Here is a 144,179-nt window from a genome sequence, read left to right as displayed (position 1 = left end):
GGCTTGTAAGTGTTTGTCTGGGAGTGGATGTATGTGAGGTTGTATTTGGATGAGAGTGTATATGAGTGGCTCTGAGGATGATGTTATCAGTGTTGTCATTTGAGATATCATCATTGATGTCATTAGTGATGTCACAGACCATGTCATGAGTGATTTAATATGTGAGTTCATAAACAGCGCTTTCAGGGGGAGCACGTTACAGTTAGTTCAGGTAATTATAACTGCTGAATGTCACTGGTTTTGTTTGAAGGAAATCTGACCCTAACTATAAAGTCCCTGTAACCTTTGTTTCTTCAGTGATTTTCTAACATTTTTTAAATTCTATTTCCTAACTATAACATCCCTATTACCTTTGTGTTTTTTAGTGAATATCTATGTTTTTTTAATTCTATTTCCTAACTGTAACATCCCTGTAACCTTTGTTTTTTTAAGTGAATTTCTAAGGTTTTTAAATTTTATTTCCTAAGTGTAATCTGCAACCTTTGAAAGTGAGTCTGTGAGGCTGTATATGAGTGCCTACATGAGTGTTTGAGTGAGTGAGTGGAGTGTCTGAATGGGCCCATCAGTGGGATTGTGGGTATCTGAGAGAGTCTGTGAATGGCTGCATAAGTGTCTCACTGGTAACCCTGGGCGTAGTTCGCGAAGTATCGCTATGCGTAACTTCACGAAGTGCACTTTGCGAGCTACGCGTAGCACTATGCGAACTGTGTAGTGAGCTGTTTGCGATGATTGCACAGTGCTGGATGCTTGTCCGCACTGTTCAATCATTGAAAACGGCATTTTGCACAGTGCGAGCTGTCTTTTACTGCAGCTTGAGTAGATTTTTACTCGAGCTGCAGCTTTCTCAACGCAGACTGTTAGTTTCTCATTGCGAGCGGTCACGAGCATACGCCACAACTCGCATTCAAACACCTGACCTCCTCGTGCTGAGAAGCTCGCCAGGAGCTTTATTTTCCATGCTCGCGATCGGCAACTGAGTGGGTGTGTGAGTGGGTCAATGAGTGAGTACATGAGTCTTTGAGTGGGTCAGTGAGTGAGCACATGAGTCTCTGAGTGGGTCTGTGAGTGAGTGTGTGAGTCTCTGCGTGGATCTATGAGTGGGTACATGAGTCTCTGAGTTGGTCTGTGAGTGGGTGTGTTAGTTAGAGTGGGTCTGTGAGGGTGTGCATGAATCTCTGAGTGGGTCTGTGAGTGGGTATGAGAGTCTCTAAGGGAATCAGTGAGTGGGTGTGTGAGTGGGTCTATGAGTGAGTACATGAGTCTTTGAGTGGATCTGTGAGCGAGTGTGTGAGTCTCTGAGTGGATCTATGAGTGGGTACATGAGTCTCTGAGTGGGCTTGTGAGTGGGTGTTTGGGTGTCTATGTGTGTCAGTGAGTGAGTACATGAGTGTCTGGGTGGATCTGTGGGTGGGCATGTGACTCTCTCACTGGGTATATGAGTAGATGCATAAGTCTCTGAATGGGTTTGTGAGTGGGTGTGTGAGTTTCTGACTGGGCCTGTGAGTGGGTGCATCAGTGTCTGAGTGGGTCTGTGATTGGGTGCGTGAGTGTCTGATTAGACCTGTGACTGGGTGCATGAGACTATGAGAGGCCTGTGCGTAGGTGCATGAGTCTCTGAGTGGGTCTGCACGTTGGTGCAGGAGTGCCTGAGTGGTTTACCAACTGAGCTGTGAAGTCAGTGCTTTCTAAGAGGAGGTAGTATAGGCCCCTGTGTTGAAGGGGCTGCAGGGGCCTTTGTTATGCTCTTACCTAATCTCCACTGCTCCAACCAGGATTCAATTCCATGACTCTCTGGTTACAGACACAGACCTCTACATGCATTAACTAATAGAGGTTTAATAAAGAACAATAATGCATTTCCCACAGATTAACTCCACCCCCCAGGGTAAGTATACATTGAATAGGGGAGGGGGCTGCGCAACCACCCTCACTGGGCCGGTTTAGAGAAAAGAGACCTCATCCCCTGTGGACTGGCTTTTTTCTAATGTGGGATGAGGCCATGTGGCCCCCTTCCCTGGGCTTATTTCAGCCCCGGACACCCCATCCCCCTGGGCCCTGACATTTCTCTTGGGTGTCCCCAGGGCACCCAGTGTTATATGCGACCACGGGGAGCCTCAAGACCCCTGCGATCCCTGCCAGGTCCCCAACTCCTGCATGCAGGAGCAATCCTTTCATCTGTTTCTCTGCCTGCTTGACAGTGGGCAGGGAAACAGATGCAACATCCACTTGTCAACTATCGCTTGCTAGAAGTAGACTTTTTGCTCTGACTTCGTGGGAGCTGTCAAAGCTCCCACCAAGCACAGCAAACCGTTATGTCCCAGGGGTGGGCACCCCGAGACCTAGCAGGGTCTGGTCCTCGGGTGTGGTGGTCCCCAGGCTGATGTATGGCTCTGCGGGGAATGAGATTTTAATACCTTTTCTGATTACTTAGATACCTATCTCATTCTTCCAATTTTGGATCGATTATTATCTGTCATTGAGTAAAAGGCAAACCCCACATAGGTTAAATCAACCCCATAGACTGACGCAACTCTGAAGAACCACTTACGACTGATAAAGTTTAAATGTTTAATATAAAATCAAAATCAAGTGCATATACAATCCTCTCAGGATAAGATTCAACAAATATACAGGAACTAGAAGGAACATAAATTCCCTAAAGAACCTAAGTCTACAAAAGAACACAATTAAAATCAATTCCAGAATCAACAGATTAAAAAGCATAGACACTAAGTGGATCCGTTGCGTCATCTACAAAAAGAGAATAAACAAGTTAAATCTGTCCCTACTCTATGCTAGATGTCATCCCTACTAGCAAGTCCTTTTACCTAAAAAGGTGTCAGCAGTTTGACTTCCAAAGAAGTTCAAACTCTCTTAGCCTCTAATGGTAACCTATGTCGAGAAGCAGTACCCTCTCTGCCTACCCATCCGCTCTCTAAGGGTCCTCGGCCTACTGCTCTCTTGCGCTCTGCTCTTTCTGCGCTCTGAGCTCTTCGCTGCTCTTCTCCCCTGGGTGCTGTCCCTAAATACACAATCACAGTATAGGTGGAACGCCCCTTTGACGCCCACCACATACACATTCACATGATCTCATTCTAGTTCTTTCCATAGCTTCGTCTCTTCGCGTCGTCCGTTAAGTTGACCTTGCTTCTTAGGCGCCATCTTCATCTTCGTGCTGGTGACTTCATTGACATTCCAGTTGACACTTTCAGAGCAAAGTCTATCACCTCATCAGAACTCTATTCATTACATTTGTGATCATAACCTCGTTTGGTCCTGTGAACGGTTACTTAAAACAAGACTCCAAATTCCAAGCGTCTCTTATCTCATTTAGACCATAAACTTCGTCTAGCATTGTCACCTTAAATTTAACAAGACCTTTGACTCTTGGCTCGCACATTCAGATCAAAGCTATTCCTATTCCTGTGAGCCCACTAAATTATATGCAGTGAACTACACTCCTGCAAACCCTTGGTCAGTTAGGTTAAAATCACACATGACCACACTATGCTAACATTCCTACAAACGCTTCTACACAGTATGACTTTTAACACACATATATATTTGAATTTGCAAATAATTTGATTATACTTGAATCCATGTTACATAAAATACAACGTTATACTCTTGTTCTTACATTGTGCTATATAGTCTGCACATTTCTTCACTTTGCATTTCTTTCTCCGCTTTTATAATTACATACTTATCCCCAGTTTAGCACATTCTACTGTTCTTAAGCATTTCTACACATTTCTATATTAGCCCAACCTATATATATGGGCCTTTCTCTAGTGCTTTTCTAGAGTAAATACAAGTACATTTCCTATTACATTGGTTACATCGGCTAACTTTACACTACAAGTGCTACGTTTATGCGATATGCTTGTAAATATGGTACAGATATACTTTTCATTCAAATTGCGCTCTCTCAGTTCCCCCCTTTGATGACCTCTAGGGGTCATCACTAATTGCAATTTGAATGACACTTTACACAGAACTAGTTACAAGATTCCCTCTTTTATCATCTCGAGAGCTCTTAAACTTTTATACTGTTGATCTTGTAAAGCAGCTAATCTCCTTTCTTGCTCTCTCATGGATCTTTGTAACCGGTTCGTCCTATACCATTTGTACAGTTTCACTAAACCCAACAATGTAATTATGCAAATCAATATTATTAAGACAGGTTTCAATATGTACCACACAACACTTTTACCAAGATTGGCAAACCAATCTCCAACTTTTCCCATTCCATGGCCTACTTTTTCCCAAACATTTACTCTTGTTAAATCTTCGATTTCTTGATGTATCTCTGTAATGTTATGTATGACTTTCTCAAGTGGTTTTGAATTGTCTGGAATGTAAGTACAACATTCTTGGACCTTCAGAGCCTTGCAGACTCCGCCCTCTTTTGCTAGCAGAACATCTAAAGCAAGACGGTTCTGAAGAACCATTGCTCTAATCGACTGCATCTCTCCTTCTACTAGCATCAATGACCTTGCAGTACTTGCAGACAATCTATCCACAACTGTAGCTAGTCTCCTGATCTTAACATCGTTAAGTACCAAACCTAAAATAGGAAACATTGCTCCAAATATGTCTCCAACTACTTCAGCATCTCCTACTTCTCTTTTCGCTCTTGTCGAAGCCTTTCCTTCTATAATCTCTAAATCCTTTGCATGATATATTTTGGGGAAGACAATTGCCAAATAACACGAACCATACCAATTGTCAGGCAGATTTACATAGGCATTTCTTCCACATACAAAATATACATTAGGAATCGCTGGCATCCCTTTCATAAAATCTTTCGTATAATACTCTAACCTAAAAGCATGTTCACAATTTACTTCACCTACAAATACACTCTCATAATATGTCTTGCTTCGAGTTAAACATAACTTTCCTTTCTGCGTTCTATCCAAAGCTATTGGACCATTACTACCCTTCTTCTTGTGTGCTTTTTCTTCTTCGGTCCAATCTGTTTTCCACTGTCCTGACATTTTTAGAATCTTCTGCCTCCTGTATCTGTCATCTACTTGTCCAATGAATTTCTTCTCTACCTCTGGCACTTTGCAAGTCAGATTATTTCTGCGTGCATATGAAGTATCTAATGTATCCCAAGGAAGAAAGAATTTTGCCAATCTATCTTCCTTTTTGTAGTAGTCCCACTTATTCATTTGTTTATAATTCTGGACTTCAGGCAGTACCGAATCATAATTTGAAAAGTAGTACTCGAACCCTTCTCTACCATAGAATATACTGAGCAATAAACTACATGTTATCCCATATGTCAGTGGGAGATGATGATATCTGATGCCTTCATCTACAGAAGCCGGCAATTGCATACAAACATAACAATCCTTGGCTTCCATGGCATCGATATGCTCGTACAATAGTTTGGCATATGCATTTGACCTAAAATTTCCCTGTGACTCGTCTACGTGTAATCTACGAGCTTCATTTGCCAGTAACGCCTTTTCACGAATTACATTGCTCTCCTCCTTCTTCCCAACAAGAGCAGGTTTCAAAGTCGTTACAGGCTTTACATCTGTTGTCTCCTTTACGCTTGTATGTCCTACTATGTATGATATGGTAACTACTATAATAATGAGAAAAATTACTACTGCTATTAGTGTACCTATTATGCATTTAGCTTTTCGGTTTGGGTTGCCATTCTCCATGTTATCAAACAATGTAACTCCTTCCTTCTCGTGGAAAAGTTTTCTTCTTCAAGTCTTTATCTTCTTTATTTGATTTCTAAGTCTGTGAAGCGCTCTTAATCAGCAAAAAGTCTCTTTTTCACAACAATGTCTCTTTATCTTTAGCAACAGACAACCCTAACCCTTCTCCGTCCTCTAAATGTAATCCCTAATTTTATTCTTCTTTCCACTCGGCGCTAGGTTATCTTCTTCTTTATAGCTTAAACACAAAAGTCTTTATGCATCTACAATTATTCTCGTACCTGCAGCTCTAATAACATATTCCAATAGTTCCAAACAAATGACTTTTTCTTCTTGTGCTGGTATTTGATGACCAAAAGTCGGAAACTCTAATCGATTTAGCACTAGGTCTTTGATCCGACTTAGGTAAAGGGGAATGGGAAGTGTGAAAGTCAGTAACCCCTCAGTCTCGATTCCAGGCGTCAACATCCATATCTCCCCTGCCACAATCGGATCGAGATTGATCACCTGCACTTCTCTCACTCTCCCAGATCTCTGTCCCCAAGACATCTGCTAGATAAGTCCACTCTGGAGTGGCGTATCTTCTGCAGGGCACACGTACCCTTCTTGATCTTCTCGGACTCTCAGAACCTGAATCCGTAGCTTCTTCGTCTTGATCTGAATCTTCAGCGATCGGGACAAGGGTGCTCTCTGGATCTGCTCTCAAGGTTGACCTTCTCCTTCTTTCCGGCCAACTAGCTTCTCCATTCCTTGTCCTCCTGCTCCTTGTTCTTGGACTTGTCTCTTGATCACTTATAGCATGTTCGATATCTGACTCGAACTCCCAGCTACTTTCCTCTTCTGAGACAGCTTCGGTCTCACTGGTGTCTTGAACATCATCAGCCAGTTCCGACACAGGCTCAGCCTCTTCAATCACCTCTACAGCTTGACTTTCCCTCTCTGTGGCTTCTCCGCTTTCTGCTGGATTTTCATCCAAGAGAGGAGCTGTTTCTTCCAGAGGTGCTGGAACTCTTCGGGTGTGCGAGGCGTGTATCCAGTTGGGCAAGCCTCCACACTTTACTGCAGTGTTCGTAACTAGTATGACTTGGAATGGTCCTCGCCAGCGCACGTCTAGACAGTTCTTCCTGACATGCTTCTTCACCAGGACCCAGTCCCCTGGACACAGGTCATGGCACAAGTCTTGAGCTGACGGAACCTCTGCAGCCTGGACCTGGAGGGACACAGAATGAATGGCATCAGATAGTCCCTTGCAGTAGTCCAAGATCAAATCGTCTGTGATGTTCAACAATGCTGCAGTCGGAACCGATGGCAGTCTCATAGCTCTCCCCATTAGCACCTCGTGTGGAGAGAGACCTGTTCTTCTATCTGGTGTGCTACGTATGCTCATAAGAACCAATGGAAGTGCATCAGGCCAACTCAGGGATGTCGATGAACAAACTTTGGCAAGTCTGGACTTTATTGTGCTGTTGATTTGTTCTACAATCCCCGAAGCTTCTGGTCGATAACTACAATGGAGCTTCTGGTCTATGCTCAAAGCTGAACATAGCATCTTCACTATTTCGCTGTTGAAATGAGTTCCTCTGTCCGATTCCAAAGAGGCTGGCACCCCAAACCTCGGTATTAACTCTCTAAGCAACAATTTTGCTACTGTGAGTGTATCGCACCTACGTGTAGGATAAGCTTCAACCCATCTGGAAAATATACAGACAATCACTAAAACGTATCTGAGTCGATTGCACTTGGGCATTTCAATAAAATCTACCTGCATCCTATTGAAAGGCCCCCCAGACCTCCCTATGTGACTCAGTGTGACTGGTGTTCTTTTCCCTACGTTTAGTTGCTGACAGATCGCACAACGCTGACATACTGCTTCTGCCGCTACTCTAAACTTCGGATTATACCACGTTTGTCTGAATACTCTCACCATAGCATCTCTACCTATGTGTGCTGGTCCATGCAATCTCCTTGCCATTGGACTAACGAGCTCGTTTGGTAAAACTGCTCTCCCATCTGCAGAAATCCAAAAATTCATTTCACTTTTGGTACAACCTGCTGTTTCCCATGCTTTTTTCTCAAAATCAGGCGCATTTTCCTGAACACACTTCAATTCATCCCACGTATCTGCAGTGTCTAACAACATAGTCAAATCAGTTCTTTCTTGTATTCCCCCCACTTCTACATTGGTGTGAGAATACCCCTGTTCTGCACAATAACGTGCTACCTCATCTGCGTATCTGTTACCTTGCGACACAAAGTCTGTATTCCTTGTGTGCGCGGCGCATTTGACAACCGCAATAGCTGTTGGACCTTGCAATGCGTCTAACAATAATCTCACGAATTCTCCATTCCTAATAGGAGAACCCGAGGAGGTCATGTAACCTCTTTGAGACCACAACTGCCCATAGTCATGAACTACCCCGAAACCATATTGGCTATCGGTGTATATGGTGACTCGAATTTTGTTGCCTGCCAAACAGGCACGGGTCAAAGCAATGATTTCAGCTACCTGAGCGGAATGTACTCCTTCCAGGCAGGCGGCTTCCACTACTCCAGTAATTGTACAAACTGCATATGCTGCTCTCAGCTGACCAATATCGTTTCTTACGCATGAACCATCAACAAAGAATATTTCATCGGGGTCAGTCAATGGCTCATCTACGATATCTGGTCTCGGTTTGGTGCATAGTTCAGTCACATCAAGGCAGTCATGATCTGTACAAATTTCATCATCAATATCATTTGGAAGTGGCATCAAAGTAGCAGGATTCAAAACAGAGCATCTCTTTAGGGTCACATTCTCAGCAGCCAATATGACTTGCTCGTAGCGTGTGAGCCTGCTATTCGTCAGATGCTGAGTCTTGGTCCTGGTCATTAATAATTCCACAGAATGCGGTACGTACACCACTAACTGATGTCCCATTACCACATTTTCACACCTTTCAATGCTGACACCCGTTGCAGCAACAGATTTGAGACATCCGGGCAACGCTGCGGCTACTGGATCTAATGTAGCCGAAAAATACGCTACTGGTCTACGCGCATTTCCGTGTATCTGGGCCAAAACTGCTAAAGCGCAACCTTCTCTCTCGCAGCAGTAAAGCAAAAATGGTTTCCCATAGTCAGGCATTCCCAAAGCCGGGGCACGACACAAGTCCTCCCTCAGCTGCAAAAATGCCATCAAACAATCTTTGTCCCATGGTACCGGATCACTCACCCCCTTGTGCGTCAGTTTTAGTAAAGGTTTTGCCTTCAGTGAAAAGTTGGCTATCCACTGCCGACAATAACCTACCATGCCTAGAAACATCCTGACTTCTCTTTGTGTCTTGGGCGCATTCATTTTCATGATCGCCTCTATTCTGTCTGGAGACACCTTCCGTTTTCCCTTTTCAATCCTGTGGCCCAAGTATTGCACTTCGGTCAGACAATACTGCAATTTACTTGGAGACACCTTGTGTCCGTTCTCGGCCAAGTGATTTAATAAGGTGATGGTGTCTGTTTTGCAAGCTTCCTCAGTTTCTGACGCCACAAGTAGGTCGTCTATGTACTGGACCAGAACCGAGTTCATAGGCAGTACTAGACTTTCAAGATTTTTCTTCAACAGCTGGTTAAAAATCGATGGGCTTTCTGTATACCCCTGGGGAATACGACACCATGTTAAAACGCGATTTTCCAGCTTAAAAGCGAACAGATACTGGCTCTCCTCATCCAAAGGAATCGAAAAGAAAGCCTGGCACAAGTCTATCACTGTGAACCATTCAGCTTGGAACGGTATCTGAAACAATATCACTGATGGATTCGGTACCACTGGACAACATGAGACAACGATATTATTAATCTTTCGAAGATCCTGCACTATTCTGTATTTTCCACTAGGCTTCTGCAAACCCATAATCGGGGAGTTACATGGACTTCCCACGATCTCCTTCAGTATTCCCTGTTTAATCATGAATTCGATCACAGTCTTTATTCCTGCAATCGTCTCCGGTGTCAACTTATATTGTGGTGTTCTTGGATACTCGGCATTGGGCTTTACCATGATCTTTACCGGTTCTACTCCTTTGATCAGTCCTATTTCTTCTCCAGTAAAATCCCACACCTCAGCTGACACAGTCTCCTTCAAATCCTGTGGAAGCTCCTCCACCGTTAAGGTAGGATATAGTTCCACGCATCCCTGCGAGTTTACAACCTTAAAGTCGGCATCATCATCATTAGTCTGCACTTCTACTCCTTCAGGTGTGCAATATATTGTGCAGTTTAGTTTACACAACAGATCTCTTCCTAGCAGACACACAGGGCTAGAATCACAAATCACAAACTGATGTTCATCACTGTACTTCCCTATTTTCACTGACACTGGTTCTGTCAGAGGATTCGTCATTCTCCTATTTGCGACTCCTACCACCTGAATCGTCTCTCCCGATATTGGCAAACCTGGGACTACCGCTGATCTCAGAGTGGATCGAGTGGCCCCCGTATCCACCAAAAAGGTCGTAGGACATCCAGCTACTTCAGCTTCGACGTATGGTCCTCTCTGGTCTACCTCCAGGGCTGCTGCTAGAGTACAGTCTTCTTCTCTATTCACTCGTTGTCCCGTAAGGGGATCAACGTAGTAGCATTCTTCTCCACCTACGAACAGTGGCATTTGTCTATAGGTTTTTCCTCCATTTGCAATTCGAGGCGGTTGAGGGAATGGGGCTCGAGGAGTCTGAGTCCCCCCTTTGATAAACTTTCCCTTTGGGACTGCTGTTCCCTTTATCATGCTGGTTTGAACCTCATCCTCCTCCTGTTCTAATTCCCCCGTCTCGACATTATATGGACACTCGCGTCTCCAATGTCCCACCTCGTTACACTGATGGCACCTCGTTGTCTTTTTCAGTGTCGCGATATCTATCCTCGGTCTCGGTCTTTCCTCCTCATCTCTGCTTTGATTATTCTGTTTCTTTCCTAGTGTTCCTGTTCCCTGTTGTCGCTGTCCACCCTTTCCAGCTGATTGCATCTGCACTAACATCAGCTTCTCCTTAAGTTTCTTTGCTTTCAAATCTATTTCATCGCTACAGTACCTCGCATACCTCAGAATCTCATCTAAAGGTTTGTTTTGCCACCAGATCAAATGCTGTTGAATCATTAAGCTTATGTCTGGTCTCAATCCCAGGACAAACTTCGACACAAACTGTCCTATGTCCTTAGGATCCATCACATCCAATCCACTGTACTGTTTGAATGCTTTCAGCAATCTCTCATAGAACTCGTGAACGGTCTCTTTAGGTTCCTGAGTGGTTCGATCTATCTTAACCCAGTCTATGTCCTGCAAAGGCACCTTCTCTTTTAACCATGCAATTACCCTCTCGTACTTTTCCATAACTCTCTCTGATGGACCATTCGTCTGGGCATCCCTATCGGGTTCACAAGTGGGCCTTTCGACACTAAGCTTACATGCCGTCCACAAATCTCCGGGTACTACAATGTCAAACAGGGTGTTCAAGTCGACCCACAGCACCTTAGAGATCTTCACGAACCTCTCTACCTGTTTGTACCACTCAACGGGATTCTCCCTTAGCTTTAGAAAGGAATTGGTACATGCCGCTAAATCCCCCCTACTCCAGGGCACATGCACGTAGCTTCCGTTCGCGATTTCTCGCAAAGGAAAAGCCTCCGTTCGCATTAGCTCTCCATCCGGGGACCTCGTAAGTGTACTCCTTCTGACGGATCCCCTCTTGGACCATCTTTCCTCCCATTTATCCAAATTCCTCCACAATCTGATACTCAGGATCAGTTCCTTTATGTGTATTTTCAGCCCAATCGTCCTACGCTCATCTAGATCCTGATCCGTGCAATTTAGCCTATGGTTACCCTGTAAAGCTTTAGTTCGTGATAGGTCTATCATATACCTGTTTGCCAAATTAGATAAATTTTCATGAACTGACCTCGCTTTCCGAGTAACATCCTTAGACATAAACAGTATTTCATCCGATTCGTACAACTCTATCCTTTCCATTGGCAATGTGCCGTCTATTATTTCCTCTAAGTCTGATTTTAAACTCATTACATCAAGCCGTTTTGCTTTTATCCCAGCTCTCAGTACCTCACTCCTAGGTGGTTCTTTTACATCCCTCTCACCCCCACTACGAGTCCTACGTCTAGGTACAGGTGAGTTATGAGGCGTTCTTCTTGCTTCTCTTTGTTCCCACCTCTCTAGATCCCAAGCTTTCCCATCTTCCCTTGGGGTATGGTGGAACAATGATCTATTCCCTATTACTGCATCCTGTCTTTTCGGTTCTGTCTCTTTTGATGCGAGATAGGATCCTCCGTTCTGGTCTATATCACTGCAACTCCCTTGCTGTCTGGTGTCGCTCAATAAACGATAAGATCCTTCAGGGTCCTCCATGTTCCCGCGATCTCGTCCGTGATCACCGGATGCATGGCGAGACCCTTCGCGACTCCCTATACTCTCGTGATTCCAATGTCGCACATTTTCGCCCGGGGCATGGTGAGTGCACCTGAAACTATCTCGGTACTCCTGCGTCTTTCGTTCTCCCTCACTAAGGATGAGGCGAGGCACTCCCCCACACCCTGTACTCTTGTCTTCACACATTTGTCTATTGCCACTGATGGTATGGCAAGTATCTCCTTTGGTTCCTTGACTCCCTCCCTCCCACTCCGGGCTGCTTTCGCCAGCTCCGCAGTGAGAGAGGATCCTGTTATCCTGATCTCTCCATTCTGCTTCTGTTTCTATTCTTTTATTCTGAGTCTCTACGGCAGCATCCCATTCTTTCAAGTACTCCCTTAATTCCTTAAAGGATTTCGGTTTCGGTCCTCTCAGGTCCATATGTCCTCTCTGACCCCCCTGTTCTATCCAGGGACCCGTTACTGGATCCAATGGGGTACTCCGACTCTTTGGTCCTAGCAACTGCCTTTGGGAATTGATCATATTATTCCTACTTTCCATCTCTGCCCTTTCCCTGTCCCATCGTGCCTGTTCCTCCTGCTGGGCTCCCTCCGGGTTGTAGATTGACACTATAGGACCTATGGTAACAGGTACTTGTAGAGCATCCGGCAATTGATACGACCTTGCATGCTCCGTTTCTGGCACCTTCTGGACCACGAATCTTCCTACTACTCTCTGTACGGGACTAGATTGAGATATTTCTTCACCTTTCTTGGGGTCCCACTCTGATGTGGGGAGCGGTTTATATTCCCCCCACCTAGCCCCGTCCCCTTGCTGTAGTTCGGGACTTTCGGCTTCTCTGTTGTACGGAGGTGGTCTATCTAATAATAGCCTCTCTATCAGATCCTCATTCGGCTCGCTATCCTCATCTTCTTCTAGAGGTTTCTTTTCTCCCGTAGCCTCTAGCATGGGGTACAGTTTGTCTGCTTCTATCTTTTGCACCCTCCACTTTTTAGCTTCATCGTCCCATTTAGCATCCTGCACTGCTTTTACCGATCGTCTCACTCTTTCTTGGCGTCTATTCAAGCTCTTATCGTGTGCCGCTCTGAACCATGCATTGAGGGCTTCGAACTGTGTTGGCCTCGGTAGAGGTCTCGTTGCGAGCATTACCGCTTTCAGTTGGTTCAATGCTTCTACCCTAAACGTCCCGTATCTCGGGAACGTTAGTTCCTCATTTCCTTCTGTTAGCTTACTCCACTCGGAGATCCATAGTATCGAGTGTAAGCCTACATTCACAGCCATATAATAAGCTGGTGTGCCTTCCGGTGGGGCTTCTTCCCCTGCATACAAGTTTCCTCTATCTCTCTTAAAGATCGCCCTTAAACGCTTAAAACACTTCATTTTCAAAAATATACGATTTTCCTTAATTACTCTTCCTTATTTACGTCCCGATGACAAACCACCAAACCCTGCGCGGCTCTCGCTAACCAGCCTATCCCAGCGCGGTTCTACGCTGACCGGCCAATCCCAGCGCGGCTCTACGCTGACGTCACTCGTCCCCTCTGCAGCAGTTCCCCTCCTTTCTCAGCTTGCCTCGCGGTCTTGCATACGTCTCATTCATACACCGAAAAATGACTACTTCCGTCCAAGCGATCACTTTTCTTGACTGTACGTCCACAGTCTAACTGTAATTGTCACCTCAACTGGCGGGACGTCTTCCTCTCACTTCAGACGCTCGCCTTAACTGATAGGTTACTTACACACAGTAAACGTACGACCAGCGTCCGTTTCTCATACACTCACTCTTACACTCCCCCTATCATCGGTCCTGCGGGCGATCAATGGTACCTCATGACCCCGTTTACAATGGTAGACAATTACTCTGGGTGTTCGATACACCCGAACCACTTAAGCCCTTCTCTGGACTTAAGATTTTATCCGGTTGCGCGCGCTCACAACCTTCCCTCAATCACACTACAGGCATTCAACTCCGCTTGACATTACAACACAGGTACAACATAAAACACCGCAATCTGGCAACGCATGACCCTTATACTCACTCTCGACCGACTCTGCTGCTTTTCTCTCGCACCGTCAGCACCTTCTTCGGCATGGATTCTTCTTCTTGGTCGTCGATGACTAGGGACCTTGGGGTAATCTAGACCTGACCTAGGTTGCCTTCCTCAAGAATAAAACCATCCTCTGCTACCAACTGCGGGGAATGAGATTTTAATACCTTTTCTGATTACTTAGATACCTATCTCATTCTTCCAATTTTGGATCGATTATTATCTGTCATTGAGTAAAAGGCAAACCCCACATAGGTTAAATCAACCCCATAGACTGACGGAACTCTGAAGAACCACTTACGACTGATAAAGTTTAAACGTTTAATATAAAATCAAAATCAAGTGCATATACAATCCTCTCAGGATAAGATTCAACAAATATACAGGAACTAGAAGGAACATAAATTCCCTAAAGAACCTAAGTCTACAAAAGAACACAATTAAAATCAATTCCAGAATCAACAGATTAAAAAGCATAGACACTAAGTGGATCCGTTGCGTCATCTACAAAAAGAGAATAAACAAGTTAAATCTGTCCCTACTCTATGCTAGATGTCATTCCTACTAGCAAGTCCTTTTACCTAAAAAGGTGTCAGCAGTTTGACTTCCAAAGAAGTTCAAACTCTCTTAGCCTCTAATGGTAACCTATGTCGAGAAGCAGTACCCTCTCTGCCTACCCATCCGCTCTCTAAGGGTCCTCGGCCTACTGCTCTCTTGCGCTCTGCTCTTTCTGCGCTCTGAGCTCTTCGCTGCTCTTCTCCCCTGGGTGCTGTCCCTAAATACACAATCACAGTATAGGTGGAACGCCCCTTTGACGCCCACCACATACACATTCACATGATCTCATTCTAGTTCTTTCCATAGCTTCGTCTCTTCGCGTCGTCCGTTAAGTTGACCTTGCTTCTTAGGCGCCATCTTCATCTTCGTGCTGGTGACTTCATTGACATTCCAGTTGACACTTTCAGAGCAAAGTCTATCACCTCATCAGAACTCTATTCATTACATTTGTGATCATAACCTCGTTTGGTCCTGTGAACGGTTACTTAAAACAAGACTCCAAATTCCAAGCGTCTCTTATCTCATTTAGACCATAAACTTCGTCTAGCATTGTCACCTTAAATTTAACAAGACCTTTGACTCTTGGCTCGCACATTCAGATCAAAGCTATTCCTATTCCTGTGAGCCCACTAAATTATATGCAGTGAACTACACTCCTGCAAACCCTTGGTCAGTTAGGTTAAAATCACACATGACCACACTATGCTAACATTCCTACAAACGCTTCTACACAGTATGACTTTTAACACACATATATATTTGAATTAGCAAATCATTTGATTATACTTGAATCCATGTTACATAAAATACAACGTTATACTCTTGTTCTTACATTGTGCTATATAGTCTGCACATTTCTTCACTTTGCATTTCTTTCTCCGCTTTTATAATTACATACTTATCCCCAGTTTAGCACATTCTACTGTTCTTAAGCATTTCTACACATTTCTATATTAGCCCAACCTATATATATGGGCCTTTCTCTAGTGCTTTTCTAGAGTAAATACAAGTACATTTCCTATTACATTGGTTACATCGGCTAACTTTACACTACAAGTGCTACGTTTATGCGATATGCTTGTAAATATGGTACAGATATACTTTTCATTCAAATTGCGCGCTGTGCAGCTCCCCTCCTATTGTGAGTACGGGCTGGCCGCTGTCAGGTTGTGATCCCCTGGGCTGTATATGGCCCGGGAGGGGGTCCGTGTGCCTTTTCCCAGTTTAAAATGGTAATTTGGGCCCAGGTAGGTGGTGGTTGCCCGTGCCGGGGGGGGGGGGGGGGGGGGGGGTCCGCGAGAACACCCCGGATATGAACGATTTAGCACTGGGAAGGTTAACCATGGAAAGATGCAAGCCACTCCACAGCAGTTTCTGCTTAAGTGTTTTTATATAAATGACTTAAGCAGCAACTACTGTGGAGTCGCTCTTGTCTTTCTGTGGTTCCATGAGGGAGGAAGGAAAGTAGTTTGGAATATATTTGTGGCGTACCCAGATGTCCACACAGTTGCCCTGGACCTTTACCAGGTACTCCATGAGTTTCATTTTTGTTTCCATGGATATATGTACACATATAATCACATAAAATATTTTGAAAATTGAAATCTGGATGTTCCACTAAAGAAGCAGTATGATTCGCATTGCAGGTGAAATGCTTACACCGCCTATTGTGAGCCTTTCTGCGCATGTCTGTTAGTTAAAGCAGAATGAAACACTGGAACACCCCCGCATTCTAAATGCAGTTCAGTAAATGCATGACTGATTTACTATTTTAGCTGCAGTTGTTAATACCAAAGGCAGGAGGCTTAAGGGTGTGGTTGATTGTAATAGGAGCATGAGTACAGAATAAAACAGGACCACACAGAAGTCAAAAAGGTTATATCAATGTCAAAGAGAAACAAAGAGAGAAATACGACACACACCAAACAAGTGACAAAAAAATGTGCGTGAGTTTGACCTGAAACCGAGAAACAGGGCGCCGACAATATAACCAGACAGGACACAAAATTGGCAATGAGAATGTATCGGCACCTAGCCAAGAGTAGCTTAGCATGTTCACTCAATGTGATATGCTTGAAATATGAGTGGAGGCGAGTTTATGACTAACGTTGAGCCACAGCTTCGTGCAAATTATGAATGCAAATGAAAAATGTGCCCCATTTTTCTCTTTACGTCTTCAGAGTTATTGGAATAAAATTCTATTGTATGTGAACCACTCACACTAAAATAGGGACTATATTTGCCTCTTGCAGAAGAGGCATTTGAAGTGTTGCTTCCGCAAAACCTGTGATTTTCAAAAAGTGGCACAGGGAGGTATTCCTAAACTATCTGGAAAATTTCCTTGGTACATGGAGCCATTGCCATGAACCTCGAGTCACCAAAACGCCAGAGGTAGTGCAAGTGACCTCACACCTCAATGAGATCACAGGAAGTGACATCATATGACCTTTGATCTCGAACCCTAGGAAATTATGCCCAAAGATCTTAATCCTGATGACACCATAAGCATTATTATCTTTGAAGATGTGTGTATAACTCATAGAGGGAAATTATTACGAAATCATAGGAAGGTGTACAAAAAAATTGATTAAAAAAAAAAGTTAGGAGGTCTATTTGTACGAGTTGGTAGGGAATATAAAGTGTACTCGAAATATGTTGTTGGTTTGATTTTCTCCTTTTCACTCATAAGATACTGATTTTGATTTATCATCACTTACAAGGGACTATCACAAATGCGGACCACAGAGGTGCCGCCATGGAAAGGCATGCCGGAATCTCCTGCGGGGGCCCGTTGAGGGCCGACAGGGATTATGGGAGGTGGGGGGGGGGTGCACATGGGGGGTATCTATGGTACCCCCCTGCACTTCAATGTACAACGTGGCAGGCATCCGCACAGTGCCTGCCACGTTGTGCATTGAAGTGCGCAACGCACATTTTTAGCATTGCGGTCCCGTTTTACGTTGGGATGGCGGGCGGACAAATTCCGCTCGCCATCCTAATGGGCCCCCTAAATTCAAAGTGATGTCTCATGCAAGGACATCAAGGCTGAACTTGAAATATAGAAAGCACTGATAGTTTGGATAGGGCGAATTCAACATGCTTTATAGAGGAAGGAAGAGACCAAGAGCGGGCTCAATGAGTCTACAGACAATCAGTGGTGACTTGTAATTATTAGGTGAAACTGGTGGCCACTCTGTTTGCTGTGCTTCATGCCTTCCGTAGAGATGGTCCGCCTAACTTCAAGGAGGAACTAGGGGGCATATTATCAAAGAACAGAGTTAAAATTATCGGCAGGAAACTGCAGCTAAAACGGCGATAATGGGATTGAAAATATGCCGTAGAGAATCTAATAGAAGCCCATGTTAACACCAAAACATGGGCTTCTATTAGAATTCTCAAGGGCATATTATCAAGCCCATTATCACCGCTTTAAAGACAGTTTCCTGCCGATAAAAAGCGGCGATAATTTTAACACCATCCTTGATAATATGTCCCTAGTATCGGAATTGACATTGTCCTAGTGAGCATTTACATAAATGCCAGTATTCTGGTGGTACAAAGGAGAAGATTGTTTAGGAAAGTAAACCTTGAAGATGGACTTACTGTGCTACGAAGTTCAAGGCTCCACGTTTAGCTTAAAATACACTTGTTTTTTTCATATACAGAAGTCCTCCTACAATATTCTTGAAAGATTTCCTGGACAGAAAATCGTGAGTAAAACTAGATACTAAGGGGCATATGAGCAAGGGCTGGCAATATAATTATCGCCGCTTTAGTGTCCGTTTTTTGGCGAGAAGCGGCGATAATTATATCGCAATATCATCAAGGACACGCTAGCCCGTGTTTCCTTGATGTAGAGCCCGTTTTTTCACAGCCTTGCCTCGCATCGCTAATGAGATGCAAAAAAGGCTTGGCTCTGTAAACAACACATGTTATATCGTGAAAGCAGCTACGCGATATTAACAAGGAGGTGCAGCGATAAAAAAATACTTGCTGCCTCAGCCTTAACTCAGGAATTTAACGTCTGTTAAATTCCCGACTAAGGCATACTTTTAATGGGAGATGGATTATGCTGATACGACCACAGGGTCGTAGCAGCAATGTTATCACTGTTTTCCATTGAACATTGCAGGAAAACCAGCGATGTTGCGTTGAAAACATCGCTATCGCTGAAATATTATCACCAAAGCGCTATGTGTTGTAAATATAGCGTTATCATGGCGATAATATTCAGCGATAGACAGCGGTAATATTTATATTGCTATGTACGGCCAGTGATAATTATCGCTGGCCGTTGATGATATTCGCCTAAGAGTCCTAATCCTAACTGCATTTTGTAGTATGTTTTGTAGTGCTACAGTACTACTACTAACATATTACAAACTGCTATCCACACACTATTGTGCAGAGGTCTACTCCTACACCTCTCCTATTTTTGTATGTGCTGAGATCTCTTCCCCAACTGTGGTGATTTCTGCACATGTAAGCATACTTTTTAGTAGTAAATGTGGAAAGGACAGAAGGGAGTGGCAGTAAAATGGGTAATGCTTATAACTAAATGGGAGTGATTAAGGGACGAGTAGGGAGAGGCGGTTTGAGGGTTAGGAAGGGGTTTCGGGAGGGACAAACGCAGACTAACCGAAGATTAAGCTCATTGCTATTTAAAAACTGTCCTACAGCCAAAAATGACCCAAATATTTGTAACTGCACTCCAGGGCAGAGCTGGAGTAAGTTCAACATCACATATGGAACTGCAACACCCATAGAAAAAAATATTGAAAATAATTATTTAGAATATTTCAAAATTGACTATAAATAACGTACTTATTATAACATGTAATTTAAATAGTTTATTAATATTTTGTAAATTTTAAAATTATTATAACATTCATATTTATTAAAAAGAATTAAATTGCTTGTCAGTAATTCTATACATCATTTGTTTCATTTTAACAATTAAAAAAAGTTAGCTTTGTTTTAAACAAGATTTTTCTTTATCTAATATATCAAAATAATGATACTTTTATTTAAAATGAAATTATTAATGCAGTAACAGTTTTTATTTTGTTTTGCATTCGAAATATACATTAAAATATAAATATAAAATTATCAATAATATTTAACATAAAAATATGTTTCCTTCTTTTAAGTTGAATAAACGTTAAAATCCCTATACTATACCATAGGGAGAGTTCTCCCACAATTGTGGAGGTCTCCTATAAGTGTGCAGAATATCAAATATGGTTGTAATTTCACTGCTAGTAATCACTTTATGGCCATATTAGCAGGGCTGGACTGGCTACCGGGCATTTTGGTGTGCTGCAGAGCTGTGGCTAATTTTGTTGATGGGGACCTGCGTGTGCTGAAAAATATTTGTTTTGCTTTGTGTATTGAGCATTACACGCAGGTCCCCATCAACAACATCATCCCCCACCGCAGTGAAATTAGCCCCCAGCTCTGCAGCATACCAAAATGCCTGGTAGCCAGTCCAGCCCTGCATATTAGATGTTTTTAATTACTCCACCCCCTATTTCAGGGGACGGGCACATGTAAGTCTACACTTTTGAGTATCTTTACACTTGTAAATGATGACTAGCTAAAAGTATTAAAGTTATTCAAAAGTGTATGATTATATTACCTGAGCCCTAGGTAATTTAACAGCACAGTCTGCTTTTGGACAGGGTAATTTTGGATGTGTTACAGAAAGTGCAACTGGGGCACAATGGGTGTTTATACCACATTTGTGTGTCTCCAGGGAACTTTGGTATCACAAAACGGGGCCCAGACACTTATTAAGTCCCTTCTGCAACATGGATCCTGCCAGCACACATCTTGCATATGCCTGAATCCACAGGCATTGCCTTGTTCGCAGGGGGGGGATGGGTCCAGTCAATGCAATTGAGAGAACCATTTTGCCCCTGTGCCCACATTCTATGACAGACGTAGTTTAAAGGACACGCAGGCTGTTGAGAGGTGCACTAAATGTGTGTCACATAGGAAGTGCTGCAAAATAAGTGTGTCTCAGAAGTATGCCCAATTGGATTGGGTTATAATGGTCCCAGGTATTCCCAAGCATCCCATCTGAACCTATGGGGGATATCTGCATCCTTCTCAATCAGCAGCCAATCACTCGGCATTGAAAGGGGGCCAGTGGCTTGAAACTGGTGGCCCCGCTTGGATGCAGCTTTGCCTCAGTGCATGTGCATATTTCTGACACCTCTGGGAACAGTGGCGATTTTTTAATGGATCATGGCCCACTGTCCTTGACAGAGTTTTTTTTATAGAATGCCACTCGAGGGTGTGGCAATGACATTTCCCCCAGGCGTTCTTTGCAGCCAATTCTCCCATTAAACAGAAGAAGCTTGTTATGGCTAAATCCATGAAGCAGCTGTAAATTCCAACAGTTGATAGTTACTCCTTTTCATGATTTTAACGTACACTGGTTTAGTATTCAAACTACGTTCAATGTACACATGTGCTTCAATTATAAGTAAATGGTATTCAGAGAAACTCACAATTGTTTTCTAACCATCAGTGTGTGCAAATATAATGCAGTTCAGTCTGGTTTAAGAAATATGTAACAAATTATGATTCACTATTGTTCATTCTACTTTAAAATACCTTCCACTCCGTGTAAATAAATGGATCACTTTTCCAACTTTCCATTAAAAAAAGCTTGTGCAATCTATACATGCGCGCACAATAGCGAGATCCTTTACACATGTTTATAAATCACCACTAGCTTTAAAGTTAGTGTGCAAACCCGGCATTTGCTCTCCTCTGGATGGGATGGCTCGCTATTATAAATTCATTTCAAAACTGTGACTGCGTGGTCCGGCCGGAGAGAGCTGAATATCAGATGCATTTGCAACTTTTTCATACTTTGCGAATCAGGGGTAAATTAAACAGGAGTAAGTTGTCACTTTTTCCCGATGTGAGTCAAAGTTACTTGCACCGGTCAATGTTAAATGTGCCCATCAGATACGCCAAGGTGGCTTATGTGAGTCTGGTGCCATACTGCTGTGATTAATTCCATCCTGATAAGCATTTCGAAGCAATCTTATGTGTTGGCATTTTTTTAGGCATATCATCTATGTTTTGAGATATTCGCACATGTAAATGCTTACCTTTGATTTGTCGTTACTTTTTTCACTAATTTCAGTTTGATCAAATCCTCCTTTATATTTCTTTCAAGCAAAACCCCATGACCTTTCTTTTGCACCAGTGTAATATTTCCACCAAATGATGCTGAGTCCTTCCCTTCCTCTGCTTGCCTCCATCCTTAACATAAAAAAACATATTGGGGCTTATTTACAAGCCCTTGCGCCACCCCTATGTCACTTTTCCAGTGTTAAAAATGATGCAAAGTGCTTGGAAATCGCCCCATCATGAGTATTTGTAAAGCGCACGTTCACCTGGAGGCATCTTGGCGCTAAATAACAGATGTTTATCGTTATCCAACTGGATGGTACTCATTTTATCGACCTCAGGTGGATAAAAGGCTGAGTAGACCCGCTGGGATTTGAAGCTGTGACCAGGAGGTCGATCACATGCCCTTGCAGTGGGCGCATTAGCCCACTGAGCCAACAGACCAGGCTAACATTTGTTACTCCTCTTTCTCCAAGCCTTTTGTTGCCTATTTTACCCTTTTTACCCCAGGGCACCACTCTCACCAGCGCCATGTAGCCACCTAGAATCCAGACTCGCCCCCGTGGACCCAAAGCGCCCCTCTAATCAATTTCACCATCATCTTTACCCTATATTTCTTCTTTCTTTCCTTCAATTTAAAAAAATCTTCCACTAGAGTATTTTCCTATTTTATATTTTCAGCATAACTCCAGTATTGCAGCCATATCTTCCCTTCCACTCACGTCCCTCTTTAGCTATTTCTTCTCACACTTTTTCTCTTTTGGTGCCCCTCTTGTTTTCTCTGATCATCTGTATCACCTTCAACTCTTCAGCCGCAATAAATATACACACTACCAAAACTCACAATTTATTTTATAATTATTTTTATTTTAGATTTTCTCCTGATATTTTTATGACAACCGTCCAATTTCTTACAATTCTAAAATTGGTAAAGCTTTTAGTTAATTTGTAAGCACCTTTATTTCTAGGTCAGATAGATCCGGGATATTATACGGAGTGTGCTGTGTTCAGGGTTCTGATGTGAAGCTCAGTACATTACATGTTCCCTTAATAAACCTGCATATAGCTGCCATACGTTACCTTGTCGATGCCCCTGGTAACATTCTGGAGTATCCCACAGTCAACAATTATGATTGGCAATGCTGATGTGGAAAGATTTGCCAATAAATACTATGAGAATATGAGAGTGAATATAGGAAATAACTATGGAAATACTAAAAAAATCAAAATAAACAGACGTCGGCACATCAACTAGTGTTAACCGAACAAATTCTGAGACCATGCCTAAAACTTTTACATTATGCACACAGAAACGTGAATGGTTAGATAATTACTTTAAAAATATCAAGGGGATTTTCAGTTTTTCAAATCTTGGTAGCTGAGCAACATTTTTGACAGCTTGATTGCATGTTATTCCCAAAAGTTACAAAACGTGATGACATTTTAAAACAGTATTAGGCACTACAGTAGCATAAAAGCAGCATAAGTGCTCGATTTAGTTTAGCAAAAACAAGACTGATAAGCTTACACGTTCTGCCAGCATTTTTAAATGCTTAGGCTTACTCGCCAGGGCAGCTTATTTTCCACATAACTAATGCTGGTGTAAACCTAATGCTGTCACTGGGGAGGCAGGCAAGTGGGCAGGGTAGTGCCCCCTCTCTGTTTTTTAAGGAATCATAGCTAGTTTCCCCTATGTGAGCATAGAGGTACTAGGGGACAGCTAGAGGATGGTGGGACCCCCCGAAACTTTGGTCATGCTATAATTCCTCATTTCAGTATACCCCCAAGTCTCTTTTGTTCTGTTTTAGCTCACACGATTCAGCTAACTTCCAAGTCATTGCATATTTACTTCTTCCCATTTTCAAAGGGTAGAAAGAAACGTACATGTTTTGTCTAACATTTCAAAGTGTAATCTGATGACTTTTGAGTCTGCACGTCTCAAAATGAAAATTCAATTTCTTTTTTATCTTTCTTGAACGTCTACATGTCTGTGGGGTGTGTCTCGGTCTTCCTTGGGAATGTGGTCTGCTCTCCTAACACCACGGGCCCAATTAATCCCATCCCTACGAGTCACACATTATTGTGATTTCTCTCATCAAGAAAACCATAAGGCGTATTTTAGAAGCACCAGTTGAGTACTTTTTAGCCTTTGTTATTTTTGTATGTATTCATCTATGGTCTAGGAACCATAAAATGCTTTTACAGTATTATTTGATAATACTCTTCTTACTGTACGCATTAAACTTTGCAACCAGTATTACGATTGTAGCAGTTCACTTTACTTGCTTGAGAAAGAAGGCTGTTCAATAAACCCTTTTTTTGAAAACACCCGTCTCTCTATTTCTCTGCACCTCTGATGAAACGAAGCATGCACGATTGACTCAGTAAAATATCTATTTATTGTTTCCACGACTCTGAAGATCAGTTTTAATCTTGGGGAAACAAAGTTGTCATGTTTATGAGGTTGTCAGAAACTAATCCCTTCTTGTTTATTCGAGAAAGTTTTTGTAGTGACCTCTGAGCTAGCTGGCACTCCCAATTAATTCTAATATATTCGATAGAGACCTAGTCGACCTAAGTCCTACGTCAAATCTATAGGATATATTATTCCAATGTGCAGAGCCTATTGGGAATATAGGAACTACACTACACTCTCTGGCATCACAGATGCGTTGTATTATGTGCTCTGCTGCAGGTGTTGTGTTCCCCTCTGTGATGCGAAGGGGAGGGGCGTGTTGCCTTTGTGTTAACATATATGTTGGCGCATTATGCTAGTTTGGCAGTGTACATTGTGACTGTTTGGGGGGTGCTGGGTTCGTCTGTGGGTAAGTGTACATTTGGACTACATGACAAATGTGAGGTAATCTGCGTACATTGCCATTTCACTGTTACTGGCTCTGTCAGCTATAGTGGGCATGTTTCTGTGCATGTGCGGAGCCAATTGTGTCCTCTATTCTACAGTGACGGCTATATGCGTAGTTCCATGTTGTCGTCAATGTGGGTGTGCTGTTCGTGCTATGTGTGTGTGCTGCAGTGTGTCAATAGGATCTGGGACATGATCCTGGGTGTACAGTGTGCTACGCCTTGTTGTGCCATTGCGCCCATCTCCCCCCGTCCCACCAGGTCCTGTCTGTTGAACTCCCTGTTGGTGTTCTGTCTGGTACTCTCGAGCTGTGTCCATACTCCTTACTCCTTGCACCGTCTCCACACTGATGACTGTGGGCTGGGTTTCCTCCAACGCCTCCAGTGGCGCTGGCCTGCCACCTCCTGTCGCCGTTGCTGCCTTCCTGTTGGCAGCGGGTTGGTGCCTGGTTTAGGTTGTCATGTCATGCCGTCACCTATTGGCCTCCTGGATTGGCCTCCTCGGCACACCGACTGCATTGCGCGTGGTCTGCTTGTGGGTCAGTTGCTGGTATTGTTCTGTCACCTCTGTGACACTGGTCTTGTTTTTCTGTGGTCTGCACCCCGTCTTCCTCTCCCTCTTCTCCTTGGCCTTCCCTGAACCCGTTGTGCCTTGCTGGTGGTCTGTGGGGGTTGTGGGGTTCGAGTTGGCATCTGCGCTGGGTCAGGGTGCATTCATGTTGCTACTTGCTTTGGCTTGTTTCTGATGTATTTTTCACTGGATTTTTATGGTGCATTGTCTCACCAGATGCGAGGGATTTGCAGGCCTGTGGCTGGTTTTAGCTACTTTTTGTCCCGCGGTTGGCCTTATCGCATGTTTTTTGATGGGAAAAGTTCCGTTAAGCAGAAAATAAAAAGCTAAAGTTTTAGAAAATATTGATTTTGAAATGAAATCGCAAAATTAAGGTTATGTGAAAATAAAATATGATGTAGTTGGTTTGATGGCTACTGAGCCTGGCCAGGGTGTGTCTGATGGCTAAATCTTCCTTCAAGACTCCATAATGCATGACAATAGTCTGTTCACAGCGGGTTTTATGGACAGGGGACTTGGCGGATGATGTGGTCCAGGCCAAGCCCTACCTCCAGAACCTATTGCGCGTAGATGAAGATAGTGCACAGCTGGTTTGGGTGATGGAGTGGTATGCTTTCATGCTAGAGCATGCCCTTCCACCAGTCCCCGCTGTGCACAGCTGAAGGATGAGGATAGGCCACTCTTTCTGCATGGGGAGCTGAAGGGCAGGCGTTGCACCATGAGCATGCTGTGCACGACTGAAAGTAATGTACAGCTAGTTTGGTGGCTAGAGGTATGAGAAAAAAGTATGGCCATGGTGGATGGCCAAACGCTGTGAACAACAGCTGAAGGCTATGCATATCAGATCAGAGTTATGCATTACCTAAGGCTATGTGCAGTAGACTAAGCAGGCATTGGGGGTCAAAAAACATGTTCTCTGATGCCACTATGCAAGGCTTCTGGCAGTGGGTTGTAAGAAACCACCTTCTTTCATGGTTTCCATAATGCTTTTCTCTAGCTTGAGCCATATAATTGCATAACATTTGGAATATATACCTTTTAGGTAACTTTAACATAGAATGGCAAACTATCTGCCGGTTGCATAAATGTCAAATGGCCTAAGTTGGATCCGGACTGGCCTTACACACCCAGATGTGGGGCAAGCAGTCCTGCAGCAACTGTTAATTGTTTTACACTTTAAGCTTCTAAGTTTAAACATGTTATCTGCAAAGTGTGATTTGAAGCTCACAAGGCCCATGTACATGATGCTCAGTATTAAACATGTACATTGTTCTAATCTTGCATGGGCCTGATTCACAGAACTAACTTAAGACAACATCCTAAACTTACAACCATTTTGGTATTCACCGAAGGCAATTACTCATTTTGTTATTCACAGAAGGCACTTATTGATGAGTAAGTGCCTTCTGTGAATACCAAAATGAGTAACTTACTCATTTTGAGTAACTTATTCATTTTGGTATTCACAGAAGGCACTTACTCATTGATGAGTAAGTGCCTTCTGTGAATACCAAAATGAGTAAGTGCCTTCTGTGAATGCCAAAATGGTACTAAGTTTAGGATTTTGTCTTAAGTTAGTTCTGTGAATCGGGCCCGCATGAGTACCACTAACTTCATCAGAGATGCCTTACAGAGTAGGCTGATCACAGCTTTTACAGACAAGGGCATCTCCATGTTTCAAAACCACAATCAGGATAGAAAGTTCATCCATGTGAGATTTTACTAATGATGCAAAATCTCGGGTTTCAAATATAAATATTCGATAGATGACTTCTAGAAACATTAATTTCCACTTCCTGAATTTGAAATTTCTAGAGCAGTTCAGGCAGCCAGGAAAATCCAGCATTCATTGTCATCAGATTTATCCTGTACTCATGGCTCTAGCCCTAAAGTTTTGAGATATGGTTGTAAAATGGCCCTGCTAAAAATATAGTTGTCCTGTTAATAATCACAGTCCTTGCTGTGGTCCACCTATCAGTGAGAGAAGGGGAACATTGATTTGAGTAGTCCATATGGTCAGGTACTGGAGCTTGTTGTGTCCCTGTACTTCAGAACAGGAGGCCAGGTTACTAACCCTTGGAGGCCCTCAATATAGCCTGGGATAAAGTGATCAAGACCGTTCTTCCTGCTCAGACATCCGAGCAGTACTTAGGCAGCAGGCAACCCTCTGACAGGAGGTCTGTCGTCCTTCTGTAGTATCACAGGTCCAGGAGGGCACTGAAAAGTGGGTCTGAGAGTCCTAGCCTTATACCTGGTTCCCACTTTGAAGTGGGAGAAACATCTGGAGCTTCATCCCCTACAGAAGTGTCTGGAATTTCCTGCATCCCTGCCCAGGTCCCTGGTTTTCTGGGGTCACAATTGGTTAGTCCGAAGTCCCTTTTATGTGAGCTGAGGCGGTGTCTTTGAAGTATAAGTTTGATTGGTGACTGCTACGCCCTCTCATCAAGTCAGGATGGCCCACCTCGCCAACATCCAGATCCACTATTGTGTGGTTGTCTGTAAGGAATACACAAATACAAACTGCCAGCTACGCCCACTCATGTGGCCCTGGAACAGGCTACAGCACCAAATGGTTAGGGCAAGATAAGGTCAACTTTTGAATAGTTACAAAGGAAATGTGTTCCTGGAGGATTTATCAATAATACATCCTATTAATTTTACATAGACAAAACCCATTTTGATTTATTCTGTTGTGGCACTGGGTCCAGGAGATGTTCTCGCAGAAATGTAATGCCATATGAGACCGAAATGTGACATTTTGTCTTCTCTAACAAGATTACATCACACCGGATGGTGTTGGGGGTCCTTCTTAAATGAATATATTATGGCAGAGTAGACTGTATGGACTTTTTATGTTCTCTACTTATATAGTTGGGAGGGTTTTTTACGCTCCTTTGGATCCCATAAATTGAGTGAACGTGGAGCAAAGGATCTTAAGGGGGTGTTAGTGTGTTTATCTTCTGTACTGCTGATTTAAATACTATGCCTGTACTGGATTTAGTCTTTGTAAAATTAATATGATGTATTACTGATTGAGTTTTCAACAAAAAATAAATCTTTGTGAAAACAGCTTTACATAAATTTTACATGAAGGTTGAGTTAATGGTATTGGATCATTTGACCAATAGAAAAAATATTATCTAGCTGAAATAAATCCTCCTGGAACGCATTTGCTTTGTAAGTTACAGTATCAAATTCCTTGGGGGTATACTGGGTTGCCCTGTTTGGTTAAACTTTCAAAAAGTGTCATTTTTGGAATTGTGACTTAAAATCTGACCTTACCCTTACAGAGGTGTCAATTTAAATTCATCATACTCTAAACATGCCATTCCTCCTTGCTCCCAATCAATTGTTATCACGTAATAAATGTAATACAGCAACCAAATGCTATCCCATTGGAGAGCTAGGTATTGAAATAGAAAACAAAATAATTTAAGTGTTTTCACTTCCAAGACATGTAAAACTTAAAATCACATGTACCCTGCTCTAAAGGTTGTTTAGGGCCTACCCTAGGAGTAGTTAATATGTATTAAAAACAAAGGTTTAGGCCTGGCAAAAGGATTATTTTGGCAAGTCAAAATGTCAGTTTACAACTGCATACACAGGGTGCAATAGCAGTCTTGTGACATGTTTAAAAAGGCAACCTAAATGGGTGGCACAATAAGTCCTGCAGGGCTACTTGTAGCATTTAATTTACAGGCCCTGGGTACATGTAGTACCTCTTTCCTTGGGACTTACACACCAAATAAAATGTGCCAATTCAGTGTACGCCAATTTTACGATGTTAAAAGGAGGGAGCAGAAGGAGTTTCTCACTAGTTACCTGTGGTACAGTACAGGGAGTCCTAAAGCTAGCAAAAATTAATTCAGCAAAGCACAAGAGGTAAAAGCAAACTGTTGTAATTTCCTAAATGTCAATGTTGGTACATTCCATTCCCCCCTCCCTTTCATGCCCCTGTTGGGCTGACCCTTGGTGTTGTCAACAGTCTAAGTCACACTCCTGATCAGTACCTGACTGGCAGGGTTATGGATGTCGTTTGATTTCATACCTCAATAAAGAACTTTAACTTATTTGTGGTGTGGTCAACTATAATACTGGCGCCAACGCGCGACATTCCCTCCATTTGTTACCCAGGACCAGTGAAGTGAAGGAGAAAAAGGAAAAAGGGGAAAAAGAAAATAATGAGGAATTCAAGTACGACTACGTGAGGAAGATTCACATACCCTACTGAAGTGAGACTGCAAGTAAAGAAGAATTGAATATATACTAAAGGACAGTGAATACTGAGCAGACTGAGAAAGAGAGTAGTTGCGTGAAACGGAAATAATTGTTATGTGCACATTAAGGGTCGGAAAAACGTGTGATAAATAAAAAGAAAGAAGAGGAAAAATCGAGGCAGATCGGCTAGCTGGGAGATTTAGAGCAGCTGTGAGGAGACCGTTCTGCTGGCGGTGATGGGCAGTGACTGAGGAAATAAAGAGGTACTTACGGTGTACCGGTGCAAGCGGGAAATTGGCTGCGAGGTGTCTGTGAGGCAGCACAATCTGAAGAGAGCGGAGCCTTACTGGTGACCGGAGCAAGTAGCGGTAGGTCAACAAGGTGACTGTGAGGCGGCACATCGTGTGTTGATAGGAGCCTTTGAGGTGACGGGGGCAGGCAGCGGTGTGTCGGAGAGAAGGGGGTGAGAAGGAAATCCTGAGGTGAACGGAGTTCCGTAGTGATCGGAGTAAGCTGCGGCTGACTGGTGCTGTCGGAGAAGGGAGAAGCAGCCGTGGGGGAGATCCCATGGCCGCAAAAATTGCGTGTGCGGCGGACGCTGACTGAAAACCATGGAAGAGTGAGCAATCATCAGCCACGCAAAGAGAGATCCACATGAGGCAAAGTGGAGAGGTTTGTGGAGAAGCGAAGCAACGGCATCGCGTCTGAGGTGGACCGCGTTGTGTTTTGGTGAGGAGTAGAGGAGAAGCCCGGAAGGAAATTACGGACCTAATGCATTGAAGGGGATTTAGACTAATTCTGGCATCGGAGGATTCGACAGAAGAAAAAACAAAGTTAGAGTGGGAATTGACTGATTCAACAAAAGGAAATTAATGGAAGAGTGAGAACTGGCAAGAGTATTTGACAGTAAATGTGACAATAATTATACGCATGGAATTTGAGCGTTACAGTTGAGGTGGAATTGGTTTAGAATGCAGAAGTGAATGAAAGCTTTACAGCAGACGCACAAAGTAAATTGGGTAATGGTGAGCTGAAAATTTAATAATAATAGCAAGGGAAGTTAATGGTAGGAAGTGTATTTTAGAACAGTGAGAAAATTTAGCAAAGAATTCTTACGAAGTGTGATAGAATATTCCCGTCTATACAGTACAACTAAGGGGAATATTGTAGCTAGAGATGACAGGCAGGTTCAGCGGAGTTCGTGAGGGAGCTGAGGAGACTCTGGACTTGTGAGGCGGCGGTGGCGCAGTCTGGGGAGAGCTAGAGGGGCGCCGGGAAAGCCAAGATTTTAGTCAGTGACTGATTCGCCAAGCACCTGTGAGGAACTTGTTAGCAGATTCTTCAAGGAAAAAAAGAAGAAGAACTACGTGAAAGAAGAAAGGAACTTTTTATCCTGGGATCACTCAGAGTGTGTAGGGAGCACTTTAGGAGGTTGTGACAGGAAATATTTAGCGCATGAGCAGATGTTGAAGAAATGTACAAGTAAAAAGATGTGAAATGCTATAGTAAATGTAGGTACCAGGTAGGCAAAGTAAAGTGAATAGTAACATGGTGAATTTTGAAGTGTAACTTGCACCTGATTTGTGAATGGTTCATAGGAAGTTAGTGAACCAGTAGGTAAGCAAGTGTAGTGTAAACTTAGCATATCTAGGGTATAGGCATTACGCTGAGGTAGAATCTGGTTAAGGGTACTGCGCTAATATAAACTATTAGGAGGTGCACCAGTGTGTTAATAGTACGTTAGGAAGTGAGAGTTCCCCCTCCGCAAGTCGTCATAGAAATGGTGGCAGCTAGCATGAACCAACCGCCACCCTTCCTAACAGAGGTAGGGGAGCCAGTGCTACCATGGAAAGATTGGAGGAAGGGTTTTGAATCCTATCTAGTTGCAATAGACGCAAGTGGTTTTTCAGCTATAAGAAGGCAGAATAGGATGCATGACGTTACAACGCATACTTTTTCAACGCCTACCTTTACAACGCATTTTTTACACCGCAACATCCATTACAACACATACCATTACAACGCATGCCATTACAACAAATTCTTTGAAACTACCTTTACAACGCATTCTACTACAACGCATACTACATTTACAGTGAATACCATTACAACGCATAACATTACATTGCATGTAAGGTAAGTATTGGATAGTGTAGGGGTAAAAATTACTATTCTAACTCCAGGGGTGCAACAGTAGGGTAAGTGTTGGATAGTGTAGGGGTTAAAATTACTATTCTAACTCCAGGGGGTGCAGCAGTAGGGTAAGTGTTGGATAGTGTAGGGGTAAAAATTACTATTCTAACTCCAGGGGTTGCAACAGTAGGGTAAGTGTTGGATAGTGTAAGGGTACTATGTATTTAATGCTATGCGTTCTAATGGTATGCGTTGTAATGACTGCGTTGTAATGGCATGCGTTGTAGTGCTGTGGGTTGTAGTGTCATGCATTGTAATTGTTGCATTGTAAATGCATGCGTTGCAATGGATGTTGTGCTGTAAAAGTTTTGTTGTAATAGTAGTGCTTTGTAAAAGTTGCATTGTAAAGGTTGTTTCCCGGCAGAATATACTCCTGATAAATGTAGGTGCAGAGGGAAGGAATGTTTTTGACAGCCTACCAGATCTGGAAGGGGGTGTAGGAGAAGGAGGTGACATGGATATCTATGATCAAAGCTTAAAGAAACTAGAATTGCAATATGCTGACAAGATAAATGTGGTGTTAGAAAGACACAAGTTTTATGGAAGGGTTCAAGGGAAAAATGAGAAAGTAGGGAACTACATAGCATGCCTGAGAGGGTTGGCAAACACATGTGAATTTAATGATTTAACAGAATCACTTATAAGAGATCAGTTGGTGAGATGTACCAACAATAAGAAAATCCAGGAGAAGTTGTTCGTGGGTAATCCAGGTTTGAGAAATGCCATAGATATAGCCAAGAGCGTAGAACACATGGCAGAATGCGTGAAAGAAATGAATATACAGGAGGGGAGTAAGGTAAAGGAAATTGGTGACAGTAAGGAGGACAACAGAGAAGTATATGCTGTAAGGAATATAAAGGGAAAATAATTTTATAAGGAACAAAACAAAGAGAGATACAATGAGGAAAACAGACTGAAATGTCTTAGATGCGGCAGTACAGGACATTTAGCAAACAGTATCAGATGCTTGGCAAGAACAGCGACTTGCAGGAAATGTAACAGGAAAGGGCATTTTGAAAGAGCATGCAAAGATATTTCAAACAATTCTGTGAATTTAGTAAGCAATAGTGGTGTAAGTGAAGAAGGTTATGTGCTATGCATAGACAACAAAGATGAAGAGTCTGTCAGGATGGTAGCATTACTAAAATGTGTGATTGATCTTAATGGTGATGCGATAGAAGTATATGTAGATTCTTGTTCGAAATTTACTTTTATCAATTTGAAGACATATAAGGAGAAATCTGAGAAAAGAGGTGTAAAGCTGGATAAACCAGACGCGTGCCCGGTTGGTTACAACAGGGTAAGAATACCGTTAGAAGCAATGATCACTAGTAGAATATCTTTTAAGGGAAGATGCACTGAAGGAAAAGTCTATGTGGCAACAGTGGCGTTAAACTTACTTGGATGGGCTCATCAAAAAGACTTAAGGATGAAATTAGACCCCACAGCTGAAGAGCCAGTTGTGCCAGTAGGAAGAAGTCTGTGTGGCGTTGAGGTGGTAGAAGAGCAAAAAGAAATCTCCACTAAGAATCCATTTTTAGCGAGGGAAACCCCTAAAGGAGGAGATGGAGCCTGCGGAGAACTCTGAAAGGGTCGCGCCCATGGTAATAACAGCGAAAGGGAGCACTAACAAAATTATGCTTTGATGAGGTGAAGAGCAAGATAATGAATGCACCTTTTCTTGGTCAGAGGAACACAGGAAGGGACACTGTAATAACTATGGATAAAAGCATCAAAGGAATAGGGGCAACCCATAGCAAAGGTGTAGAAGAGGAAGAAAAGGTAATTGTTCTTACTTCAAGGTCCCTCACTGAAACTGAAGCACGGTATTGTGTAGAGGTGGAGGAGGTTTTGGCATGCCATGGGGCAGTTAGACACTTCCGTGCGAAGGCGGAAGATGAAGTAATACCCAAACTGGAAGCATTAGTGGCCAGTGGTTGGCCCGAGAAAAGTGAAGGACTAGGAGAGCAGGAGAAGGAGTTTAGGGAGGTCAGAAACAAACTAATCTTACAAGGAAGGAACGTGTACAGAGAGAGGAAACTAGTGCCTACAGAGAACATGAGAGAAAGCATTGTGACTGTGACTCAGGAGGGTCATTTAGGTTGCAGTCTAACGGAAAACAATGACAGAATCCACTACTGGTGGCCAATAGTGGACACCATGGTGGAGAGATACATCAGACAGTGCAGTAGTTGTGCTCGGAGTGATGAGACTAAAATGAGCAGGGACGATCCTATATCGGCAGTTGAAGAACCAAATACACCAGGGGAGAAATTAGCAGTGGACATTGTGGGTCCCTGGAAGGTAAAAGGATTGGAAGGCAGATACATCATCTCCTTGGTTGACTATCACTCCATTGGAGTGGTAATAAAGATTGTGGAAAATGTGACTACTAGCTCGGTATTAGTGGTCTTGCAAGAAATTTCCAGGACTGAAGGAACTCCTCAAACCTTGGTGATGGACAAAGGGGTCCAGGGTGTTCCATCACAAATGAGTGAGTTCTTAGATAGTTTTGCTATAACTCATCAAAGAACGGCATTGTACTGTCCTAGAGTGAATGGAATGACCAAAGGGAGTATACAGTTGAATAGCAGCAATGGGGCTAATGTGAAAAAAGCCCAAGATGAAAAGAGTTGGTCGTACCTAGTCACGCCACCCAGTGTGACGGGGTTATCTCCATTTCAAGAACCAGCCACTATATGAATCCTGTATGGCTGAGGGGGAAGGAGGAGGGGATGAATGACAAGGGCAGATTGCAGGAAGATTAAGGAAACATCAGGATTGACGTCAAGATGTATTACTAAGACCTAGGTAACTGGGCAGGACACGGAAGGTTGGAGACAAGGTAAAGGTCAAGCTCCCCAGATCAGTCCACTCGGGATGTTCTAGTTTTCTGAGAGGCTGGAAGACTACATCATGTGGGGATTACCTTGTGTGGGCTGTTCCGTTATGGGGTAGGAGATGTGTTGTAATTTCCTAAATGTCAATGTTGGTACATTCCGTTCCCCCCTCCCTTTCATGCCCCTGTTGGGCTGACCCTTGGTGTTGTCAACATTCTAAGTCACACTCCTGATCAGTACCTGACTGGCAGGGTTATGGATGTCGTTTGATTTCATACCTCAATAAAGAACTTCAACTTATTTGTGGTGTGGTCAACTATAATACAAACATTTGGGGGTGACCGTGCAGAGATGACCAGGTACAACAGTGAAAAATGTTGTTAAGGAATGATTTACAACAGACTTTTCTATAGATGAAAATGTGGCAGATGCATACTTGAAAACACAAATCCCTGAATGGCCACACCTCAGTAACAATTTACAAAGAAAGAGAAGCAGGAAAGGAAGAGGAGAAATAGGAGTAGAACTGTATACACTATCAACAAGTAAAATTCCCAATCCTAACCCATACACATACACTTACGCACACACATACCATGAGAGGAAACTTAGCCAAGTGCCCTGCTGCTTGGCAAAAAATAATATTTTCTCTCTCCTATTGGATTTTACTATACTTTTGATAAAATTGGCTGTCTCCACTTCATCTAAACTGTCTGTACATCTTCAGTGGTGTGAGATAAAATGTGAGGGTCACATGTTTTACAAAGAATTATCGAGAGGCTGTAGAATAGAACCTGGAGAATTCAAGGATGATGGAATTCTCACACAAAATATGTTATGTTATGTTATGTTATGCTATGATATGTTATGTTATAGTATGTTATACTATGTTAGGTTGTCTTATTGTATGTTATGTTCTGTTGTGTGTTGTGTAAAGGTGAGCGAAAAGTTCTTCTCTGCCGGTTGGGTTGACAGAGTTGTGGCCACTCCACGTTACACATGTAATGCAGACTTTCGTCCAAATTCTATCAACCGCCGCCTGGTGGAGTTTTTGTTTTGCCCATGGCTTGCCAACAGTAAGCTGGCGAGCAAGAATTGGCATCCCCTAGAACAATGTTTGGGTGCAAGGAGGGAATTTTGTGAGATTTTTTTATAATGTGGGCAGTCCAGAGCATTCGCAGTGAGTAAGCTGCAGCTCAAATAGAAAATCTGCTCCAGTTTCAACAAAACCAACTCAAGAAGCAGCACACTCTGGCGCACCATGTAGTGCAAGTCGCATTGCTTTTTCAGGCGTGAAACAAGATTCCAGTGCTAAACATTAGCATGAGCAGTGTTATGTACTGATTTCTGCCCGTTCGCAGAACTCCATGGAATCTTGCAAAGTTTTCATGAAACTCTGCAGAGTTCTGTCCATCCCTAGTGTTGTGTTGTGTTATGTTATTGTTGAACCTGACATCCTTGGCATAGTTTCCCCCATCTTTTTGCCTTTAATCCTCCAGCTTTGCTGAATTCCTTTTTGTTGGCCTTAGGACTCTGCACACACTACCACTGCTAACTAGTGCTAAAGTGCTTGTGTTCTCTCCATGACATTTTTTAAAATTGGCTTACACCGAATTAGCACATTTAGTTTACTTGAAAGTCCTTATTAAATTGATACTACATGTACCCATGGCCTATACATTAAATGCTACGAGTGGCCCTGCAGCACTCATTGTGCCACCCATTGAAGTAGCCTTTTAAACATGTCATCCCTGCCATTCCAGCTCTTTGCCAGGCCTAAGCCTTCCTTTTTATTAATACATATAACGAGGTAGAGGGCCCCTAAACAGTCCACAGGGCAGGGTGCAGTGTATTTAAAAAGTGGGACAAATGCTTTTATTTTTACATGTACTGGTAGTGAAAGACTCTTACATTCATTTTTCACTATAGCAAAGTCTGCCTTTCCCTTTGGATAATACTGTGTTCACTTATTACAATGAATAACTTATAATGTGCAATTTCAAGCAAGTAGGAATCAATGTTGAGTTTGGTGGCTAAAAGCAAAAGAATTGTAATCTAAAACTCTCTCTAATGGTAAAGTCAAATTTTAAGTCACAAGTCTGAAAATGCTACTTTCAGAAGGTTGTCATTTTTTTGACCCAACCATTTGGTAATTGCAGCCTGAATCCTGGGTCACATGACTAGGTGTAGCAGGAAGTTTTCCTTTGTGTATTATTCCCAGACAGTGAGACAACGGGGGACTAGGCTTTGAGAGGACGGGCCATCTCTGCCTTGATAGGTGTAAGATCTGTTGGCTACCACATTTGCACATCAGAACAACTCTGCCTCAGCGAGCTCACAAAAAGTTTCCCACTAGTCTTTTGTGCCGCCAGACAAGGTGGGCCAGGGCAGGGAGGAAGGAAATTCTAGACATCACTGTGGGGGCAAATCTCTAGAATCTTTTCCAACTTCAAAGCTGGCACCATGTATAAATATTGAACCCTCAGACTCAGCTTCTCAGTACATATCTGGAGCTGTGGAGGACTCAATGTGCTGCTATGCTGCAAGAAGGACTGCTTCTATGCTGCCTGCTGCCCTACTGGCTTAGTGAGCAGGACTGGACCTGCATCTTGAATCCAGCACTACCAAAGGAACCCCAAGGTCTAGATGGCTGACCTTCTGTTCAGAGCCTCAGTGACAGAATAGGCACCAACCACTTTGAACCCTGCACCTGGATTTTGCCTGCTGTGAGTCTTGTCCCCCAAGTGCTGCTACCCATAGAGGTGGGCCTTAAGGTGCTCTGCCAGTTTAGCTGTGGTCCTGTGGGCAAACCAAAGCAGCGCAAAGCATCTTTTTGCAGCTCCCCAACGGAACCTCCACTGTGTGACGCATTGCAGACTCAGGACCCCGCAGCTATCCGGAACCGCTGCTGCGCGATACCTCCTCACCGTATGAGCATGCATTGCAGCCCCACAACTACTTGGAGCTGCTGCTTTGGAACACATCCTCAGCTCAGGTCCCTGCATCGCAGCCCCGCTGTTCCCCGAAATCGCAGCTGCACAACGCTTTGTCACTTCGGGACCTTGCATTGCAGCCCACAATTAGAGAATTCCAACATGCATACAGCCTAAAAAAATTCTAAAACAGACAATCTAGGTACAGTCCTTCAAATTTTTGACATGCCCAGCACTACAGAGGAGAAGGTGTGGTGTACCTTTTTCCACCTTAGCATCAGGCACTCATTCAGGGTACCTTATTTCTCTGTGTATTCATCTTATTTCGAGGTCAGCTCATCCTGAATGGGGTTTTCAGCCTATTGTTCCCTCCCCTAGCAATTACTTTTTTTTTTAGGGGGACGTGACATCATTTTATTAATTTTCACCTGCAGTGGAAAAATAGAACCTTCTACAAGTGCCATTTCATGTAAGCGCAAGTCGCTATATTTATATATATATTTAAATTTCTTGCCTTTCGTTTTAGTGAGCCAAGAGACCTAATACCACATTCAATCCAATAAAAGCAGGGAAAAGGCCACATGAGTTAGTGGCGTTGTACCCACTTCGGCCCCCTTTTTTGTTTGAACAATACATTTATTCTCATTTTGAATCCAAAATAGTACCTGCAAGAGATGTAAAATTACCACAAGAGATGTAAAATTAAGTTTGATCGCGGAAACGTTCAGATGCTTGTAATGGCAACACCTTGGAAACACCTGTCTATCTTCCTTAACAGAACTGTGAATGACCTGAAAACAATCTTTGTTCATTTAAAGATGAAATTGCAGACCTAAAATGTTACCATCAAATGAGCAATTTCGGACTTGACGAATACAAAGTGCCATTAATTTGCAACAACTCTTTACATCTGGGAAAGGGAGAGAGGGGTGAGCTCTACTGCATTTCCCAAAAGAACAGCCCTAATCCCCTAGCAATTACTAGGGTTTAGTGTGTGTATATGTCTTTCTAGGACAGACATCTTGGCGAAGCCAATCATTTCGATATACAAAGGCATGTTGCAAGGGTTACAAGTAGCAATATTGTAAACAATAATAATGGCTTCACAATATTGAAAAGCAACATATAGTTAAGGAAACCGTATACAGGGAAGTATAGACTTACTTTTCCTTACGCCACATCTCCTTAACTTGATGATATTGTGGAGTCAAAACATACTGTAGGTTGAAATTAAAACTTCAGTATTGTGGTCGAACACTATGTTGGTCTATCAAAAAATCAAAAAGGGCTGCCTGAGAAGTCGAAAAGTTTTTTACATAGTTCAAGTCGATGCCTTTCTTATGTCGTATCATTCTCTGATGGACAACTGTGCTTAACAACTGTGCTTAACATCCACGGAATCACATTATTTGTCACCACTCCCTCCGTGTGAGAATTAGGCTCCGTGCTTTATTGTTTGAAATACTAGAATTTCTTCTTTTATGAAATGCCCAACTTTTGTTTTTCTTCTTTGAGAGTGGTGAGATATCACAACGTATGTTGTCATAGTCATCATCATAAACTGTTGCGGTACTGCAGCACTTCATGAGATTTGAAGTGTGGGCAGTTGTTAAGAGAAGGATAAATACATACATTCTAACAATATAGATATTTTAATGGTCTGGCTCGACAGCGCAGCTGTCGTCGGACAATTATGCGAGCAGGGAGAGAGCCTTTGGCTCTGCACACATTTTGGCAGCCAGGAGTAAATGTTCTGATTGGGCAGAAGTCCTGTGCTCCCTCAAAAAACGTGCTTGCCTTCCACACAGCTGGGGTCATTTTAGGTGCCTGAGCTTGACCTTTCAGGGGTACACATGTGTCATTGCAATGCTATCAAAGTGTCTTGGATAACTAGATAATTTATGCTGGTGTTTCTCTGGAAGCAGTTGGGCGAGGGTGGTCTTTGACCTAAATGGATTTTAGCTCTGCCTTGACATTGCAACCCTCCCCTGACCTTTACCTTCCCCAAAAATACATACTCATTCCCTTGCTATGTACCTGTAGTGCTCAACATTACCATACAGCGTTATTTTAAAGTCATACCTATTGGAAATTCCAATGCATGTTTTGTGTTTGATGAAGATGTTCACTTGTTTCTTATCTGTGCAAGCTCCTGACCTCCTTTTAAAAATGTTCCTGAGGGCTAGATTATCAATCTCCTCCAGATACGAAGAACAGTTGTCAGGCTTGTCTTTAGCAGGGATACTGCCACAAGTGTTCTACATCAAAAGTAGATGATTTGGCAGGACAAAACTTGAGAGGGTTTTCTCCAGAAAAGGCTGCATGGCAGATTCTTCTGGAATTATCACATACATACTTCAGGTTCAACGAAGAGTGAATATGTGCAAATATGTCTCTTTACTTCCAACAACCATAGATGTAAGGCAGGAACTGAAACGTTGCATAATGACTAACTACTAAGGTACTGTAAATAGGAGAAGGTCCATCTGCAAACATGGTCCTAAAACATTTCGGAAGCGGATTTAAAATAATGCTGGAGAATGCTGACGTGGAGTCTCTAGTATTTCGCCATCACCTGCATGCAAGGAGAGCACTTAAGAATGAAAACGTTTTTCAGTCGCACCTATGGAGTTAAAAGTGGGTACTGTAGGGGTCTATTGCTGTTTTAACTCTCATAGAGTACAACCATGGGCAACTGGCCTGAACACACAGCAAATGCGAGCTCTTCCTGTTTCGAAGAATATTCCAGTACTCCACCTGGGCACTAATTTGCAAAAGGAGACACTAAACAAATGTCTTTCACAAATAAATGTATAATTTATTTTATTTATTTATTTTGTCTTTTCATGAAACACAGACAATGTTCTTCAATATATCAGAGAAGATGTGCACAACGAAAATCCATCTAGAGTAACATGGCAGCATGAGAAATCAACAAGTAGAATAAATATAAGTCGTAGGGCCAGATGTAGGTCTCCAATTACCGGTCGGTAACGGCCGATTTCGGCCGTTACCGACCGGTAATTGGTTTTTGAGATGTAGGGGCCCTTATTTTACAGAATCGGTAAATTTACCGATTCGGTAAATTTACCGATTCTGTAAAATACCGAATCGGTAATTTTACCGATTCGGTAAAACCCAGATGTAGGTAGCATTGTTTACAGTGCTACAGGCCTTCAGAATTCGGTATTTTACCACCCAATCCAATTGGGTGGTAAAATACCGAATTCAGGTGTACATGCACATCTGTGCATGTACACCTGTGCCATGTGACACACAGACATGCCCTTAGGGCATGTATGTGTGCCACATGTCACACAAGCCTGTACTTGGGGTGCTAGAGGGGGTCAAAGTGACACCCCCGCACCCTTGCAGGATTCGGTATTTACCGATTCGGTAAATACCGAATCGGTATTTCCCATTGATTCCTATGGGCTTCATGGCCCATAGGAATCAATGGGCAATACTGATTCGGTATTTAACAAATCGGTAAATACCGAATCATACAGATTCGGTAATTCCGAAATTAGAATTATCTACATCTGCCCCCTTCCTATTTACCAACACTTAAATACCGAATCGGTAAAATTCGGTATTTAAGAGTCGGTAAGTAGGAAGTACCTACATCTGGCCCTAAAGGTCTTAAATACATTGGTAAATATACACATAGCAAAGAAAACTCAGAGACGAGTTAAAACACAGACAAAAAGGAATTAATAATGAGGGATAGGTAGTATATTTTAATGAAACAGCTTGTAAAATAATTTCTTTTCGTAAGTAGTGCCAGACGGTGCACAGACAAAATATCGACTCCAAAATATCGACTGGACATAATATCGACTTTTAAATATAGACTGGACAAAATATCGACTGGACAGAATATCGACTACAAAAATATCGTTTTTAAGGTAAGTGAAGTAATATCGACTGTATAAAATATAGATAGCAAAAATATCGAATTTTTAATAATATATAATATTTTATAGTGTATTATTATGTAATAATATGTGTGAAAAGTGTGTATTAATGTTATAAAATATTTTATTAAATGAATTTTGTTTTTATAATAATTGCGTAATGTAATTCTGTAGCGGGTTGTGGGTTTATAGGGGAATAGGGTGGGAAGTAATTTAATAATAATGAATTAATTAATATATGTTTGTAAAATATTTTTAATTAATAATTAATTGATAATTAATTAATATTACTTCGTTAATTAATTATTATAATTTTGTACATATTTTTATTAGTAATTAATTGGTAATTATATATATAATTTTGTGTTATTGTTAAGTAATTAATTGGGGAAAAATAATATTAATTATTACATTAATTACAGCTAATGTGCTAATATATTTACTTTGTTGTTATTGTTAATTAATAATTAATTGGTAATTAAATAATATTGATTAATTTTGGGTAAAGGAGTATTTTTAGGGTTCAGGGTCAGTTTTCAGTTTATGGGTAAAGGGGTATTTTTAGGGTTCAGGGTCAGTTTTCAGTTTTTGGGTAAAGGGGCATTTTTAGGGTTCAGGGTCAGTTTTAGGGTAAAGGGGTATTTTTAGGGTTCAGGGTCAGTTTTGGGTTTTTGGGTAAAGGGGTATTTTTAGGGTTCAGGGTCAGTTTTCAGTTTTAGGGTAAAGGGGTATTTTTAGGGTTCAGGGTCAGTTTTGGGTTTTTGGGTAAAGGGGTATTTTTAGGGTTCAGGGTCAGTTTTGGGTTTTTGGGTAAAGGGGTATTTTTAGGGTTCAGGGTCAGTTTTGGGTTTTTGGGTAAAGGGGTATTTTTAGGGTTCAGGGTCAGTTTTCAGTTTTTGAGTAAAGGGGTATTTTTAGGGTTCAGGGTCAGTTTTCAGTTTTTGGGTAAAGGGGTATTTTTAGGGTTCAGGGTCAGTTTTCAGTTTATGGGTAAAGGGGTATTTTTAGGGTTCAGGGTCAGTTTTCAGTTTTTTAATGATATTTTAGCAAGTCGATAATGTGACCGTCGATACTCTTTGGAGTGGGAATAGTATTTTTTACACTTCTGGTATTGTACGGTAATATAATAGTATCTTATTTAATTATAGTATGTTACTATATATATATGTTTTAACAAATATGATAGTAAAAAATTATTTTTATTATTTTCATTTATTATTTAATTAGTATAAGTTAATTTAAGTATTTTTAAGTATATTTTAGTAATTACATGTTAATATTTATTTAATTAAACACTGTTTTTAATAAAGTCGATATTTTTTATAACTATATTATTGTAAACGATATTTTGTACTCGATATTTTTGTACTTACCTGTTTGTAGATACAAACTCGATATTTTGACTGTCGATATTTTGTCCACGATATTTTTGCAAGTCGATATTTTGTCCCTCGATATTTTTTCAGTGATCCGTGCCAGACAGAATCCTCATCTGATTTCCTCTTTAAATAGTTGAAGGGCTCACCCTCCAATGCCACACTTCATTCACCTACTAAATCCCATCTCATGGTCTTGATTGTTGATTTTTGCTCTGGGCTATTGTTTTTTTGACTGCTCCTGCTCGTGTAAAGCACTCTGATACCTCTGGGTCTACCCAGCGCTATATTAAACCTTACAAATGAACAAATAAAATAAATAAATAAATCTTACCTTTGAAAACTCTCTGGTGTTCTTGGCACTGCACACAATAGAAGATCTTTTCAATCATCACAGAATAGTCACAGTAAATACATCTGCCATCCACCTGCTAAAAACCTACATTCACTGCTTGCACAATCTTTTAAGGCGGGCACATTGCTGTCTCTTTTTACAATTACAAATGACAATTAGGAAAAGAAATGCCTTATGGAAATTTAGAAAAATGCATAAACTTATTTTTATGTATCTGCCAGTTAGTATCATATTACAGAGCTTGGACATGAAAGGAAATTATTAACCCTGTTTATTGTGATTTTATCCATTTAATAACATTATTTTTTCAAAAGGTCGTCTGCCACTTCCTTTGTAATCGAGATACTAGTTCAGTGTTAATATACTGTAGCGTTTAATATTTCGTGTATTTATTTATTTCAAATGTGAATCACTGAGCATAAAACGTATTGCGCTATGAATAAAGGTGTTTTTAAGCCCCATCAACATTTCAAATAATCTATTTCTAATTTACATCTCAGAAGGCCACTCTACCGTATTCTGACACTGTTTTCCAGAAGAAAAGTTACCAGCTATTCATATTGCTCTGCTGGAGTATTATTCATATTTGGTTTTTGAATTTCAGTCTACCTATAAAGGCGCAGAAAAAGGAATCTACTAGACTTTCTTTGTGAGGGTTTCATGAGCGAAAATAACTCTATTTGTATTCAGTCAATAGGCATGAACCTGAGTGGGAGCCAAATTAACGGATGAAAGATATTGTCATGCCATAATTTATCATCCTATCTACATTGCTGTATATTAGTAAGAAGCAAAATATTTTGTAAAAAGATATTAATTTTAAAACTAAACGCGCTCACCCCTTTTCCTACTGAGGCAAGTAGAAAGAATAGTGCAATATCAGTTTACTCAGATTTTTTACCTAAGGTTATTCGTCAACCACAAGTCTCTAGGGGCCCTATTCACTAAGCCTTAGTAACTGTTAGGTATGTCGGCCTTAGGGTGGTCTCCCAAACTTCAAACACTGGAGCAACAGAGAATGGCTAGGAGGTGGAGGATGATGTGGAGGAGTAAGTGGAAGGCCTGGGCACAGGTCTTGAAGTGCAGCACACAGAGGAGGGGGATAACTTGTCTCCTGAATTGGAAACTTCCTCCCAGAGCAGAAAGCATTGTGTCCTCCCAAGGCTTGAACCCAGATGAGATGGTGGACAGGGAGGCTGAAAGAGAGTTTAGGCTGCAGATGGCCAAACTCATGATGGAGGAAAAGAAAGCTAAGCCAGAGACAGCCTTGGCTGAATGGAAACTGGCCATCAAAGAAAATACAATTTCCCATCAGCTAAGTCTCAATGAGGTGGATATTAGAGCCAGATCGGCATAGCCCAGCAATAATGGTGGCAGCATTTACCACAGTTCCTGAGGCGGACAGGAAAGTCCACATAGCTAAAGATGTGGCGCCAAACTATGTGGGAGTGAATGATATTGGCAAGTGGTTTTCTCCTTATGAGGTGGTCCTCAAGATGCATGGGGTCCCAGAAGAATATTCTGGGGCATAATTTTGGAAACACATGCCTACAGTGGGGAGGGATACCTTACTCATACTGGAGGTTGGGGATCAGATGAAGTACACACTCATGAAAACCATACTTGTTTCCAGGTTTGGGCTCACTTGGGCTCACCCTAGTGAAGTACCACACTTGGTGTAGGGATTGGCAAAGGTTTAGTAGCCAGTCTTGGGTGGATTTCCTTGTTTAGGCCAGCATGGCACTGAATGGCTGTGTGCAGGGCAGCAAATCTGATGATTTTACTGGGTTGTTTCTTAAGGTTATTGAGAGACCGCATGTTGAGTACCTGTATTACAGAGCTGCACCAGCACCCGATTAATAGTAAGCCCACTGATCCCAGGTAGCTTGCAAAAGAGGCAGATCTCTGGGTCAGCAAAAGAGTGTCCAAAAAGGTATCGGGGGGGATCACCTGAAGAGTGGTCATGAGTCTCACCAGAAGAAAAACTTAAAAATAAGGAGTTCTCTAAGGGCCCCCAAAATAGTTCCCAAGGGAACAGTACCAGTGCCAGTCTGAACCTAAGAGAAAGGTTTGCTATGATAAGCAGACAGGGAAGTTTGTCCCCCAGTGTACTGAGTGTTGCAATAGGCACTCCAAGGGGCACACCAAATATCCCAAGAGAGAACAACCCCTCACCGGTGTCTACAGACTTCTTGGTTGGTGAGTGTAGTGCTTGGGGTGGAGGTGGTCTCACTTAGCTTGGGGGAGAAAACTCTCTATCCCTATGGGATACAGAGATGATGTTAAAAGCCTACATGCCTTCCACAATGGCCAAGTTTAGCCAGTGGGTCCCAATAAATGGGGAAAGAGTGGCAGCTCTGAGAGACAAAGAAGCCACTATAGCTACTGTGAGGTGTCATCCAGTGTCCTCAGAGAAGGTCATATCTAACACATTCCATTAGGTCATAGTCAAAGACATCATGAGAGGGACCGGCCAATTGTTCTGGTTCCCTTTGAGTTGGGGGAGGAGGGGGTCTTAAGTTCTGTCAAAGTTTCTGTGAGCCATGCCTTGAGATCAGTGTTTCCCAAACTGTGGGCCATGACTCACTGGTGAGTCACAAGCTGATTTTTGGTGGGTCATAAAAATGTCGGAACAATAAATAAAGATGCCTTTAAATTTTGTGTTTAACTTGTCACATGTGTTGCGTGAATCAAAAAGAGAGGTCAAATGGCAGGCTGCATTATTCTTCTGACATGCATATTGGAGTTTACTTTGCTCTCTATGACTGCAAAGAGAAAGGAGTTTTCAAAGTGAATTCTGTAACAATGTAGGATGTTATTTTTTCAATATACAACAAACTCTGAATACTTGTAAATGAACTATATGCATCCAGCAGCTAGGAAAGAAAAAACTTCAGGGCATATTTACAAGGAAGGCGATAAATAAACGCAAAGCGCGCTTAGCGCTTTCCTATTTATCGCCGTCTATCACCGGATTATTTTGCCCTGTTAGCTTGTTATTTACAACGCATTTCCCCAGGGCGATATAATTACCAGCGATAACTGGGAAATCGTCGTTTTGCAGGGAACATCGCTGGAAAACAAGCGATGTTACCTGCAAAACGGTGATAACCTTGCTGATACGACCCATAGTGTCGGACCAGCACAATCCACCCTCATATTAGGTATGCCTAAGTGTGCATTGTAGCAGACGTTAGTTTTGGGCAAAAACAGAGGTTTTCGACCAGAACTAACGTCTGCTAAAATGCGTTTGCAGCCTTGTAAATATCGCAATGTGCCCATCAGCGATATTTACAGGGTTGTACTGCCCAGTGATGCCCACTTTGCATCTCATTAGAGATGCAAAGGAAGGCGTCGGGTAAAAGGATTATAATATGCGCTAATACATGTTAGCACCCTCTTGTTAATAGGGCAATAGTTTTATCTCCGCTTTTTTGGCTTTAAAAGTCAAAAAAGCGGAGATAAAGCCCTTGTAAATATGCCTCTAAGTACTTTTTTTGTAATTCGGAAGTATGCTGGAAACTGAGATTTCAATGGAATCAAAACAAATCATGACACTAACTTGGTGCTCAAATGATCAATAATGACAGAAACCCAGTTTTCACAAATTATCAATTGTGTACGTTATCTGTAAATATGTATGACTGTGCAAATTTAGTGATCATTTGATTTGAAAAAGTGCTGTCAGGAAATGACAGTGCACTTTACTTACATTCAAAAATCGCCCTCCTCAAATAAAAGGTAGATGAGTTGTGAAAGTTTGTTGTTCTAAAAAGTGGTTCGAAAAAGTTTTGGAACTACTGCTGTTGAGCAACGACCTAGAGCACACTGTCTGGAAGGAAGTGAAGCTCAGTTCACACATGGAGATGTTAGGCTTGCCTGAATAGGAATATATATCCACCAGATCAATGGCTGTCCATGAGAGGAGTCAATGAAGCCTAGAAGAATGCCCCATGCAATTGCAAAGTGCAGGGGGCATGGGAAGCCAGCCCGATACTCCCACAGTACTGGTTAATGGGACGCCTGAGAAAGCCACTCCTCAGACTACTGGAGAGGACATTGACACGACAGGGAACCTGTTTTAGCTTGCTGGATTGTAGAGGGGGGGCCAACAAGGAAGAATTCTTCAAGGTGCAGAAAGAGCGACCAACTTTAGAGGGCTTGAGTCTGCAAGCTGAAGTCCAGGCAAAAGGTGGTACATCTGGGGGTCACCTAATCTACTGGGGAAAGGACCTCCTGTGTAGTGAGCGTAAGGTTCCTGAACCTGGTGCAGCCCATGTGGTGTGGGTCCCCCAGTGTTAAAGAGACGCTCTACTGGGTAAGCTCATGACATACCCCTGGCAGGAAATCTGGGGCAAGGACAAGACCTTTGCCAGACTAGTTCTCTGCTTTTCTGGCCCTGGATAAGATAGCCTTGAATACATTCTGTGGGTCTTGTCCCACCTGTCAGGCCAGCAGGAAAACAGGGAAATAGCTGACGCTCCCCAGGTTCCCTTGCCTGTTGTTGTCACTCTCTTTGAGAATGTAGGCCTTGACATTGTTAGATCCTTGGGCTGAAAAATGCTTTAGGCAACAGGTTTATCCTGGTTTTAGTGGGCCATGCCACTAGGTAACCAGAGGCCATTCCTCTGATGTTGGTCACTGAAACTGCAGTGGCCAGGGCCCTGATGGGTATTTTACCCGAGTGGGGTTCACCAAAGTATGGTGTCTGACAGAGGAACCAATTACAGGATGACTGTGGGGTATTCTATAGGTTCTCCACACCCTAACACCCCCAAACAAACAAGCTTGTTTAGAGATTCACCACAACCCCAGATTATGGGCCTCCCTGAGCCCATGAGGTGGAAGAGGGACATCCTCTTACTATGCTTGCTATTTGCCTACAGGTAGGTACCACAGAAGAGAGTTGAATGTAGCCCATTTGAGTTCCGCTATGATCACCCCATTAGGGGACCTCTCAGCTTAGTGAGAGATGGGAGCAAGCTCACAGGAAGTCCCTTCATGGTGTAATCAGCTACATGCTGGTTCTTTCCAACCAGGCCAGTCAAGAGGTCTTGAAACTCTAGTACAACCAAAAGACCATTTTTGTAGAGTTTCAGTCTGGCCACAAGGTATGGGTCATCATGCTCCTGGTGACAGGTAATGGGGTGGGAGAGGAAAGCGAACCTCTTCTGACCTCCTATCCTCCAAGGAACTTGTCAACCTCTCCACTACTCTGACTCTGATAAAGAAGAGGCGATTCACCAACTGTTGGGCAGTTTGCCTCACAGTCCTCCCTCACCTCTGGGCTTACACACCTGTGCACCCACAACATAGATATTGAAGACAGTATGCCTGTTAAAAACAAAATGTACAAGTTGTCGGACAAGGTGAGAGCTAGTATCAAGGAGGAACTCTCCAAGATGCCAGCACTAGGGGTGATTAAGCCCTTCATCAGCTCCTGGTCCAACCCAGTTGTGCTGGTGCCCAAGGCTGCCCCACGTGTTCGTCACCCCAGAACTTAGGATCTGCGTGGACTACCAAGGACCCAACTCCATCACAAAGACTGATACTCACCCCATCCCCTGAACTGAGGTAATCGACAGGCACCTCCAGAAAGAGTTTTGATTGAGCACTTATTAGTCTGCAGATCAGTAGAAACAATCGCCATATACAAAAATGGTATCATCCTCATACATGTATTTGTCCGCAACCTGAATTACTTGAGGAACTTTTCCCTCACATCAAGGAAGTGACAACAGGGTCAGAATCCGTTGCCCATCGACTTCCTGACTCGGCATCCATCTCTAATTCAATACCATTAGCGGAGCCCCTGCTACTCAGTGACACATTACCTCACATCTCATACCCAGTTCAGTTTCATCAGAATCTCATGGCCTTGAAACTCATCCCTCCAGACGCACTACTCTGCAGACACCCACTCCCCACTTCCTATGCCACACCTTAAGTTTGACCTGTCAAATAGGAGTAGCAACCTGTCTCTAGCTCCCCTATTGACCCATATTTCATGGACTGAGCCATCTCCCTCCCTCCTCGTTCTTATCTCCCCCTAACCATCCTTCCTCTCTGCGAGCTCCCATTGGCCCAGGTTACTCCTATTACAATTCTTTAAACCCCATCTCCCCCTCCCACTCGCCCCCTGCCTCCAAAACATATAACCTCTACACATTCATCATTAGACTAGAGACTTAACAAAGTCATACTCTCTCTACAACAACTCATAATTGACCTCTAACGCATGCTTGGATTTTTTTTGCTTCAGTCACCCAAGAGTAGATGGCCAAATAGGGATTTGAATATGAGTAGCCATTTCCGTGATCATTCTCCCATCCCCCACCTCGCAATCCACACACCTCGCCGAAGTTCAGGCACCGAGTTGGAGAACATTACCATATCCCAATGCACCCACTAGGCCATTCAGATTTGTTGACCCTCCATTGGACATTGATATCCAATCTCTCCTCCTCTCCTATGATATACCACAGCCAAGTATTGATTACTCCCCTCTGATAACACACACATTCATGCCCTAATTCAATCTATCCCCCTAACCCACATAAGGTACCAAGACCCAATCCTAGAGGAATAAATAAAAATAACCTTAAGCGAGTGGCCCTTACACAGAACACCCTAGTTACTTCTAAACCCCTTCTCAAATCTATACTACTCAATTGTAGATCAGCCACAAGAAATGCAGCTGACATTGCTGATCTTATCCTCTCGTATAATACTGACCTTCTAATCCTGAAAAGAAACTTGGATAATAAACTCATCTACACCCATCCTCAACATACTGGTCCCCCAAACCATAGTATCAATAGATTAGATAGATCTGTTAGAAATGGGGAGTCATTGCCTTCATACACCACAATTGCCTTTCTATGAAACAATCTCACTCACCAGTGATATCCTTATGGGAATATCTATATATTGATATCTCATGCACTAACAGTCCAGTTTGCAAACTCATACGTTCTGTCAACCTCATGGGGACAACCTTTCTTTCATTGAACAGTTAATGAATATCATCACAACTAACACTGGTCAACATGGCACCCATATCTTCCTTGAAGACCTCAACCTACACTAGAACGATCAAAATTACTATGCAGTAATTAAGTATGGGCGAATTTTGCGAATCTCGCGTTCGCGAATTTTGCGGATTTGCGAACTCGCAATCCGCAAAATCCGCGAATTCTTGCGAATTTATGGATTTTTTTTTTGTGTTCGCAAGGATTTCTGCCAGTTCGCGAGGGTTTCGTACCAGTTCGCAATTGCGTACTTACATTTCGGCACGCAACGGTCGCGAATTATGTTGTTTCTACGTCTGGTTCATCATCACAGGTTCCCAGCACCCTCTGTTTCACCACTGCAACCCTCTGTTACATCAATGCCACCCTCTGGTTCATCATTACTGTAGATTATGGGGGGGAAAAGCAAGCACACCAGCCCTGCTCCAACTGAGATGAATTAATTTGGGGTTAGTTTATTAATGTGTCACTGTTTTAAAATTCCAGTCTGGCACCTGCTTCCTTATCTGTAATTTTGCTTTCTGTTGCAGTGCATTTTTTTCCCCAGGACCTTTGTGGGCTTGTAGCTATTCTATGAGCCTGCTGTGAGGGTCAGAGCAGGGTCATACAATTGTTGCAACTAGCAACTGAATTCTGGAGGGGCCCCAGTCAGGAAGCACTACCGGGAATTGTTACTAATGATGAGTTTGAACTCTTGCCCCTGCCGAGTGCTTTCAGTTTTGAAAAACTCATTTTTCTGCAATTTCGCGGGGTTCGCGGGGCGCGAACACGCGCGAGATCGGATTCGGAAGCCGCAAATTCGTGCGAATATGCAATTTGTATTTTTTGCGGCGTGTTAGTTGGCAAGGTTTTGTGCATTTTTGCGAGCCGCTCGTAGCGCAAGGCGCAAAGTTACCCTCGCGGTCGTTTAAGGGCGCAGTCATCTTGTTTGCCTGACGTATTTCCGTTTCCGGGCGCAAAGTGTAATCTCGCAAAGTCCGCGGCTTGCCAGTACAGTTTCGCGCGTGTTCGCAAGGAAAATCTCACGCGAACTTACCCGCGTGGTCGTGAACGGCGCGGCCATCTCGTTTCTCATTCATTGCTATGGTTCTGGGCATGGTCTTTGTATCCTCTGTCAATCTCTGCCATCCTTTGCTTGTTTGAAGTTTTTTTTGATCTATTTTACTTATTATCTATCCCTCTATTTTTCTAGCCCTATATTTTTGTGTTTACTGCTACTTTTGGTTAATTTTAAACTACTTTTGTAAACTTTTTTCTTTTCTTTTCTTCTCTTCCCTATTCTATTTTCTTTATTCCTTTCCGCCCAGACCATGGTGAAGGGAGCCGGGAAGCATCCCGAGAAGGGGAAGGGTCCCGCACCCCGTGTCCGGCTCCCGTGCGGGCGTTTGAGGGGGGAGCTAGTGATGCCACGGGAGATCTTTACCCCGGAGGAGGTGGCCCAACTCGTTTTTTATGTTCAGCGCCGCCTCCCCAGGACCACCACTCTCGGGTCTGGCGCACCTACAACCAGGCCACCCACCGCTGGACGGATGTCCTGACCCGTGAGCGAGATCTGCTCGACCTCCTTGGCCTTGAGATCCCCGGGCTTGGTGAGTAGTAGTAGCTATGTCTTTACTACTATGTTTTCTCCTGCTGTGTTATTATATTGCAAATTTTTGTTTTTTACCAAGAGCAATAATGCTGCTCATTACATTGTAGGTAAATTTTATTTCAAAATCTTCTGTGCATTTCAGGTACACTGCTCTCCTTCTTCTCAGTAGTGTTGCTACTATGCTTATTTGTTTTAGATTTTGTGTTCATTTCATTGGCCTGTGAAATTATGTATGAGTGTAGTTGAAAGAACTGCGTAATGCTACACACTAAGGTTCAGATTTTTAATTACCGGCGCATCCCTTCAAAGTTGCAGGGATGCGCCAGTAATTGTGCGTCACGCCACCATCACCCATGGTGCGCCGTATTTACAAAGCGGCGCGCCATGGGCCCAAAACGTCACCAAAGCGTTACGCATCTGTGCCGTAAAGGCGGCGCATTGCTGGAGTTGCGTCGCAACGATGGTGCAGCTCCATCAATGCTCTGGGGTGCCCTATCTCCCCAATGCTGCGTCAAGCCGTACGTCTGCTTCAAGCAGGCGCAGGGTTTGAGTCACGCATCATTGTCCTCAAAGTGACTGATTGAAATCTTGTAGATTTCCCTCAGCCACTTTTAGGATGCGTTCCTGCGCAGGAACGCCCTCCCTTGCGCCGGAACGCCCCCTATTGGCGCAGGGCTTTACAACGTGATGCATCTCCCATATGCGTCACGTTGTTAATATACGCCGCACCATTGCGCCTCTTTTGTGCTGTCGCTGCGTCACAAAAGTCATGCAACAATGGAGCAAAAGAGCCGCAAGGGCCTTCTAAATCAGCCCCTTCAGACTCGAGTCCAGTCCTTCCTTTGTACACATGGCGATAAGAAGAAATAGTGGTGGTGGATTAATAGTTTGAGTATTTTAATGACTGGTTAATGTAGTAGGAAACTTTAGTGTTGTCGCTGATCTTCAGTCACGATGGACTTTGGCTGTCACTTTGCGTGCTGCGGACTGCTGCCTGCCAATCTTAGGCAAACCTTTTTAGTACTTTGTTTAGTGAGTTACATAGGGTAGTTTCCAATTCGACGGTCCGCAAATCAAGCAATACTAAAGAAATGACGTAGTCGACCACATGAGATTGGTCAATAATATATCCCGTGGAGTTGTTCCCTATTTGCTATTTCGCAAAAATATTTTGTTACTTTGTTAGTTCTTTTGAAATGTTTGATTTGGTTGAGAAATATCATCCATGTTTTCTGTTTTTCTTTCTTTCATGTTGTACATCAGCTTCCCCCAGGGGCAAGAGGAGGACACAGGAGGAGGAGGAGGGTGCTGTTGATGATGCAGGCCAGGACCGGGCAGGCGAGGGCTCCTTTGCTGGCCCCAGTAAGTTTCAATTTTAATATAGAGTACTTATTTTTTCCTAGCGTTCCTCATTCGATTTTTTTGTAAATCGTCTTTGATCTCTTGTAGACAGGATCTAAATTCTTATCCTGCCTCGACTATGACTCCGTGTGGTATTACTAGATTATTCTCATTAGTCTGTCTGTGTAGCTAACTAAGATTGCACATTTGGCATTTCCATTGGACTCCCATTCTAGTCAGCAATAGCTCTATGCACTGAGTGCAGTCCTCTGGGATTGTCCATAATGTCTTTTCAAGTATTCTAAATGTTTATGCTTTGACCATTGCCAACAATAAAAAGGTGAATGACCACCAAGAAAGAATAAGATACTACTTTACTTTTGGTTTGGATAGGAGGACAACCCATTCTACTACTGTTGCAGGGACACATCTGCACAAACAGAACTATGGACACTAAATAATGCATCGCTTAGCTTATCAATTATAATAGGTGCTGTAACTGTTAGACTTTCCACAAACCTCAGTGATAACAGACTTTGTAGTTGAACCCCCAATCTCCTTACTGACTAGATAGTGTGGCAGAGTCATTTAGCTCCCAAAGTCACCGATGGCAGAGGCACGGACTCATGCTTGCAAAAATTCGAAAACCTTTAGCTCATCCACTCTAGTCTGGAGGACCAAAAACCACAGAGTCTAGTTAAGTTTAAAACGCTTTATTAAAAGTAAACACATTTATTAAATTCAAGTTTGTCATAAAAGTGAACGTGTAACTGGAAATGGAAAAGTGCTTAGTGCTGACGATTAATTGGACACATTTCTTGTGGTCGAGCCGAGCTCTCACCTGGTTTGAACTTGATCCTGCTCGTGTTCTTAGAAGTCAAGGTTCTGTCTGTTAGGAGAAAAAGTGGTGCGTGTTAAAAAGTAAAAAGCAAACATTCATCAGTTGTGCCAAAAAGTGCAGCAAGACAACAGCCTTCCCTGGAAAAAGGGACATTTTTACTCTAGAATACACAGTCATAAATTATTAAATTGTACACTTTTTTTCACATTTCTTTCTTCCTCCTAGACCAAATATTATATAGTAGTGAGTGGTGTATTCTAACATTATTAAATGTACTTTGTAGGTGGAACATCTGGAGACGGGGCCAGCGCGGAGGTGGTGGTGCCATTGGACGAGGAGGACAACTCTGGGGAGGAGGCGGTGCAAGTGCCGGACAATGACATGCCTGTGAGGGTTCACACGGTGGTGGCGGGCAGAGGTAAGCTATACATTCCTTAGTCATTGAGATTGAAGACTGCAGAGTGTGCTTTCTGCATGGGTGTATTATAAAAAAAGCAGGTAGTAGCCTCCTCTAAATGTACTTCGACTTAGCTGTGAAGTTTTTGGCGAGAAGAATCCCAATCAGATCTGAGGTGAACTTGATGGATGGGATGAACGAAAAGCGAAAGAAGGGTGTAAGTAAGTGTGGAAGCACGAGAAATGTAATGATGACTGGCAAAGAAGAATGATATGTGTTTGCTTGGTCCCCGAGGTGGCTGGGAAGGTAAGAAAATGGTATGGTGCATGGCTGGGTGAATGATGAAGCAAGGATGGGTGGAAGGAGAACAGCCTGGGTGGGTGAGACAGAAACTGTATGTTTGCAATATACTTTGAATGGATGGATGCCTGGATCATTCATGGTACTATCTGACTCTTAGATAGCATATGTGTATCTAGAGAGAGTAGACGGTCACTGGATGAACTAAGTGTTACTTTGAAGAGCATGTAACACCGCACCCGCACGTCCGTTCCAGTGTAGGAAAGGCAAGGAAAAGAAGTTGTAACGTTGTCCAAAGACTACCATGAATAGTAGCAGTAGTTTGTATTGCAACTGCAAGCACAGCATATATCCGGTTATTACGGTGGACACTCCCTACCTCCCTTAATAACTTTAGTTTAGTAGTAGTACGTCATTCATGTGTGGGGGTATCACTGTTCACTCAATAATAAGCAAAGCACCTAAAGTCATCCCATATGTCATCAAATACATCCCATGTGAAGTGATAGATAATCAGATAATTTAGCTTCTTCATTTTCCTTTTCTAATACTCATTTGCACTGTAGGGTGAAAGCTAAATTAATTAAGCAGTAGCCCTTTTAACAGAGTATTCTCAGTTCCACCCGTAATAGAAAAGTAAGAGCTTCACCACCTGCATGTACTGGACCGGTACAGTAACGCAAGTCTGTCTCACTCACCATGGTGTGCGTCTGTTTTTCTCGGGCGCAAGTTCACTGCGCTGGCATTATGCCGGCTTGCATAAGATAACGTACCAATTTTCCTAAACAAGAGAGAAGAAGAAGAATAAGACTGGTGTACTGTCATAGTCGACTGTAATAGAAGTCCATAGTGCTCGTAGAATTTGTTCCTTAAACTCCCACTAATGTTAGAGCAAGGATGAAGAAGTCGGAGGTTACATAGATACTGTCCTCAATAGTTATGTACTGTGCTTTCAATTTGCTACTTGTACTGTGACAACTTTCTGCTCAATCATTTTGTGTTAATCTTAAGGAGCATTGGTTACAGACTATGTCTTTCTTTTTTCATGTAGTTGCTCCTTCCAAATCCAAGACACCATCAAGGAGGAAGGAGCTGGCTGGAATGGCCCGGCAACGGAGGCTGGATGCCACTGTCGCAGAATATCGGCGGCTGGTGGCCCTGGAGGAGGAGGAGACGCAGTCTGGTACAACAACAACGTCCACTGGGACAGCTGCATCCTCCTCCGTGCGGGCTGCCAGTGCCAGCCAGCGCAGTGCTCCAGCGGTACGGAGCCGGGCTACCAAAGCCAAACGCCACCGCCCAGCAGCAAAGAAAGCAGCTGCCCCTCACAGGATTTGCAAGGCACACCGGCGCCGCTTATCCCTCAGACTGTCCTACCTGGAGCAGGAGGTCCATAACTATAAGAACGTGGTGGAGGGCCTCCGCTTCGAACTTGCCACCCTCCGCAAGGAGCATGATGCCCTGGCTGCTAATTCCAACAGCACCCTGCCATAGTGTCCCTTGCCCCTTTTTTAGAGACTTTTGGGGGGTGGGAATTGGGAGTTGGGGTTTTTGGGGACTTTTGAAGGACAATCGTTGGGGTTAGGGAGGGTCTTGCGGGAGATTCTTTTGTTAGGGCTATAAAAATATACTTTTTGAAACTTTATCTGACCATACCTGTTTTTTACTGCTTTTGAGTCTGGTGGGTGGGGGTTTAACATAACAGTAAGTTTGTTTTCCTGAATAGTCCTAGGACTTTAGTAGTACTACCGTCAATCAAATCTCTCGTCTCTCCTAATACTCCATTATACTACCTCCAACTAAACGCCTATCTTACCTGTAATTTCTGTTTGCAAGTAGGGCTAGGCCCAGGGCTGGCTCCACGGGAAACAGCAAATAAGGTTGGCAATCCTGGGCGGATAAAATTTCCTCATAGCGGTGGTACTAGTGGTGTGACACAGTGGCAGTTGCTTGCCTATGAAAAAAAAGAAAATGAAATCTGGTTTGTCCTCCTGAGCAATACAACGGTACAATACAGAATATAGCAGGTGACAGAAGTACACTAGAACATTGCCACATTGTAGCCTAACAAATGTTAAAGTATAACTAATTCGGTTGAAGTTCTTTGACATTAGCCATGGGTCTTTGTCAAGCAGAGTAAGAATATATCCTCGGATTTCTTCACCAGCCTGTTGCTATCACCTTATCCTCCCCAGCAAGTGTGTGGATTTATTGCTTTAATTTAGTCACATATCAATCAAAACCACACAGCCCGGGGGAAGAGGGTTAGGGTTTGAAAAATGGATGGGTACGGGGGTTTTTGGGAAAGGTTTTGGGAGACAAGAAAAAATAGCACAGCATGGACAAACAATTGTGAACATAAACAATTCTTTGGGTACAAACCTATCCATCAATCTTTGAAAGTGCATGCACTACTGGCTACTGCATGCATGTCAGTGAGAAGTAAGTAGTACTTTCGACAACTGTGGAAGAAAGAATGCGACAGTGCAGGGCGTGTGTGGAATTATTGATAACTATATTCAATATAAGGTCTCTGTAGCCAGATACCTGAGAGCCTTGCTGGTCACTATAAATCCATTCACAACAACACTCAATGGGGTTGGTCTGGAAGGTATAGTAGATATAAAAGAAGAAATTGCTTTTTTTCTAGGTGTCCCCTCACTCACCAGGGTTGCCCCTTGGTGACATGCTTCATCATTGGGGCCATCCCAGTCCTCTACGGGCTGGGGCGTGCTGCGACTTGCGAATTACGTAGGAGCACTTACAAATGACTATGTGTGGTGCAGATGTGATAGTGGAGTGGACTAAGTGATGTGTTAAGGGAAGGGATCAATTTAGAAGCAGAGAGAGATCCAAGAAATGCAGTCACAGTCAGAGAAAAAGGCAAGGGATACTGTATCTATGTTGTTGTAGTTGTCCTGTTGGAAGTGGTAAGTAGTTGCCTGCAGAAAAAAAATCCTCTTATTAGCGGCACTCCTCCATTGCAGCCGACGCTTCGTCCATCGATGTTGGTCACCAGAAGACACCCTGTCCACTGCCTGCCTGATGCTGAATTGTGGCTCGCTAATGTGAAGCCTGACTCCATCCTTTTTTCCCCATTGCAGAGACTGAAACCCGGCCTGTAATTATTCAATGAAAAACAGGAAGTGATATAATATTACAACACCACTGATAAATAAATATAAGGTATGTAGGCTGTGGAGTGCAAAAAGTCACAATTTGATTTTCCTAGTAGACAGTACAATATTTTTGAAAGTGCGTACTCTGTCTGAGTCACCTTTTGAAGGATAAATAAGTAGGGGCAAATTAATGTAGCGGATCTTTCCCCTCAAGCTAGGTGTACTGTAAACTGTGTTTTTGAACAAAATTAGATCTTCCTAGCAGTGCTCCCACCCAGACCCTTACTAAAGCCAGTCGCAAAAATGTAGAAGACCCCCAATCAAATCTCAAAAAACGAGGCCTAGCAGAAAACTGGTGACAAAACTTACTTTGAAAGTAAAAGTAGGCCGAAGTACCCCCTTACTAATTACCCCTTACCCACCGTGGATTGCATTCAAAGCACTTGCAAGCAACCAAGCAAAAGTATCCATAGCCAGCATCGCTCCAAGACTCGAAATCCCCCCCACTCAAACACATGCAATAGAAATACTGCTAACCCTAACGAACCCTAAGTTAAGAATAGTGGCAAAGGCTTTCTTTAACTATGCCAAATCCCCCCTTTCCCACAATGGATTTTCTTCAAATGACTTGCAACCAAAATTACACATTCTCACGAGTGCTCTAAGACCCCAGAACTCAGTTGCAAAAATCTAGAACACCCCGAAACACATGCAATCCTGCTGCTAGGGCTAACCCTAACGAACCCTAAGTTACAAAAAGTGCCAAAAGGCTTCTCCGTGAGGATTTTGTCCCAACCACTTCTACCCGTTATTAGACCTTCCCAGGAATGCCACAAGACCCGCCAACCCACCCGCCAAGAAGCATAACACCCACAAACAGGCCAAAAGCAAAATCTCATACTTGCAATATTTCTCGGCCTTCGGTCCAAACGCGCTGCGTAGCTTGGCCATAAGTCGGGGTTGCCACCACGGATTTCCTGAAAAGCAAATGCAATCAAGATTAGAGTGTCCCAGCAGTGCTCCCAGACCACGAAACTCACCCACAAACAGACAGAACCCCCCCTAAAAGCACCTCAAAGGCAAGCAAGTCATCAAAAACACACAAAAATTTCCGCCTGGGATTTGGTCCAAAACACTTTTATCCGGTATTAGAGCTTCCCAGCAATGGCCCCAGAGCCGTCAACCCAGGAGAAAACGAGTAGAAGACCCCCAAACAGCCAAAGAGCAAAAGTACAAAAATGGGGACTTAGTCATTTTCTTGCCAATTTCCCAAATCACTCCGCGCGCGCTCTGCAGCTAGGCCGTAACTCCCCTCTGCCACCATGGATTTGCTTAAAACCTCTTGCAAAGTAAAGTATATATAGCCAGCAGTGCACCCAGACCCCGAAACCCACCCACAAACACCAGGAAGCCCCCCAAACAGGCCCCCGAAAACGCTACATTGAGCAAAATGTCAGAAATAGCCCCAAAAAAACCGGCCTGGATTTTGTCCCAACCACTTCTACCCGTTATTAGACCTTCCCAGGAATGCCACAAGACCCGCCAACCCACCCGCCAAGAAGCATAACACCCCCAAACAGGCCAAAAGCAAAATCTCATACTTGCAATATTTCTCGGCCTTCGGTCCAAACGCGCTGCGTGGCTTGGCCATAAGTCGGGGTTGCCACCACGGATTTCCTGAAAAGCAAATGCAATCAAGATTAGAGTGTACCAGCAGTGCTCCCAGACCACGAAACTCACCCACAAACAGACGGAACCCCCCCTAAAAGCACCTCAAAGGCAAGCAAGTCATCAAAAACACAAAAAATTTTCCGCCTGGGATTTGGTCCAAACCACTTTCATCCGGTATTAGAGCTTCCCAACAATGGTCCCAGAGCCGTCAACTCACCTGCAAAGAGGTACAACAACACCCCCACAAGTGCTGAGTCTTTCTTCATTGGGCGTAAACCAGCCCTGTGGTTTGATGGAAATAGGAGTCTGGAGGAGGAGGATAGAGGAGCATGTTCTTCTGAACTTGTGAACCTGAGGAATGCAGACTGCGGCAACTTCAAATCAATTAGCAAACCAGTGAAGACAGTTCTGCTGATGGGCTTGTTTTTGTGATTATCTGATTAAAGTTTGAAATATATTAACTGTGCACAACAAAGAAAGACAGACACACAGGAATAAAAGTGAATAAGGACGAAAAAGAAAGTTATTGATTCGTTGTCTCATTTTCAGGGCTCGGTATCACGTTCCAGGAATGAGAATAAGGCTTCGTCATCATACTCTGCGAATTCAGGCAAGGAGAGCTCAGTGTCACCTGACAGAGTAGAAATTCCCTCATCTATGTTGCTGGCCACCTCCTCTTCATCCGGCACGCTTTCTCGTACTCTGAAATCTGGTGGTATGAGGTGCTGATTCATCTTGATCATTGTTAACCTCTCCACATTTTTGGGCGAGAGGCAGCTCCGTTTGGGAGTTACAATGCCACCAGCAGCACTGAAAACCCATTCAGAAGACACGCTTGCGAGTGGGCAAGACAAGTAGTTTAAAGCCAGGTTGGTGAGCTCTGGCCACAATTCTTTTTTCCCATGCCAATACGCCAATGGGTCAGAATTAACATAGACCTCTGTTGAGTCATTCAGATAGTCCTTCACCATCGACTCAAGGTCCTCATCCACGGTTCCTCCACCTTGCTTAGCTCTTGCTGTGCCTCTGACCTTTTGAGAACCAAACCCATGCAGAGCTAGCCAATCCTCTTCAGCCTCCAATGTTTCTGTTGTGTCTCGTGCAGATGATCCTGTTGCCGGTGTCTTTAACGGCTGAGAGGTCACTTTTGCCACAGCCACAGGTGCAGAAGTGGATTGTTTTGACTGGGGATGGCCTGCTGATGTACTGCCATTTCCTTCAATTTTCAGCCGTTCTCTTTCAAACCTCTTGGCTGACAAGGCTAGCCAATGTTTGTACTTTGGAACATGTTCATCATCAAAAGGAAAGAATGCTTGGCCTGCCAGCGCCTTTTTGTAGCGTGGATCCAGAATAGTAGCACAAATGTAATGCTCTTCTGAGTGGATCTTTTTAAGACGTTCATCACCTTGTAGGAGCTGTAATAATTTCTCAGCCAGAAGAAAAGAGTCTTGGTTTTTTACATCTTTTTCAAACACAGAACACACCTCCTTCAGTTGGTCCTCCAGCATGTACAACAATGGGATAGCTTTTCCCAAATTACAGTCCTCCTTGCTGACTGCACGCGTGAAGAACTCAAAAGGACGAAGCATGCGTGTCAGACTTTGAACTATGTTCCATTGCGCCGCACCCATCCTCAGCTCCTCTGTACCCTCTGTAAGGAAATATTGATCGAGTTCCTTATACTGCTCATACAGACGCTCAAGCATGTAGAAGGTTGAGTTCCAACGTGTTACCACCTCCTGGATGAGTGCTTTCACTGGCATTTTACGTTGATATAGCAGGCTCCTCAGCTGCTTCCGGGCCTTAAAAGAATGGCTGAAATGCTTGCACATTTTTCGGCAGGTGTCCAATACACTGTACGCTGCACTGCCTTTATCACCCAAGAATTTTTGGACAACCAGGTTTATACAGTGCGCCAAACACGGCACTCTGAAATAGTTACCTTCCCTCATGGCCTTAACTATATTGGCACCATTGTCCGTGGAAACATAACCAACCTGGCGTTTTAGTTGGGACAGCCAGTTAAGGACCTTTGTGTTAAAGACATCCAACATGTTTTCTGCTGTGTGACGTTTCTCCAAACCAAACATGGCTAGTGTTGCATTTTTCCGAGCAGCTTTAAAAACAATGTCCGTGTCAACACCTGTGTTTAGCTTTGCTTTAGCCCCTGAAAAAGAGACCCAGTGTGCAGTGATGCACGTGTAATCAGCGCCTGCGCCACTGGTCCACATGTCTGTTGTCATATGTATAGTGTGAACAGCACTCTTCTGCAAAGCTGCCCCAATCACCTTCAGAACATCTTCTTGTAGTGCTGGAACCGCAACTCGGGCAAAATAGAACCGGCTAGGAACCTTCCATTTAGGGCAGAGCGCTGCCACTAATTCTAGAAAACCAACCCCTTCTACAAAAGAAAAAGGGAGAAGGTCCAGAGCTAGCATTTTAGCCAGCTTAGTGTTATACAGACGCGTCAGTGGGTGGTTGCGTTCATATTGCGCTTCTGTAAACAACATCTTTTTAATGTTGCCCTGGACCAAGGATTTACGGTATGATGATGATATCTTCGACCCAGTTACGCTCGCTGATGAACTTTTCCACATTGATGTCTCACTCTCTCCCACACTCTTAGTGTGCCTCACATGGGGTGTGCTGCTGACAGGGGTACTGGGTGTAAGTGAAGTGTTTGAATCGTCTTCTTCCTCCTCGTCATCATCAGATGAAAAATCAACGTTTTCATTACGTGCAATTCCGGCTTCCTTAAACGCCTCTAGGTGCGGAAACCATTGGACAGGGTGCGCTCTCTTAAGATGACCTCTCTGGTCTCCGGTACCATAGTTAGAACCAAGCTTACCACGACTAACTCGAAGCTTACAAATGCTACAAATGGCTACGTTTTCCATTTTTGGGCAAACACTAAAGAAGTCCCAAACTGGAGACTTGAAATGTCTTTGGGAGCCGGAGGAGGCGGCGATACTGGTGGTGGTCCTGCTGCTAATGCCAGATGAAGTGGAGGATGTGGATTGCCGAACTTCAGTACGTTTTGCACTTTCACCACCACGAATTGAGGTCGAGGTGGGTACCTTCTTGCGAGGAAGAAATATGGAAGCGGTAGGTGTTGGTGTACTACTTAACTCCAAATCTAATGATTCCATTTCCATTGCCTCCTCGTCGACATCATCATCACGCTCAGCAGCTTCTCGGGATAGGGTCAAAATGTCTCTTTGCTGCATGCCCGGTGGGTCTGCAGTGACCTTTGTGATGACTGGCTCGTCGTCATCGTGAGAGGCTTCATCACCAGCAGTATCTGTCACTTCTTGTTGAGCCTCATCACAATCCATAGCTATGAGTTTTTCGACGACCTTCCTTTTACGCTTAGGTACCTTTGTCAGATCATGGTGTGCCTCACTGTCAGACCGCAGTTGTGGTTCCCAAGACGGATCACTTGCATCAGAAGGAGGTGGGCTTGAAGAAGATGTAGACACCCCCCTTGATCTTTTCATTGCTAGGGATGTGGAAGACAATGAATGATCATCAGGAGGAGTGGCTTCCAATGATACCTCGGCTTCATTGTCGATTTCCTGATGTGCCCCTACTTCGGGAGGAACAACTATTGTGGGCACTTATGACCCTCCATGCACCTCTGCTTGCGCATCTCCTTTTGCTGCCTCTCCTTCCACATATACTTGGGCGTGTACTTGCACATGGTGTTGTTGTTGCGGCTCTGGTTGTTCAACACTTGTCAGATGAGTTACAACAACCTGTGTTGATTCAGGGACATTGCTGCTACTTTCTTGCGATGAGCCAACATCACTGGTCGATGGTGATTGGAGAAGTACACTTACTGCCTCTGAAGCACTCAAGGGCTTTGACTTAAGTTGGCGTGGTGGTGGAGGCACTGAACCCAAAGGAGCAGGGGTGCTGCTCCCAGCTTGGTCCCCAGCAGATCCTGCTGCTGCAGGCGTACTTTTTTTTTTCCTCCCAAAAAACGTAGCGGTTGGCACACCAGCCTCCTTGGTAACTTGCTTCTTCTGCTCCTTACTAGCAACTTTCTTGCTAGAGGAGCTACGGAGAACTTTTTTTGGGGCCATCTTCTTCAGAGCAGGTCAGACAGCAGGCCGCAGTTGCACGAATTGTAGAGTTGTCTGAGGCCAGACGTGACGTCGCGTGACATTATGCTGCACACACACACCGCTGCAGGACTTCTTCCTGGCACTGGTGGTTCTCTTGAGTCTTGTGCACCTAAAAACAATGGAAGACAGAAGAACATCAGTTCAGTTATACACCACAAAAAAAATCGAAAAACACTGCAAAATCAGCACAATCCCATTCCATCCATGCCCTCCATGATGTTTAAGTTCAAGACAGCCCACAGAAAGACTAGGCCCATGCTAGACTCAAATACCCTGCCCTGGTGAAAAGGCCACAAGTACAGCCCCAAAAAACGAAAATCACTGAAAAAATCAGCACAATCCCAATCCATCCATGCCCTCCATGATGTTTAAGTTCAAGACAGCCCACAGAAAGACTAGGCCCATGCTAGACTCAAATACCCCTGGTGAAAAGGCCACAAGTACAGCCCCAAAAAACGAAAATCACTGAAAAATCAGCACAATCCCAATCCATCCATGCCCTCCATGATGTTTAAGTTCAGGACAGCCCACAGAAAGACTAGGCCCATGCTAGACTCAAATACCCCTGGTGAAAAGGCCACAAGTACAGCCCCAAAAAACGAAAATCACTGAAAAATCAGCACAATCCCAATCCATCCATGCCCTCCATGATGTTTAAATTCAAGACAACCCACAGAAAGACTAGGCCCATGCAAGACTCACTACCCCGGGGCATAAAGGTTGAAAAGTAGGCAAAATGGTTGCAGGCCTAACAACAAAGCCTGCATTCAAAATGGCCACTTGCCTCTCCCAGCACATGGCCAGTGCCTGTAGCAGCACTCAAAATGGCCACCAGACACATGGCCTGTCCCTCCCCATGAACACCCCCAAAAATCGAAAAACACTGCAAAATCAGCACAATCCCATTCCATCCATGGCCTCCATGATGTTTAAGTTAAAGACAGCCCACAGAAAGACTAGGCCCATGCTAGACTCAAATACCCCTGGTGAAAAGGCCACAAGTACAGCCCCAAAAAACGAAAATCACTGAAAAATCAGCACAATCCCAATCCATCCATGCCCTCCATGATGTTTAAGTTCAAGACAGCCCACAGAAAGACTAGGCCCATGCTAGACTCGAATACCCCTGGTGAAAAGGCCACAAGTACAGCCCCAAAAAACGAAAATCACTGAAAAATCAGCACAATCCTAATCCATCCATGCCCTCCATGATGTTAAAGTTCAAGACAGCCCACAGAAAGACTAGGCCCATGCTAGACTCAAATACCCCTGGTGAAAAGGCCACAAGTACAGGCCCAAAAAACGAAAATCACTGAAAAATCAGCACAATCCCAATCCATCCATGCCCTCCATGATGTTTAAATTCAAGACAACCCACAGAAAGACTAGGCCCAAGCAAGACTCACTACCCCTGGGCATAAAGGTTGAAAAGTAGGCAAAATGGTTGCAGGCCTAACAACAAAGCCTGCATTCAAAATGGCCACTTGCCTCTCCCAGCACATGGCTAGTGCCTGTAGCAGCACTCAAAATGGCCACCAGCCGCATGGCCTGTCCCTCCCCATGAACACCCCCAAAAATCGAAAAACACTGCAAAATCAGCACAATCCCATTCCATCCATGGCCTCCATGATGTTTAAGTTCAAGACAGCCCACAGAAAGACTAGGCCCATGCTAGACTCAAATACCCCTGGTGAAAAGGCCACAAGTACAGCCCCAAAAAACGAAAATCACTGAAAAATCAGCACAATCCCAATCCATCCATGCCCTCCATGATGTTTAAGTTCAAGACTACCCACAGAAAGACTAGGCCCATGCTAGACTCAAATACCCCTGGTGAAAAGGCCACAAGTACAGCCCCAAAAAACGAAAATCACTGAAAAATCAGCACAATCCGAATCCATCCATGCCCTCCATGATGTTTAAGTTCAAGACAACCCACAGAAAGACTCAGTCCACCCACCACTGAGTACCCCTGGGCAAAAGGCCCCAAAACAGCCCAAAAATCGAAAATTCCAAAATTTTAGTTGCAGCAACTGTAATGCCCCAAACAAACTTACTTGTAAAATTTCTAATCCAACAGTGATCCAAAGAAAGTCAAAAAGGCCTGAAATCCAAATATCCAGCAGCATCCACAAAAAGTAATCCTTCCAGCTCCAGATCCAAATGAAAAGTGACCAGGAGATAGACAAAGCACTGGGAGGAGCCTGCTGGACAAGAACAGGAAGTTGAAGACTGTGGGGCACTTCCTTCCTCCCACCCCCCTCCCCCCCTCCCCAAAATGGACTCCTCGCTAAAAAAGTGCAGGCAAATGTCAACCTAAGGAGTTATTCAGATAAAAATCATCATTTCAAGAAGGTTTATGCTGCTTGCTGGTGGATTTCTTGTGCAGAATTGCATATTTGATATTTTCGCTTCTGCAAGATTGTTGCTGCTCGCCGCATCTCAAATCTCGCAATTGCGAAGTACCGCGAGACGTGATCTCGCCGTACTCGCGTTGACAAAGTCTCGCTGTGCAAGTTGGCAAGCCGCGATGACGTAATCGCGCTCGCCAAATTCCCGCGGGATCACACAGCAAGATCCAAAATGGCGCAGCACTCGCAAAATATCGAGAAAAACAACTCGGCAAACGATGATAAACGCCGCGCGCCGCAAAAATTGTATCACCAACGACGCGAGCCGCAAAAAAAATCCGCTGCGTGCGAATTTGCGGATTTTGCGGGAAATTCGCAAATCTCGCGGATTGCGAATTTCCCAAAAATCCACAAAATCTGCGAGCGTAACAGATTTTCCGCCCATGCTTAGCAGTAATCAAACTCAAAACATTCCTTTTGGACCTCAACTTGATTCAAATCTGCAATAGCACCACACATGACAAGGCATCAACCTTAGCTCTTATTACTGCCAAGGCCAATTCCATCCAACTTGGATCGATCCTCTCTTGTGATTTGTCTGACCACTTCTACACCACATTTTTAATAATTGAAGCTGTGAGAGTTAGCACATTGCAGCCAATGAAACCAAAAATCTGAAAAAGGAATTTGAACAATATCAACACTGATCAGCTGACATACCTGCGAGGCAACCTCAGGTATTCACCTGAAGTCATATCAGAGATATACGGGTTCTTACAAACCACTACCTCAGCTCCATGATGACTATCCTAGATTCCATTGCACAGTTACAACTAAAAAGACCCTCCACCAAAGACTCCAAGACCTAGTACAATGGCTGACTCAATACTGAAAGATGTACCATAAAACTTGTGGAATGTTGGTGGAGATCCTCTTTGTCCCTCGATCACCTCAAGCTTTTGAAATCAACTAGGAATTTTTACTACAAAAAAATCAAAAGGTCAAAAGCAAATTTATTTAGAGAACAACTAGACCAAGCTAAAAAAATTACCCAAAAACTATTTCAACTTGTTAACCCACAATAAAATAGCCTTCTCATCCCTCCACAATCTGGATCTATTTTGTTACCTAGTTGCAATGATTTTGCCTCCTTCTTCCTCGAGAAGACTGAAAAAAGGAATACAGACCTACAGAGGACACTGGAGCAGTATACCCTCTCTCCTAGCGCCATCCTTTCTCCCTCCCTCACGGTCTCACCCACATGCCCATCCTGAGTCACCCTCAAAAACAATGCCTCATGATCTTCCTCCAAAACCATGAAGGCAAAATCCTCATCTTTCTTGCAGCATTAAAAACGGCCAACCACTTCGACCCTCTGCCCTCAAACATCTTCAATGAGATGAAATCATCAATATTACCGCTTTGGACCAAGATTGTTAATGCCTTGCTACTTCAAGCCCTTATCCCCGAATGCCTAAAATCAGGACAGGTGTCCGCCATCCTAAAAAAAAATCAGCGGACCACACAGGTTTAAACAACTACCACCTGATCTCTAATATTCCAACTCTGGTGGAGCTCCTGGAAAAATGTGTGCTCACCCAACTCTGCAAACTCATCAAACAATTTCACCTCCTGGACCATTTTCAGTCTGGCTTCTGCCTGGGCCACAGAACTGAATCAATTATGATTCACATAGTGGATGATGTGCTAAAAATGCTGGACCAAAATTAATCTTGCCTCCTAATCCTGCTTGATATATCATCGGCATTCAACAAGGTTAACCACAACAACTTATTAGATCTCCTGTGACACAGAATGGACTTACCAGTATCCGTCCTAAACTGATTCACCTCATTCCTCCTAAGTAGATTCCAAAGATTCAAGATCAATCAGTCTCTATCCAAGTCCTTCCCTGTCACTCTAGGAGACCTGCAGGGCTACTCCCTCCCTCCCACTCTCTTTAACCTGTTCATGGAGCAGCTCACTGAACAGCTGAGCTTTTCCAACATACAGTATATATGTATGCAGATTACACCCAACTGTACCTAAAAGTATCCTCACATGAAGACATCAGATCCCTTGATTCAATTTGGCAAAACAAATTAATCTTGGCTTTCAGTAAACTACCTCAAACTAAACACCCTCAAGGCTGAATTCTTACTCATTGCCCCACCCAACCAGTCACCCATTACTGAGGAATGGCTGGAAGAAATAACAGCACTAAACTGCTGGCACCAACTTATAGACTCAGGCTGCCCCCATGCTCCATTTGTTCTCTTCCAATACTTGCATGATGATTGCTTGCTATCATTGTTTTGTTTACTGTTTTTACTTATTGTTTTATGCTCTTATCTTTGCCTCTATTTGTATCGGAGAGCAATATTGATTTCTACTGCCTCTGTCCAGTGTAAGGTGCTCTGATACCCGCATGGGTCTTGTTCACGCTATATAAAAGTTCCTAAATAAAATAAATATCTTTGATCATACATACGTTTACTGGCAGATTGCTCTGACTGAGGGGGTCAAAGAGAGGTCAGCATTCCAGATCCCAGAGGGCCACTTCCAGTTTCAGGTGATGCTCTTTGGTTTAAAACATGCTCCTGTCACCTTCCAGAGGTTGGTGAACAGGGTCCTGCCTGGGAAGGAGATATTCCGTGCTGACTACCTAGATGACATAGCTGTCTGCAGTTGCAGCTGGAAATAACACCTGTACTATCTCTAGGAGGTGCTTCAAGCCCTGCAACAGGAGGGTAGGACTAACAAGGCCAGTAAGTGCCAGTTAGGGCAGGGTACTGTGGTATATCTCGGGCACATGTTTTGCGGGGGCAAGTTATCCTAGCCTGGCGACAGCCCCAAAACTCAGACTGAGGTGAGGGCCTTCCAGGATCTCACTGGATATTACAAGAGGTTTGTTAAGGGACATGGCATCATTGTTACCCCCTTCACTGAGCTGACTTCCAAGAAGCAATCCAAAAGATGATATTGGCAGAGGCTGGTCAGAAAGACGTTGATCCCCTCAAGGGGGTTATCTATACAATGTGTACTCAAGGCTCCTGACTTCTCCAAGGAACTTAGTGTGCAGATGGATGCTTCAGAGCATGCCAGTGGGGCTGTCTTACCACTGTTAAATGAGCAGGGCCTAGATCAAACTGTAGCCTTCATTAGCATGAGATTACTTCACTGGTGGAGTATTGAGAGGGAGACTTTTGCTGTGGTCTGGGCACTGAAGAAGTTAAGACCGTACCTGTTTCGGACTCACTTCCCAGTTCAGAAAGACCACATAACCCTCAGATGGCTCATGCAGGTGAGGGGTGAAAATCCCAAACTGTTGAGGCACTCCATCTTCCTTCAAGGAATGAACTTCATGGTGGGACACCAGCCTGTGTCAGACCACACCAGTGCTGATGGTCTCTCCAGGTTCTTCCTCCTTAGTGATGAGAACTCCCAGGATGTTGGATAGTTCTCTGTACTTTCAGATGGGTGGGGCATGTAGTGGACCTTTCAGTCCTTGAGCTAAGCACTTGGACTCTGTATGCTGTGGGTCTTGCCCCCAAAGATGTACAACCCCAGTCATGGACCTTTAGAAGTGGGCCTGAAGGTGCTCTGCCAGCCCATTTGTGGTCCACACAGACCCAACACAGCATAACCGATCACCTTGCAGACACACATCGGAACCGTCGCTGCATGACACAACCTCAATGCCAGACTTTGCATCTCATCCCCCAACTCCACGGAACAACTGCTGTGTGACACATCCTCGACTCGGACACCTCACATCGCAGCCTCTCTAAAAATGGCTGCGGTGTGACACATTCTCAATGCTGGATTTTGCAACGATTCACAACAAGGAATTAAGGTACTTTGTTTAATTGGCCTAACTTGGTACCTGTACCTGGGCTGCACTCCATCATAGTTGTTTGCCTAAACTTTTGTTCTGGTCCGGCGCGACCAGGCAACCTCAGTTGACACTTTATGTTTCTAAGCACTATTCCTATCTAAGGATCAGATTACGATGTCGGGACTGGGACCGCCCGACATGCTGTCAGCAGTTCCGCAGTATGCATCTTGCCTATATCTTGCATTGCAGCGGGTACTGCCGGCTAAAGCACCCGCTGCAATACAAAAAAGGGACTCTGCACTCCATGTCAGGCACCATGCAGTGCCTGCCACATGGTGCAGGGATATGTTGGGGGCACCATTGGTGCCCACCACGTCCAATGTCTGGGGGCGAGGGTGTAGGGGCACCTAATTTCCCGTTCCAACAGCCTTTTCATGGCGGGTTCACCGCCATGAAAGGGCCCACAGAAAGGCACATCGTAATGCCTATGGCGGTGCCTACCAGGCACCGACTCCATTGTAGGCATTACTCTGCCTTTGTCGCACCGGCGGGCTCAAGGAGCGCATCGGATGTGTGGCAGTCCGTCTTGCCAACCACCACCACACTTCCCGCCATCCTAATGTGGCGGGCCGAAAATATGCAGAGGATGGCAGTGAAACCGCCAGCGACGGGCAGTAGGTGGCAGTCTCACCGCCTTCCTAATCAGCCCCATAATCTTTAAAAGTACATATCCCCTGTTCTACTAATTGGAGTTTTGTCATCTTTGTGTCAAATAAATTATTACATTTTACTCTATTTTTCTAAATTGGTTTGGGATTTTACGTGTGCTGTCTTTTGACTTTATTATTCTTTGATTTGTTGAATAAATACTTTATGCAGTGCATCTAATTTAAGCCTAAATGCATTGTGCCAAGCTACCAGAGAGTTCAGCACATGTTAAATTGGGGTGTGCTTGTTTATGAACCAGATAAGAGTTGTGTTTGCTGCTTGAGTAGGGTTTTACCCCCCTCAACCACTAATTCTATTTCCTACAGTAACAAATTGAGAAGTCTGCTCTTAAAGGTTTCCTTATACATTTGCAATAGATTTCAAACTATTTGGGGATTCACGTACATCTGGAGAAGTGCTCTTGGAAATCTATGAAATTTGTAAATTTTCAGGAGAATTCCTAATAGCCAATATTTTTACTCAATATATGTCAGGTCATAATGTGCATGTATGCATTTAAATTTGGGCAGTAACAATATGGTGGCAGAATATGATTTAGGTCCTGAATGGAGCTATACAATCAATCCCAAATCTTACATAAAGGTCCTGAGTACAATGTCCAGATCTTGAAGATTCAACTAGGAGGTACTCGTAGGTACTCAAAAGCGATTGCGGTTTAGAAGGTATGAGTATTAATAGGGCAAATGTTGTGGTTGTGAGTGAGTTGTATTCTGTTTTCTTGGAGAGTGTGAATGACTGGTAAGACAATACAAAAGAGGTTGACGAAGAAGAAGAGATTGAATATTTCAGGATCGTCGTGACTGAAAGATACCGGGACAATATTATACAATTTAAATGTGTTTGCTGGATTTAGTTGTGAGGCACCATCAACTACATCAGTAATATAGTTGTTTGAGATTTGTTTGCGATTGACTAATATTAATTGATGTCAAAGGAACCTAATTGAGCAAACGGGGGAAACTGCATTGATTATGAGTCTGGAAAATTACTTGAGTGGTTGAAATACTTCAATTCTTTCAGCCGAGCAAATAAGAAGTTATTTAACGAGCTATCTGACAGAGATGTGCAAATGAGGAGGAAAAGTTTAAGCCCTGCTGCTGCTGTAACTGATCTACCACCAGCAGATAAGACCCCGTTGTGTTCAACAGCAGAGGTAAGTTTGAAACATCTCCCTGCATGCAACCCCTCAACAAACCACAGTCACACTGAAATATGTGTCCTGTCTACATCGGACACCCTGGTGAACACAGGAACATACACCATAGTCAAAGTACCGATGTCTTGCATGTAGGTACATTGTCACCTCAGCATCAGTGCCACCCATCTCCATAGAAATTATGGCATCTAGCCCAGTTGTGGCGGTCACATCACAGCAGAAGTGAAGTGGCAGAAAAACTTGCCTGCAATGTTGTAGGAGTCCAGCACATTGTCCCAGACCAGCAAGATCCTCATAACTACTAACCCTGGGCATAATACTCTGCTCTGCCAGTGGATTGTGCGAAGATTTGCCCACTCAGTGCTCTGCTGGGAACACAGAGTATAGGGCAAAACTCTGACTCCACAGTGGAGCGAAACACACTCTTATCTATCCTGCGGCGTCCCGGGGCTGCCCTCCTCCTCCTCGCCATCTCTCTCTCTCCTCCATGGGGTACATCTTGAGAGAACTGCACATGCACATGTGGGCGCACATTTGCATTTCTCGCAAGATTCTTGCAAGAATTGCCAGTGCGCGCATGCGCAGTTCTCTCAAGATGTACCCCACGTAGGACAGAGACGGTGAAGAAGATGAGGGTAGCAGGGGATGACGCAGGACAGGTAATTGTGTTTTTATTTAATTTTAAAATAATCTTAACTGTTTTTTGTGGGGGGCGGGTGGCGGTGCGGAACATAGCGGAGTTCCATAAAGTTTCTCTCCAAGTCTGTGGACCTCCGCATAGTCGTACAACGCCAGCTCCGCCCAGGGTTAATAACAACCTCCACCCCACCAAAAATCTAATCGAGCCTCCAGTCAACACAAAATATCTGCTGCAAGGAGTCATGTGCGGGCACGCTGTCCATAGTGACATCTCAGTAGGATCATCATCAAATATATAGTAACAGGAGTGACTGAGGAGGCAAGGGTCTCTTCAAAAGGACAATAGTCATCATTGCAGTCAACTAAAGGTCAGTCCACATACAAGGTGGAACAGAGGAGGGCAGAGCAAACAGGGTGTGTATGGGGAGTTCACATTAGTAAAACAAGGTTTTGGATGAGTCAGAGAGCCAAGGTAGATTTCATATGAAGATAGCCACCACTGCCACATAATCACAGTTCAGCACACACCCAAAGCAGACATTGGTAGGTTCATCACATACAAAGTCCGACCATGCCACATAATGACAGCCCATACCATGCAACACTGTTCACATTTTCTGACTCAAACAGCAAACTCAAATTAAGCACCAGTGTGCATTTGATTCACTTGTGGACTGCTGCACTAAATGAGCCCCTGTGAGTATGTCCTGTACATCAACAACACTGACTACACTGCCACTTCACAGAACACATCCACATCACACCATAACTCCACCTCAACACACCAACCACACCATAGAACCAACTTTAAAGTATTGAATGAATGACAAAGTGTCAGGAGTAAACTCTGACTTGAGACTCATGACAACCCTCCTCTTCCACACACCTACCTTCCATGCATGTGAATAAATGTGAGTAATTAAATAAATGAAGATTCACTGTGCAGAGTACCAACCTTGGAACTGGCCAGTCTGAATGTTAAGTCATTGATACAGCTCACACACTCTTACTCTGCCTCATACACAGACTATAAATCAGCACCACTCTATGATAACAAGTAAACTATTCAAAAGTGGAGGGCACAGTGCAGGAAATGCATGGAGAAATGACTGGTACAATATGTACATGGAATTCAAGAGGTACCACATATGACACTATACTTAGGATATTAAATAATACATGTGTGGAACAGTGATTCGATTGTATGAAGGTAATCGTCTGTGCAGTATCACTCTGATCCAGCAATACAAGTATTGCAATGGACCCGAATGAGATGACCTATCCTAATCCATACAGTGACCAGCCCCTCATCTGTATTAACTAATATGACATGTGCATGCTACCAGCATAACACTCATGCCTCACGGTGACATTCACCTACCCATCTTCCCGCTTCACTGCTCTACACCTGGGACAATCTCAGATAATGTTGAAAATAAGCTCCTATGAGTTCCCTGCTTAGCAATGCTACACCCTAGAGTGTATCTAAAAATGTCTGGAGTCCACTCAAGGATGTATGATTGAATGCTGAACTCAACCCAAGTGCTAAATACATGTATCACAAACCACACCAAAAGAAGTCCAACAAGCCATGTGCAGCAAAAGAGTGGATAGGCAATGTGATCCCAGACCACCCTGGAATAGATAACATTTATCCTCTGGCCAACTGCACAGACAGCATTATCCTACCTAATCCAAATAAACATAAACCAATGACTCATATAACCACAAAGTGTGTGCATCCAGATAAATCTGCAAAGACAGCCCTAGATACTCCAGCGGTTATAAAGTGAGCATGGTGTCAGTGTCTTGCACAAGCATTCCGTCTTGCACAATCCTGACAAGTGATTGTTCAAAGATAGGAGGCCATAGCACAATTGTGCACACAAAACAAGCTTATAAAAAAGCCTCCACATTGCTGCATGTGACATGCATACAATAAATGCACAGTACAATTTCAACTCCCATCTGAATGCATTCAAATACACACAATCCTCACACACAATGTCATGCAAAAACAACATTAGACACACATGGACCTGTCAGTAGAAAAAGCCAACGCAGGCCAAAGACTGCATCCCCTCAACAACAAATTCACAGCATATGCAAATCCAATCACATCCCATAGAAATCCCAGCTGGACATCAGGGGGACTAACACCTGGCACGGACAATGCAACATCCACTGACAGAAGTTCATACACAGTAAGCAGTGTGTGAACACCACTGAAACCATTATCAGACATATCTGATTTCACCACCATGAACTTGACCATCACAAATTATCACAGCACACAGATCACTTCACACTCAGGATGGGTAGTAGTACCTCAGCAAACAGATACACACTTTTGCTACCACCTACTGCTGCACAACTCAGGCAGACACACATGCATGGAACAATACTAGAGGACTGTGCTGGAAACTCATCTGTACTGTACATGAGCAACCATGACTGCAATCAAGTAGACTCACATTACACATAACAAATTGTGAAACAGTGCTGAGGGGCACATTGGTTCTGGACACAGATCATCCTCCCACAGTATAGTGTCACACTATGGAGTGGTGGGGAGGGTCAAACACTGGCATGGAATGGAGTGGAACATTTTCGACTGAGGTGATGCATACAGTAGCATTGTACAGGTGAGGAGTGTACAGAGCAAAAACACATAGAGGAGTAACTCACAATGTGTAGGTCACAAATGGTCTTCTTGGGGCAGGTATGACTTTGAATACCACATAGTGGAGGACAAAAGTGTAAAGTGACATCAATGTATGTGAAAAGTCACATATAATGTTTGTTTGCCAGAGCCAGTCAGCACAGTGAGAACAAAGGAAAGTAAGAGCCATGGCTGATCCCAAAACTCACACCACAGACATTGCAGTGACACACTCTGCATACTCACAAATGATGTGGACAAGAAATAGGTGTACCCGAGGACTGCGAGTTCACACTGACCTACTGCACATTGCTCTGGAAACAACTCCTCCATGTGCCCAAAACCTCCAGCAGGCATCTGATCATGTAAACAAACAGGCACACATCAATTGGATCACACATGTGTGAAAGGGTCATGCTCAAGGGCACATACACATCAATACTTCAGCTAAAGACAGGACAATCACACTGTATGACTACTCAAGTGCACACTTTCTAATGTACCCATGTAACTATGAAATACCTACCCAAGATGATTACACATCTACACTGGTGTGTTCACATCAAGATAGATCCCACAGATATGATGGACCCTGCCCGCCCCACAAGTCATTATGTAAATAGAAATAGCTGGTGTTGCTGTAGACTACAGCATCCAAATCTGACATGTGTACAAAAGTTAAGCCACGTAAAAAGAATTAAGAGGACAAGTGTAGACCACACAGACAAGCATCATGGCCCCATTAAACCTCTGAGTCAATAAGCACATTAGTTGCTGTAGCCTCTAGGAAACTCTGGAAAAGCAAAGAAAGTACATGCCAATGTGAATGTGGCCTTCAGAGCATGGAACAGATGAACTGATATACATACATTGTATTGCATCATTAGCAAGGCCAGCGACAAAGCTCCGAACATAAATAATCTTTTCATTATATAAATTCTGTATCTGCATAAACAGTGCAAAATATTAAGGGCAGCGGGCAGTCCAAATTTCAAGTCCGCACATGTGTGCATGAAAACTTGCAAATACTTGCAACACAGTCCACTGCCATGGGAATCTTACCAGGATAGGGACATCAAATGGGCAGTTCAGGCACCGCTCAGGGAGGAATGGGGTGGGAAGGGGGACTCTGATTCAAAACTGGGGAGTAGTTGAACTGGGAGGGGGATGACTGTCTGGGCTAGTTAGAGGACTGGACCTGGGAGGGGGAGCACTGGCTGAGGTAGAGGGATCCCTGGATGTGGGAGCTTGAGGGCCAGCTGCACCTGGTGGAGTCGTGGCATGGGGAGGTGAAGAAATGCAGTGTGGTTGCTCAGTGCTGATGGTGCATGTGGAGGGCTGGGTCTCAATTGTTTGGGGGATCCAATATCCACCAAGTGTCTCGGCATAAGTGAGGTGGCCCCAACAGCCTCCCTCTTCACCGGAAGTGTAGCAGGTGGTGGTGGATCTTCCCATGCCAATTTCCCTGACCTGGTGGTACGTTGGGGTGGTGGTGGCCTTTTCCCCTGCCTCCCCTATTATAGAGGTATTTTCCCCTCTTTGCTTTCTTGTCCATGCTTCACAGGGGGGGGCGGGGTGGTTGTAGTGGACATTTTTGGCAAAACAGCCCTCTGAAGGGGGTGGAGGCAGTTGTGGCAGGCACCAGGTCCAGAACAGACAGGGCAAGTGTTTGGGTGGATTTGGGATCAGGTGTGGGAATGGGAGGGTGTTTGGAGGGCAAGGAATGTGAGGTATGTATTGTGGATGCATGTTTTTTCCTTATGTTTCTGAGTGTCCTGTGATGGGCTTGTTGTGGTGTGGTCATGTATGTTTTTGTCCTGCTGTGGGGATGGGGCATCAATCAATCATTCAATCAATCAATCACTTGCAAAGCGCACTACATACCCCCGAGGATCTCAAGGCGCTGGGGGGAGGCGCTACTGATCGAACAGCCAGGTCTTGAGTATCCTCCTGAAGGTCAGCAGGTCTTGGGTCTGTCGTAGGCTCAGTGGGAGGGTGTTCCATGTCTTGGTGGCGAGGTGGGAGAAGGATCTCCCACCAGTGGTTGTTCTTCGGATGCGCAGGATGGTGGCGAGTGAAAGGTTGACTGAGCGTAGCTGGCGGTTGGGGATGTAGAAGGAGAGCCGTCTGTTGAGGTAGGCTGGGCTGGTCTTGTGGAGTGCCTTGTGTGCGTGGGTGAGAAGCTTGAAGGATATCCCCTTGTTGATGGGGAGCCAGAGCAGGTTTCTCCGGTGGGGGTGATGTGGCTGTGGTGTGGTACCTTGAGGATCAGTCGTGCCGAGGCATTTTGGATGCGTTGTAGTCATTTGATGAGCTTGGTCGGGGCTCCTGCGTAGAGGGCGTTTCCGTAGTCGAGTCTGCTGCTAATGAGAGCCTGGGTGACTGTCTTTTTTGTATCTGTCGGGATCCATCTGTAGATCTTGTGGAGCATGCGGAGGGTGTTGAAGCAGAAGATGGAGATGGTGTTGACTTGCTTGGTCATTGAGAGTGTTGAGTCGAGGATGATTTTAAGGTTGCGTTCATGGTCGGTGGGTGTCGGGGCTGCCCCAATGCCATCGGCCACCAGGAGTAGTCTTAGGCGGAAGGGTTGGAGCCGAGGATGAGGACCTCCGTCTTGTCTGAGTTCAGCTTCAGACCTTATTGAGTAATGTTTTTAAAGTCATCAGAAGGGAGGGACTGTTAAAGTCAAAATTTTTCATAAAATTTACCTTGCTTAACAGTGAAGAAAATGTGCATGACTTTAGAAAATGCATTTAACTTTACTATATCTGTTAAAGAGAAAACAAAAAACATAGCAAATAATTTTGTAAAACATGCTAAATAAATAATGCAGCTTTAACCGTGGGAGATGATGCTTTAGAATGTGTAAAAAATAAACATGTAGCTTAAATAAGTAGTAGGCTCCCATACCTAATGTGCTACCATGACTAGGCCTGAAAATTTAATTTACCAACTTCTGCTTGACATTAGACTAAGGGCCAGAAAACTATCTCGCTAGGAAAGCCCTTCGTATGACTCTAACCAGAGGGCTTTCCAAGCGAATCGCGCTGCGCGAGTCTGACCAAACGAGTAAGATGCAGCTTGGTTCGCTCAGACTCCCATTGAACTATATGGGAGCCTGTGTACCGACGTGTACACAGGCTCCCATAGCAAAAAGCGGTGGGTGGGGAAAAGCGTACACCATGTGGCGGGCACCCATGTTGCCCACCACACTGTGCATGCATGGATTGGGGGGACCCATGGACACCCCATGTGACCTGTTCGAATGGCTCCGGGTGAAGTGGGGCCTGCTAAGGATCCCCGAAGTCCGATTCTAACTGCAGTTTATTCTCGCTTAGACCAAGGCGATACAGCTGACCGAATAGTCCATCATACTCTCTCGGTCGGAATTCGGCTCCATTGCGGGGTATGATTCGTCTGCGAACATGTCGGTAAGACAGGATTGGGTCCCGGAAATGATTTGGTCGGCGCGGACGAGAACTTCGCATCTTACTTGGTCATTCGGAGCTGGTGACGACTCGGTTGGAAACATAGGTGCCGAATCGGATTTGCACGTTCCGGTACCCTGCAGGAGGCCTTCTTAAAGAGATCGTAATCTGGCCCTAAGATGCTTTTTAGGAACTGTTGACCTAATCGTCTACCTGTAAAACCGTTCATCCCTTTAAAATGGAGTTATTATTGACCCTAGATGTGGAATCCCTGTATACTAAGATTCCACAGGAAGCCACTCTAGAGGTCATTGAAAATATTCTCACACCAAAACACAGGAAAATCAACAAACACCAGTGGGTTTTATTCTGGATTGTGCACTTATAGTCCTGACTCAGAACATTTTTGAGTATGAGGGAGAATGTTTCCTACAGGTCCATGGGACTTCCATGGGGAGTACTTGTGCCCAGAGTCTAGCGTGCCTTTACGTACATGATTTAGAAAGTAAAAACATCTATGTGAACGAGAACCCTTTCCACAACCAGATTAGGTTGTGAAAAAGATACATTGACGATATTTTGGTGATCTGGAGAGGCACCAGAGAAGAAGCCATTGTGTTTTCACTTTAGCTTTAAAATCTGGATCTGTTTCTAAGATTTATGATGACAATGAGTGAAAAAGAGATGCCCTTTTTGGATTTACAGATCTACCATGACAAAGGCCTTTTGAAAATGGTGGTTTATAATAAACCTACAGACAGAAATAGCCTCCTAAGATTTGAAAGCTATCACCCCTGCGGACTGAGGGAAGGTCTACCAATTGGACAATTACTGAGGCTACAACAAAATTGCAGTGAAACCAGAAAATTTAAAGCAAATGCCGAGATACTGAGTGGTAAACTCAGATAGAGAAACTACCCTGAAAAAACGGTCACAAATGCGAAGAAAACAGCTTTGAATAATAATAGGGAATCCCTATTAGAAACATACCAAAAAAACCAACAAGAATCTAGACCTATCTGTATAACTACGTATACCACCAATTCCAACTCAGTAAAAAAGCTGATCATATGACACTGGGGATACTGATCACTGGAAATCTTAAGATGTCATGACCCATGTTTGCATTTAAACGCAGTCAGAACATCAGAGATGCAGTTGTGCATACATGCCCAAAAATGAGGAGAGTGGAGTCACAACAGAGTCACAACAGAGACTCTGGAATCTCCCTCCAGCCATGGGCCACTGCCCATGTGGAAGCTGTGGAGTATGGCTTGGGCCAGTCGTGGCACAATAGAGGGGCCTCCCATTATGATTAATGGGTAGAGTAGCCCTCTTGAAAATGATGGCCTTGCCCCACTTTCTTTATATCCTACAAAACACTCCATGTCTGGTCCCTCCTGACCTCCCTTGGAAGATAGACAGGGAGCTACAGGGGCTCCTCTGAAATGGGAGTAGGTCTAGAATAGACTTTTCAAGGCTATAGGGGGGTTTTATGAAGGGGGCTGGCCGATATTAAGAAGTATTATTGGGCAGCAGAGCTGAGCACAGTGAATGCGTGCATGTACAGGCATTTGCATGTATGTGCAGACAGGGAGGAGCCCGTAAACAGGGTGGACCAACAAGCAATGGGAGTCAAAGGCTATCTGGCAGTACTATACCAAAAAGAGGGAGTGAAACAACTCCCATTACACACTCGGACAGTGACCCAGATGTGGCGTAAGGTAAATAGATATCGGAAGTGTGCAAATACCCTGACCGAATGAACACCCCTATGGGATAGCGATTTGCTAGGGAAGTGGGTAGATTGGAAGGTTTTCATAAATGGAGGATATTGGTAATAGAATCACTTGGGGATGTGTGGAGGGGATGATCACTGATTATATTCTAAAAGCAGCATGGTGAACACTGAAAGATTTCATTATCTGCAATTGGAACATGCACCAAGGACACACATCTGAAAAGGGGATAGCATACCAGAATACACGCCATTGGAGGATAGATTCTTAATGAACCCCATGGTGTCCAAAGCAGTTTTGTTGACATATAGGAAAATTATTAATAACTCACTGGAGCCACTGGTCCAATTGCGAAAGGCATGGGAATCGGAAGTAGGATTTCTAGAGGATGCTTACTGGGCAGATGTGTTGCAGGGACCAATGGAGGTGGCCATAAGATCTTGCTTCAGGTTAGTGCAGCTAAGAATATTCTGCATAGATCCTACCTATCTAGCTAGACAAGGAAAAACAGACAAGTGTAGAAGGGGATGTTGGATCATTTTGCCACATTCTGGGGGAGTGCCCAATTATTCAAGGCTACTGGATAGAGGTCACCAAACCTATGTCAGAAGTAGCAAATAGGACAGTCCTACTGGAGCTAAAATAATTGATATAATATATATCATTTTAGAAGCTGTGGCCCATATATCAGAAAATGTGGATTATGACGGCGACAACAAAAGAAATGTGGCTAGGGAGTAGGGCGCTGCAATCCCCCCAAGGCTGGAGGCATGGGAAGTAGATCTAGACAGATGTATGACATCACAACGCATGCTTTTACCACGCATGCTTTTACATCACAACTTTTACAACGCATGCCTTTACGACGCATAGTGTTGAGGGGTGCTGGATAGTGAATATTTTAATTTACTATTCCAACTCCAGTCCCCGTGGATAGTAGGGAAGGTGTTGGATAGTAAATTAAATCTATTCCCTATCCTAGAGCGCCCCCAGGGCAATGCGTTGTAATGGTTTGCGTTGTAAAACTTGCGATGTAAAAGCACTGTGTGGTAAAAGTTGCGTTGTAAAGGATGTTTCCCGATCTAGACTGGTGCAGCCAGGAAGAGAAGGTTATCTATCAGAACAAGGCTGCCCAGGGAAATGGATAAAGATTTGGGGTTGGTGGGAAGGCTACAGGAGGCACAGTGGGGGCTTCCCTGTTTCTTCATTATGATGGGAAAGATGATCGGAGCTCGACCAGACAGACTAAAAAGTGCGATATGCAATACCAGCGTTCAATTGTTCCTCCATGAACAGGGGGAATCAACGTATGAGCAAGGTGCAAGGTGCAGGCATGTCAGGCCACAAGTGGAACCCTCGAATACTGATGCATGCAGGGTGAGAATTCCAGCTCCGGTCAAGATTTTCATACCTCCCCTTCGTCTACGGCCTGCCGACACAGCTGCAAATGATCATATGGTTAGAGCGGCAGACCCTGATGCAGAGGTCTAGCCCGGGACCAGGGTTCAATTCCCCGCCTCAGCGGGTCTTGGGCTAAAAAATTCCACGGACCTGATAATTCTCGCCTCGGTGCCTATTCTAATCATAGAGTCCCACTCTGCAACTCTGGGCAATAGCTTGCTTAATCTCCACAACGGCCCCCACAACGCTAAGGATGCCTGGCCTTCACCTTGGGGGTGCCCAGGAGTGGACGCTTCACAGGGAAAGCCAGGACGGGTTCCACAGCGGTATTCGTACAAGCGCCTTGAGACCCTTGCGGGTGAGTAGCGCGCTATACAAGTATCAATTTACATTTACATATAATTTACTGTGACCTGGAAGTTTTCGTAAAATGCAATACAGCGCGAGCTAAGAAATTCATTTTATTAATTAAATTGTTTACTTACCTCCTATTATCCATATTCCGGATTTTAGCACCCCCCACCCTGCCCCTCCCCCGCCCCGCCTTTCTGCCCCACCGTAACTCCCTCCACAGGCCGTGGCTGGTAGTAACATCTTACTAGGATGGGATGAGGTACCAAATGAGTATGTCACATTACGTGAGTGAGCTGTCATTGTCCAATTCTTGGAATTGCCTTGAATTTAGGTAAAAAGACAACTAGCAGCATACAGAGAACTCATTGGGTCTCCAGTACTAATATGCTGACTTGTTGATTAAGCAAACAGCATTTTTGTTGAGGGTATCACACCTTTTTTTTGTTTGTTTGAGTTATTAAGGGCAGGTGTGAGTCCCATAACTCCCCTCTTGTCTCCCTTTTGTGATAGTAATTTATGCATTATTTTCCCTTACTTTTGACAAGATTGCTGTGGGCTGCTCACCACAATTTCCTATTATCCTGATCTTTTGGCAGAGAGATTTTCTCTACAATCGATCATAGCTGCTGCTGTGATTACTTCTCTTTGATCTATTGTACCAGTTGCTACTGCAACTTGTTAGGGAGCTCGACTAAGTTTCCAGACCTACTGTTTATCAGGAACTTGTGTCTTTAGCTTACATAATGCTCCAGAATCTTGCTCTTTTCCAAAAGAATTCTATGGGTTCTTATTTAGGTTAGGACACTTAGATTAAGATAGGGAATATTTCCTTTATGGAACACACTGTCTAGATTATGATGATTCTAATTAAACCTTTTCTTAATATTTCTGTAAATATTATAATTGGAATAAAATGAAATAAAACTTTAGAAACTATTCCTATCCTCTCTTCATTGACTGAACATTAAGTTTCCTGAAAGCTGATGATTATAATTGAAAGGAAAATGTGTTAAAGCTCCGTTCTGAAATGACGGCCAGGATCTGTCAGCCCGTAGATGAAGTAAAGTTGTAGATAGGAGGCTTTTGTTGTAAGTGTTTGGGTCTGCACTGGCCACAAAATATCCTCCAAAATGTGAGCTTTAACAGTGCCAGAGTCCAGAGCGATGGAAGACCTTAAAAAAAAGGTGGCAAATCCCAGGTATGAAGAACAACAGGGCAAAACAGGATAGAGTCAACTCACAGAATTGAACCACCAAACAGAGGGGGTGAGTGATTATGATGGCGGATGGACTGCAGTCCATCCGCCATTGTCCTGGGGTCTGGGACCAGCCACCTATATGGCTGCAGTCACGCACATGAAATTACAATGCAACCGCCACTGTGGCGGTCGCATCTGGCATGTTTATGCGGTGGGTGCTGCTGGCTGCAGGACCTGCTGCAATGGTAAAAATGCATGTTGTGAATTTCCCTGGCAGACACCATGCAGTGCCTGTCACCTGGTGCAGTGAACTGTAGGGGGGTTCAATAGGTTTCCCCCAAGTACAAAATGCACATGCCTCTGCTCAAGGGGGGCCCTGAATAGGCCCCCAAATTACATCCCCATCAGCCTGATAAGTACAGGCCTCAGCAAGGCCCGTCAGTGCAAAGAGTTCGCCCTTCTGTGCACGAAGTCCTCAGACTATAGAGAGAAATTGGCACAGAAACTGGAAATACAAAAACATAGTTTAATAAACCTTTAAAGGTGGTCCTACAGCCTAGACAACACTCTACAGCATTGTACAGGGTAGCACACAGAACTCAAGCACATAGCCCCCTTTTATACACAAAGAAGGGGTTCATAGGTAGGCGGGTACAACACAGAGCATGATTTATGACCATATATGGATATTTCTGAACATGATCAATACATGGGTGGAGTTAACGGTTCTCAAAGCCCGCGAAAAGCACATTCCTATCTTCGCTAATCATGGACAGATGTGATTCCTAATGAGCATGCGCTAGACGCACAAAGGGGTCTATTTATAGACTGTTGCTGGGCAGATCTTAAGGGCGACTAGCGAAGAGGTAGGACTTGTCACATGGCGGGCACATGGCAGTATGTAGCATACAAGATGGAGGACATAAAAACAAAATGGAGTATGACCATTACGAGAGTTAGAGCGGGTAACGCAACAAATGGCTCATATTATCATGACTTCAGCTAATGCTTAACATTATCGCTGTTTTATTTACAACAGACGACCCTTTCAGCATTAGTTGAAGAAATTCGGTTTCCTAGGATAATCTAAATACTCATCGTTAATATCGATGCTCATCATTTCAGCTATCTCTCTAGTCATACTTTTCTGGCGGACAGCCTCAACAACAACTCTTTTGTTAGGAATACAAAATGAAACACAAAGGGAACATATCATTGGACTACATTGGATACATACACAGCATGAAAAAATAATTGCAACAATTATACAAAGGCCGGTAGGAACTTTCCAGCCCCATGTGGAGATCAAAGTCCAGAACCAACTTGAAAATGTCCAGGTTCCATTTGCGTTTAATTCTGGGTTCCATTTTCAACATGTATATCAGCAGTGATCTTATGTAATTTATTGATTGCTTTGTATACAGAAGGAGTGTGATCAGGAATAAATACACAACTGCTACTCCCAATAATTCTACAAGCACCACCTCTATTTGCTAACATAACGTCCAAAACCATTCGGTTTTGCAACACAGCAATTCTAGTAATTTGCAGTTCTTCGGTAAGATTTCCAAGGGCTGCATCAGTTTGATTTGTTACGGCTTCTACAACTGTAGTTAATCGTCGTATCTTTCTACTATTCAGAGCAGCTCCAACAAAGAAAAATAACCCTAAATTAAAATCTATGTACTGTTGCAAAGTAGTGTCAGTTTGAGCTACATCGTCAATAGACAGAGTTCGCTTATATCTATTTACAGTTACATTATTCAATAATTTCAAGTCTTTATGATATGATGCAGGTGCTAGGAATACAGGCGGCAGCAAAAATGCTAGTTAACACACTCCAGACCATCCAGCTGGTAATCGGTAATAACCTCTATTACCGCACACAAAATAAGTGTTGTGAGAGGCCAAAAATGTGCTGTTATTCAGACCATCAATATTCAGCACGATAATACAGTCGCTAACACCTACAGGGATATAACCTACACTCTGAACACATAAATCTGCTTGTGCTTGAGCAACTGAAATCACAAATTTCTCATTTCCAACAATGTCTCTAGTGTTCGTAAAAATGTAGGGCGTTGAATCATTTTCCGGTCGATACTCTTCCCACTCCCATATAGTTCCATTGGCTTGTGGATAGCCTTCTTTGTCCTGATGGCATTCATTATTCAGTCTGAAAAGCAGTCTGCCCACTGTAGGTTTTCTCGTAGCAAAAAGCAAAGTGTACCATGCTCGACAAGAGCCATTATGAGAGAAAGGGAGAGGTATGAACGGTGTTCCCCCTTCTTCTGATGTGCCTGCATCATACCACATATCCAACAGTTTGCAGGATTAGTAGCAACATGGGTATGGTGTAACATCTGGGTAAAAGTGTTATTCAAATATGACTGTCGATGTTTCAACTCTTGATACAGAGGCATACAAAAGAAATGCTCATCTGGCACTGGAGTGGAAACAACATACAACTCACGGGCAGGAATTGCATCCTCAACAAACCATGTGATTGTAGCAACAACTGCTACAGCAGCAATGAACCCTACAGCACAAAAGATTCTCTTCTTTTCCATTCAAACAAATGTACAATCAATATCTTCCTGAAACTAAAAAGGGTTGTCAAAACTCTTCCCCCTAGGCAGCCGTTGTTTTCTTCACCAGCGGGCCAAGACGGGTGTCACTACACTAATGCAGGGCTGATCCCCCCCCTTGCCTCATCGGCTCTCCATTTCACTAACCTAGGGGCTGTTCTGACAACATATCACACAACTGCAGGCTCTTTCCTCGGTCGTAGATTGTATCTCCTCACTCCAAGGACTGTTGGGTCCGGGAAGAACTCCTCAGATTTGTTCAGGTACCATAGCACGGCCTCTCTCCGCAGTCAGGATTTCTCGATGGTCGGTCAATACAGCAGGCTCCACAAGTCCGGGTTGCACCTTCTGACAATGTACGGAATGGATCCAGTTCTTCCGGTTGGTGACTCGGACGGCTGTTCTTGTCGAAAGAAGAACATGCTCGGGACCACACCACCTCGGCTCCAGACTGCTCGACCTCTCGAACGATTTTATAAGGACAAAATCTCCGGGCCGGAGATCATGGCCTTCACCTGTGGACCGGTCAGGGAGTGCTTCTCGAACCTGTTGATGAATAGAAACCAAACTGTCAGTTAATTGTGCCAAATAGTCATTCATTAAAACACAAGGTACATCATACAATGAGCCTGATTTGGGCACTCCCCATATATTCATGGGATGCCCAAATACAATTTCATAAGGAGTGAGACCTGTTCGAGAGTGTGGTACCGATCTGATAGACAATAATGCCAAAGGCAAAGCATCTGGCCAAGGCAGAGAAGTAGAGGCTTGTATCTTTGCTATTTTAAGCTTCAAAGTACCATTGTACTTTTCCACCAAGCCTGCTGACTGTGGGTGGAACACTGCATGGAATTTCTGTTTTATTCCCAATCCTTTCAGGACATACTTGACAACGTCCGCTATAAAATGAGGCCCGTTGTCACTCCACAACAATCTACAAACACCATAGTGAGGAAAAAATTCCTTCAATAGCACCTTTGCCGTAGTAAATGCAGTATTGTCTTTCGTAGGGTATGCTTCAATCCATTTGCTGAATGCACAAACCACAACTAAGACATATTTCAGATTATTGCAGCGTTCAAGCTGAATATAATCCATTTGCAAAACTTCGAAAGGTGCAGTAGGTGTTGTAAATCCTCCTGCTGGAGTTTGTGTCCCTTTTCCTGGATTGCACTTAAGACAAATCATGCAGGTCTGTACTACTCTCTTAGCCATGATAGCAATCTCTGGATGCTCCCAAACTTGCGTGAGTAATTTCACCGTTGCTGAAGCCCCAACATGTGCTAGCCCATGTGCCATCTGAACCTTAGGTTGTACAAAAGCTATGGGTAACTTCCACTTATCCATCTGCTTATTTCTCTAACAATCTTCATCATCCAACTCTCCATCCTTGGACCATTGCTCCCGCTCTTTATCAGAAGCGGTCCTCTGTATCTCTTATATCCTCCTTCCTAGCATTGTGCCATCGCTCAGCTTGTGACTTCACAACGTACATTGAAGTGGAATCAGGCTGCATCGCAGTTTCACGTGCTACTCGATCTACAAAAGCATTTCCTTCTCCCACTTTATCTGTTACTTTCTTGTGTGCGCTGCATTTCCCTATAGCAATCTTCTTTGGATACGTCAATACAGTCAAAAGCTTATGTACTAATTCTCCGTACATTATCTGTGCTCCATGTGATGTCAAAAAGCCCCTTTCCTTCCAGAGCAGCCCGAAATCGTGTGCTACTCCAAAAGCATAGCGGCTATCTGTGTAAACATTCATGCATAACCCTGCACTAAGCTCACATGCTCGTGTCAATGCTATCAGTTCCGCTGCCTGAGCTGATTTCTGCGGTATGCGTGCTGTCTCCACTATTGTATGTAACGTAGTAATTGCATATGCTGCTGAGGTAGTACCATCTGGTAGCTTCAGGCAAGACCCATCCACCAACAGCTCTCCATCTACATCTGTAAAAAGCGTGTCCTGCAAATCAATACGACCCTTTGTCTGTTCCTCAATCACAAAAATGCAATCATGTGCTTCTTGCGCCTCAGGCTGGGTCGCCGGAAAGGGCAACAATGTGGCTGGGTTTAGTGTTGCACATCTCTCCAATGTAATATGAGGAGACAACAACGTCAGCTCATATCCCGTCAGACGAGCGCTAGTTAAGTGTTGCGTCTTTGTCTGATTCAAGAGAACATCAACAGCATGGGGGACCAACACCCACAACTTATGAGATAACACGATCCCCTCACTCTGGCGTATTGACACAGCTGTCGCTGCAACCGAGCGAAAACAACCAGGTAATGCTCGAGCAACAGGATCAAGTACTGCCGAGAAGTATGCGCAAGGGCGCTGCTTATCACTGTGCATCTGCACTAAAACTGATAATGCGCACCCATCTCTTTCATGTACATACAAAGTAAAAGGCTTCGTGTAATCAGGGGTGCCTAACACTGGTGCTGAACAAAGGGCCTGTCGTAATTGCTGAAAAGCATTCTCACACTCATCTGTCCAGGCAAGGGGATTGGAGTCAAAAGTGCCATAAGTGGTTTAAATATGTGTGAAAAACCCAGTATCTACTGCCTACAAAAAGAAGTAAAACCCAAAAATGCTCGAACATCCTTCTGTGTAGAGGGTGCTGGTGTGTCCAAAATTGCTTGAATACGATCTGGTGTGAGTGCACGCCCCTCCTTAGACAAAAGGTGACCTAAGTAGGTTACCTTTGGTCTACAATATTGCAGTTTCTTCTTCGATACTTTGTGATTGTGTGATGCCAGAAAGGAAAGCAAAGACAATGTACACTTCTCACATTGCTCAGGGGTATCGGCCGCCAACAAGATGTCATCGACATATTGTATAAGCGCCACACCTTCAGGCAGAACAAAAGAATCCAATTGTCATTTCAACACTTGACTGTAGATACTAGGACTCTCAGTATACCCTTGAGAAACTCTACAAAATCTATACGATTGATTATTCAAAGTGAAACCGAAGAGATATCGCCTATCAGGATGAATAGGGATCGAAAAGAAAATGTTCTTCAAGTCTATAACAGAGAACGTGGTCGCAGTTGGTGGGACCAGAGTAAGAAGTGTCGTAATGTCAGAAACCACTGGGTATTGAGGTATCACTATCTTATTCACCGCTCTCAGATCGATAATAAATCGATAAATCCTAGTATCAGTGTCTTTCTTCAGAATAGGTAGCATAGGACTGTTACAAACATTGTATGAAACCTCTTCTACTACCCCCGCTTTAATGATATCCTGCACAATCTGTGTAAGCGCCTCCTCCCCTTCCTTTGAAATGCAATATTGGGGTAGGCGTGGCAACACATCTCCCTCCTTTACACTAATGTGCACCGGGGAAAGGACCATCTGTCCCACATCAGTATCTGAAGTAGCCCGCAAGGTACTGGGTAAAGAGGCCAATGCAGTATCCTCTTTTACCATACACACCCTCTCCATTGTCGGATAGTTGTCGTTTAAAATAACACGTACTCCTTCAGGGGAGCAACATATTGTGGCCCTGAAATGCTTGAGCATATCTAAACCCACAATGTTATCAGGCGTATTTGGGGAGAGCAAAAATGAACATGGTGCAGCAAACTTATCTACATAAAGTGCAAGGGGTTGTGACAACGGGCTAAGGGAAGGTGTTCCATCGAACCCTATCGATGTAATTGTTAAGCCAGACAGGGGAGCCCTCGGAACCAATTATTTAGACAAAGCGCTACGAGTAGCTCCTGATTCAACCAGAAACCGATCAGTAGAACCCAAAACATGTGCTGTAACATAAGGACCCCTCTGATCCACTGGCACTTCAACTGATTCCTTACCCCATCCTACGCAATCCTATGCATACTGTGAATCATGATATTCAGGACGTTCGTAGTCAGATATTTGGCACTGATTTCGTCGACCAAAAACATTAGACCCATCTTGAGGCTGCATATTAGAATCAAACCTAGCACGATCATTCGAGTTTCCCCTGGGGCCTGAAAACCCCCCTCGATTTCTCATTGGTCCTTGACCACGTCCTTGCCGCTGTGCGCGCAACAAGGGACACTCCTTAGCCCAATGGCCCATCTGCTTACAATACGCACATTGATCCCTAGCCAGATTCGGACGAACAAAGGAAGAACCATAAGATCCTCGACCGCCCCTATCAGTACCTCTATGGGGCGGTCCGTACACTTGTGCTAACATAACCTTCATTTTCAAATCTTTAGACTTCTTTTCTTCATTACCCTTAGCTTCTAATTCCTGACGCTCATAATACTGAGCCATTGTCAGGAGGGATGTCGGAGACGAAGTCGTCCAAGAGCTTTCACTCGCTTTTAACCGAGCTGCCCCTCCTGGCAATAAATTTGAAACATACTTATCGACAAAAAGGTGTCGGCCCGTGTCGTCCGTAAGCAACTGACCGCTAAAGTCATGAAAAGTTTCCTCAAACCGTGTAAAGAAATCTGAAACGGATTCATCTGCCTTTTGTTTACACAATGCTAACATAGTCCAATCAATCTTTTTAGGGGGGATAATCGTTTTTAGTTTAGTCAAAATGGCAGCAAGTTCTAAAATCGACCGGGGTGGCTTCTGCGCAGGTTTCCTTTCTCTATCCTCATCCTCAAGATCCGCCCATTTTGCCTTAAAGGTTGCAAGGTCATCTACTTTCCGCACAGATCTACACATATCTGGGGGTAATATAAGCCCAAAAAATAAATCTATATCGGCTAATGTCATAGTACAAGAATTTAGAGCCCCCTCAACTTCCTCATTAAAGGCGGCAGGATTCTTTCGTGGATCAGGTAATGCAGCCTTTAATGCCATAACATCTGCTCTATTCCAGGGAGTGTAAACCCAATTATAAATTAAATACCCTCTAGCATCAGGAGAAGATTTATCCGAACTAGTACCCGCTCCTTTAGGAGGAACATACAAAGGCGCTGCCTCTCGCATAGGCTTAACATGCACTAGCTCGCTCTTATCTGAGTGTAAGATATGTGAATGCTTCCCGCCGCCGTTCGGATTCGTTTGCTCCTCCTCCGATTTCTTTTGGCGCGCTTTTTCTCGTAGCTGAAACATCTCGTCCCGCAACGCAAACAGCCGTCGAACCGCGTCGGACACCTGGGAAGGAGGAAAAAGACCTTTACGCAATTCTTTAGAGTCTGATACCACATCATCAGGTTCAAGAACATCGGAATATTTCCGAAAAGATGTAACCACTTCATCAGAAAGAGATTCAGTAAAATATAGTTTCTCCCTATCCTGCCACCCCTCAAGAGACTGCATTAACTCTGAAAGAGAAATAGTTGCCATGGTACTTGATAAGCGTGCTTTTGAAGATCAGCCATACTCTCAGTCGATAACATAGACCGTGTTCCTACCTTCTCTGCGGGTGATCCAGAATGCTCACCTCCCCCTCTCGGGGCGGACGGACCAGCGTACGAAGGCAGAGAGCGATCTAATAACGAAAAATCATCATCAGTTTTATTAAGGACAGGATAAAGTGGCTGTCGAACAGCATACTGTCCAGATATCTGCAATCTGCGTTCCTTTTCCTGCTTTTCTTCCAATTCCTCTGCTTCACGCTTTCACGACTCTTGCACTTTCTCACGCTCACTCTTTCGTTGTTCCTTCTCAATCAGCGCTTTCTCACGTTTCTCGCGCTCACGCACTTCTTTCACCCACATACACACACATTCAAACATATCTTGCCTCGCTCGACGCTTACACATACACTGTTCCACATACTCAATTTTACGCATATCAAACGATTCATACAAAGGCCAACATAACTCAGGATCCTTTTTCGTGTATTTTCTCCACAATGTGCTGTACATTATAGAGGAAAGACCAAACTTCACATACATGTCCCTATTAGGCGTTCCCTCTGGGGGAGCCGGCTGCGATTCCTCAAGTCTTAACCGGTCACTTCCAAAACAGCAGCACCACTTATGGGGTGCGCTAAAAACTGGCATGTCAGAACTAATGCAAAATATGCAATATTATAATCAAAATGGCACTTAAAACGTTTCGCCGCTCAAATCCAAAGTTCAGGAGAAATATATCCACATTACCTGCCTATATGTGTTGCAACGTATATATCCCAAATCCAAAACCAAATATGACTAGTCCCACAAAACCAAATAGCTGCAGCAAGCGTATCCTAAAACTGCCTTGCCAATCCAGGCTTCCAAAAGCTCGCAGCAAGTACCGTACAATGGTTCTTACCAATCCAGAACGTCCAGATTCCACCTGCCGAGTTACAAATTCGCCCAAACGGCCACTGCACGGCGAACCTACAGAAGAGGTCTCAGTCGAGGACCGGCGCCCCCCAGATGGTCAGATCGGAAGGGAAAGGAAGAAAAACCTCGGGATGCCAGGACTAAAAACGCCGCTGGCAGTGATCACGTCCCCGGCAAGGTCCCAATCCTCCGTGATGACCAGTCCTTCGAGCATCCGAGTCGCCGATGAGCCCCACGTGTCGGGCGCCAATTGATAAGTACAGGCCTCAGCAAGGCCCGTCAGTGCAAAGGGTTCGCCCTTCTCTGCACGAAGTCCTCAGACTATAGATAGAAATTGGCAAGGAAACTCGAAATACAAAAAAATAGCCCCCTTTTATACACAAAGAAGGGGTTCATAGTTAGGCGGGTACAGCACAGAGCATGATTTATGACCATATATGGACATTTCTGAACATGATCAATACATGGGTGGAGTTAAAGGTTCTCAAAGCCCGCGAAAAGCACATTCCTATCTTCGCAAATCAAGGACAGATGTGATTCCTACTGAGCATGTGCTAGACGCACAAAGGGGTCTATTTATAGAATGTTGCTGGGCAGATCTTAAGGGCGACTAGCGAAGAGGTAGGACTCGTCACATGGCGGGCACAAGGCAGTATGTAGCATACAAGATGGAGGACATAAAAACAAAATGGAGTATGACCATTACGAGAGTTAGAGCGGGAAATGCAACAAATGGCTCATATTATCATGACTTCAGCTAATGCTTAACATTATCGCTGTTTTATCTACAACAAGCCTTTCCATGGTGGTTGAAGCACCATACACAGGCTGGTGGGGATGCAGCATCTAAATCTGGCGGCCGGTGCCAGCAAGGCACCGCCACCATTTTGTGGATGCGGGTGAGTCCGAAAGGCAATTGTAATGATTGCCTCTGTCGGACTCGTGGGGGAGAGGCTTTACGTCCACCAGGCACACAGCCCGCCATCCTGATCTGGCAGGCAGAAAATGGCCTTACGATGGTGGTGAACCTGCCAGCGGCAGCCTGTCGGTGGCGGGTTCACCACCATTGTGATCAGGCCCAGAGTTAGGATCACAAAGAGAAGAGGATAAAAAGCACCTGAAATACGCATTGTCAGCCAACTAGCCAAAGAAAAGAGCTGGATGTAAGGGAAGCTAGCAGACAAGGCATGGCAACAAACAATCCCAGTAAGATTGAAAACAGGGAAATGTTGGAAGAGTGACGCACTATTACAAAAACAAATACCAAGGAAAAGGACCTCTAGACAATAAGGGAGAACATCCTGGAAAAGCATGGTAAAAACCTTAAAATGCCTGACTGAAAACCAGAGCAACGAAAGGAGGCCACTGGTAATAGTTTAATCCAAGATCAAATGGAAACCACATAGAGCAGCATACCTTGGTGTGCGTCTGCTCGCTCACGGAGAGAGACGAGGGGCCACCTGGAGGAGGGACCAGCACGAGCGAAGCGAGGGGGACGGTGTCAACTTCTCGTGGAACTTGGCTGTGGGAAGAGGCGGCCAGGTTACGGAGGAGGCGCGATTCCGCCTTGTTAGTGCTCCGGGTTAATGGTGGCAGAGCCAGTGGGAGTTTTCTTGGAGCTGATGCGGCGGGAGAAGCGTGGAGAGCAACAAAAACCGCAAGTAGAGTTCTGTCCTGGGAGTGAAGCGGTGAGGCATAGAGCCGCTGGGGGGCGGAGGGGGTGAGAGCTGCACACGGGCTAGCGCTTTTAGAGGATTTAACCCCCAAATATATTAAAGCAACTTTGCGAGTACCTCAGCAAGGTGTATGGATGTAGAGGGGGGCGGTGACAAAGGCATAGGCTTTGTTGGTAAAGAGAATACAAACGGAGCCAGTAACACCGAGAAAAGCCAGTCCCCTGAGATAAGTAACAGATATACATTAAGGGCCAGGACAGTGTTAAATACATCCAAGGGGAAACCTGCATATCCACCGCGCATATCACCCCCTATCTTGGAAATAAAGGAACATGCAAGAAGGGGAAAAACTAGGCGGAACACCTCTGAAGAGTATTTAAACCCAATAAACATTAAAAGCAGGGGAAAATACAAAGGAGCTAAAGTGGCAGAGGCAAGTACAAAAGTTACCCCCTCACTTAAAACTTACTATAAAGTAATGTCTAACACTGTTACTATTACCTCTGACTCTGGCTGCCACCCATTGGAAGCTCGACCTTCCCAGCATACAATTTCTACTCAGCCTGCTCAGAACAATAAGGGTAATGAGTCCCCCCAGCACCTTCAGCACCCTCAGCCTACCTCAGTTACCCTGGGGGGGGGGAAACACCTTAGGAGGTTCATCACAGGGAGGGGCTTAAGGGAACAGCACTGATAACTGTACTGTCCCAGTGGAAGTAGAAGTAACAATACATCCGGACATCGGTCTAACTAATAGATATTCGGCATTAGATGAGGATGGCCCAAGCGGCACGCAGGATATCATATCATCGGCCAGAAGCACAGATACACTGAACACTGCGCAAGATGCGCCAAAATATTGAGCTGACCTCTCTGACAGTACAGACACAGGTGCTGAGTCCCATACAAATGAACCGGACGCAACTGCAGGAACGTTGGCTGCTATACTATTGGCCATGAAGGAAGAAATCACCAGTAGGTTTATAGTATCAGAAACTAACCAAGCTGAGATGGCCAACAGATTTACAGTATCTGAGGCAAACCAAGCAGCAATAAAGGCTTCATGCGAAGAACTGACCAAGAGGGTAGATGAGGTAACTCTCAGGACCGAGGCAATGGAGTTGGAACTCCCTAAGATCAAGGAGTTGTTGAGCACTACTGAAGCAGAGGTTACTAAGCTGTCTGCACAGAATAAGGCACTCAAGGAAGACATTTAGCTCCTGGAGAATTATTCGCTTCGGAATAATCTAAGAATCCTGAATGTGCCGGTTCCATGGAGGGGGGCGATATCAAGGGGTTTGTCATATCCTTACTGAAGGGGTTAGTATTAAAAGATACACCAGAGGTAGATCTGCTGCACGACATACGAGGGTGCATCGCGACCCTTTCAGAAGAAATCTTACAAAACAGAAACCCAGAAAGATCCTGGTGAACTTCTTGACATACTCCATAAAAGAACAGATTCTTTCCACTGCACTAAAAGAAGGCCCCATATATTTCAACAGCTCTAATCCCTTCACCTTCTATATAAGATCCGATATATCACATATTACCGCATCAAGGCAGTGGGGGTTGGGAAAAAGGCTGGAGGAGTTGAATAGCCTAGGAGCCAAGGCGCAGTTAAAATTTCCGGCACAGTTGAGAGTATTGTGGAATAACCATATGCGCCAGATTAGGTCAGGGGAGCAAGCGGATGCTCTCATAGCCAAGATCGGAGACAGAAAAGAGGGGCAGGGGTCAAAATAGATTAAGATCAAGATAGATTAAATGGGTCTTCAATTAAAAATTAAATGTAATTAGTAGGAAATGTTGTAAACAAATAACTGGGATCACATAGTTGCTCCATGGGGGGGAGAGATGGCTAAATAGGCTTTTGCCTATTAGTAGGGAGGGTTCCTCACAGGTAGAAAGGGCACAGGGTCATATGGGGGGGGGGTGCAGGTAGGAGGGGGGGCACGTGGTGGGGGTGCAGTGGTAAAAAAACGATTTTTTTTTTACCTCATCCAAACTTTCTGTATATTCATGTCAAATCTTGCCTCAAAAAGGGTTGATGCTTTCACGTGGGAAAAGAGGACAATGGCAGGTGTGATTTTAAAAAATAGAGGGATAATTTTTGTCACATGGAACGTTAATGGTTTAAGGTGCCCTCGGAGGCAGAGGTTAATCCTTAAACATCTAGAACTATCAACTGCACAAATATGTCTATTACAGGAGACACACCTGAGCCATGAAAAAAGCCCCGCAATTTTCTCAAAGACTACATGGGTAAAGTGCTTTGGTGCTTCAAAACAAACAGCCCAAAATAGAGGGGTCGCTATCCTAATTAAACAAGGGACGCCCTGCAATGTAAAAAAAGTTCAGTCTGACTTCTCTGGTAGATGGTTGACCGTTACATTAGCATTTGAAAACGAGGATATGGTTTGTGCCTCTTTTTATGGTTCAAACACGGACGGTCCAGGTTATATTCACAAACTACAATCTGTGCTGATGCTGGAACCTCCACCATACATGATAGGGGGGATTTTAATGTCCTTATAGACCCCCTCAAGGATAGATCTAACTTAAGCCATTACAAAGGTGCAGTGAAGGTACGCCGGGCATTAGTTAATATGATACACGATATGGATTTAGTTGATCTATGGAGGGAAATAAAAGGAGACGAGAAGGGTTTCACCTGCTATAGCAAAAAGCACTGTAATTCATCTAGGATTGACTACCTTTTTTTAGATAGAGGCTCATCAGCCAATCTACGAGAAGTTTCAGTACTCCCAAGTCACTTGTCCGACCACGCACCCCTACATTTTCTATATCAAATTAAGGAGGTACAGCGGCATGCATCAAGATGGACCCTTCACAGGGCCAAGTTGCAGGATCTCAAGGTGATTGCTGCTGTGCAGGCCCCGTCCTTGGAGTTTTTCTTGCTGAACTCAGGCTCTACAACACCTGATGTAGTCTGGGATGCCTAATAGGCCTGGTTTAGGGGGAAACTCCACGGAATTATATGTTATAAGAATAAGATTGAAGCTGGGGCACTAAAGGGTATTGAAGAGAAGATAAGTGGTTTGGAGAGAGAAAGAGACGGTGCTAGCAACGGGGACCGGGAGCAACTCACTCAGATCTTGGGGAAGTTGGAAGATGCAAGATCAGAACACAGAGGGAGACTAGAAGCTAAATGTAGGGTGCAGTGGGATACCAGTAGGATGCAGAATTATGAATATGGGGAAAAGGCTGGTGCCTTATTAGCATGGAAACTAAGTACACAAATTGCCAGCCACACACTTACTTAAATCCTCTATTTTTGAAGGAACAAACCATAAGAGACTTCCTGGTTCGTACGGGTATATCACTCAAACCCTTTTATTATTTATTTGTTTTTTGTCTTTTTTTAAGTATTGATGTATGAAAGGGACACCTTATCATTTTGTACACCTTATATACAATTATTTACAATTCGCGATTATTTACAACACAAACACATACACATAACTAGTTGTATTATACAAAGTGAATTGCTCTGATATATATGCACTCAAATATTCATACTACGAAGAAAAAATCATCCGTAATTCCATAAAGACCAGAGTCAAAAGTATAAACTTGATGACAATCATAAATCAATGAACTACAGTTGAATATAGGCAGTTCAAAAAAGGAAAAATAGACTTCAAATTAATTCATTCAGTCCATTCAACCAATAAATGGCTAATCTTTTTACGCCAATGCGTTTCGAATCCGGTATGTCAACTCTACGGATTCTCATCAGGGCTCTGTCTAAATACGGGATATCTACAAGTGTATAAAATAAAACTTGTTTTAGCTACATTTCTGACAGTTGTTTAGCTTCCAACTACATTTCATTTGGATTCCTCATATTACCTGTTGAACCAGCAGCCGCCGGTCAAGGGTAGGGTATTAGTTCTGACTGAGTTTCTTTTCTTTTCGGGATCTAAAAACAAACACAGGTATCATGACCTGTTCTTGCTCACTTTCTAAGACCAGAATGGGGCACATATGTTATCAACATACCTTACTGGATCATGCTCGTGATCCTACGTTTCCACCAAATGGGAGTTAATTTTCAGTCTTGTATTACAGCCTGAAAATAATGAGAATAACGTTTTACGCGCTTTTTATGCACAGACGGAGAGAGTATGGCACTCGTTGCTCTACTCGGCATACCTGCTCTGAGGGATTCCTCGCTTGGGCTGTTCGTGTTCTAATCGGTTGCAGTGGTAAACTCTTTCTAACCATGTGGGCACCGCTTTCCTCAGTCCTTATTATTTGCGCTCGCTTTCCCTAAAGGAAATAACAGCGTTTTATTAGGTTTCTGGGGCTACTGCAATATTGGTGGCAAATCAAACCCATGTTAGCTCTAGACTTACTTGAACAAGCTGTGACTCGGCATCTAGCTCTCATTCACTTAGTTTGGCAGCCATGTTGTAACATGCTTTTGGACCTACTTATAGCTACTTACTTGGCGGCCATCTTAGAGTGGGGCGCTATAGAAAGCTCTCATTCACTTAGTTTGGCAGCCATGTTGTAACATGGTTTTGGATCTACTTATAGCTACTTGCTTGGCGGCCATCTTAGAGTGGGGTCGCTAGAGAAGGCTATCATTTAGATGTGAAAAAAGGTGAATTTAAACCACATATGAAAACATACGCGCAATTACCATCGGCCCTTTCTTTTGGAGGCACTATACTAGATAAAGCTCACTCTCTAGATATTTCAGAAAGCGAGTTGAGCCCGCTGAGTGCGCTATCAAACTTAAGTATAAGGTAGGCCTCTTTTTTTAGTAGAAGTTTAGAAGTAAGGCCCTCAGTCGAATTTTGCGACAAAATTCTATAGTCTCTAACTTCATTTGGGTAAAGTCTGTTTGTTGACGAGGTACAAATTTTAGTCCAAGATTTAGTACGGATTCCTCATCTTTTGTGAGTGTTTTGTCTGATAGATTGACTATTGTGGATGGCGCCTTTATGATTTGTAAAAATTCCTCCTTGTCCGCATCTCCCATGGCACCTTGAATCTGGTTTTTCCTTGCTGGTCCTTCTCTAAAAAAGACACCTGCTTTTTATTTTGGTTTCCTCGCGTATCAGAGCCCGATGAGTCTGATGATGATGAGGTTTCGGAAAAGGTTTTAAACCTATATCTGGACCTCCCCTGATAATTACGCAATGCTCCCCTTGACTTAGGCTGAGTATAGTACTCGTCCTTCAGAAATGGATATGCTTTCTCGAGCGCGAATGCCTTAGAGTCTCTCTCGTATTGTGCGATTTTATTATTCAGTGTGTTATCTTTAAATGTAGAAATTTCTTTATCTATTTTTTCTAATAGCGCTTTAGCGTCAGAAATTGTGGGACTACTGTGGAAGGGAAGGAATTCCAACATGGGAATTTTAAGTGGAAACACTTAAGTTTCTCAAATTGTAAAACACGAATGTTGTGTATGTAGTCATCTGCCCATGTAATAAGATTTACATAGGCAAGACAACACAACAAGTGAATATGCGCATAACGCAACATAAGTCTAGAATCAAGAATAAAGTGCTTACAGCACCTATGGTGGAGCATTGCATTGAAAATAAACACACTGAGAATGACTTAAAGTGGTCAATTCTATATGTTCTGCAACAGCCTAGACCCATTGACCATGATAAACTTCTACTAAAAAAAGAGGCCTACCTTATACTTAAGTTTAATAGCGCACTCAGCGGGCTCAACTTGCTTTCTGAAATATCTAGATATATCAATATTGCAGTAGCCCCAGAAACCTAATAAAACGCTGTTATTTCCTTTAGGGAAAGCGAGCGCAAATAATAAGGACTGAGGAAAGCGGTGCCCACATGGTTAGAAAGCGTTTACCGCTGCAACCGATTAGAACACGAACAGCCCAAGCGAGGAATCCCTCAGAGCAGGTATGCCGAGTAGAGCAAAGAGTGCCATACTCTCTCCGTCTGTGCATAAAAAGCGCGTAAAACATTATTCTCATTATTTTCAGGCTGTAATACAAGACTGAAAATTAACTCCCAGTTGGTGGAAACGTAGGATCACGAGCATGATCCAGTAAGGTATGTTGATAACATATGTGCCCCATTTTGGTCTTAGAAAGTGAGCAAGAACAGGTCATGATGCCTGCGTTTGTTTTTAGATCCCGAAAAGAAAAGAAACTCAGTCAGAACTAATACCCTACCCTTGAGCGGCGGCTGCTGGTTCAACAGGTAATATGAGGAATCCGAGTGAAATGTAGTTGGAAGCTAAACAACTGTCAGAAATGTAGCTAAAACAAGTTTTATTTTATACACTTGCAGATATCCCGTATCAAGACAGAGCCCTGATGAGAATCCGTAGAGTTGACATACCGGATTCGAAACGCATTGGCGTAAAAAGATTAGCCATTTATTGGTTGAATGGACTGAATGAATTAATTTGAAGTCTATTTTTCCTTTTTTGAACTGCCTATATTCAACTGTAGTTCATTGATTTATGATTGTCATCAAGTTTATACTTTTGACTCTGGTCTTTATGGAATTACGGATGATTTTTTCTTCGTAGTATGAATATTTGAGTGTATATATATCAGAGCAATTCACTTTGTATAATACAACTAGTTATGTGTATGTGTTTGTGTTGTAAATAATCGCGAATTGTAAATAATTGTATATAAGGTGTACAAAACGATAAGGTGTCCCTTTCATACATCAATACTTAAAAAAAGACAAAAAACAAATAAATAATAAAAGGGTTTGAGTGATATACCCGTACGAACCAGGAAGTCTCTTATGGTTTGTTCCCTCAAAAATAGAGGATTTAAGTAAGTGTGTGGCTGGCAATTTGTGTACTTAGTTATATTAATGGTCCAGCTAGCCCCGTCCCAGGACCTGACTCCCCCATTCTTCAATTATTAGCATGGAAAGCCAGAACTGACCGAGCTAGGAATGACATAAAAGAACTTAAAATCAATGCTAGCGGGGATATATCAAATAAGATTGAGGATATACAGACCTGTCTTCTCTCTATGTTCTCAGAACTGTACAGGGAAGACTTGGCTCCCCTGCCTAGTTCGAATCAGTCATTTCTCAGAAATAAACAACTCCCCGTACTATCAGAAGAAAGCAAAAACATCTTAGATGCCCCTTTTACGTCAGAGGAGATTGCAGCTCAGATAAATAAATCCAAGAACAAAAAAGCTGCTGGATCAGATGCGCTTCCGAGTGAAATATATAAACACCTTAAAGTGGATCTCCTAGAAGCATTGGAAGATACCTTTAACTCAATCCATAGCTTAACTGGAAAGGTCCCTAACACTTGGAAAGAGGCAATAATAGTTCTGATATTAAAACCTGGCAAAGATCCAAAATAGGCAGACTCTTATCGTCCAATCTCCCTGCTGAATGCCGATTATAAGATCTTTGTGGGCGTTTTAGCAGGGAGATTGGCCAAATTGATACCTAAGTTAATACAGCCAGATCAGAAAGGGTTTGTCGCAGGTAGATATATCCAGGAACAAACACAGCTCCTCATAGGCAACATCGATCTGGCTATTCAGAGGACAGAACCCTTGGCCGTTGTCGACGCGGCCAAGGCCTTTGATAGAGTTTGCTGGACATATCTTTGGGAGGTTCTGAAGGCTATGGGATTCGGCCCAATCTTTATACAGACCCTGCAGAACTGCTATCAGGGTGCCTCTGCCCGAATACTTCTGAATGGGTTCCTCACTGCGAGTTTTAATATTCAGAGAGGAACTAGGCAGGGGTGCCCGATATCACCTCTTTTGTTTAATTTGTACGTGGAACCGTTAGCCCAGATGCTCAGACTGGATGACTCAATCTACCCATTTAGATCAGAACAATATAGCTCAAAAATTGCTCTGTATGCTGACGACTTGATACTGTATACAAGTGACCCAGACACAGCTATTACGAGGGCTGAAGAATGTATGTGTGAGTTTGGATCGCTCTCTGGGTTTCTTGTAAATAGAACTAAGACGGAGGAGATGTGTTGGAACCTGGAGTGGCCAGGGACAGTAAGTGAAGAGATGAGATACTTGGGGATTTATGTAGTGAAGGAAATTGAAAAGATTCCCGAGTTGAACCTAAAGAGGGTAGTAAAGGAAATTGACAGTCTATTTAGTAGATGGAGAAATCTCCCACTGACCATCTATGGGGAAAACAAACTTAGTAAAGATGGTTATTCTTCCTAAGCTGTCCTACCTCTTCTCTTCAATCCGATTATCATTTCCGAGAAAAAATCTGATGAAAATACAGAGTAAGATCAGCAGTTTTATTTGGGGCAATAAAGGGGTCCGCCTGGCGTGGAAAAAACGTAGACGTAGACTAAAAAAAGGCGGGTTAGCCCTCCCAGATGTAAGGCTGTGCGGGGAATGAGATTTTGATATCTTATCTGATCACCTGTATACCTATCTCATTCAATCCAATTTTGGATCGATTATTGACTGTCATTGAGTAAAAGGCAAACCCACATAAGTTAAATCAACCCCATAGACTGACGCAACTCTGAAGAACCACTTACGACTGGTAAAGTTTAAAAAGTTTAATATAAAACCAAAGTCAATTGCAAATACAAGCCTCTCAATATAAGATTCAACAAGTATACAGGTACTAAAAGGAACATAAATTCCCTAAAGAATCTCAGTCTACAAAAGAAAACAATCAAAACCAATTCTAAAATCAGCAAATTGAATAGCATAGACACAAAATGGATACGATGCGTCATTTACAGAAAAAGAATTAAACAAGTTAAAACTGTCCCTACTCTACACTAGATGACATCCCTACTCATCAAGTTCTTTTACCTAACAAGATGTCAGCCGCTTGACTTCCAAAGAAGTTCAAACTCTCTTAGTCTCTGATGGAAACCTATGTCGAGAAGCAGTACCCTTCCTGCCTACCCATCCGCTCTCTAAGGGTCCTCAGCCTACTGCTCTCTAAGAGTTCTCAGGGCATCTGTTCTTACTCTCCTTGCTCAGGCCATCTGCTCTCCTCTCTCCCCGGGGTGCTGTCCCTAAATACAAAATCACAGTATGGGTGGAACGCCCCTTTGAGACGCCCACCACGTACTCATTTCACGTAGTCCCGCTTCTGGTTTTTTCCATAGTTTCGTCTCTTCGAGTCGTCTGTTAAGTTGACCTTGCTTCTCAGGCGCCGTCTCCGTCGTCGTGCTGGTAACCCCATGACATTCCAGTTGACACCTTCAGACCAAAGTCTATCACCTCAAACAGAGCTCTATTCATTACAATTGTGATTGTAACCCCTTTTGGTCCTGTGAACAGACACTTCGAAACAAGACCCCAAATTCCAAGCGTCCCTTATCTCACTAGGCCATAAACTTCGTCCAGCATTGTCACTTTAATTTAACGAGACCTTTGACACTTAGCTCGCACGTACAGATCAAAGCTATCCCCTATTCCTGTGAGCCCACTAAATTATATGCAGTGGACTACTCTCTTGCGAACCCTTGGTCCGTTAGGTTAAAATCACATATGAACACACCATTCTAAAATTCCTACAAACTCTTCTATGCGGTATGACTTTTAACACACATATATATAATCGAGTTAGCAAATCATTGATTATAATCGAATCCATTTTACAAAAAAATACAACGCTATACTCTCGTTCTTACACAGTGCTATATGGTCTGCACATTTCTTCGATTTACATTTCATCTCTTTCTCCGTTTAATTAATTACATACATACATGAATTCTGTTTAGCACGTTCTACTGTTCTTAAACATTTTCACATATTTCTACTTTAGCCCATCCTATATACGGGCCTTTCTAATTCTAATGCACTCTCTAGAGTAAATACAGATACATTTCTTATTACTTGAGTTACATATGCTAACTTTACGCTACAGGCTTGTAAATATGGTACAGACATAATTTTCATTCAAATTGCGCTCTCTCAGTTCCCCCCTTTGATGACCTCTAGGGGTCATCAATAACACCTCAATTTGAATGTTACTTTACACAGAACTAGTTACAAGGCTCCCTCTTTTTATCGTCTCGAGAGCTCTCAAACTCCTATACTGCTGATCTTGCAAAGCAGCTAATCTCCTTTCTTGCTCTCTCATGGACCTTTGCAACCGGTTTGACCTATACCATTTGTACAGTCTCACTAAACCCCACAATATGATTATGCAAATCAATATTATTAAGACAGGTTTCAAGATGTACCAAACAACACTTTTACCGAGATTGGCAAACCAACCTCCAACTTTTCCCAATCCATGACCTACTTTTTCCCAAACATTTACTTTTGTTAAATCTTCGATTTCTTGATGTATCTCAGTAATGTTCTGTATAACCTTCTCAAGTGGTTTTGAATTGTCTGGAATGTAAGTACAACATTCCTGGACCTTCAGAGCCTTGCAGACTCCGCCCTCTTTTGCTAGCAGAACATCTAAAGCAAGACGGTTCTGAAGAACCATTGCCCTAATCGACTGCATCTCTCCTTCCACTAGCATCAATGACCTTGCAGTACTAGCAGACAGTCTATCCACAACTGTAGCTAGTCTCCTGATCTTAACATCATTAAGTATCAAACCTAAAAGAGGAAACATAGCTCCAAATACGTCTCCAACTACCTCAGCATCTCCTACTTCCCTTTTCCCTCTTGTCGAAGCCTTTCCCTCTATGATCTCTAAATCCTTCGCATGATATATTTTGGGGAAGACAATCGCCAAATAACATGAACCATACCAATTGTCAGGCAATTTTACATAGGCATTTCTTCCACATACAAAATATACATTAGGAATCGCTTGCATCCCTTTCATGAAATCCTTTGTATAGTATTCTAACCGGAAAGCATGTTCGCAACTAACTTCACCTACAAATACACTCTCATAATATGTCTTGCTTCGAGTCAAGCATAACTTTCCTTTCTGCGTTCTATCCAAAGCTATTGGACCATTACTACCCTTCCTTTTGTGTGCCTTTTCCTCTTCGGTCCAATCTGTTTTCCATTGTCCTGACATTTTTAGAATCTTCTGCCTCCTGTACCGGTCATCTACTTGTCCAATGAATTTCTTCTCAATCTCTGACACTTTGCAAGTCAGATTATTTCGGCGTGCATATGAAGTATCTAATGTATCCCAAGGAAGAAAGAATTTTGCTAATCTATCTTCCTTTTTGTAATAGTCCCACTTATTCATTTGTTTATAATTCGGGACTTCAGGCAGTACCGAATCATAATTTGAAAAGTAGTACTCAAACCCTTCTCGACCATAAAATATACTGAGCAATAAACTACATGTTATCCCATATGTCAGTGGAAGGTGATGATATCTGATGCCTTCATCTACGGAAGCCGGCAATTGCATGCAAACATAACAATCTTTGGCCTCCATGGCATCAATATACTCGTATAATAACTTGGCATATGCGTTTGATCTAAAATTTCCCTGCGACTCGTCTACGTGTAACCTACGGGCTTCATCTGCTAGTAACACCTATTCACGGATTTCATTGCTCTCCTCCTTCTTCCCAACAAGAGCAGGTTTCAAAGTCGTTACAGGCTTTACATCTGTTGTCTCCTTTACACTTACATGTCCTACTATGTATGATATGGTAACTACTGTGATGATAAGAGAAATTACTACTGCTATTAGTGTGCCTATTATGCATTTGGCTTTTCGGTTTGGGTTGCCAGTCTCCATGTTATCAAACAACTGGGCTCTTTCTTTTTTCGAGGAAAAGTTTTCTTTTTCAAGCCTTTAGTTGCTTTATTTGATTTCTCAGTCTGTGAAGCACTCTTAACCAACAAAAAGTCTCTTTTTTCCAACAATGTCTTTTTATCTTCAGCAACAGACAACCCTAACCCTTCTCCGTCCTCTAAATGTAATCCCTAATTTTATTCTTCTTTCCACTCGGCGCTAGGTTATCTTCTTCTTTATAGCTTAATCACAAAAGTCTTTATGCATCTACAATGATTCTAGTGCCAGCAGCTCTAATGGCATATTCCAACAGTTCTAAACGAATGACTTTTTCTTCCTGTGCTGGTATTGGATGACCCAAAGTTGGAAACTCTAATCGATTCAGCACCAGGTCTTTAATCCGACTTAGGTAAAGGGGAACGGGGAGTGTGAAGGTCAGTAACCCCTCAGTCTCGATTCCAGGCGTCAACATCCATACCTCCACCGTCACAATTGGATCGAGATTGGTCACCTGCACCTCTCTCACTCTCCCAGATCTCTGTCCCCCAGACATCTGCTGCTAGATAGGTCCACTCAGGGGTGGCGTATCTTCTATAGGGCACACGTACCCTCCTTGATCTTCTCGGACTCTCAGAGCCTGAGTCCGTAGCTCCTTCGTCTAGATCTGAATCTTCAGAGATAGGGACAAGGGTTCTCTCTGGATTTGCTCTCAAGGTTGACCTTCTCCTTCTTTCCGGCCAACTAGCTTCTCCATTCCTTGTCCTCCTGCTCCTTGTTCTTGGACTCGTTTCTTGACCACTTACAGCTTGTTCGGTGTCTGACTCGAACTCCCAGCTACTTTCCTCTTCTGAGGCAGCTTCGGTCTCACTGGTGTCCTGACCGTCATCAGCCTGTTCCGACACAGGCTCAGCCTCTTCGATCACCTCTACAGCTTGACTTTCCCTCTCTGTGGCTTCTCCGCTTTCCGCTGGATTTTCATCCGAGAGAGGAGCTGTTTCTTCCAGAGGTGCTGGAACTCTTCGGGTGTGTGAGGCGTGTATCCAGTTGGGCAAGCCTCCACACTTTACTGCAGTGTTCGTAACTAGTATGACTTGGAATGGTCCACGCCAGCGCACATCTAGACAGTTCTTCCTGACATGCTTCTTCACCAGGACCCAGTCCCCCGGACACAGGTCGTGGCACAGGTCCTGAGCTGATGGAACCTCTGCAGCCTGCACCTGAAGGGACACAGAATGAATGGCGTCAGATAGTCCCTTGCAATAGTCCAGGATCAAATCGTCTGTGATGTTCAACAGTGCTGCAGTCGGAACCGATGGCAGTCTCATAGCTCTCCCCATTAGCACTTCGTGTGGAGAGAGACCTGTCCTTCTATCTGGCGTGCTACGTATACTCATAAGGACCAGTGGAAGTGCGTCAGGCCAACTCAAGGACGTCGATGAACAAACTTTGGCGAGTCTGGATTTAATGGTGCTGTTGATTTGCTCTACAATCCCCGAAGCTTCTGGTCGATAACTTCAGTGGAGCTTCTGGTCTATGTTTAAGGCTGAACATAGCATCTTCACTATTTCGCTGTTGAAATGTGTTCCTCTGTCCGATTCCAAAGAGGCCGGCACCCCAAACCTCGGTATCAGTTCTCTAAGCAACAATTTTGCTACTGTAAGTGTGTCGCACCTACGTGTAGGGTAAGCCTCAACCCATCTGGAAAATATACAGACAATCACTAAGACGTATCTGAGTCGATTGCACTTGGGCATTTCAATAAAATCCAGCTGCGTTCTATTGAAAGGCCCCCCAGACCTCCCTATGTGGCTCAAAGTGACTGGTGTTCTCTTTCCTACGTTTAGCTGCTGACAGATCACACAACGCTGACATACTGCTTCTGCCGCTACTCTAAACTTCGGATTGTACCACGTTTGTCTGAATACTCTCACCATGGCATCTCTACCTATGTGTGCTGGTCCATGCAATCTCCTTGCCATTGGACTAACAAGTTCGTTTGGTAAAACTGCTCTCCCATCTGCAGAGATCCAAAAATCCATCTCACTTTTGGTACAACCTGCTGTTTCCCATGCCTTTTTCTCAAAATCAGGTGCATTCTCCTGGACACATTTCAGTTCATCCCACGTGTCTACAGTTTCTAACAACATAGTCAAATCAGTTCTTTCCTGTATTCCCCCCACTTCTACCTTGGTGAGAGAATACCCCTGTTCCGCACAGTAACGTGCGACTTCATCTGCGTATCGGTTACCTTGCGACACAAAATCTGTATTTTTTGTGTGCGCGGTACATTTAACAACCGCTATAGCTGCTGGACCTTGTAATGCCTCTAACAATAATCTCACGAATTCTCCATTCCTAATGGGAGAACCCGAGGAGGTCATGTAACCTCTTTGAGACCACAACTGCCCATAGTCATGAACTACCCCGAAACCATACTGGCTATCGGTGTAAATGGTGACTCGAATTTTATTGCCTGCCAAACAGGCACGGGTCAAAGCAATGATTTCAGCTACCTGAGCGGAATGTACTCCTTCCAGGCAGGCGGCTTCCACTACTGCAGTAATGGTACAAACTGCATATGCTGCTCTCAGCTGACCGATATCGTCTCTTACGCATGAACCATCAACAAAGAATATTTCATCAGGGTCAGTCAATGGCTCATCTACGATATCTGTTCTTGGTTTGGTGCATAGTTCAGTCACATCAAGGCAGTCATGATCTGTACAAACTTCATCATCAATTTCATTAGGAAGTGGCATCAAAGTAGCAGGATTCAAGACAGAGCATCTTTTTAGGGTCACATTCTCAGCAGCCAATATGACTTGCTCATAGCGCGTGAGCCTGCTATTCGTCAGATGCTGAGTCTTGGTCCTGGTCATTAACAATTCCACAGAATGCGGTACATACACCACTAACTGATGTCCCATAACCACATTTTCACACCTTTCAATGCTGACACCCGTTGCAGCAACGGATTTGAGACATCCGGGCAACGCTGCGGCTACTGGATCTAAGGTAGCCGAAAAGTATGCAACTGGTCTACGGGCATTTCCATGTATCTGAGCCAAAACTGACAAAGCACAACCTTCCCTTTCACAGCAGTAAAGCAAGAATGGTTTCTCGTAATCAGGCATTCCCAAAGCCGGGGCACGACACAAGTCCTCCCTCAGCTGCAAAAACGCCATCAAACAATCTTTGTCCCATAGTATCGGATCACTCACCCCCTTGTGCGTCAATTTTTGTAAAGGTTTTGCCTTCAGTTAAAAGTTGGCTATCCACTGCCGGCAATAACCAACCATGCCTAGAAACATCCTGACTTCTCTTTGTGTTTTGGGCGCACTCATTTTCATGATCGCCTCTATTCTGTCTGGAGACACCTTCCGTTTTCCCTTTTCAATCCTGTGGCCCAAGTACTGCACTTCTGTCAGACAATACTGCAATTTACTTGGAGACACCTTGTGTCCGTTCTCGGCCAAGTGATTTAGTAAGGTGATGGTGTCTATTTTGCAATCTTCCTCAGTTTCTGACGCCACAAGTAGGTCGTCTATGTACTGGACCAGAACCGAGTTCATGGGCAGTACTAGACTTTCAAGATTTTTCTTCAGCAGCTGGTTAAAAATCGATGGGCTTTCTGTATACCCCTGGGGAATACGACACCAGGTTAAAACGCGATTTTCCAGCCTAAAAGCGAAAAGATATTGGCTTTCCTCATCTAAGGGGATTGAAAAGAAAGCCTGGCACAGGTCTATCACCGTGAACCATTCAGCTTGGAACGGTATCTGAAACAATATCACTGATGGATTCGGTACCACTGGACAACATGAAACAACGATATTATTAATCTTTCGAAGATCCTGCACTATTCTGTATTTCCCACTAGGCTTCTGCAAACCCATAATCGGGGAGTTACATGGACTTCCCACGATCTCCTTCAGTATTCCCTGTTTAATCATGGATTCGATCACAGGCTTTATTCCTGCAATCGTCTCCAGTGTCAACTTATATTGTGGTGTTCTTGGATACTCGGCATTGGGTTTTACCATGATCTTTACCGGTTCTACCCCTTTGATCAGTCCTATTTCTTCTCCAGTAAAATCCCACACCTCAGCCGACACCATCTCCTTCAAGTCCTGTGGAAGCTCCTCCACCATTAAGGTAGGGTATAGTTCCACGCATCCCTGCGAGTTTACAACCTTAAAGTCGGCATCATCATCGTTAGTCTGCACTTCTACTCCTTCAGGTGTGCAATATATGGTGCAGTTTAGTTTACACAACAGATCTCTTCCTAGCAGACACACAGGGCTTGAATCACAAATCACAAACTGGTGTTCATCACTATATTTCCCTATCTTCACTGATACTGGTTCTGTCAGAGGATTCGTCATTCTCCTATTTGCGACTCCTACCACCTGGATCGTTTCTCCCGACAGTGGCAGACCTGGGACTACTGCCGATCTCAAAGTGGATCGAGTGGCCCCCGTATCCACCAAAAAGGTCGTAGGACATCCAGCCACCTCAGCCTCCACGTATGGTCCTCTCTGATCCACCTCCAGGGCTGCTCCTAGGGTACAATCTTCTTCCCTATTCACTCGTTGCCCCGTAAGGGGATCAATGTAGTAGCATTCCTCTCCTCCTACGAACAGTGGCAGTTGTCTATAGGTTTTCCCTCCATTTACAATTCGTGGCGGTTGAGGGAACTGAGCTCGAGGAGTCTGAGACCCCCCTTTGATCAACTTTCCCTTCGGGACCACTGTTCCCTTTACCAGGCAGTTCTGAACCTCATCCTCCTCCTGTTCTAATTCCCCCGTCTCGACATTATAGGGACACTCGCGTCTCCAGTGTCCCACCTCGTTACACTGGTGGCACCTAGTCGTCTTTTTCAGTGTCGCGATATCTACCCTAGGTCTCGGTTTTTCCTCCTCATCTCTGCTTTGATTATTCTGTTTCTTCCCTAGGGTTCCTGTTCCCTGTTGCCGCTGTCCACCCTTTCCAGCTGATTGCATCTGCACCAACATCAGCTTCTCCTTAAGTTTCTTTGCTTTCGAATCTATTTCATCGCTGCAATACCTCGCATACCTAAGGATCACATCTAAAGGTTTGTTTTGCCAACAGATCAAATGCTGTTGAATCATTAAGCTTATGTCTGATCTCAATCCCAGGACGAACTTCGACACAAACTGTCCTATGTCTTTAGGATCCATCACGTCCAATCCACTGTACTGTTTGAATGCTTTCAGCAATCTCTCATAGTACTCGTGAACGGTCTCTTTAGGTTCCTGAGTGGTTCGATCTATCTTAACCCAGTCTATGTCCTGCAATGGCACTTTCTCTTTCAACCATGCCATTACCCTCTCGTACTTCTCCATGACTTTCTCTGATGGTCCATTCGTCTGGGCATCCCTCTCTGGCTCACAAATGGGCCATTCAACACTAAGCTTACATGCCGTCCACAAATCTCCGGGTACTACAATGTCAAACAGGGTGTTCAAGTCGACCCACAGCACTTTAGAGATCTTCACGAACCTCTCTACCTGTTTGTACCATTCTACGTGATTCTCCCTTAGCTTTGGGAAGGAATTGGTAAATGCCGCTAGATCCCCCCTACTCCAGGGCACATGCACGTAGTTTCCGTTCGCGATTTCTCGCAAAGGGAAAGCTTCCATTCGCATTAGCTCTCCCTCCGGGGACCTCGCAAGTATGCTCCTTCTGACGGTTCCCCTCTTGGACCATCTTTCCTCCCATTTATCCAAATCCCTCCACAATCTGATACTCAAGATCAGTTCCTTTATGTGTATTTTCAGCCCAATCGTCCTGCGCTCATCTAGATCCTGATCCGTGCAATTTAGCCTATGGTTACCCTGTAAAGCTTTAGTTCGTGATAAGTCTATCATATACCTGTTTGCCAACTCAGATAATTTTTCATGAACTGACCTCGCTTTCCGAGTAACATCCTTAGCCATAAACAGTATTTCATCCTGTTCATACAGATCGATCCTTTCCATTGGCAATGTGCCGTCTATTATTTCCTCCAAATCTGATTTTAAACTGGTTACATCGAGCCGTTTTGCTTTTATCTCAGCTCTCAGTACCTCACTCCTAGGTGGTTCGTTTACATCCCTCTCACCCCCACTACGAGTCCTACGTCTAGGCACAGGTGAGTCATGAGGAGTCCTTCTTGCTTCTCTTTGTTCCCACCTCTCTAGGTCCCAAGCTTTCCCATCTTCCCTAGGGGTATGGTGGAACAATGTTCTATTCCCCATTACTACATTCTGTCTTTTCGGCTCGGTCTCTCTAGATGCAAGATAGGGTCCTCCGTTCTGTTCTAAATCACTGCAATTCCCTTGCTGTCTGGTGTCACTCAATAAACGATAAGGTCCCTCACGGCCCTCCATGTTCCCGCGATCACATCCGTGATCACCGGATACTTGGCGAGACCTTTCGCGACTCCCCATACTCTCGTGACTCCAATGTCGCACATTTTCGTCCGGGGTATGGTGAGTGCACCTGTGACTATCTCGGTACTCCTGTGCCCTTCGTTCTCCCTCACTAAGGATGGGGCGAGGCACTCCCCCACATCCTGTACTCTTGTCTTCACACATTTGTCTATTGCCACCGATGGTATGGCAAGTATCTCCTTTGCTTCCTTGACTCCCTCTCTCCCACTCCGGGCTGCTTTCGCCAGCTCCGCAGTGAGAGAGGATCCTATCCTTTTGATCTCTCCATTCGGTTTCTGTTTCTATTCTTTTATTCTGAGTCTCTACGGCAGCATCCCATTCCTTCAAGTACTCTCTTAACTCCTTAAAGGATTTCGGTTTCGGTCCCCTCAGATCCATCTGTCCTCTCTGACCCCCCTGTTCTATCCAGGGATCCGTTACTGGATCCAATGGGGTACTCCGACTCCTTGGTCCTAGCAACTGCCTTTGGGAATTGATCGTATTGTTCCTACTTTCCATCTCTGCCCTTTCCCTGTCCCACCGTGCCTGTTCCTCCTGCTGGGCTCCCTCCGGGTTGTAGATTGACACTATAGGACCTATGGTAACAGGTACTTGTAGAGCATCCGGCAGTTGATATGACCTTGCACACTCCGTTTCTGGCACCTTCTGTACCACAAATCTTCCTACTACTCTCTGTACGGGACTAGATTGAGGTATTTCCTCACCTTTCTTGGGTTCCCACTCTGATGTGGGGAGTGGTCTATATTCCCCCTTCCTAGCCCCGTCCCCCTGCTGTAGTTCGGGACTTTCGGCTTCTCTGTTGTACGGAGGTGGTCTGTCTAATAATAGCCTATCTATCAGAATATCATCCGTCTCGCTGTCCTCATCTTCTTCTGGAGGTTTCTTTTCTCCCGTAGCCTCTAGCATTGGGTATAGTTTGTCTGCTTCTATTCTTTGCACCCTCCACTTTTTAGCTTCATCATCCCATTTAGCATCCTGCACTGCTCTTACCGATCGTCTCACTCTTTCTTGGCGCCTATTCAGGCTTCTGTCGTGTGCCGCCCTGAACCATGCATTGAGGGCTTCGAACTGTGTTGGCCTCGGTAGAGGTCTTGTTGCGAGCATTACCGCTTTCAGTTGATTCAATGCTTCTAACCTAAACGTCCCGTATCTCGGGAACGTCAGTTCCTCATTTCCTTCTGTTAGCTTACTCCACTCGGAGATCCATAGTATTGAGTGTAACCCAACATTCACAGCCATATAATAAGCTGGTGTGCCTTCCGGTGGGGCTTCTTCCCCAGCATACGAGTTTCCTCTATCTCTCTTAAAAATCGCCCTTAAACGTTTAAAACACTTCATTTTCAAGAATCTACGATTTCCCTTAATTCTCTTCCTTATTTACTTCCCGATGGCAAACCACCAATCCCTGCGCGGCTCTACGCTGACGTCACTTGTCCCCTCTGCAGCAGTTCCTCTCCTTTCTCAGCTCGTCTCGCGGTCTTGCATGCGTCTCATTCATACACCGAAAAATGACTACTTCCGACCAAGCGATCACTTTTCTTGACTGTACGTCCACAGGCTAACTCTAATTGTCACCTCAACTGACGAGACGTCTTTCACTAACGTTCAGACGCTCGCCTTAACTGATAGGTTACTTACACACAGTAAACGTCCGACCAGCGTCCGTTACTCATACACTCACTCTGGCATTCCCCCTATCTCGGTCCTACGGGCGATCAATGGTACCTCATGACCCCCTTCACAATGGTAGACAATTACTCTGGATGTTCGATACACCCGAACCACTTAAGCCCTTCTCTGGACTTAAGATTTTCCCCGGTTGCGCGCGCTCACAACCTTCTCACAATCACACTACAGGCATTCAACTCCGCTTGACATTACGACACAGGTACAACACAAAACACCGCAATCTGGCAACGCATGACCCTTATACTCACTCTCGACCGACTCTGCTGCTTTTCTCTCTCGCACCGTCAGCACCTTCTTCGGCAGGTAGCTCTTCTTCTGGTCGTCGATGACTCGGGGGCTTGGGGTAATCTAGACCTAACCTAGGTTGCCTTCCTCAAGAAGCCAACCATCTTTCTCTGCTACCAACTGCGGGGAATGAGATTTTGATATCTTATCTGATCACCTGGATACCTATCTCATTCAATCCAATTTTGGATCGATTATTGACTGTCATTGAGTAAAAGGCAAACCCACATAAGTTAAATCAACCCCATAGACTGACGCAACTCTGAAGAACCACTTACGACTGGTAAAGTTTAAAAAGTTTAATATAAAACCAAAGTCAATTGCAAATACAAGCCTCTCAATATAAGATTCAACAAGTATACAGGTACTAAAAGGAACATAAATTCCCTAAAGAATCTCAGTCTACAAAAGAAAACAATCAAAACCAATTCTAAAATCAGCAAATTGAATAGCATAGACACAAAATGGATACGATGCGTCATTTACAGAAAAAGAATTAAACAAGTTAAAACTGTCCCTACTCTACACTAGATGACATCCCTACTCATCAAGTTCTTTTACCTAACAAGGTGTCAGCCGCTTGACTTCCAAAGAAGTTCAAACTCTCTTAGTCTCTGATGGAAACCTATGTCGAGAAGCAGTACCCTTCCTGCCTACCCATCCGCTCTCTAAGGGTCCTCAGCCTACTGCTCTCTAAGAGTTCTCAGGGCATCTGTTCTTACTCTCCTTGCTCAGGCCATCTGCTCTCCTCTCTCCCCGGGGTGCTGTCCCTAAATACAAAATCACAGTATGGGTGGAACGCCCCTTTGAGACGCCCACCACGTACTCATTTCACGTAGTCCCGCTTCTGGTTTTTTCCATAGTTTCGTCTCTTCGAGTCGTCTGTTAAGTTGACCTTGCTTCTCAGGCGCCGTCTCCGTCGTCGTGCTGGTAACCCCATGATCCAGTTGACACCTTCAGACCAAAGTCTATCACCTCAAACAGAGCTCTATTCATTACAATTGTGATTGTAACCCCTTTTGGTCCTGTGAACAGACACTTCAAAACAAGACCCCAAATTCCAAGCGTCCCTTATCTCACTAGGCCATAAACTTCGTCCAGCATTGTCACTTTAATTTAACGAGACCTTTGACACTTAGCTCGCACGTACAGATCAAAGCTATCCCCTATTCCTGTGAGCCCACTAAATTATATGCAGTGGACTACTCTCTTGCGAACCCTTGGTCCGTTAGGTTAAAATCACATATGAACACACCATTCTAAAATTCCTACAAACTCTTCTATGCGGTATGACTTTTAACACACATATATATAATCGAATTAGCAAATCATTGATTATAATCGAATCCATTTTACAAAAAAATACAACGCTATACTCTCGTTCTTACACAGTGCTATATGGTCTGCACATTTCTTCGATTTACATTTCATCTCTTTCTCCGTTTAATTAATTACATACATACATGAATTCTGTTTAGCACGTTCTACTGTTCTTAAACATTTTCACATATTTCTACTTTAGCCCATCCTATATACGGGCCTTTCTAATTCTAATGCACTCTCTAGAGTAAATACAGATACATTTCTTATTACTTAAGTTACATATGCTAACTTTACGCTACAGGCTTGTAAATATGGTACAGACATAATTTTCATTCAAATTGCGCTCTCTCAGTTGTACACAGCAGCATTCCAGTTTAAAAGCATACGGATGCTGCTAGTGAAGCCTGGGGAATCAGCCTGGGGGAGGCTGCTGGGCAAAATGGTGCGGGTGGAAGGGGGAGGAGATGGTGAGATGTTTCAATATGAATTTGGATCACCAAGGTTCTTCAAGAGGGTGCGCCTGAAAGTTCTAAGGGCATCATTGGAGTTATGGTGTAGGCTCAGGCGCAGCTGGGGCATTGGATACTACTCTTAAAATCCCCCCATGTGGGATGCACCAGGAACTCCAGACTGCCTGCAGGACAGCTTGGCATTGCCGATAAAGAGAGCAGGTGTCAGGATTTGGTCCGAACTGTTGGACTCTGGGGGGATATATCCCTGGGAGTACCTGAGGGCAAAGATCGGCACGGGGCTTTCGAGATTCAAATACACACAGTTAACATCATGGTATGAGGCAGACAAGAGGGAGATCAGTGGAAATAAAGAGATTGAAGATCTGTTGCAAGGGACATGCCCATTGAATAAGGAAATCTCTAAGTGGTACAACAGCTTGTTGGAGGCCGAGGACCATGAGACACCTGCCCTTGCTGCAGTGTGGACGGAAACCCCATTTGGGTCATCAGCAGACTCTTTGTATGAATCTTCATTAAAGACCCTATACAGATCTGTTAAACCTGCATGTTTAAATAAAACTCATTTCTTCATCATTAATAGACTCTACTATACCCCTGCAAAAATCACAAAGTTCGCCCCTGACCCTGTGCCCAAATGCCCCAGATGTGCGGCACCTCTTGCCAACGACCTACATATCTTGTATGAGTGCTTAACACTTACAAGATTTTGGACTGAGGTGGGGGATAATTTATGGGACATCTTCAATACCATCATTGAGATAAATATGCAACTGGTATTCTTTGGAGATGATGGTCGCCTCAGTCAGAACCTCTCGCAGAAAGACAGGGGTCTATTGTTGTATTTGATACTGTTGGCTAGAAGGGAAGTGTGTAAGAGGTGGAAAGACCCCCTACCTCCACAAAGGGAGGATTGGCTTAAAGCTGCATTCTCTATGGCACGATTAGAGTACGATGGGGCGAAGGATAAGACTTCGAACATTTGGCACCCCCTCGTGAGTTGGGGTAAGAATCTAAGATTACTGTAACATCATTGGTCTTAAGATTACACCAGGGTCCCTTACAAAATAATGGTACTGGTCGGATGACCCAAGCGAGTGCGGTAAGTCATAGTGGCGACAGATAACGAAGGCGGCTTCATAAGACCCGCAGAGGCTTGAAAGGTGAGATGAGGACCAAAAAAAAAAAAGAGCAGCATACCTTTAAATGCACCATGCAAGGAGCAGCTAGACGCAATCCAGAATGGAGCAACAGAAGTGTGAGTGAAGAAACCACCGTCAGTGGATACTTGGAGGAGAGGTGAGCATCAACAGATTGAGACACTCACCTAACCAAAGAAAAGGTTCTCACCAGATTAAGTAAATCGAAGCAGAGGCTGGACCCCACTAAAAGCAAGCACAAATGCTGAATTGCTGAAGAGAGGAGTCAAAGTCACAGACAACAGCCCCATTAGCCTCAAATAACAGAAAAGCTCAAGAACAAGAACAAACCATCCACCAGGTCGAGAGCGCTGAAGCAGCTATTGTAAGCATGAAGGCAAAAAGTTCTCCTCTAGAATGGGTATTAGTGGTACGATCAAAGAAGGTAATAATGGGGCCTGTCCAGGAGACCACCAGCAGAATACCTATAATCAAGCAAAGCATGCCATGAAGCAACACTATCAAGCCGCGACCCTTGAAAGCCAGGCTGAGTAATGAAATATAGACAGGTCCAAGGGATAGCACTAACTCAAAGAAAGATGCGGCAAGAGGCCCTGAACATAAGCAGAGGGAAAATATGGGATCTCAAACCTACACAAATTTACAGTAGACACATTAAGACAATGACAGAAGCCTCCACGCAATCAGCAATCCAAAGTCACAGAACCACCACAGAATTGCAAAGGAAGAGTCTGTCTGAAACCAGACCAGGACTCATTTAAGACCTTAACACCCATATAGGTGGATGTGAATGCGACATAGAAACCAACAACAAAAATCAACTGGGAGAGGCTACATTTCCAAAGTAGATCTCATATAATCATTGCACTATTTTCCACAAGTCCAAGTGAAGACCAGGAGCTAGATCACCAAAACAGCGTGTCCCACACAAGCAATCTTTTGGGACACTTGATCTTTAAAGTGCAAGCATTGGTATTACGGAATGCAGGAAGACCCTCCTATAACGCCATTTCTGAGTCATCTGCTGCTGCAGTTACTCTCAAAAGACACCATTGCCTTATATGCATGGAGACATGGCTGCTTTGAAATGTCAGAACCCCGTTTCTCTTACGTATGTTACACACCCCTGAAGCATGCACATGGGCACACATTCACCGGGATGAGCTGATTGTATGCTGGGGTTGAGTGCGCTACTGGGGTGTAAGCGCATCCCTGTGGTGGGCACACTTCTGTAGGTGCTGTGTGGTGCGACCACACAGTAAATTCCAAAAGTTATTCAAATAAAGTTTCAAAGTTTTCAGAAGTTTTCAAAATTTAATTAAACTTCTTCATCAATATGTCTCATATTTTCTTCATATGAAATGGATTATCAAACGTTGTTTTCATCATTAGACATGAAAAAAGCTCCAATGCATTTCCGACTCGATGTCCTTTATCAAGGAGCAAGAGTGAAATGCAGGTTAGGAAGCGTAGGAGACATGCACAAAGACACTAGTTAACTCAGTGCTCCTTCTCAGCTGCACATTCGTTTGTGTGTGCACCGTCACACACGGCTGTGCTTAGCGCACCTGGTACTGCACACTGGTGAAAACCTGGGGAGCGCACCCCTTTACTTGGTAATTCCTTTATCTAGCAGTTTGCAAGGGGTGTGTAAACTGCATGGCAGTTATACTCATATTTCACTACCTTCACTAATGTCTTGAGACTGCAGTGGAATGATGTCATTCACGTTTTGTTTGGCAAGTATTCCTGCCAGCCTAAAGCTGCCAGTGGCTTCTGCACATTCCCTCCGACACGTGAAGTGGCATTTTAGAATTGGCTTCCTCAACTGCTCCCTTTCAGCGAGAACCTTGCTGCGGAATATCAAGCGCCGGCCCAAATTATATTGCTTTCACGTAATCACTTTACCTAAGCGATGTTATTCACTGTTTATATTGCGCCTACTAATTGCAGCACTTCTGGTGGAAGTATTCTGTCAGTTTTTAATTACACACAGATGTTCAATGAGGTTTTAAAAACCCAAGTGTGTGGATGATATATTTATCATCTTATTCCCATTCTCCAGGCAAACATTCTTGGTTCGGAAAAGGCATTAATATGTGTGAAATTGGAATCTTCAAGGAGCCCTGAACTAACATGACATCCTGCACACAAGAAAAGGCCTTTCATGCCTGCTATCAACTGATCACCCATTTTAAGCCAGTTTGTCAGAAAGTGTTATGCTCTACAGGCAAAATGAATAGCGCCACGACAATTTGTCGTCAATTTAGAAAATAGACCAGGGATGAGGAGGTCACATATCTATTCAAAGGGCCAGCTGTAGCCAACCGGATTTATTTATAATATTATTATAGAGGAACAAAAAACTCACCATGGCTAAATGTAAAAAAGATTTTTTGATAAGTTAAACAGCTTAAGAAAAAAAATCAGGCAGATTTCGACGGAGGATGGTGTGTAAATGAGAAGTGTTATCGAGCCGAATCAGGCAGCTCCATTTTTTGTTATGGAGCGAAATATCAGTATTATTTACTAAGGAGATTAAGGCTGAATTGGAAGAGAGGCTGGTTGTTGTGTGGAGATTGAGATAAGATAAAGGATTTCACCTTCCATTCACAGGCCAAATGCAATACACACAGGGTTTATCTCCAGCCCGGGCCTGGCAGAGATATATTAAGATGTACATTGTAATTACCAGTGGCAGGAGTAGATTTCAGAAAGAATAGCTTAAATCCCAGTAAAACGGGTAGCGTGCAATTAGATGAATGAATTATTTTTCAGAGTTTACTCTGGCCAAAATTATCCGAAGCAGGAAAATGATTTTTTTCATCAAGGGCTGAAATCCTTTTTCCGGGTTCGCGATGGTGCGGCCTTGACTGTCTTCAGATTATAACACCTCATGCACTATAACAGATCAGATACAGTGCGGCAAAACCGGGCACTGGTACCCAGGCGTCGACCATTTGCACTTGAACTAGAAAATTTGGAGACAGTTTTGAACAGACATTTACACACCGTTTTTGGTGTAGACCGTCGAACCGAGTACTGTTTCTGCACTTTTAAATTTGTGCAAATGTCAAAGCGTGATTGTGCAATTTATGCCACCTAGCCACCAGATAGCGTCTTCTTATTTCTACTACTCGTAAAATAACGAAAACTGAGATTCTGACTAGTTTACCAAAAGCCTCGTTACATAAACAGGATTATGTCACCTGCAAATTAATTTGTAGGTGGTTAAAGAAGGCGGTTTAATTAGCTGTGCAGAACTTTATTTATTGAAATATTATTTGCAAAAATGCCTGTCTCTTTTCTTTTATTGTGTCCCCGTGTTTCCGGTTTGTGATCCGCCTGCAATCTCCTTGCACACAGCATATGACTTCAGCTTTTTGATAATTTTTGCTTTTAAGCAGACATGGTACCGATCTTTTACTTTAGGACCTCTGCAGGAGAATTTGGTGCTTCTATTTGGAATTATCTGGGTATGGCAACTCAGATGTAAATTGCCCTTAGTGGGAGTTTTCCTTCTTATTTTCACCGGGCAAAACCTTCAGCAAATTGGGTGGGCTATCAAGCACAGTCGCTGTTTACACGCCTTATGATGGATATAGCATGTGCCATTGGCGCACACTCCCCCATTATGCGGTGTTTAAATCGTAATCGGGTGCAAATTATGCACCCATTAAATGTACAACCCCATGAATATCCTCATTGTTCATTTTCCATCTGTGACTAATGTAAATGTTATGCTTTCAAATACCACTTTATAGTTTTTCAAATGTTTCCGGTCTTATCTACAGAAATCACTTTTGTACCATAAATTGTAATGAGCCATGTAAACAGCCTTGAGAAATTTGGGGTTATAAAGAATAATATTTAAAAATAAAATAGTGAAGAATACGCTTTAGTTTGCAATGTTGTGTTAAAATCAAGAAGTGTGCCATTTGCTGCTCATAAATTAAAATACCACATAGGAATGTATGTGATATAGTCAAAGCTGACAACAAACCCCAATACTTTCACAAAACTGGCTATGCATCGTGGCCCCGTCATGCTTAGCAGTAAGTGGATTGAGCACAACACCGGAGCAGCATACACATATGTTAGACAGGTGAGTAGAAGCGATTTACAATTTGAGATTGTAAAGCGCTTCTACTCACCCATATGGGTCTCAAGGCACTGTGGAGAGGGGGTGGGGAGTGCTGCCCAGACTAAGTGCTGAGTTCATCAGAAGAGCAGGGTATTGAGGTCCTTCCTGAAATCTGCCATCGATGGTGATTTCCTTCTCTTTCAGATTCATGGTTCGGTAGCCAGGGAAATCTGGGCGGAGAGAAGGTGTCTGTTGGGTATGTGGAATGAGAGGCGATGTTTCAGGTATGCGGGTCGGGCATCGTGAAGGCCCTTGTATGCATGGGAGAGGAGTTTGAAGGTTATTCTTTTGTCGACTGGGAGCCAGTAGAGGTCACTGAGATGTTGAGTGATGTGGCTGCGATGGGAGATGATGAGGGTTAATCTTGCTGTGGCTTTTTGGACATTCTGGGGTCTTCAGAGGATTTTCAGTTTGACACCAGCGTAGAGTGTGTTGCCATAGTCGGGTCTGCTGCTGATGAGGGCAGAGTTAGTTTCTTCCTGGATTTAGTGGGGATCCATCTGAAGGTCTTTCAAAGCAGTCAGGATGTGTTTAAGCAGGCTGAGGAGACTGTGTTTAAATGGTGGTCCATTGTGAGCGAGGAGTCCAGATGTTGTACAAGAATATTTGTCTTGTTGCAAGTTGTATAAATATTACAGCAACAGAAAATCATTATGGGTTGTGATTTGTGTTTATTCTTGAGTTGCAGAGGACCACCGACATCAGCCTGATGTAACATGTTTTTTGACTTGGTAAGGATAAAGTATTTCTATACCATGATACTAGCTAAAAGATCGCAGGATACTGTAAATTGTCGAGGACAAGAATAAAGTCAACCAGTAGTGAGAGAGGAAGCTGGTTAATGGGCGATTAATCATTATTATTTTTTTTGTAAATATATTTTTTTTGCAGATAAAAATGACAGTTGTACATCGGTCAATGACAAAGCAATCGGCGTTGGTAACGCCGATGGTGAGGCAATACTGTTACACGGCCATTCAGCCCACAACCCGGAGGTCGGGCGGCAATTTGGAAATAAACTATGAGCGTGGATCCTGTGGCCATCCAGAAACGACCAGTCATAATGCAAAAAATTCCAGATTCCGCTTTTCTAAAAGAAAGAACCCACCCCCCTCCCAACCCAACAAAACTCTCCCAGAGGTGCAGTGGCTAAACAACAGGGTCAAAATAGCAAGAGTCCAATAGGAAGCCTATAATGCTCCCTCCCCCCCCTGTCCCCTTCCTTCCTCCCCCCACGCCATCAGTGCTTGGTTAGACCATCAGAGAGCATATGGCAGGAAACTTTCCGCAGTCTGTAGGAAATTCAGTAAACCTGTTGCATTACAGGGACGCAGGCAGCTCATTGGCATCACTGTCCGTGTCGCTAGGTGTGCTATGATTGCGCAGGGCCTACACCAATGCTTCCCATGCCTGCGCTGATTCCAATGCCCTCTCATTCTGCTGCCGCCTCGCTAGTTGATATCGCAGGGTGCTCTCACCCTCTGCCCACTTGAGGAACTCGTTGCGCCATTTAGCGCCCGTTGGACCAACTCGTGCCTTCCAGTGTCGTGTTATTTCCTGTTTCGCCAAGAGCAATCCCATGTCGATGAATTTGCTGGTCACTTTAGTCTTGGGGGTATGTGGAAACCAATGTAGGATCCCCACTGCGATGTCGAAATGTAGGGTCCGCTCTGTAACCTCATTGAGGATGTCCCCTATCATTGTCCAGTAGGAGGACAAGATGGGGCAGGACCATAACATGTGGACTAGGTCTGCTCCAATCGTCCGGCACCTAGGGCAGGCCGCAGTATCAGAGGCAAAGTACTTTTGGATCTTCTCCGGGGTTAGGTATGCTCGATGTAATATATAAAAGTGGACCAATTGGAACCGAGTGCTGCGCGTGCTCTTCCAAGCCCGGCGCATCAGCTGGACCCACGTGGTCTCCGGGATGACCCTCCCTATGTCTGCCTCCCATTTGACCCTGAGTGTCTCCAGTGGAGGTAACCTCTCATGAACCATCCTGGAGTATAAACACGACACAGCTTTAACTGTTCCCGCTGCCATCATCACATACTGACATGCCATGGACATCTGTGGTTCCTCAAGACCATTCTGCCAATGTGTCTGAAGTGCCCTCGTAAGCGCCGCGTGTAACAAGAAATCACCCCGGGGGTATCAAACCGGTCCAGCATTGCCTGGAAAGGTAAGAGCACTCTGTCCTCGTACAGGTCGCCGATAACTTGTATGCCCGCGTCCTCCCAAGCTTGTAATTGCGACCAATCCCCACCATGAGGTAGCGCTGTGAGCATTTCCAATGGGATTTCGGGGGCGTAGGGGTGGTTTATTCCCGACTTGCGCTGTACGCGGTTCCAGCACGATCTGATAGTGCGTTCCTCTTGCATGAGGTCCCTCGGCACCAGCCTCTGCTGCAGTGCGATATACGAAAGAATGTGTCTGGGTATGCCCAGCCCCCGCTCCTCATCCAGACCCCGAAACTCCTGCGCTACCTCCTGAGTGTAGGTCTGCAGTTGGGCATCTAGGTAGTATGTTTCAAAATCGGGAACAGCTAGCCCACCCTCCGCTTTAGGTCTCATCAAGGTCTTAAGCGCCACTCCGTGGCGGCCTGATCCCCAAAGGAATGCCACAATTAGCGATCTCAGGTTCCGGAATACGGCCGGCGGGATCCAGATCGGAAGCGTCCTGAAGTAGTAGAGGAGCCGGGGAAGCGCCACCATCTTTAGTAGCGCTATAGGTCCAGCCACCGACAACGGCAGGGTAGCCCAAAAGGACATGCTACCCTTTAGTGCCCGAACGCATCAGGAGATGTTGCCCTCCAGAACGTCAGCCGGGCAGTGGTAAACATAAACCCCCAGATATTTGAGGCAGCTAGGTGCCTATCTGATCGCCCTAGGTGTGACGGGCTGGAAACAAGCAAGTTTTCGACCAGTTCACCCTGAGGCCCGATATCTCACTGAAAGAGGTGAGTACAGCGTCGGCACCAGCCTAGGCCCCCTCAGCGTCCTCCAGGAAGAGCAACAGATCGTCGGCATACAGGGAAATGAACTGCTGCCCAATGAGGTCCGCAGTCCTCCGTAGTGGGCCCCGGTGCGAACCGACAACGCCAGGGGTTCCACTGCCAGCGCAAAAAGTAGCGGGGATAATGAGCAGCCCTGCCTCGTACCTCGCTCCACCGGATATTGTTGGTAGATCAGCGGGCCCGATGTTACTCGCGCTACTGCAGAGGCATATAGTACCGTAGTCCAACGCAAGAATCCTTCCCCTACCCCGAAACAACTAAGCACTCTACAGAGGTATTCCCACTCTAGACTATCGAAAGCCTTCTCCAGGTCAATCGAGAGGATCATGGGTTGGGGAGCCTCGTCGTGGCCCTCCTCCAACAGGCGGAACAGGCGACGGATGTTCATTGTAGTGTTTCGCTTGAGAATGAACCCCGCCTTGTCCCTATGCACCAGGGAGCCCATGTGTCCCAACAATCTCGACGCTAGAATGCTGCTTAGTATTTTATAATCTACCGTGAGCATCGAAAGCGGCCTATAAGATGCCGGGTCACCACACTCCCTATCGGGCTTAAGCAGGGGGACCACTAGGGCCTCACGCATGGAGCCCGGGAGGCGCCCCAGGCGTTTTGCCTCCTTGTAGATTGTCAACAGCCGCAGTGCTAGGAGGTCAACATAGGTGGAATAGAATTTTACGGGAAGCCCGTCCAGACCCGGAGTTTTGTTGTGTGCCATACGTTTAATAGCACTGCGGATCTCTCCTAGCTCCACGTCTCTCCCCAATTCTTTCGCCTGGTCGGGCTCCAGAGTAGGGATGGGCAAATCCCGCAAGAAGTTATCAATGGGGGCAGCGTCCTTTACCACCCTACTCTGGTATAGATCTTCGTAGTAGTGCATAAAACAACCAAGGATTTCGGGCTGGGTATAGACCTCCACTCCCTCAGCGTCCTGCATGGCAACCGTGGGAGAGGTGCGTCTCGTGGGCTTACCCAACCAAGCTAGGAGTGCCCCCGATTTGTCCCGATTTGTTCCCCTCCACTAACGATCTAGTCAGGTAAGATTTATAATCAAAACAGCATAATCTTTCAACTTCAACAGCTACGGCTTCCTTCGCGGCTGCGGTCTGTTGTTGAAGCTCCGGGTGGCCAGGTCGCAAGAGCTCCAACTCGCAAAGCTTCCGATCTGCCTTGTCGAGGTCCTCTAAAAGGACCCGTCGCATACCCACTTTCTTGTTAATGCAATAGCCCTTAAAGGTGTCCCACTCCGTGGCCCTTGCCCCAGTCGTGCACTCATTCTCCGCAAAGTAGGCGGTGATTCTGTCTTCCAGTTCACTCCAAAACACTAGGTCCTCCAGCATCTCGGGGCGCAACCTCCAAGTTGGGACACAGGGGGTACCCGGGAACCATCTGAAGTCGGCCAGAAGAGGGTTGTGGTCGGAAATAGTCCTCGCTAAATACTCGGATCTCACAGCCGAGGACACTAATTCCGCCCACCCTAAGAACCCATCCAGCCGCACATGCAGTTCATGCATGCCGGAGAAGTGAGAGTAGTCCTGGGTATACGGGTGTTGGGCTCGCCAGATATCCGTCAGTCCCCATTTAGTCTGCCAGTCCAGTCTACCCCTGGCTACCCGGCAAGTTGGCGAATCCGCCAGGGGAGGATGAGATCTATCGAGATCTACGTCCACCACCGAGTTGAAGTCCCCCCGATCAAGAGTGGCCCTGTCAAATAGTGGGCCAGGGAGCCAGACAGCGCCGCGAAGAAGGCCAGCTGGTCCACATTGGGCGCGTAAATGCTGCAAATATTTAAATCCTTCCCCCCCCAATTTACCTGCTATGGCCACTAACCTCCCTTCCGGGTCCACAGTATGTTTCGTCACCTGCAGGGGGACCCCAGCCCGTACCCAAATTAGCGCGCCTCTAGCATAAGCCGAGTATGTGGTGCTGTATATCTGTCCCCTCCATCTGCGCTGTAAGGCTAGTCCCTCCACCTTCGTGAGGTACGTTTCCTGTAAAAGCACAATCTGGACTGGTCATTCCAAGTGCACACAGCCTACCTGAACAGACGCCAGCATTCTGCCTCTGCCCCTGGGTTGCCAACGCTGTAGGTCTCGCCGCCATCGACATCCAGGAGCGGCTGGAGACTACAGCTCCCAGTGGGCTTTGCGCTGACTTCCTGTCCCCGCTGTCTTCGCGCCCGGAGGCGCTACAAAGCGGAGCCTTGACCTCCGCGTCGCGGGACGCGCGCGGGAGACGCCGGGCGGAGCCCGGGCAGAGGGCGGGCCGTCTGTGGCCGTCAGGGGCTGTCAGAGGCTGGGCTGGGCCACGTCCCTTTCTTTTCTACCAGCCGTGACGACATACGCCCGGTGCCTGTCCCCGTTCTGTTGCCCAAACCATGTCAACCCGTTCAGGAAAGCCTCTCAGGAGCGAAGTTGAAAGGGGATCAAATGCCGCGAGCCCTGTCATAGGAACAATGGACCGTTTCATCACCAGGGTAGCGGCGGTGATTGAAAAGGAGATCGCTATGTCTGAGCGGCGTCTATCTGAAGTTTACCTCCCCTCAAGACGCTCATCCTTGGGGGCAGTCGCCCAGTCGCTCACACCAGCCATCGTCCGGGTTCAAGCAGGTACCCCTCCTAGTGTGGTCGGCGTTCCCTCAGACCCCCCCAGTTGACTGGTATAGAGCAAAATATAGATAGGCTGGAAAATCTGGCCGCTCTTCTACCTATAGTTACAATGGAAGACGGTGGCCCTAGTAACCTGTCCATATCATTACCACCTATTCCCACAAGTGATGTCATCAGAGATCCTGAGTCCCCAAAATCGCTTGCACCCCCCACAGTTATATCAGACGGGAAGTTAGTTGGGGCTTCACCTAACACCGTAACTCCTGATATTAGGCAGGAGTTTTTCCCCTTAGGTAAAAAGTCGCGTAAACGCAAAAAGGGTAGGCTAGTGAGACAGGCCGCCCTCTACCAAAGAGTAAGGAAGTCTCCTGTATCTAGTACGAGAACTACAAGGGGTGCCCCTATGCTGAACGAAACCGACATAGAAGGGGATGTTCTGATCTCTCCCAAGGGGTCACACCCAGCCAAGGTCTCAAAGCCACCTGACTTAGTAACAGTTGAAATTATTCTGGAGAAGGTATATACCCTCTTGAAACCGTTACTAGCACAAGTCAAGGGTTTAGGGGAGAGGATTGACAAACTAGAGCAGTCAACCCTGGACGGGTTTCACTCACTCAAAACAACAATTAAACAAACAACTAGAGTGACTGAAAATAAGTACGTGGTTGCAAGGGGGAATGAACTACCAGCTCAGAGAGGCCCTAAGCCCCTAATATCTCAAAACAAAGCTGCTCCTAATAGTCCAGTAATCCCAACTCCTAAATCTCCTCCCCATCCCAAAGCAGGCCCAAGTCACAAGGGACCATCAACACATACAGAGCCTGATAAAAATAAGCCCAAGCCTCTTCCACAAAAGCAGCAACAGATAACTAGTTGTAAAAAGGAAGTCCAACAAAAACCAGAGGGGAGTAGCAAACCCAGCGGGTTAACGACAGGGAAAGCCCCTAGGCCTGTAACCCAACATTCTGCCCCATCTACCTCCCCACCGGCCCCCAGTAATCCAGCACGACGGATCCCCCCGATTAACCTCCCACCAGACTGTCAACCTTTTGTTGCTGTCATGGTTAATGTGCCCCCCCTAAAGGAAGGCCAGTTGGAAAACCATCAATCACTCAAGAACAAGTGTATCCACTGGCTGAAGGCAAACAAGCCAATCCCCCTGGGTGTGGACGCATTATCCTAAGTGTCCGCAGAGTGGGATGGGTAGGGCAAGGGAAAAAAATGCAGGAGGGGGATTGTGTAATCATAAACTTCCAAGACCCCGGAGTAGTACAATCCATTTGTACTCCTATCAAAAATATGGGGGCCCCGGGGGTTAAACTGGTAGATCTTTCGTATTTTTACCCTAGGCACCTTGTTAGCCCAAATGCAGGAAAACTGGCTCTTCCGGATTTTACTGCATGGGTTGATGAGCACTCCTTGTGCCTCTTCCAGGAAACATGGAGCTTGGTGCCGGTCCATAGGGTGGGATTTTCCTCCTATTCCTCCCCTGCGCGAGTCTCGGAATCTGGGAGAGGGCGACCTCCGGGCGGCCTTCTCATCTGGGTCGCGGCTTCTCTAAACTGCAGAGTAGTGGACTTTCCCACAGGTTCCCCGGTCATACAAAATATCACCCTTATAGATCAAAGGGGAAGAATTGTTTTAAATGTCTTTAATGTGTATGCCCGGGGTACAAAGGGTGGGAGAAAGTCTCCAGTAATAGCTCTCCTCGAGACCCTGCTAAACAACACCCCCTATAAGACACGCACTTTGGTTGCAGGTGATATGAACTGCACGTTCGAGCCCTTGGGCTCGGACGTTTCCCTCGACCAAGATGAGGAGGATGCTAGGCGGGGGATCCCGGCACTGGACATCCCACCGATTAAAAGGTGGACAGAAGTGGCGCTCCAGATATACTCCCTGAGTCTTGAATTTAACCTAAGGGCAGCGAATGGGAGGACTTCCTCGGATAGGGGGGGTGCCCACACCTACAATAGACCAGGGCACACCTCTAGGTTGGATTATATTCTAATAGATGTGTGCTTATGGTCTTATGTAAGGGACATGCAGGTGGTCCCTTCGACAGAAAGTGATCACAACTCACTCTCCCTAAAAATGGAACAATGGTGGCAATCCTTAAGGAGGGCCAACATCAACCTGGCACCCGTACCACCAGATGAATCGGAAGTCTCCCCATGTGGTAGAAGAATAAAATGGGCGAAACTGGTTTTATCCGAGGCAAAGGTTGGGGAAATTCAATCCCATCTAAACCGTGCGGTAACATCTCTCGGAACCTCCCTAGAAGGGGTGGGTAAAGCGAGTGGGTTTTTTGTCTCCCTGATTGAAGCCTTAACCAACGTGTTTACCCTGTACCCTAAAAAGCCGGGCAATAAAGGAACTAAAAAACCAGTTGATGGTTGGTACACCCAAGCATGTAGGGGCTATAAGGCAAAGTTAGTTGAGGCAGTTAAATCCAAATCCCAAAGTGTGATCCAGGAAGCAAGGAAGGCCTATAAAAAGTCCCTTAACTTGGCTAAAAGGGAGTGGGACGATAAATATTGGGAAGACCTTCTCCAGGCTAGTAAAATCAGGGATTCAGGGGCCTTTTGGAATCTCATAAGTAAACGGAGTAAATCCGACGCAGCCATGAGACCCTGCAATATCCCGCCTCAAAGCTGGGTAAAACACTTTGGGTCCCTATACCTCCCTCCAGATGGGGAACTGTCCGTGGGGAGGGACCTCACACTAGCAATTGAACCTCATGCCTATGACCTGTTCACTCCCTTAGAGATCAAGGGGGTTATAGGCTGGGTAGCACCACGCAAGGCACCGGGCCCGGACGGCCTTCCGGGTGACCTCATGAGGGCTTACCCAGCGGAATGGGGAGGATCATAGCAGCTCTCCTAAATGATATTATGAGGGGAGGAGTAGTGCCAGAATCCTGGAAAGGGGCGGTGGTTGTCCCTATTTATAAAAAAGGGTGTAGGGAAACCCCGGGCAACTATCGTCCCATAAGTCTGATAGACTCCACCCAAAAGATAGCTGGTAAAGCTATCCTTGGTAGGATTCTCCATTGGGTGGAGGAGAATAAAATCCTATCAGACTTTCAGGCAGGTTTCCGGGCTGGTATGGGGACTATAGAGCAGGTGTTTAGGCTGTCCCTTTTGGGGTGGAAGGTGGTGGAACTAGGCAAGGGTAGTCTTTACTTAGCCTTTATAGACCTGAAGACTGCCTTTGACCTAGTTCCCCGGGAAGAGCTTTGGAGGGTCCTTCATGAGTTGGGATTACCACCTTACATCTTGTCCCTTCTCATAAGCCTTCATGCCCACACCTTTGCACAGGTCCGTTGGGGTAAAAACGGAGAGCTCACTGAGAAGATACCAGTGTCCAGGGGCGTAAGACAGTGCTGCGTCTTGGCACCCACCCTATTCTCGCTATATCTGAATGGGGTGGTAAAACATCTTCAACAAGAACCAGCCGACGCCCCCTGTCTTGGAGGTGTCCGCATCCCAACCCTGCTTTTTGCGGATGACACGCTCCTGATTTCGAAGACCCCACAAGGCCTGCAGAAATTATTAATACGATTCCAGGAGTTCTGTGCTGCAAAAGGGTTAATAATAAATGTGGACAAAACGAAATACTTAGTTGTAAATCCACCTAAAAAATTGGGCCGCCCACCTACACTTAATTCTATCCCCCTAGAGAAAGTAGCCGAATTCGACTACCTTGGTATCCGGATTACGGATAGGATGACTTGGGCAAACCATATTGATAAAATGGTCCTTAATCATAGGAGAGTAGGAGGAGCTCTCATGAGGGAATACAGGGCCTCAACTAGGAGATCACTTACCCCAGTACTCGACATCTACAAGGCCAAAGTAGCGACATCAGCCTTGTACGGGGCAGAACTGTGGGGCCACTGCCGACTGGATGCCCTAGTGACAGCAGAGAGCAAGCTTTTAAAATCTTTCGTCTCTGTTCCACTGAGCACACCATCAGTACCAGTCTGGATGGACACGGGATGTAAAAACATCAAAGACCAGGCCCAGCTTCGCCCGCTCCTGTTGTGGACACGGATTTGGAGGAGCGAAGAATTAAAATCCTATGCTGATGCCCTGGGAGATATAATGAGCCAGGGGGGTTGGGCTAAGATAAGATGGTTAAGTGACACCAAAAAGCTTTTGGAGAATATCGGACTAGGAGATTGCTGGTCATCTCGTTCAGCCCCTCCAAAAGAAGTTGTCAAGGCGCTTTATTGGAAATGGACTGCGGAGCGTCTAATTACAAACTCCAACCACTGCAGGTCCACTGCCGCCTTTCTACAAATTAAAGACACTGTGACCTTTGAACCCTACCTGGACTTGATCACTCTCCCCTTTGACCGAGCTCTTTATTTTAAATTTAGAGGTGGTTCCCTCCCGCTAGGTGCTCTGGTATCGAAATGGTCACTAGCGGCCCGTACTTCTCCCAACTGTGCATGTTGCCCGAGTAAGATTGAGTCCATTGCGCATGTCTTATTTGAATGCCCGGATTACGCAAGGCCTAGGAGTTTCTGGCTGAAACCACTCTGCCGAAATATGGGCACACGCAGTCATTTAGTAGCCTTGCGTATCCTAAGCACGGACACTTCCCCCCCTATTGTGTGCGGAACAGCTAAATTTTTAAAGCAGTTTTGGCTTATTCGATGTAAGAGATTGTCAGTAGCTGTTTAATTCTCTTTTTAGTTAATTTATCAACGGTCTTTTACATCCTTTTATCTCTTTTAATATTTTATACTGACTTCTTGTGGCAATGATTTTTTTGTACATTGTATTGATTGTATTATAAATGTGCTTATAAGATATCTTGCATATCGAATAAAAGCTTATGACTGACTGACTGACTGACAATCTGGACTCCCCTACGCACTAAGTAAGTGTGTACCTTGTTGCGCCTGGACATGGAATGCAGCCCTCGCACGTTCAAGTAATGCATTTCAAAGTGGACAGTTCAGCCATTGTCCCATTGCGTCTCACCATGTCTCTCCCAGTCATGCTCAAGTAAGATCATACACAGTGATTGCCCTGCACCGATGGCGTGCCCGCCCCCCAACAACAACAATTTAACCCCAAACCGTATCTTTCCCCCCACCCTCCCCAGAACAGGACCCAAAGATTGCCATCTAGTTCCCACCCAAACTGTACCCAGAAAATCAAAAACTATCCTGACGGTAGCCACCGCAGGTGCGCCTTAAGGGCAAAATGGGGGTCGAGCACCGATAGTGGGCTTCCCGGCGTCTAAGCCACTCAATGGCGATAGAGTCACAAGTATCGAGGGCAAATCCAGGACTTGTCCCCAACCCATCCATCAACTAATCATCCAACAGTCCCCGCGAGGGCTCTCCCCCCCACCACCCACTCCCCTGCTGGTATCGACTCACCCAAGATCACCCTTGGCCATCAATCAGTCCCTCTGCCTTCTCTAGGGTGATCACAGGGAGGGTCACACTATCAGTCTCGGAGTTCTCCGTGTCCGTGCGGCCCTCACCACCGCCAGGTTCCGAATCCTCGATTACGGGTCCACCCTGAGAGCCTGAGATACTGGACACCATCTCCAACACACCTCGCCGTTCCGCCGTAGTCTCCACAGTCGAGGGACGGCCAAGCCTGCCTCGTCGGTTCCGGATCCTCTTAGACCTCCCCTGTAGTCCGACCTCCGAGGTAGTCGAGAAAGAAGACCCATGGCCATCCTTGCCAGCTCTATACAGTTCCAGCCAGCTACACGTTTCATCCGGGGTATCAAAGAATTTAGTCGTGCCATCGAGTATGATGCGGAGCCTCGCTGGAAACAACAATGAACACTGAATACTCTCACTCCTCAGCTCACGTTTGATCGCTAAGAAGGAGGCTCGCTTGCGCTGGGTCTCATAGGTGTAGTCCGGAAAGATATTCACTTTACTATTGTCTACTTGATAGGGTCCGTTCATTCTGGCATTATTGTGGAGCAGGTCCCTGTTCCTGAAATGCAGCAACTGCGCCACCACCGGACGTGGAGGTCGACCTTGTTGCAGCTGACTGGACGGAACCCTGTGCGCCCGTTCCAGGGTGTAAAAGGAGGAGAGCCCCTCGGTTGCCACCACTGTCCTGAGCCAGTTCTCCAGGAAGGCCAACATGTCCCCATCTTCGATTTTTTCCGGCAGGCCCACTACGCGGATGTTGTTCCTTCTATTGCGCCCTTCCGCGTCCTCGGCCCTCCTCTCCAGCGCGTCTATCCTAGTCAGAACGTCCTTCATGGCGGCGGCTAGTGATTTTTGCGCTGGCTCCAGGGTTCCAACCGAGCTCTCCACCTCCTTGACTCTGTCCGAGAGCTTGCCATGGTCAGCTCTGATCAAGCCCAGGCTCGTCGCGACCTGGGCAATGTCTTGTTGGAGTGCCGATCTCGTATCGGTTATTGCCGCCAGAATCTTGTCCAGTTGACGCTGGAGGTGCGGGTCCCTCGACGACTCCGGGTCCAGCTGGTCTCCCTTGTCCGATGTTTCCACATCCGAGTTGGCCTGGGCACCCCCCTTAGCGCCCTTAATCTTCTCATGGTGGCCGTGGTCACTGGCGGCGATTCAGGCGGTCGCCCAGACGAGGGGCGTCAATCGGAGCGCCGACTGCTCTCGTCCCAGCTCTTGCGCCGGTGCGGCCCACCGGCCAGCCTCGGTGCGACGGCGGAGTGAGTCACGATCGCTCGCGGTCCAGGGGCATAGCGCCAGGAGTCTCTCCACTCAGCCCACTCCGCTCGCAGTGGATACAGGGGTACAATGCTAGCTGTTGGTGGGTCAGTGCAGAATCACCAGGGGTATTCGGATCAGGCAACAATGGCGCCCACTGCAGAGACCACGTGGCGCGGGCTCCTTCGAGTCGTCCCTCTGTCAGGGTGCAATATCAGGGGGCCCAGGGGCGGACGGCAGCACGCCTCCCCGGGGCAAAAGGGCGGGGAGGGGGGAGAAGGGCCACCACCAGTCCGCAATGTGCTGTCGGGTGCTGCGAACCTCCCGGGTCACCTCCACCTCCGCTTCACACTGCAGGCCCCACCCCTACCAGCACCGGTCCACGGAGGCCCGACTACCAGACCGATCTCCTTCCATCCACTCTCTCGGCCCCCAGCTCCCTGCAGAGGGTCCGGTTCCCCTCAGTGTGGTCCAAGCGGGCATGCGCCCCAGCGGTCCCGAGGTCTGGGGCGGTGGGGGCCGGAGTCGTACCGGGTCCTATAGAGTTTGGATCGGCACCCTCCTCTCCTCTCAGCCCCGCAGTGCTCCAAGGGCCCAGACGAGCGGCAGTCACTACGGGCTCCGCTGAGAAAGTGCAAAATTGCCACCAGTTATTCAGGCAGTCAAAGTCTGTGGCGCTCCACCAAGAAGGGGAAAGAGAAAGCAGGCTACGCCGGAATCTCCGGCCTCCTGGGTCCACGGCTGCCTTAAGATCACAGAGACGGAGCGGGCGCCATGTTGAGCCCGGCGCCGCTCAGTCCGTGGGCACTCGATCGGTCCGTGTCCACCTCGTCCGTGCCGCACTGTGGTTCCCTGGTGTCACCCCTCTGCTCAGCGCCCACCTCGCTCAACTAGCGGAGGGTTGGGGAGCCCCTGTGGCCCGGAAAACAGGATAAATGGCAGCTCAATCGCGGAGCCGATCGCTCAGGCGACCTCCACCATCGGCGCCCTAGCCACGCCCCCCCTTAATGGGCGATTAATGTATTGAGATGTAGCCTTCTATAAAGAGAATCTTCAAATCTTTCCTAAATAGGTGCACCTTTGGGGCGAATCTGATGGATGTTGTTTCAGATCCTGGGTGCATAGATGGAAATGTCCTTTCTTTTTTCTTTTTTACATTTCTTAGCTTGTGATCTGATGGTGTCCTGTTTGCTGATGTACCGAAAATTACCAGAGATGGCTACCTTGACTACCAGATAAGTGGGGCTGCAGGTCATGATGGCTTTGTAAATGATGCAAAACAAATAAAGGGGGGAGGAATAGGTCAGGTTCGATGTGGACTCGGCCTCCTATCTTACATAGATAACTAAAGAAAGTCCACCCGTACTTCAAAAAAAATATCCTTCCAGTGGTCTTGTGTCTATTTAGGGAAAATGATAAGTTTTCTTAAAATAACCCTCACCCACCAAACTTTTTTTTTTTTTTTTTCGTCCACATAAATGCCACCAGAAAATATCAACTCTAGATGGGCTTTCTCCGGGCCACTGGCACAAACCAACTTGTTCCGCCCTGGAGTCTGTGTATAGCCTGCGGAGGTCACCCAGAGGTAGGTCGTCTTCTAGTCCAACTCCCATTATCGATGTACCTTGCCTCTTTGAGAGGACAGGACCACTAAAACTCTGGCATAATCATTGGACTCATTGTGTGTTAACTCTCAGACCATGTTTTTAATGAAGACCAGGTCTTAATGGCACTTTCCTCGCCACACAACATGTCTAGGTGGCTAACTGCCATGATGTTCCTTAAACAATCTGCAAATCTGGGAGGATTTACAGACTTCCACTGCCTGCATATCTCTCTCCTGGCGATAACAATAACGTAAAAGATAAACTGAGAGGTACTGTTTCTAATGTCATAGTCCTGGGGAAGGCCAAAAAGAATTAATCTGGGACTACAGGTGATAGATGTTAGTACTACCTCCTCTAAGAACTCACACACCTGTCTCCAGTAACTCGTAATTTCTGGGCAGTCAACAAACATATGCCTGTCATCCGCGGCAAGGAGCCTACATCTTGGACAGAAATATTCTTCCCCTGAGATCTTAGATCATTTTGCTGGGGACCAATACACCCTATATTCCGTAAACAGGTGATTTCTTCTAAGGTTGGATGGTTTTATAATTTTTTGTGAGAGTGTAAATGCATCAGTCCAAATCTTCAACATCTCTTCGGGGTTCTGAACTAAGAAATTATCCCATAGCTTGGTAATTTCAGCTTCCAAATTATCTTTCGCTCCCACTAATGAATTATACCAAAGTGTGATCTCCCCCTTCCATCCTCTCCCCCTAAGAATTGATTCCAGGATTGGGTTCTCCTGATCTTTTGCAAAAGACTGTCTCCCCCACCAAGAAGACAACTGATAGAATTTAAATCTTGTAATAGAGCCTCCTGTTAAATTCGATAGAGATTCTCAGTCTAAAAGTACCGAGTTGTTACACAGGTCCCCCCATTTCATAAGGCCTGCTGCTCTCAGTAGGAGAGCCAGCCGATCTAATAGGCAATCAGGGGTACCCGGAGAGTCCCATATTGGGGCCTGAGAATGGTAATAGGGGATCTCCAAATTTTACGTATTGATTGCCAAATATTGAGTGCTTCCTGTAAAAGCTTTAGACGAACCTTTTTAAAAAACTTCTGGTCCCCAAATGTATATAAAAAAAATCTAAGCCTTGTGGCAGGTCTGATAGCATAGCCTGAAAGAGGCGACCATGCGATGAGGAGTCCAACTTATTTGCCAAAAGTCTATAATTCTTAAACTGAAAAGCATGACAATAGAAAGGTAGATCAGGGAGAGCCAGTCCACCTAGTTTCAATCCCCTTCTCAATTTCCTCCAGGCAATCCTGGGGGACTTAGTAGCCTAAATAAAAGAGCCGATCCTCCCTTGAAGGTTAAAAATGTCCTGTTTAATAAAATCTAAAGGGATGGAGTTAAATATGAAGGTAATTTTAGGCAGAATTATCATTTTGACTAGGTTCACTCTACCATAGATGTTAAGGGGTAGAGTGTTCGATCTAGTCAACAGCTTCCTTACCTCCTTTACAACCGTTTGCCAGCAAGTTTTCGAAACTTCCTCCAGTTTGTGGGTGAGGAATATTCCCAGGTATCTGATTTTTAGTTTAGCTTCTGGTATCGGGGCCAGGTTGTTCCAACTCTTTATATCAGTTTTATCTTTATTAATTCTGTACCCCGACACTTTACCAAAATCTTCAGCCAGTTCAAATAACCTGGGAATGACCTGAACAGGATTAGTCATGTAAAGAAGGAGATCATCGGTGTATAATGCTGTCTTCAGCACCAAATCCCCCATTTTAAATGGTGTAATTACTGGATCTGATCTCAAGGTGCAGACAAAGGGCTCGATATAAATATCAAAGAGGAGGGGAGACAGAGGACAACCCTGTCTCGTTCCCCTAGAGATATTCAACCATTTATTCAGACTGCCGTTAACCAATACTTTGGCCCGGGGGCCCCTATACAGTGTTTCAACCCCTTTAATGAATATACTTGGGAACCCAAACATAGCCATGGTTTTCCATAAAAATTGCCAGTTAACCTGGTCGAATGCCTTTGCTGCATCAATCGCAACAATGGCAAGTGGCAATCCTCTCTCTATCGCTTTGTCTATTGCTCCAACAACTTGGAACGTTAGTTCATTAGGTTGACGTCCTGGTATGAACCCCCTCTGGTCTGGATGGATAATAGACTAAGGGCCAGATGTAGGAGCCCTAATACCGGTCGGAAACGGCCAATTTCGGCCATTTCCTACCGGTATTAGTGTTTTCAGATGTAGGGGCATGTTATTTTAAGAATCGGTAATTTTACCGATTCGGTAAATATACCGATTCTGTAAAATACCGAATCGGTATATTTACCGAATCGGTAAATCCATATGTAGGTGACACTCCTGAGAGTGCCACAGGCCCTTAAGAGTCGGTATTTTACCACACAATCCTATTGTGTGGTAAAATACCGAATTCAGGTGTGCATGCACATCTGTGCACACACACCTGTGCAATGTGACACACAGACATGCCCTTAGGGCATGTATGTGTGCCCCATGTCACACTAGCCTGTACTTGGGGTGCTAGAGGGTGTCAAAGCGACACCCCCTGCACCCTTGCAGGATTCGGTATTTACCGATTCGGTAAATACCGAATCGGTATTGCCCATTGATTCCTATGGGCTTCAATACCGAATGTTACAGATTCGGTAAATTAGATTTTTAAATTACCTACATCTGTCTCCTTCTAATTTACCGATTCATAAATACCGAATCGGTAAAATTCGGTATTTATGAGTCGGTAAATTAGATTTACCCACATCTAGCCCTAAATTACTTTCGCTAGTCTTGATGTTAGTATGCCGGAATAAATGTTCAAATCTGAATTAAGAAGGGAAATAGGTCTATACCACTCTTTTAGGATCTTTGTTCGGCTTTGCTATCAAGGTGATGGTAGCTTCCGACCAAGAAGCTGGAATTTGCTCTCCCTGCACAAAAAGTTTGTTGAAAAGTACCAGTAGTGGGGCTAGGATTTCCTCCAAATTGTCATTATGGTGGAGTGGTGTGGCTCACTGGTTAGAGACAGCAGACCCGGAAGCAGAGAACGGCCCGGGACCAGGGTTCATTTCCCGACGCGGCAGGGTCGTGGACCAGGGTCAGCGGACTCGATAATTCTCGCCTCGGTGCCTACTCTAACCAGGGATCACACTCGGCAACTCTGGGCATTACCTTGCCTCATCTCTACAACGGCCCCCCACATTCGCCGGGGATGCCTGGTTTCACCCTGGAGATACCCAGTAGGGACCATCTCACAGGGATACCCAGGACGTGTTCCCCAGCGGTCTACAGCGCCACGAAGCCTCAGGGCAGCAGTGCGCTTTACAAGACACATTACATTACATTACATTACATTATACACCTCCGTCGGGAGTCCATCTGGACCGGGGGCCTTGTTTCTAGACATCTTTTTCAACTGGGCCCGTATCTCCCCTTCCGTAATCTCGGAGGCTAAAGAAGCTTTATTAGATTCGCTCAGCTTGGGTAAATCCTTCGAAACCCACCATTGCTCCAGCTCTTCCGGCCCATGTCTACTATCTTCTTGATATAGTTTATCCATGAAACCTCTAGCCTCTCTCCTGATCTCAACATCCTCTGTTAGAGGCAGCCCCGAGTCCCGCTGAATTAGTGAGCTAATGTTGTTCCTGCTCATCTCGGCCCTAGCCTTCCAGGCCAGGAGGGAACCACACTTCTCTCCATAGTCAAAATTCAGAAGCTTACTGACTTCCCACTTGTCCTTAATTAACTTATCGGCTCGTGCTTTCAAGCCAGTCTGCAACTCTAGAAGCTCTTTTTCGAGTACCGGAATCCGTCCTCTATCCTCCAAAAACGCTAACTGTAGTTGTTGTTCCTTTCGTTTTATCAGATCCAGATCATAAATGTCTTTTTCTTTTCTGAGTTTTCTTTTCAGCACCATCTGTGAGCTAAGAATACCTCTTAAATAAGTCTTAAGTGTTTCCCATACTGTTTGTTCTGAGGTTGTACCACTATTAAATAGGAAAAACTCCGACAAACTCCCCTTGATTTTGATTTTGATCTCTTCATCTAAAAGAATTGTTCTATTTAAGGTCCACCTATACTCTAGAGGGCTAGTCTTAAAATTAATTTTTAGCTCAACCACGGAGTGGTCTGACAGACCTGCTGGGATGTATGAGATTGAAACAATATCAGGCAAGAGCACTTGGTCTAATAGAAAAAGATCTATTCTGGAGTATTGTCTATACTTTTTGCTATAAAAGTATTCCCTAAGTGCACCGTGCTTAACTCTCCAGGCATCCTTTAAGGTAAAGTCCTTCATAATATTCTTCAAAGCTAAAAGGGATTTATTTGGGGGGTTGTATTTAGTTTTAGAGGTACGATCCAACTTACTATCCAATATAAGGTTAAAATCGCCCCCTAATATAACTGGAGCCGTGTGCTGTATCATACACTCCTCTAACTTTCGAAGGAAGCTAGGATTGTCTTCATTGGGACCATAATAAACAGCACATGAAAAGGTGGAGCTACCAATAGAGAGGACTGCCACCAACCATCGCCCAGACTGATCGGTACCCCAATTCTGAACCCTGATCCCCTTATTGGCACGAACAATTATAGCTACTCCCCTAGTGGAGCCCTTTTGCTTGGAACAAAGGACTTCCTGTACCCAGGTAAGTTTTGCAAACACTTGACAACACACTTCAGCTTCTAAATGGGTTTCTTGTAAAAGGTATACATGAGCCTCAGTATTTTTTAAGAGTTCGCACACCCTTAATTGCTTCTTCCGGCTCCCTTTACCATTCAGATTCCAAGAGAGGAATTTACTACTAGTTACCATACCAGAGACCATTATCTATAACAACCACCCATTAGCCAGCAGTGGCCAACATTCATTTTCTAAACTGGCAACATAAAGACTTATGGCATATGAGGACATTTTTATATTTTCACCCCCTCCCCTGTGACCCCTCACCCCCCCTCTCCCGAGGAACCCTCCCATCATGTCAGGCATAAACACGCCTTAGGGGGCTCCGCACTCCTGAAACACCACCCTACGTGAGAAATTTTCTTTTCCCTACTGACTGACCCAGCCTTCTCATTTTTAATATTTTATATATTTATGTGTTTAATCCCTTACTTTTACATTCACCCCCCCTTTTTTCTTAATTATAATTTAATGTCACCTGTGATAAAGAGGTCTATGCATTCTTATATCTTATCTGCTAACTGTAAATGTGTAAGTGAGTGGAACCAATGTACATTTAATTTAACTACCTCAATTTCATGAGAGTACCATGTACTATTCAGATGTCATTTTTACCCCTTTATTTTACTTGTTTCTTAATTGATAGAAACTGATTATTACTTAAGATTGGCTATTTCCTCATTTTCATTAACAACTCATCCACCTCCTCTGGGTGATTGCACATAATCTTAAGTAAGGCGGGGAATTTCATTTGAACTTGGGCTCCCAGTGAACGAAGTTCTGGCATTCTAGAACCCAACTCCCACTGTCTTTGAGCCATCTTCCCCCCTATATCAGATCTAATTTGATAGGGGTTAGCACGATAGTGGAGAGTGGAACGTGTGAGACATCTTCTGAGAATGAGTTCCTTAACCCTATAGGTTTGAAAGTAAACCAGAATCTTCCTTGGTGCTTTGCGGTCATGATGCAACCTAAAGGGGTCTCTATGCACCCTCTGAATCTCGGCCTCTAGGTCGATGTCTAACCGATCCTTCAATATATCTTCCCGTAATAACCTGCAGACAAACCCCTTGATGTCCTCGACTTCCTCTCCTTCTGGTATTTTAAGGATTCTTAAATTATTCCGCCGACTTTGCGTTTCCAATCTCCATGTCCATCATGAGTGTTCAATTTTGTGCCTTGAGAGCATCAATATCCTTAGAGTTCCCTGTAGTTGTTTCTGAGAGCGAGGTAACTTTAGTCTCCAGCAAACTAGTTCGAGCCGCTATTCCCTCCAGCTTAGCCTCTAGTGCGTCAAATCTGTCATGTAGCCCCTTTTGGTTGCTCTCGGAGATCTCAAACTTTTCCAATAAGTCCCCCTCAGTGTTTTAAGTAGGGAGTCAAGTCTGTCCCTCTCAACCTCAAACTCAGCCGACCCGGGGTTAATAGGTGTGGCAGAGTTCTGGTTAACGTAGATGCTAGGGGGAAAGAATTGCTGTGGGGGTTCAGTTAAAGTTACTTGGGAAAACTGAGGAATGGAGTGGGCCACAGAGCTCAATGGAGCCAGGGCACTGGCAAAAACAGGAGTTGAACCTACAGAGGCTAATGTAGCAGGGGCCCCCTGTGCTACTAGTAATCAAGAAGAGGGCGCCTGAGAGTGTGCCTGAGAGCTAAGCATACTGCCGTCATCAGGGCCCGAATGTGCCGTAACCTCTAAACCGACCTCGTTGGGGGCCTTCTCAAGTATGGCATACCTATTCTTCAGGGGCAAGATAGGAGGAGCAGCCTCTCTATCTGGTTGAAATAAAGTCCCAGCACCACCTGCTCCTACCCCTCCTACCTCTTCTGTCCCTTCTACTGACGGTTCTGCGTCTACATCTGCATCAGCGTCCGCACCTACTGCCTTTGCTCCTAGCTTTTCTCCTAACTTTTCCTTAGAATTTGCCATTTGCTACATTATTTGGAAATAGCTTTTAAGCGAGGGAATACTCTTCTGTGCCCGGAACTGCTTGATTGCCTTGACTGTTCCACCTTTCCTTGAGCCCCTCTTATTTTTCTGTCTGTACAGGGATAAAGGCGTGGGACCCCCCTTTTTCTCCTGACTCTGCTAAGTCCCAGACCCTCTGCCTCCTCAAGTCCTGCTTGGACCTGAGCTGATACCTGTTCCTAACCTCCCCCCCTCTCTTTAGGTACAGGATGCACAGGCTGATTGGAACCAGCAATAGGAACAATGGGAACACTCTGATTTATCTGTAGTGGTTGCCCCACCTCTGCACCACTGCCCCTGATATTGCTACTCACTTTACTTGTGCCGGCTTGATGAAGTACCGATACAGCTACTGGTGGAATTGCTAAAACAGCTACAGCTACTGTCGATGTATCTGCCTCCATGCAGACCTCCCCTCTTATAGCCTCCTTACTGCTGTACCACACTTCCAAAGAACTTAGAGTTGAAAAATGTCCCCAGCACAACAAGGCCTCTGAAGCGGGAGAGGAGAGCCCCCCTGGAGCGATGCCAAAAACCGCTTTGACTTTGGTCTCAAGGGGTTAATTGATTTTTCCTTCCTTCCTCAAGCTAGAGCGGGACCCCCGTATATGCTGTGACAACCGCTTCAGTCTTCCAGCAGACGCACAATTCAGCTTGATCCGACTCCCCCGCCTTCCGCCTCGCAGCTTAACGCCTCTCGCGCATTCCCCCAGGGTCCTAGCGCCCGAGAGCACTCTGTGCCGACCGCCGACCGCCAACCTCCGAGGAAAGCACAGAGACAGGGAGAAAACTCAGAAAATGCCCACAACGCAACTCCCCAATGATACCCTCCACTCCTCACCGCATATTTTCACAAGGTCAGCTCAGCTCAGTAGGAAAAATTCATATGAAACTGCCCGTGGTGTTTCAGAGCGAAGAGCTCCGCAGCAGCCGTCAGCCTGCCGCCACCATGTTCCTTCATGCTCCCGTCATCCTCCAGGTACCACCAAACATTTTCTTAGTGAAAATGATATACGACATTTTGGTACGTGTGCACTTTGCACTTCTTGATCAAAAGAACTGGATCAACTTCAACTTAAAAGTAGAAGAAAAACAGGCACTTAAGAAACTAGAGAACTGCCATACACTGACAATAAAACCCGCCGACAAAGGAGGTAGTATAGTAGTTATGACCACCAAACAATACAATGAGAAAATGACTCTACTTTTAAGTAAAGAAGAACACTATCGAAAAATTAAGAAGAATGCATGGATAGAACTTAAAGATAAGGTCACAAGAAAGCTAGATCTAGCTAAAGAAGATCAAGTAATCTGTGATGGTGAATACAAATTCCTTTATAATACCAATCCGATTGTACCCGCCCTATACGGGCTACCAAAAGTTCACAAGAATCAGATGGAACCTCTCATGAGGCCCATCGTTTGTAGTATTGGGTCGCTGACTGAGCCATTAAGCAAATATGCGGACATCTTTCTTCAACCCCTAGTCACCAAACAAAGGGCATACATTAAGGACACTGCAGCTATATTTCAAAAAGTAGAGTGCCTTCCTTTTAACTCAGAGACTCAGTTCCTTGTGTCCCTTGACATTGAGGCACTCTACACAAACATACCCCAAGATAGTACGATTAACATGATTAAATCACTCTTGAGTACCACCTATAGAGATCTCAACCCACAAGAAACATTTAGAAATCATTATTGCACTCAATGACAAAGAATAAATCAAAGGATTAGATGGTAAAATTTCCTAAATATGATCAAGAAGAGAGAGCTTTATGCTTCAATTATGCTTCAATTTGAGGTGTTGAGATAGTAGACTAAGTTGCATTATGTATCCCCAAAGGGTTATCCAATTCAGAAGAGATCACCCTATCAGAATCTTTGACTTCCTGTTCCTAACTCCAAGAAGAAGGAACTCTCTAACCAAAAAGAGACGAGCCTCAGATTGATTACAGAGGTCAATGTAACAACAACCTATATAAGGTATACACATAAGTTTTTCTTTTTAATTATAATTTCACTAGACAGTTTTAGATAAAACTACTCCACGAACCTAGAATCAAGAACCACTTGTCTGCCCCTAAAGAGTGCCCTAAAGTATTAAATTGCATGTCCTAAAACAAGTTTTTCTGTGTGTAAAATATTATAGTAGGAAGAAAATGTTCATAGTAGGAGGATATGATGACTCAATGTTAAATGAATACGATAACAAAAGAAGAATAATTGTAATTAAGTATACTAATTGTAGGTTTCTTTTATTAAATAGAATGTTGTCCTGATGAAGGTGTAAATACAAATGCCAAATGTTGTAATGTATTGAATAAATTGTGCAATTTTTCTTAGGAACAACATTTTTATTTTCTTTACATTTGTTTCTGAATATGTTAACGTGGTACTAGTTGGTTCTTGAGTAAACCGTGGAAGTATAATACTGTCTTTTCCTTCATGGAAGAATAGGGACTAGCTCTGTTGTCCATATCCTTCTCCTTGTCCCTAATTGGAATATTAAGGAGACCTCCTTTTTTTTTTTTACACTTTGCAAATAATGCACCTGGTTTTGAAGAATGGCGTGGGCCACCACGAAAAGCCAATGGAGTTACATCAAGGATGGGGTGATATGACCATATTTCTTTAGGCCCTTGACAAGACATGCTGTAGCATGTATGATGCCCCTAAGGGGTGCCAGTGTGAACTCCGCGAAGCAATGGAGTAGGACCTTGACACCATCCAGATACAAGAGTGTTATGTTTTGGAATTCCTGTTGTGGAAGCCAACCTAAGAGCTTTGCTGGGGAGCTGAGCTGGAGACTGCTTCCTGAAAATAAACATATTTCCTGGAAAACTGTGTCCTATTGACTTTAAATTGTCAGCAAGGATGGGATCACCTGTTGAGGAACAGTCCAGGAGAAGTGTGG

The sequence above is a fragment of the Lissotriton vulgaris genome, chromosome 6 (genome assembly GCF_964263255.1).
Source record: "Lissotriton vulgaris chromosome 6, aLisVul1.2, whole genome shotgun sequence".
Lineage (NCBI taxonomy): Eukaryota > Metazoa > Chordata > Amphibia > Caudata > Salamandridae > Lissotriton > Lissotriton vulgaris.
This window is presented reverse-complemented; position numbering follows the sequence as displayed.